The following is a 120,797-nucleotide window of genomic DNA, read 5'->3' as shown; positions in this document are numbered from 1 at the left end:
CTGGTCTTGAACTCCTGGGCTCAAGTGATTCTCCTGCCTTGGCTTCTCAAAGTGCTGGGGTTACAGGAATGAGCTGCCATGGCTGGCTGATGATTCATTCTTTAGCATTATGCAATAAGTACTCTTACTCCCCATATGGTTTGTGAAGAATAGTATAGGCCTTCCAAATCAGTATTCCTGGCTGAGTTGTGTTACCATGACACCTTCCTCAGTTTTAACATTTAGCATTACATTTGATGAATTTGATATATTCTGCAAAATGCATCAGCAATTAGATAATATCTGGCTAAGTTAATATGACTATTTTTTACAGTGAAAGTCACACTTTGGTTTCTTTTAACCAAATGCTCTTTTCCCTTTCATGTGCCATCTCCTCATCCAGCTTTGTTAGAGGCAGTTCATCAACATTGTGCTAACACATTTTCAGATATCTGTTAAATTATAACTTAAATAATGATCTGAACATAAAATGAGATAATCTGAATGCATTAAGAAGCAAGAGTGTGGGAGCATTTCTCGTAGGAGCAAATCTCTCCAGACCAGCATCTTAGGCAAAAATTTTTCTCAACTCAAATCTCCCTCAGGCCAATCAATACCAAATTTAGATTTTGCTGGGCTCTTGCTGTTGTTAACTTAGAACATGATTAAGTCAATTACTTCTGAATTTATCTATAAATTCTTTATATTTTCTTTAATATTTAATACAAAAACAAGGAGAGTTAAACTACATTAATTACTAAATGTTCTTGATTTAATACTGGATTTGGTAATATGCAAATAACTCTGCAAATATGCAATATTACAAAATATGCAAATAACCCTGAGCTACATTTTGATGCTGAAGAGCCGATCCTTCTTTAAATGTCTTTAACAACACAGCTTGTAGATTTGCAAAGGTACTTAAGAAACTAACCTACATCTTTTTTTAAAAAATAGAGACAGGGTCTCACTCTGTCACCCAGTGTGACAATAGCTCACTGCAGCCTCAAACTCCTGGGGTCAAGCAATCCTCCCGCTTCAGTCTCCCAAAGTGTTGGGATTACAGGTGTGAGGCACCTGACCTAACCTACACCTTTTTGTATGTGTTTGCATACAACTATGCAGTGCTCCGTTGCGATCCAAATGATCCTGAAATGCATGCTCTATCAGATTCTTTTAAAGGATATAAAAATCTTAGCTCTGAGAGAGTGGGCTTACTACTGATCATTGTTTTTGGAAAACAAAGCAACAAACAAACTTCCTTTACTTAGGATCTTGAAAGCAAAAGTCCTGCCTTTACTTTAGCTTGCTCAGGGGCTAGGTATTTGTCCTATTTGTGTCAGGCACTAGAGGGGAGCGTGACATCATACAAGTGCTGGGTTCTGACCTGAGAATCAGAAGACCAACTGTATGCCCACTGGTATGTCCAAATACAGTGAAAAAGTACAGCAAAGGAGGGCTTAGACAAATATTTTCCAAAGAATGAAATTGGACAACCGTGGTTTCTGAAAATCAATGGAGACCTGGAGTTTTTACCCAAAAATTTCCAATGTGGGATTTTGATCCTTTTTGAGTGACGATAACCTTCAAATGACTGGATTTTCATAGCTTTGTTATTTATTTATTTATTTTTCATTATTATTATTTTTTTGAGATGGACGCTCTTTCTGTTTCACAGGCTAGAGTGCAGTGGCGCAATCTCAGCTCACTGTAACCTTTGCCTCCTGGGCTCAAGTGATTTTCCTATCTCAGCCTCCCAAGTAGCTGGGATTACAAGTGCCTGCCACAACACCTGGCTGATTTTTGTATTTTTAGTAGAGATGGGGTTTTACCATGTTGGCCAGGCTGGTCTTGAACTCCTGACCTCAGATGATCCTCCAGGCTTGGTTTTCCAAAGTGCTGGGATTACAGGTATGAGCCACTGGGCCCGGCTGATTTATTTTATTTTAAAGTAATATATGGGCCAGATGTGGTGACTCATGCTTGTAATCCCAGCACTTTGGGAGGCTGAAGCAGGAAGATCACTCGAGTCCAGGAATTCAAGATCAGCCTGGCCAACACTGTGAGACCTCATCTCTACTAAAAATAAAATATTAGCCAGCTGTGTCCTGCATGCCTGTGGTCCAGCTACTCAGGAAGGAGAGGTGGGAGGATTGCTTAAGCCCGGGAGGCTGGCCTGGGCTAGAGTAAGACTCTGTCTCAAAAACCAAACCAAACCAAAAAAGATATATGCTTTCTTTTTAAAAAAATAAAGCCAAACAATATAGAAAAAGTCAAACAATATAGGAAACTACAAAGAAGAAAATACCACCGGAAATCACACTATATACTTCCACTATGTGGGGAGCACTTATTCAGGTATCTTTCTTTCATTCTCTGTCCACTTACAGAAATACGCATACAGTTTTTAAAACATGGAGTAATACTCTACCTGCTGTTTCTGGAGTAGTATTGTTGCAGACAGAGTGACATCTTTACACGGCAGATGACTTGATTCTTGGTGGTAAAGCAAGTGGTTGATTATAAGTATGGGGTCTCATCGTACCTAGGTTAACATTTCTTTTCCATTCACTACGTGCCATTGAGTGAGTGATTTAACCCATCTCTCTGTGCCTCAGTTTCCTTATATACTAAAGTGGGGATGATAATATTACCTACGTCAGAGAGTTGGTGTGAAGGTTAAATCAGATCAGATATTTAAGTACTTACTTAAGACAGTACCTGGAACATAGTAAGTACTTACTACATTTTAACTATTGTTCTTAACTAAATTAAGTTTTAACTTCATAGTAACAACAAGGGGTTTTTAAATATACAAGTGGAATCTTTTTAAAAATACTTTTCACCATGATATTTCAAAGCCATTCTTTTAACATAAATTATTACTATTTTTGCACACACTATGTACATTATCCACTGAAATTAGTATTTGCAGGTAACTACGCTTTTGTGGAGACCTACTTAAAAACTGTCTTGTTGAACACAAGGTACCTTTAAGTGAGACAGTTTTACATGGGCTTCCTTTATAAGACATTAGTCCAACTAAAAATCCTTGTTAATTATTAAACCCTTAGGTGTTACAGGAATACCTGACACTGCAGATTGGAAACAGACAGTGTTTGTCTTTCAAGTTAAACCAACAAGTCGGTAGAAAAATGTAGTTATCAAGAAATTTTTAAAACTTCAACCCTTTTTCTCTTATATTTAGTAAAGAGAGTAAAATATCTCCTGTTTTGGCTGACATCTCTACAGCCTGAACAATTGGCTTAAACCTCACTTGGGATTCCTGGTTGCTTGTTTTAGCATGGAGAAACTTGGCGTCCACAGAATCTTTCTTCTGGCTATTTCTCTGACAAAGTGTCTGGAAAGTACAAAACTGCTGGCAGACCTGAAAAAATGTGGTGACTTGGAATGTGAAAGTAAGTTTGCTTCCCCCGCTTCTTCTCCTCCTAAACTGGGGCTCTGAAATGACATAAAATCTTATTGTGGTCATGCATGATAAAAATGAGTACTGGTATCATTGAGAAATATTTGCATTATGAAGCATAGCTTGGTGTAAAAAAGAAATGTTGGAAGCAAAGCATTTTGTGATAGTATTTAATACAAATATACAAACAGCAAAAATCAGTCTGCTATAGAAATATATCAGAAGTTAAAATGATATTAATTCATACCTCAAAAACAAACTAATCAGCCCTTTTACTATTTTTAAAGATAAATCTGGGAGTCTCTGAGCCTATTCTGGCTCAGAAGGCTGCCCCATTAAAAAAAAAAAAAAAAGGATAAATCTAATTGATTCACATAAAAAAAGACATCAGGCTAATTTGATAGTCCTTTATTTACGAAAGCCTTTTACTTTTTAGTTTCTGTTTCACACACAGAACTTTCTGATTCTCATGACGTTCCTAAAAAGTGTTCTTATTTCAAACCATCATGATTTATTCTTCTAAACCTTATCAAATGTTAATCATTTCTGTGTTATTTATTATGTAAAAATACTGAAACCAGGGTTAGAATATACATTTTTTATTTATATCATTGAATATAAAGCTTTTTTTTACTGTAAATGGAAATTAATTTCCATTCTATTAAGAACTAATTTTCTGTTATTCTATGGTGCAAAATAAATTATATCCCAATATATTAGAGTTGCTTTAAATAAGTTATTTTTCCTTTTGTTTTTATGTTATAATAAATATGTATTTTTTCTCTCGCAGCAAAATCAAGAGTTGTTTTAAATAAATTCTACCTTTTTGTTCTTTTTTTCTGAGATGGAGTCTTGCTCTGTCGCCCAGGCTGGAGTGCAATGGCACCATCTCGACTCACTGCAACCTCCGCCTCACAAGTTCTCCTGTCTCAGCCTCCAGGTGCACAACACCACACCCGGCTAATTTTTTGTATTGTAGTAGAGATGGGATTTCACTGTGTTGCCCAGCCTGAGCTCAGGGAATCCACCCGCCTCAGCCTCCCAAAGTGCTAGGATTACAGGCATGAGCCACTGCGCCTGGCTGTGAGAATTACTTCTAATTTGTAACATGAAAATTAAAAATGGAAAACATTATTAGTATAAACATAAATAATTTATAAGTAATAATTTTGAGTAAACATTCTTCCTTAACTTTTTGGACATATAACGTAATATGTAGAGAAGTTTGCTATATGATGTTTTATTGTCATAATAATCTTTTGGCTGGGTGTGGTGGCTTGCACCTCTAATCCCAGCACTTTGAGAGGCTGAAGTGGGAGGATCACTTGAGTCCAGGAGTTTGAGACCAGCCTGGGCCACATAGTGAGACCTCATCTCTACAAAAAATCAAAAAAGTTAGCTGAGCATGGTGGCACAAGCTATAGTCCCAGCTACTAGGGAGACTGAGGGTGGAGGATGGCTTAAACCTGGGAAGTGGAGGCTGCAGTCAGCTATCATTATGCCACTGCACTCTAGCCTAGGCAACAGAACAAGACTCTGCCTCAAAAAAATATATATAAAGAAAAAAAAAGTCTTTCTTTCCCTCTTTATATTACAACATCATTTTAGTTTTCTTAAGGCCAGACATAGAACCTGAAAAGGGAACATTCAAATTTATAGAAATTTATGATGTTATTTTAACTTTAATTGCATGACAATAAAAATATCTTGTTTTACACATGTCAGTATAATTATAATAGATAATATGGTGTGTATATTACTTCATGTGTTGAACTGCTGAATCTGGCATATGTGGCTGTGATTCGTTCATAGTTATTGAGGGCCTACTACATGTTGGGTTGGATGGGGGGCAGGTGCTATGCATCTAAGGAGAATAAAATGAGATGTAAGATAAGTTTCTTCCCCTTCAGAAAATTTAATTTTAGTGAACGATGACAAGACAGGTTAAATGAAACAGTAAATAGTGATGCAGCCTAGTAAGGATAATAGGTAATATTAAAGTTCAGAGAAAGGGCAGTCGGAGTAGGTTGGAATAATCAGGCTGCCTCACAGAGGAAGCAGGGCATGACTTAAGCATGAAGGGGCAAACAGGTGTCTAGACTGGGGAAAGGACAGAAAGAAAAGCTCAGAATAAGGAAGGAGATTTTGCAGTGAGAAGAACCTCAGGGCAAATCGGGCTCCACTGGGGTTGTGTGACCAATTCTCTGAGCCTTCACTAAAGACTCATTTGTTAGACTGAGATGAAATTATTTACCTCATAGGTCTGTTTTAAGGATTTAATAAAATAAAAATATGAGAGCAATTATCATAATGCCTAGAATATGGTAAGTGCCAGGAAGAAAACTGATTACCTTTTTTCCTTTCCTACAGACTAGAGAATGATGATGATACGTTCCAGGGACAATGGATAAAAAAGCTTGAGTGTAGCCAAGTCTGTGTGAAGGGATAGGAGGAGGTCCTTTCAAAGAGAGAAAGGGGACCAGGTTATGGACAGCCTTGGATACCAGGCCCAAAGGCTTAGACTCTCTAAGGCTACGTAGGTTTTTGAGGCCATAAATGATATAAAGATATTAGCATTTGGAAACATATAGGATGGATTGGAAGAGAGCAAGATGAAAGGGGAGAAATAACATTTTAATTTAATGTGTGTGTTTTTCTTTACATGTTTTACATAGCTTTAATAAGCAGAGTCTCAGCCATGAGAGATTACAGAGGACCTGACTGCAGATACCTGAACTTCACTAAGGGAGAAGAGATATCTGTTTTTGTTAAACTTGCAGGAGAAAGGGAAGATTTGTGGGCAGGAAGTGTAAGTAACTACTTTTAAAAATTGAATGCAGAATAAATGACCAACTTGCACAAGGATTCCTTTTCTTTTCTTTTCTTTTCTTTCTTTTCTTTTCTTTTCTTTCTTTTTGTTTTGTTTTCTTTGGAAACAGGAAACTGGGCCTGACTCTGTTGCCCAGGCTGGAGTGCAGTGGTGTGATCACAGCTCACTACAACTTCCAACCTCCATGTCCTGAGTTCAAGCCATCCTCCCACCTCAGCCTCCTGAGTAGCTAGGACTACAGGTGTGTGTCACCATGTCCGGCTAATTTTTGTATTCTTGGTAGAGACAGCGTTTCACTCTGTTGCCCAGGCTAGTCACGAACTCTTGAGCTAAAGTAATCTGTCTGCCTCGCCCTCCCAAAGTTCCAGGATTACAGGTGTGAGCCACCGCACCCAGCCAAGGATACCTGCTTTTCATCTTTAAAGAAATGTTAGGAATTTCAAAACACAGTATATATATTAAAAACCCTTAACATATTTAAACAAACAAAAAATGGTCATGTTTAGTGGGAGTTCCAATATTTCTATAAAAGAGGCTTTTTGGGAAGGCAGTATAGTTGGGATGGAGGGTTAAGAGAATGCCTAGAATTCTTGAATTGATTTTTACATAGCATGCATCATTTTTAAAATTAGATTTTTATATTTATTTGGAGGGACTTTATATTATGGGATGGCTAGGCAACCCCAGTCATTTCTTGGTGCTGCCAAAGGTCAAGGTTTTTTTTTTCGTTTTTTTTTTGTTGTTTGTTTGTTTTTTGAGACAAAGTCTCGTTCTTGTTGCCCGGGCTGGAGTGCAGTGGTGCAATCTCTGCTCACTGCAACCTCCGCCTCCCGGGTTCAAGCAATTCTCCTGCCTCAGCCTCCTGAGTAGCTGGGATTACAGGCGCATGCCACCACGCCTGGCTAATTTTTGTATTTTTAGTAGAGATGGGGTTTCACCATGTTGGTCAGGCTGGTCTCAAACTCCTGACCTCAGGTGATGCACCTGCCTTGGCATCCCAAAGAGCTGGGATTACAGGTGTGAGCCACTGCACCCCGCCAATGGTCAAGTTGTAAAGAGACTGCAAAGTTTTAGTTAATCAGATTAAAAGACATTTCTTTCTGAGCAAATGAAGGGCTGAGTTGTTATTGAAGAGATCCCCAGAAAGGTTGGTAGCGTAGGGAAGCTAGGTGTATAAGTTTTGTTTGTTTGTTTGTTTGTTTGTTTGTTTTTTTGAGACGGAGTCTTGCTCTGTCACCCAGGCTGGAGTGCAGTGGCCGGATCTCAGCTCACTGCAAGCTCCGCCTCCCGGGTTCACGCCATTCTCCTGCCTCAGCTTCCCAAGTAGCTGGGACTACAGGCGCCCGCCACTTCGCCCGGCTAGTTTTTTGTATTTTTTAGTAGAGACGGGGTTTCACCGTGTTAGCCAGGATGGTCTCGATCTCCTGACCTCGTGATCCGCCCGTCTCGGCCTCCCAAAGTGCTGGGATTACAGGCTTGAGCCACCGCGCCCGGCCGTTTGTTTGTTTTTGAGACAGAGTCTCGCTCTGTCACCCAGGCTGGAGTGCAGTGGTGCGATTTCAGCTCACTGCAACCTCTGCTTCCCGGGTTCAAGCGATTCTCCTGCCTCAGCTTCCTGAGTAGCTGGGATTACAGGTGCCTGCCACCACGCCCGACTAATTTTTGTATTTTTAGTAGTGGCGGGTTTCATCATGTTGGCCAGGCTGGTCTGGAACTCCTGACCTCAGGTGATCCACCTGTCTTGGCCTCCCAAAGGGCTGGGATTACAGGCGTGAGCCACCGCACCTGGCCCTACATGTGTAAGTTTTTTATAGAAAAAAATAACAGCTCAGGTCAGGTGCGGTGGCTCACACTTGTAATATCAGCACTTTGGGTGGGCGGATCGCTTGAGGCCGGGAGTTTGAGACCAGCCTGGACAACATGGCGAAACCTCATCTCTACTAAAAATATAAAAATTAGCTGGGTGTAGTAGTGCATGCCTGTAAACCCAGCTACTTGAGAGGCTAAAGTGGGAGGATCGCTTGAGCCCGGACGTAGAGGCTGCAGTGAACCGTGATTGCACCACTGCACTCCAGCCTGGGTTACAAAGTGAGACCCTGTCTCAAAAAAAAAAAAAAACAAAAAACAAAAAAATAAAAACAAACAAAAACAAAAAAATAAAAAAGACAACCCAGCTGAGAGAGCCTTTTATTTGGCCCAAAGCTTTAGTATGCTGAAATTTCTAGAAGGTTAAATAATCTCTGAATATATAACATGGGAAAATCAATGATTAATACTTTCCATTGAAAAAAGGTTTCTCTTTGATTGTATCATTATGGTTTATAATGCAAAGGTGCTATGATAAGTACTTTTACTCCCAAGCTGAACAAACATGATAGACTTGATACATATATCACTTCCATATTACATATGCACCAGACCTCTTCTTTTGTATAGCCCCTGTGGTCACTGTTTGAAGGAGCAGATTTTATTTAAAAATTCTCCTTTACCATCAGGGGCTCTAGGACTGGACTTCTAGTTGTCACTGGCCAGAATTGCTTGTCTGGCCTCTGCAGTTCCCAACTTGCCCTACTGCTTCTGGTGCCTTTAAAATGCCAATCTAAGGCCAGGCGTGGTGGCTCATGCCTGTAATCCCAGTGCTTTGGGAAGCTGAAGCAGGAGGAACACTTGAGGCCAAGAGTTTGAGACCAGCCTGGGCAGCATAGCAAGAATACACACACACACACACACACAACACACACACACAAATTAGTGGGGTGTTTACATGTCTGTAGTCCTAGCTACTTCAGAGGCTGAGGGAGGCTGAGGCAGGAGGACAGCTTGAACCCAGGAGTTAGAGGTTACAGTGAGCTATGATTGCACTGCTGCACTCCAGGCTGGGCAACAGAGCAAGGCTCTGCCTCTATTAAAAAATGAAAACGAAAAAACAATCTGTGTCTTGAATTCATTGGAGGCATCCAATGCAGCCGTACAAAAAGTGGCATCTTAGATGTCACAAAAGTCAAAGAAAGCATTCTTTTTTATTTACTATATGTGAACATAATGGTTCCACATAAAAGCAATGTTTAATGTGTGGAGCCAGGGCGAAGTTTTAGGCACATTTACTTTTGTGCATTTGATGTTTAGTTCATGCAGTTAGCTGTTTAAGAAACCACACTGTGGACCCACAGGCTGTCAGTTTCCAAATAGTTACAGCTATGGAGAGCTGGACAAATCACAGTTGAGGTACAAAGGTGCTGGAGTACACGACCAAAAGAAATACGTTCTTTAAAACTTTAACAGGGTTAGGAAATGGGCTGAGGGTGGCTGTGTAAAACATTCACCCTTGGGGGACAATCTGCCTTGCTTGAACTGGGTTAAGAGGATCTCTGTTATTAAGGTAGCCCCAGAAAAGTAGAATGGAACCAAATCCTCCCTGTAGGAATTGTAGACCTTTACTATCTTGATGAATCCATTTGTGGCCCTTCAGAGTTTAAACCGCCTGTCTGATTTTAACATCCTGAAAACATTGAATATGTCACTACTCCATCTAGCTTGGCTACCGCCACCATTGCCTTGCCTTTTGATATCCCAGGTCTACTCGTGTAAATCTGCAGTTGACCTGGACAGGAAAGGTTGTTAAAGAACAGAAAAAGGAATAAAATGAGTAAGTGGAACAGGTTTCTTTCTGAAGTTTGAAACAGCGACATTTTACCATTTGGCTCTTTGTTCCTTAAATAAATGCTCTTCTTTTGAATAACAAAATATGATTTTACTCTCTTTTATATGGAAATTGATTGTCAATGTTTGCGATTTGGAGTAGATGAAAGCCAAGGACATGGGACAAAATTAGGTTCAATAATTATTATTGCTTTGATCATTCTTCCTCGATGGTCTTTGTTCTTCATTTTGACAGAAAGGAATAGAGTTTGGATATTTTCCCAGAGATGCTGTCCAGATTGAAGAGGTGTTCATATCTGAGGAAATTCAAATGTCGACTAAAGTGAGTAAACTCATTCTCAGTTGTTAATTGAATTTAAAATTTCTTGGTTAAAACAGTTTTCCCCAGTATCAGTGCCTATTGGTTATGTACCTTTTATAGTGAATGCATGAAATAGTTGACCTGAGAACTTGCTCTAGGAATAGCTTGAGCTTGAATAAAATTAAGTAAGACAAATTTGGTGACAGTAAAAGATTTTGCTTTCTGAAAAATTAACAGACAGGCAGTAGAGTGTAGTTGTTAAGAGCATGGATTCTGGAGATGGACTGAGTTCAAAGTCTGACTCAACCACTTACAAGCTATGTGGCCTGGTATGCCTCAATTTCCTTATCTGTAAAGTGGAGGTGCTGAGTATAATACAGTGCTACTTCACATATATTGAAGAATAAATGAGTATATGTAAAAGTACATAGAAGAGCACTAAGTGCTCAGTAAGTGTTAGATATTATTACTAATGCTATTGTCTTACTAAGATAAAAGTTTATTTTCCACCACACTCGTTAGTCTCATATCTGCACATCCTCTTTTGCTGTTGGAGTTTTTCATGAGCATGATAATGTTGGGCTTCAAGGGAATCAGGAGGTGACTTTTCAATGAATAAACTTGGTTAGCCCATTTAATTCAGATTCTAGCTTAAGCCAATTTACCTTAAATGAGGTCAGTGAGAAGGGAGTCTATCTAGTTAAACAAACTGCCTATTTTCTGGCTCTTTCCCATCACAAACTCTGGGATTAGCTGTCTATTTACTATATAATAATTGGTCCTGTCAGTTCTATTTATAAAATATATCTGGAGTATATTGTCTTCTCTTCAATTCCATTTTCACTATCACCCTAATTCAAGGCACCATCATCTCTTGGCTGGAACACAGTGGTACAATCAAACTGTACTATAGCCCAGAATTCCTGGGGCTCAAGCAGTCCTCCCGTCTCAGCCTCACCAATGGTTGGGATTACAGGTGTGCCACCACAAGCAGCTTCATCTATTGATTAGAATACTACCATAGCCTTCTAACTATACTCTTTGTCTATACTTTTGCCCTCTTTCAATCCATTCTCCAAACAATAATGAATCTTGTAAAAACAAAAAATCAGATTATGTCATTCCTTTAAAGCCCTTTAGTGGCTTTTCACTGGACCTGGAATAAAACCCAGACTTCTTACCCTGGCTTCACAGTCCCACATGATCTGCTCCTGCCTCCCTTGCTGACCCTGTCTCTGGTGCCATTCTCCCGTCACTCACCACGATCGTGGCCAATCTGGACTTTTGACTGTTCTTAGAACATGCCAAGCTCTTTCGCAGCCCGGGGACCCAAACAGGCTATTTCTTCTGGTTGGAATGCTTTCCCCAAACACTTCACTTGGCTAGTTCTTTCTTATCCTTTAGGCCTGAGATTAAACATCAGTGCCTCCTAGGAAACTTTTGGAAGCAAAGGATATGTTTCAATATCTGGATTGTGGTGATGGTAACACAAGTGTATACATTTGTTCCAATGTGTACATTCATTATATGCAGTTTATGTATACCAATTATACCTCAATAAAACTGAAATGAAAGTATGTTGAGTTTGAAAATTAAAAATAAAAACCAGTGCCTTGGAGAGGCCTTCCATGATGATTCTAAAGGAATTGTTGCTTCTTAATCACAGTTTTCTATTTATTTTCTTCATAGCACTTATTACAATTCTTTTTTTCTTTCTTTCTTTTTTTTTTTTTTTTTTGAGGTGGAGTTTCGCCTCTTATTGCCCAGGCTGGAGTACAATGGCACAGTCTCTGCTCACTGCAACCTCCGTCTCCTGGGTTCAAGTGATTCTCCTGCCTCAGCCTTCCAAGTAGCTGGGATTACAGGGGCCTGCCACCACGCCCGGCTAATTTTTGTATTTTTAGTAGAGACGGGGGTTTCACCATGTTGGTCAGGCTGGTCTCGAACTCCTGACCTCAAGTGATCCATTCGTCTTGGCCTCCCAAAGTGCTGGAACTACAGGTGTGAGCCACTGCACCCGTCCTCATTTATTGCAATTTACAATTAGTTTTTTCTATTGTTTACTGCAGAATCCCAGCACCTAGCACAGTGCCATGCACAAAGTAAGTGCACAGATGCCCCAAATTCTTATATCAAGTTCCCTGGGAAACAGATATTGAAATGAATCTTTGCATCCAAGAAGTTTGCTGGGTAGTTTGGGAATAGCACCTGTGAAGGAACAAAAGAAAAAGCAGGACTTGGCTGGGCCCGGTGGCTCACGCCTGTAATCCCAGCACTTTGGGAGGCCGAGACAAACACACAAACAAACAAACAAAAACAACGAAAAAGAAAAAGAAAAAAGAAGCATGACTGGGCAGACAGAGAAGTTGAATTGTGATGTAGTTGCAGTGAAGGTCTCAGTTGATTTCCTAAGGAGCTCTGGAGCTGGAATGGCCCTTCAGAGTTGTCTTTAATAGAGAGAGAGGCAAGACGATTGGGCCTTTTATCCCCACATTTCTGGTTGTATCTGGGGTACTGTAACTTTGGGCTGGGATATGCGACTATTTACTAGAGATAGTTACTATTCTAAACGCTTGACTTATTTAATCCTCACAACACCTCGGTAAAATAGGTACTGTCATTATCCCTGGAGGATTCAAGGAGGAAAGTTCTCTCTGAAAGTCAGATGAAAAGTCAACTTGCAAAAGGAAGATTAATACGTGAAAAGGCATACAAATTTATTTGATCACAATTTTACGTGACACAGGAATCTTCAGAATGGAGAACCAGGCTGGGCGTGGTGGCTCACACCTGTAATCCCAGCACTTTGGGAGGCCAAGGCAGGTGGATCACCTGAGATCAGGAGTTCAAGACCAGCCTGACCAATATGGTAAAACCACATCTCTACTAAGAATACAAAAATTAGCCAGGCGTGGTGGCGTGCGCCTGTTTTCCCAGCTACTTGGGAGGCTGAGACAGGAGAATTGCTTGAACCCGGGAGGCAGAAGTTGCAGTGAGTGGAGATCATGCCACTGCACTCCAGACTGGGCGATAGAGCGAGACTCCATCTCAAAAAAACAAACAAAAAAAAGAATGAAGACCCGAAGATACAGAGGAAACTGTCCATTTTTATGCTTAGCTTCAGTAACGTATGAATAGCCATGTAGAGATATGACTGAACAAAAAGGGTGTGATCTAATTCAGTAGACTGAGTGGGGGAACCCAGAAAGGCCTGTCTGTCTAGAATCTCCTTGGCTTTGCTGAGCATGCATTGCATCTTTCTGGTTATAGGGCAGGGCCTTCCCTGGAATGCGGGTCTTATGCCCTACAATCAAACAAGGTAGGTCAGAGAATTTATGAATAGCTTTGCATAGAAAAGAGGAGGAAACATTAGAGTAATAATTTTAGATTATATGGCTGGCTTTGGAGAAAAGGGGTTCTTGTTTCTATGAGCTGCCTTGGGAAAGCGGGATTCTACTTTCTATGACTAGCCTCGGGGGAAAATGAGACTGAGAGGTGGGGAATAGGAGAAGGTCAGAGAAGAATTTTGCTTCTGATGTCTTCATTTTGGGGGTATTTCTGAGCCCCAACATCCCCATCTTACAGATGAAGGAGACTGAGGCATAGAAAGATCATAAAATTCACCCAAGGGCACAGAGGTAGTAGATGGCAGGGTTGGGCATTGAACCCAAAGGGTTTGACTCCAGAGTCTGTTCTTAATCATGGACTAGACTGTAGTGCCAAGCGTATATTATAAAATTGCAATTCTGAAGCTTATTCTTTAAAAAATCTGAACGTTATCCTCATTTCATAATGGTAATATCTAAAGGCAGCACACGTCACTATTTCTAACATTCAGATTAAAAAAAAGTCTTCATCATGTTTCTTCTTAATGATTTGGTTGTTCTGTGAGATGGACAAGTAGATCCTCACTTCCATTGGCTGTATGCAATATCTCAATAAATGAAGCCAAATTGTTTCAGTGCAACTTTTTTTTTTTTTTTTTAATAGGATCTAACTCTGTTGCCCAGGCTGGAGTGCAGTGGCACAATTATAGCCCACTGGAGCCTCAACCTCCCAGGCTCAAGTGATCTTCCCACCTCAGCCTCCAGAGTAGCTGGGACTACAGCGCATGCCACTATGCCTGGCTAATTTTTGTATTTTTTTTTTTTTTTTTTGTACAGACAGAGTTTCTCCATGTTGCCCAGGCTGTTTATAAACTCCTGGGCTCAAGGAGTCTGCCTACCTCACCCTCCCCAAACGCTGGGATTACAGGCGTGGGCCACCACACCTAGCTAACTTTTTTTTTTTTTTTTAAAGACAGGATCTTGCCCTGTTGCTTAGGCTGGAATGAAGTGGTGCAACCATGGCTCACTGCAGCCTTGACCTCCTGGTCTCAAGCACTCCTCCTACCTTGGCCTCCCAAAGTGCTGGGATTACAGGCATGAGCCACTGTGTCCAGCCTTTTGGTGCAACTTTAACCAAGTTTTCACGCTTTAGAGCAGAGGTCCAATCTTTTGGCTTCCCTGGGCCACACTGGAAGAAGAATTGTCTTCTGCCACACATAAAATACCCTAACACTAATATAGCTGATGAGCTAAAAAGAAATATTGCAAAAAAATCCCATAATATTTTTTAAAAGTTTATGAATTTTTGTTGGGCCACATTCAAAGCCATCTTAGGCTGCATGTAGCCTGTAGGCTGCAGGTTGGACAAACTTGCTTTAGAGTCTCTGGTCTGTCTGAGATATAACCATATGCTGTGAAATTCCCCTCTGTCTTAGTCAATGCTGTGCTGCTATAACAGAATAGCAGAGACTGGATAACTTATAAAGAAAATAAATTTATTTCTCACAGTTCTGAAGGCTGAGAAGTCTTCTTGTTGCAACATCTCATACTGGAAGGCAAGATGGGGAAAAACGCTGGTGAGAGAGAGCAAGACAGGTGCTGAACTAGTGGTCCTTTTATAAGGGAACCCACTCCTGTGATAATAAGCCCGCTCACGCAGTAATGGCATTAATCCTACTCATTCTGCCCTTATGGACTGATCACCTCTCACCAGGCCTCACCTGTCAACAATATTGCATTTGGGATTCAGTTTCCAATATATGGTTTTTGGGGACACAGTCAAACCATAGAACCCTACCTCAAATCACTGCAAAGATGCATGTGTTCAGTCAGTGTGTTCTTAGGAGGTGCAAAATTTTGTGGATATGCATGCCTTTTCATGAGATTTTGTTTGCAGAATACACTGAAAGCAATGATTGTCTCTGCTTCTCAAAAATTCCAACTGTTTGAAATAAATTTTATTTATTTATTTTTTTGAGACGGAGTCTCACTCTGTTACCCAAGCTGAAGTGCAGTTGTGAGATCTCGTCTCACTGCAACCTCTGCCTCCCGGGTTCAAGCAATTGTCCTGCCTCAGCCTCCCGAGAAGCTGGGACTACAGGTGACCACCACCATGCCTAGCTAATTTTTGTATTTTTTAGTAGAGATGGAGTTTCGCCATGTTGGCCAGGCTGGTCTTGAACTCCTGAGCTCAGGCAATCCACTCGCCTGAGCCTCCCAAAGTGCTGGGATTACAGGCGTGAGCCACCATGCCTGGCCCCAAAATTTCAACTATTTAATAACAAATAAATCATAATGGGCCTGGTGTGGTGGCTCACATCTGTAATCCCAGTGCTTTGGGAGGCTGAGGTGGGATGATTGCTTGAGGCCATAAGTTCAAGAGCAGCCTGAGCAAAATAGCGAGACTCCATCTTCACAAAAGATTTTTTTAATTAGCTGGGTATAATATCAGCTACTTCGGAGGCTGAGGAGGGAGGTTCACTCGAACCCTGGAGTTCAAGCAAGCTGTGAGCTGCGCTCCACCCTGGACAGCAGAGCAAGACCCTAAAAACAAACAAACAAAGAAACAAAAAGCCATAATGTAAAAGGTTTTTCATTTAGGTTTACATACTTAGCCTCGAAGTGAGTTGTGATATAAATATTTGAGTTTTTGCTCTGCTCTTGAGCTAGTCATGTGTCTTGGGAAAATCACAGTCATCCTTTTTACTTTCTTCTTTTTTCTTTTTTTTTTGAGACAGAGTCTCTCTCTGTCCCCCAGGCTGGAGTACAGTGGCACAATCTCAGCTCACTGTAAGCTCCACCTGCTGGGTTCACACCATTCTCCTGCCTCAGCCTCCCAAGTAGCTGAGACTACAGGTGCTTGCCACCACGACTGGCTAATTTTTTGTATTTTTAGTCGAGACGGGGTTTCACCGTGTTAGCCAGGATGGTCTCGATCTCCTGACCTCATGATCCGCCTGCCTCAGCCTCCCAAAGTGCTGGGATTACAGGCGTGAGCCACCAGGCACGGCCCACAGTCATCCATTTTAAATGACTCAGGGAGAAACAAGGAGCTCTAGTACATTCATGTTAATCACATGTATATTTTTTACTTTTAGGAATCTGACTTTCTTTGTCTTCTTGGAGTAAGTTACACATTTGACAATGAAGATAGTGAATTAAACAGTGATTATGGTGAAAATATATATCCTTTTGAAGAAGATAAAGATGAAAAATCTAGTATATATGAAGGTGATTTTCAGCTAGAACCTGGATTTTATGCAATTTACGAAAGTACTTTGTTTGAAGACCAATTTCCAGCATTAGAGGCTCCTGAAGATATCGGAAGTACCAGTGAATCAAAAAACTGGGAAGAAGCAGTTGTTGAAAGTGTGGAACAGGATCATATTCCAGAAGTGCATGTCCCACCATCTTCAGCTGTGCCTGGACTCAAAGAATGGTTTGGATTGAGAGGAGAACAAGCTGAAGAGAAGGCTTTTGAATCAGTTATTGAACCTGTACAAGAAAGCTCATTTCGAAGTAGAAAAATAGCAGTGGAAGATGAGAATGACCTAGAGGAATTAAACAATGCTGAGCCTCAAACAGAACATCAGCAAGAATCTGAATCAGAAATTGATTCAGTGCCAAAGACGCATTCTGAACTAGCATCTGAGTCAGAGCACGTTCCCAAACCTCAACCCACTGGTTGGTTTGGTGGTGGATTTACAAATTATTTAGGTTTTGGAGATGAGGATACAGGGCTTGAATTATTAGCTGAAGAAAGCAATTCACCACTACAAGATTTTCCCAATTCCATATCATCTGATAAAGAAGACACAGTTCCATGTACAGAAATATTAATAGAAAAAAAAGACACAATCACTAATGATAGCTTGAGTCTCGAGCCAAGTTGGTTTGATTTTGGTTTTGCTATGCTAGGCTTTGCATATGCCAAGGAAGACAAAATTATGTTAGATGACAGGAAAAATGAAGAAGATGGTGGGGCAGGTGAACATGAATATCTTCTAACAAATGAATTAGACCCTGAAAAAGAACAAGAAATAGAAATGATACAAATTATGGAAACAGAAGATCAAATAGACAAGAAACCAGTCTTAGAAAAAACAGATGAATCAGATGCCATACCATATTTGAAAAAGTTCTTGTATAATTTTGACAACCCTTGGAACTTCCAGAACACTCCGAAGGAAACGGAATTGCCATTTCCCAAACAGACACTGGATCAAAATAACGTAATTGAAAATGAAGAAACTGAAGAATTTTCCATTGATAATTATCCCACAGATAATACAAAAGTTATGATGTTCGAAAGTTCATACAATCCGTCAGGTTGGTATGAAAATATTTATATTAGAATTTATTTTATTTTTAAACATAATTTATTTTCAAAAGTGCAAATCAGATGAAAAAGTCCAGGAATCTGCCTTTTTAAAAATACTTAGCTCTTTCTTTTTTTTTCTTTTTTTTTTTGAGACAGAGTTTCACTCTTGTTGCCCAGGCTGGAGTGTAATGGCGTGATCTCAGCTCACCACAACCTCCACCTACCAGGTCCTGGTTCAAGCAGTTCTCCTGCCTCAGCCTCCTGAGTAACTGGGATTATAGGCACACACCACCACACCCAGCTAATTTTTGTGTTTTTAGTAGAGACGGGCTTTCACCATGTTGGCCACACTGGTCTCGAACTCCTGACCTCGTGATCCTCCCACCTCAGCCTCCCAAAGTGCTGTGATTACAGGTGTGAGTCAACATGCCCGGCTCAAAATGCTTAGCTCTTTCATCAATTTCTGGTTTACACTGGAATTTAGATCTTAATATTATAAAATAAAATCTCAACAAAAAACAATGACTGGAGATCTAAAGATGTTCCAGGAAAATCTTAAAGTATTTTATAATAAATTTTAATTTTTATCAAAATATTATATGTAAATAGTTTAAAATTTGAAATAGTGCTAAGGTATTTTTTTTTTTTTTTGACAATAGCAATGTCTGTTCCCTCCATCTACCTCCACTTCCACTGCTTTCCCAGAGACAATAATTTTCTTTTCTTGTTTTTAAAGCAGTATCTTTTTAGTATTTAAGAGTTTTCTAAATCGAATCTTTATACTGTTCTGCTTTGATTACCCTATTTTAGACAATGTCTATTGACTTTCTATTCTGGTAGGTGTGGGTTTTCTCATTCACATTCACTTTTTAGCAATAACACCTTCCCAATACAACTATATTTGAATGGTTTTCTTAGAAACCTAAGCTAAGAGAAACTTTTTTTTTTTTTTTTTTTGAGACAGGGTCTCATTTTATCATCTAAGCTGGAGTGCAGTGGCATGATCTCAGGTCACCACAGCGTCGACCTCCTGGGCTCATGCAATTCTCTCACCTTTGCCTCCCAAGTAGTTGGGACTATGGGCACGTGCCACCACGACCGCTAATTTTTGCATATTTGTAGAAGCAGGGTTTCATTATATTGCCCATGCTGGTCTCGAACTCCTGAGCTCAAGCGATCTGCCCTACTCAGCCACCCAAACTGCTAGGATTACAGGTGTGAGCCATTGTGCCCGGCCAACTAAGGGAAACTTTAATTAGTTTTGATTCCTAAATTAGATCTTATTCTAGGTCTGTAGTTTTGCTTTTCCTAAGAAGGACTATGATAACAAGAGTTTTCTTTTGTTTTTGTTCTGAGACAAGGTTTCACCCTGTCACCTACGCTGGAGTGCAGTGGTGTGATCACAGTTCACTGCAGCCTCAACCTCCAGGGCTCAACCTATCCCTTGACTTCAGCCTCCTGAGTAGCTGGGATGACAAGTGTGCAGCACTACTAGACCCAGCTAATTTATTTTTATATGTTATGGAGATGGAGTCTCCTTAAGTTGTCCAGGCTGGTCCCAACTCCTAGGCTCAAGGGATCCTTCCGCTTCAGCCTCTCAAAGTGCTGGGAATACAGGCATGAGCTACTGTGCCCAGCCTATGATAACAAGGGTTTCTTTTAAGTGTCAATGTAATAAGAAAACTCAAGCAAAAAGAGGGAAAAAGTTTTCAACTTTCTCCCTCAAGTCCCTCAATTCTGAGAGTTCAACAGAGGGCAACAGAAGAGAGCAGACTATAAGATAATACTTTCAGATCTAGATGTCCAGGTATCTAGCAACTCCTATGATTAAAAACATGTGGATTGTTTTTTAAGTAGACAATTTTATAATATGACTTTTTCACATCTCCATCCTTATGACTCTGTGATGGACAGAATATAAATGCAGCAAATATTGACCAATAAATACAAAAACAATTAAACCCTAGAATGACAGAAAACCTTTCACAGGAAGAGGGCAACAAACTCAGAAGGAAACACATTTCCATTAGAACCAGGTGATTTTTTTGAATTTCCAGAACTATATATAATACCTTAGCATTCCCTAAATTGGGAGCTCTCTACTCAACATCCTCAACCAACATATAGATATTTAGATTCTAACCCTTTTCCAAATGAGAAAGGTGCCGGTGTGATGCTTTTTATGACTAAAAAGCTTAGAGACCTTTTTGGGTTGCTAAAGGCTAATTAAAAGGTAAATTCTCTTGTTCTAAACTTGTTAGATCCTAAAGGAATATTTAAGAAAAGGCAGAGCACAGTAATTAGAAGGAAGACAGACTACAACAAAACAATATTAGATACAGAAATCCAGATGATTCCAAAGATTGATATATAAAAATATTTTAGAGCACAATTATAGAAACTCTAGGAATTCAAAAGGATTTCACAAAAAAATCATTTTTGTAAATTTTATTTAGCTGGGAGTGTTGGTGTGCTCCTATAGTCCCAGCTACTTGGAAGGCTGAGGTGGGAGATCGCTTGAGGCTAGATGTTCGAGGCTGGCCTGGACAACACAGTGACACTTTCTCTCTGAAGAAAATATTGGCGGGGTGTGGTGGCTCACGCCTGTAATCCCAGCACGTTGAGAAGCCGAGGCAGGCAGATTACTTGAGGTCAGGAGTTCGAGACTAGCCTAGCCAACATAATGAAACCCCATCTCTACAAAAATACAAAAATTAGCCGGGCATGGTGCTGTGCCCCTGTAATCCCAGCTACTCGGGAGGCTGAGGCATGAGAACCACTTGAACTCGGGAGGCGGAGGTTGCAGCGAGCTGAAATTGCAAAACTGCACTCCAGCCTGGGCAACAGAATGAGACTCAGTCTCATATATATACATATATATACACACACACATACACACACACACACACATATATGAATATTTAAAATTTATCATTTCATATAGAGAAACTGGAAGAATTTCTAAAATTGGTAAATATTTAAATGAGAATAGGATGTTGCTGCAATTTTAACTAGTTTTGAGGAACTTTTATGAAAATATTCAGAAATTCTTTTAAATTTCAGAAAAAAAAGATGTCATTTATTAACAAAGTGGGTTATTCCAAAACACTACAATATTAAATAAAAGTTGAATGAAAAACAACCTGAGATCATGCAAAAATTTGTTTTTAAAAAAGTATCCTAAAAGAGAGATTTCTATAAAGTCACAGGCCCTATTTTCTGGATATTAGAGAAAGAATTAAACAGCAAATCTTTTCAGATTTCAACAACTCTTTCAGGGAATAACAAATGAAAACTTGCTGTAATTATAGTCATAAGCAAGATGAATCACTGATCTTGAATCTATGTTTGTGAAAGGCTCAGACTTGAGATAACAACATTTACAGAAAACTAACAAATTGATTTAGGAATTTACAAAACAGGTAAATTAGGGAACAGTTATTTATATTACAATGTGAATAACGATTTTACAAAAGGATTCCAATTGTGCATACTTAAATAATGAGTTTCCCAAGTACAGTTAAATATTAAAAATTATTATTTTATTTGGCTTAAAATTCTGCTAATAAGCAATAATAAAGAAAAGCATATCCATATTTAATGTAAATCTTAAAGCTTAGGTTTAATTGTGTAAATAATACCTAAAAATATAATTAAATATGAAAATAGAATAGGGAATATTCATTTTTCTTATTATATATTTATTTCAAATGCAGTTTAAAACAATATTTTAAAATAATCAATATAGTTATGTATAAATTTGAGTATATTTATTGAATAATCCTTTTATTCTTATAGCATTAAATGTTATTGTAGATCACTACTTGAGTCCTGTATGTACAATAATCCCTTTGAATTCAGACTCCTGATTTGAATGCTTTTAAGTATTATTATCCACAGGTGCTATTACTAAATTACTGATATGTGTTTGCTCAATTGGGACTTTCCTCTTTTAAACAATGATAAATAAATGACAGTGTCAAAGTGCTATGTTAAGACTCATAAGCTCAAAGAGCAAAATTAGACATTGAACAATTCACTTACTACTCTTTATTATTGTTTTTCAGGACCACACTGATACTTTTTTTTAGACATTACACCTTCTGGTTAACAAATGCATACATAGCAGGAATAAAATCTGAAGGGAATCTATGTGTTGCCTTATTCTTAGTCATAGGCTTATATAGTACAACAGAATTGTTGACAGTTATGTTAGTTTTAGGGTTTTTTTTAAAAGTAATTTTTAGGACAAAAAGGCATGTAGAGAATAGAATTACATATAGCTTTTGTAATTCTTCCTTGGCTGAGGAATAAAGAAAAGGCTATGTAGTAGGCTGAATAAAAGCCCCCTAAAAGATGTCTATATCTTAACCCCCAGACTCTGAGAATATATTACTTTACATGGTGGAAAGGACCTTGCAAATGTGATTAGGGACCTTGAAATGGAGAGATTATCCTCGTGTGTCTAATATAATTACAAGGCTCCTTATAAGAGGAACGTAAGTGTATCAGAGTAAGAGAGACAGAAATTAGAAGATGCTACACTGCTGGCTTTGAAAATGGAGGGTGGGGCCATGTGTCAAGGAATGCAGGAGGCCTCTAGAAAGTAGAAAAAGCAAGGAAATGGATTCTGCCCTAGAGCCTCCTAATGGAATGCAGCCTTGCCAACTTCAACACCTTGGTTTTAGAATTTCTGACTTTCAGAACTCTAAGAGGATACATTTGCATTGTTTAAACCACCAAGTTTTGGTAATTTATCTTACTAGCAATAGAAAGGTAACACAGGATACAATTTATGTTTTGGTGTATCCTTTCTTTAACGAAGTATCATAATGACCTACAAAAGTTCAGAAAAAAGACCTGCCTAGAAAACAAAAGGGGAGCCCTCAATAAAGCAAGTATTTGGGAAAAACACATTTCTTTTTATTTATTTGTAGATATGGTCTCTAATATAGAGTTACCTATGAGAATTCACGAAGAAGTACATTTCAAACCCTCATCTTCTAAAGATAGTGATGAAAATTCAAAACCATCAGTAGACACTGAAGGGCCTGCTCTGGTTGAGATAGACAGATCTGTGGAAAATACCCTGCTAAATAATCAGATGGTTTCAACTGATAATTCTTTGTCTTCTCAAAATTATATTTCTCAAAAAGGTAAGAAGCAGGTTATTTATTCTCCAATGCATCAATTAAGGAAGAAATTAGAATCAGAAGTTATATAATATCATGTTAACATATTTTTATTTATAAATCAACAGAAGATGCTTCTGAGTTTCAGATTCTGAAATACTTATTCCAAATTGATGGTTATGATTTCATGAATTCTGCATTTTCATCCATTGTAATTCTTACAGAAAGGGTAAGTTTGCCTTTTAAACCTTTTGCAATAATTTTACCTATTTTGCTAAATATAAGAGTGGCTACAAAATATGTTTGAGTGAATCCTCCCTGTATAATGTTTTTGTAATGTTTCTCTTTCCATGACATCTTACCTGTAAGATTTCTGTTTATATGAATGTTTTGTCAAATGGATATTGATTTTTAAAAACATTTCCCTAAGCTTTGTTGACGTTGACCTTGAGCAGTGTTTGCTTTTTACCTCACCCTCCCCATTTTTCAAATTAGGAAAAATTATGTACGAAATAAGTTAACTCAGGAATAATAGGAACTGGAGCTGGGTATGGTGGCGTGTGTCTGGAGTTACCACTACTTAGGAGGCTGAGGCAGGAAGAGCCTTTGACTGAATATAACAAAGAGAATAAAAGGGAAGAGTGAGCCCAAGGGTTTGAGACCAGTCTGGGCAACGTAGCTAGACCTTATCTCTTAAAAAAAAAAAAAAAAAAACAACCGAAAATGAAAAGCAACTTGTTTGTATTCAATTGAGAGTTGTAACCTCAAAATGGTATAATGTAGGAGTACAAAAGCAACTAAAATTTGCTTTAAAATTTAACCAAACTGTAACTGAAATTCCAAATTCTATTGACTTTTTCACTTGTTGTAAATTTTACTATTAAATGAGATATTGCAAAAGGACTAGCTGTAGTACTTGGCATATAAGAGGCCTTTTACAAATGTTGCTTTTCTCATCTATTGCTATGATAGAAATAATTGAGGAAGTGCTTTTATCTTCTTATTTATATTCTAAGCTAAAATTAATAGTGGTTGTCTTCAAGGAGCTCACTGTAGTTGGAGGACACAGATAAAAAGTAATAATTTTAATATAGTGCTGTAATAGTCACAGGGTGCTAGTGATATGCAGGAGTAGCTGCCTAGTAGATTGATTGGGAGGGTTAGGTAGAGAGGGTGAGGAGAAGGAGCCTGGGAGAGTGTCCCAGAGAAGATCATATTTGAGCTGATTTTGAAGGAAGAGTAGGAGTTAGCCAGACAAAGAAAGGATAGGAATTCTAGGTTGAGAAGAGCACTTTTAAAGTAGTGAAGTGGGAGGGAATACAGCACTTTTGGAGTACAATAAGCAATTGAGTTTGAACATAGATTGAAGTTGAAGAAGTACAGAGAGGTCAAATAATAGGGAGTTCAACTCTATCTTATAGATGATGGGGCACTATTGAATTTTAAGCAGGGAGTAAAATGAAAAAGTTTTATTTATAAAGTCTGTCAATGCTGTCAAATAAAGATTAAAAGGGTAAAGACCAGAGGCACGGAGTTCAGTCAAGAAGCTGTTGTGTTAGTTCTGAAAATGAGGAAAAGGCGAAAATCTAAATCAGTGTTTACTAACTCAAATGAAATGAGTGAAGTGTGGGTAAAGGTAGGTGAGAACTGTAGCCAACTAGAGATTGTATGCCCTGTCTAAAGGATAAAGGTCCTACTTACCTTCAGCCTCATTTCCCCAGATACTCTGATTTTCAAGAAAAGCTGGAAATCTGGATTTTTGTTTGTGAAATCTCGCAGTTTTTAATACTGGCAAATATTCAGAGTAAAATAAAACACAATGCAGGTCAGAAAAAACATTCTGTGAGTGGGATTTGGCCCACTGGTCACATTTTTTAGCCTCTGGCCTAACATCGATGGTTGTAGTCGAAATGATTGGAAGGACAAATTGGATAGATCTTTTGTAGACAGAATCATTGGATTTAATGACTGACTGAATGCAGCATGGAGAATTACAAGGAAAAGTGAGGATACCAGGTTTCAAGCTCGGGGACCCGATAACTTATGAGGTTTCTAGCTTGGGGGACCCGTTAGATGGTGGTGCCACTGAGTCTTAGTGAAAACTGGGCTTAATAACATACATCATTTTGCTTTGGGAGGCCTCTTCCTCACTTAATTTTTTTTTTTTGCTTGGTTCAAGAGAGTTGACATTACGTGATAAATAAGTCCAGAGAAATCATTAATTTATTCTGTATGATTTGGTGTTGAAGATGTTGATTATAAAACGTTAGTTAGGCCGGGCATGGTGGCTCCACTTTGGGAGGCCAAAGTGGGCCGATCACTTGAGGTCAGGAGTTCAAGGCCAACCTGGCCAACATAGTGAAAACTCGTCTCTACAAAAAATACAAAAGTTAGCTGGGGGTGGTGGCGCGTGTCTATAATCCCAGCTACTTGGAAGGCTGAGACACGAGAATTGCTTGAACCTGGGAAGCAGAGGTTGCAGTGAGCCAAGATCGTGCCACTGCACTCCAGCCTGGGCCATAGAGTGAGACTCTGTCTCAAACAAACAAACAAACAAAACAAAACCAGAAAAAGTTAGTTAGAAATCTGTCCCAGGTTAGGAGAAAAAAAAAACTAATAATAATGATAATTACAAAATAGTCCATAATAAAACTTTCAACTCCCCATGGAATTAATTCTATTTTTTGGTATGTCTTGCTGACATAACCCTCCCCTTTTAACCCCCTCCTCCACCAATTATATGAAGTTAAATAATTGAACAGATAATTTGCTAATCAATACATGATATTCACTTCTCTATAAAGTGCTTGTTTAATAAAGTCTATACTAAATATGCTTTTTTTTGGACTCAGTAAACATAGTTAAATACATTTTACTTGGATCATTTTGGATGAAATTATTTAGACATGAAAATATTGAATTTACATTTATGTTAATTATCTTGTGATCTTGGAAAGTCACTTATTGTCTGGGAAGGAGTCCCACTTTGAAAACTCCAGTATCAGAGCTGAGATGAGATCACAGGCTGCTGGTCAAAACTGGCTTTGTATTGTCTAAGAAAATTATGAATGAGTTGTCAGCATTTAAAAGGTGAGCTCATATTAAAATCTGAATTTCTGGGTTCTCTTGAAAAAGAAGACTGTGATATATAGCTGTCAATTTTTCTTGAGCAAAAAGAAACTCAAGTTGGTTAGTGCTTGCTTACATAGACATGGACTCTCCATTTTCCTACATTTATATCAACTGCTTGGTCTCTACAGGGCTTTAAGTTCATAATCTTCAGACTAAATATTCTGAGAGTTCCTGCTAGATCTAGGATTCTAACTATCTGAATGTATCTATGAAGCACCCATAATATAGATTTGAATAGCTGTAGTAAATGGAAAATTTGAGCAATTTTCCAGTTACATTTAGGTGAAAGGTTTCCTTGTCTTCTTGTCTAAATACTTCAGGTAATTCTTCCAATTCAATGGTAGTTTCAGGTAGATTTTGTGCAGAACATACTTTCTTTGTAATGTTCAAGTACTAGGGATCAACACTACATTTTTCTTTTGAAAATTAAAATGGGCCGGGCGCGGTGGCTCAAGCCTGTAATCCCAGCACTTTGGGAGGCCGAGACGGGCGGATCACAAGGTCAGGAGATCGAGACCATCCTGGCTAACCCGGTGAAACCCCGTCTCTACTAAAAAATACAAAAAACTAGCCGGGCGAGGTGGCGGGCGCCTGTAGTCCCAGCTACTCCAGAGGCTGAGGCAGGAGAATGGCGTGAACCCGGGAGGTGGAGCTTGCAGTGAGCTGAAATCCGGCCACTGCACTCCAGCCTGGGTGACAGAGCGAGACTCCGTCTCCATTAAATGATTCCATCACGTCAAAAGCAATGGGAAATTAAATGAGGCAGTTTTTTAAAAATATAACAAAAAAATTAGAGAAAGCAAAAGGTTTTGGAAAAAAATGATTTTTAAGTTTAAAGATTCCAAAAATGTGAAGAAATTGGAATCAGCACTACTGAAAACTGAATAAGTGTTTTGAAAGTTCAAATATAGAAACTATCTAAAAAAGAAAAACATAAATAGAAATTATGAGTAAAAAGAGAAAATATATAAGAAGCCAGGAGACTTATGCCAAGAATAGAATTTCCAGAAAGAGAGAAGGCAAATGAAGAGAAGGAAGCAATAATTCAAGAAATTTTAGAAAGAAAACTTATCTGAGCTTTAAAAGTAATCAAGTTGGTTTTGAGTGAGATTCTTAATCCTGAGTTCTAATTCGATTGCACTGTGATCTGAGAGACTGTTATGATTTCCATTCTTTTGCAGTTGTTGAGGAGTGTTTCACTTCCAATTATGTGGTCGATTTTAGAATAAGTGCTGTGTGTCATTGAGAAAAATGTATATTCTGTTGATTTGGGGTGGAGAGTTCTGCAGATGTCTATTAGGTCTGCTTGGTACAGAGCTGAGTTCAAGTCCTGAATATCCTTGTTAATTTTCTGTCTCGTTGATCTGTCATAATATTGACAGTGGGGTGTCAAAGTCTCCCAATATTATTGTGTGGGAGTCTAAGTCTCTTTGTAGGTCTCTAAGAACTTGCTTTATGAATCTGAGTGGGTGCATATATATTTAGGATAGTTAGCTCTTTATGTAATGCCCTTCTTTGTCTTTTTTGATCTTTGTTGGTTTCAAGTCTGTTTTATCAGAGACTAGGATTGCAACTCCTGCTTTTTTTTGCTTTCCATTTGCTTGGTAAGTCTTCCTCCATCCCTTTATTTTGAGCCTATGTGTGTCTTTGCACGTGAGATGGGTCTCCTGAATACAGCACACCAACAGGTCTTGACTCTTTATCCAATTTGCCATTCTGTGTCTTTTAATTGGGGCATTTAGCCCATTTACATTTAAGGTTAATATTGTTATGTGTGAATCTGATCCTGTTGTCATGATGCTAGCTGGTTATTTTGCCCATTAGTTGATGCAGTTTCTTCATCATGTCGATGGTCTTTACATTTTGGTGTGTTTTTGCAGTGGCTGGTACTGGTTTTTCCTTTCCATATTCAGTGCTTCCTTCAGGAGCCCTTGTAAGGCAGGCCTGGTGGTGCCAAAATCCCTCAGCACTTGCTTGTCTGTAAAGGATTTTATTGTTCTTCACTTAGGAAGCTTAGTTTGGCTGGATATGAAATTCTGGGTTGAAAATTCTTTTCTTTAAGAATGTTGAATATTGGTCCCCACTCTGTTCTGGCTTGTAGGGTTTCTGCAGAGAGATCTGCTGTTAGTTTGATGGGCTTCCCTTTGTAGGTAACCTGACCTTTCTCTCTGGCTGTCCTTAACATAGTTTTCCTTCATTTCAACCTTGGTGAATCTGATGATTATGTGTCTTGGGGTTGCTCTTCTTGAGGAATATCTTAGTGGTGTTCTCTGCATTTCTTGAATTTGAATGTTGGCCTGCCTTGCTAGGTTGGGGAAGTTCTCCTGGATAATATCTGGAAGTGTGTTTTCCAACTTGGTTCCATTCTCCCCATCACTTTCAGGTACACCAATCAATCATAGATTTGGTCTTTTCACCTAATCCCATATTTCTTGGAGGCATTGTTCGTTCCTTTTCATTCTTTTTTCTTTAATCTTGTCTTCACACCTTATTTTAATAAGTTAATCTTCAGTCTCTGATACCCTTTCTTCCTCTTGATTGATTTAGCTATTGATATTTGTGTATGCTTCACGAAGTTCTTATGCTGTGTTTTTCAGCTCCATCAGGTCATTTATTCCTCTCTAAAATAGTTATTCTAGTTAGCAGTTCCTGTAACCTTTTATCAAGGTTCTTAGCTTCCTTGCATTGGGTTAGAACATGCTCCTTTAGCTCAGAGGAGTTTGTTATTACCCACCTTCCGAAGCCTACTTCTGTCAATTCATCAATCTCATTCTCTGTCCAGTTTTGTGCCCTTGTGGGAGAGGAGTTGCAATCATTTGGAGAAGAGGCATTCTGGTTTTTGGAATTTTCAGCGTTTTTGTGCCAGTTTTTCCTTTTCTTCATGGATTTATCTACTTCTGATCTTTGAGGCTGGTGACCTTTGGATGGGGTTTTTGTGTGGGGGTCCTTTATGTTGATGTTGATGTTGTTGCTTTGTTTGTTAGTTTTCCTTCTAACAGTCAGGCCCCTCTTCTGCTGGTCTGCTGCAGTTTGCTGGAGGTCCACTCCAGACCCTGTTCATCTGGGTATCACCAGTGGAGGCTGCACAACAGCAAAGATTGTTGTCTGCTCCTTCCTTACATCAAGGGGCACTGGCCTGATGCCTGCCGGATATCTCCTGTATGAGGTGTCTGCTGACCCCTGTTGGGAGGTCTCTCCCAGTCAGGAGGCGTGGGGGTCAGAAACTTACTTGAGGAGGCAGTCTGCCCCTTAGCAGAGCTGGTGCGCCGTGCTGGTAGAATCCCTCTTGTTATGATCAGCTGCACTCTTCAGAGCTGGCAGGCAGGAACGATTAAATCCGCAGAAGCTCTGCCCATAGCCGCCCCTTCCCCCAGGTGCTCTGTCCCAGGGAGATGGGGGTTTTGTCTGTAAGCCCCTGACTGGGGCTCTGCCTTTTCTTCAGAGATGCCCTGACGAGTGAGGAGGAAACTAGAGAAGCAGTTCTGCCCAGTCCAGACCAAACTCATTGTTCAGTTTCCTGAACCTGGCCAAGGAGGCAGATTTTGGAGAGCTACTAGTATACTGACTCTCCTGGTTCAACAATGGAAAGAGAAGAAGAGTATCTCTTTCAAATCTCCACAAGGAGCCTTGGCAAGAGTAATTTGAAAATTTAATGGATGTCTTTTGAAAATTTACTTCCTGTTAGCACTTTTCTTTTCTCTCTCTCTCTCTTTTTTTTTCCTATCTTTTGAGACAGGGTCTTGCTCTGTCACCCAAGGTGGAGTGCAGTGGCCCTATCACAGCTCACTGCAGCCTCAGCCTGCTGGGCTGAAGCAGTCCTCCCACCTCAGGCACCCGAGTAGCTGGGATAACAGGCATGTGCCACCATGCCTGGCTAGTTTTTCTTTTAAATTATTATTATACTTTAAATTCTAGGGTACATGTGCACAAAATGCAGGTTTGTTACATATGTATACATGTGCCATGTTGGTATGCTGCACCCATTAACTTGTCATTTACATTAGGTATTTCTCCTAATGTTATCCTTCCCCCATTCCCCCACCGCAGGACAAGCACTGGTGTGTGATGTTTCCCACCCTGTGTCTAAGTGCTCTCATTGTTCAGTTTCCACCTATGAGTGAGAACATGCAGTGTTTGGTTTTCTGTCCTTGTGATAGTTTGCTCAGAATGATGGTTTCCAGCTTCATCCATGTCCCTGCAAAGGACATGAACTCATCCTTTTTTATGGTTGCATAGTATTCCATGGTGTATATGCGCCACACTTTCTTAATCCAGTCTATCACTGATGGACTTTTGCGTTGGTTCCAAGTCTTTGCTATTGTGAATAGTGCCACAATAAACACATGTGTGCATGTGTCTTTATAGTAGCATGATTTACAATTCTTTGGGTATATACCCAGTAATGGGATCGCTGGGTCAAATGGTATTTCTAGTTTTAGATCCTTGAGGAATCGCCACACTGTCTTCCACAATGGTTGAACTAGTTTACAGTCCCACCAACAGTGTAAATGCATTCTTATTTCTCCACATCCTCTCCAGCACCTGTTGTTTCCTGACTTTTTAATGATCGCCATTCTAACTGGTGTGAGATGGTATCTCATTGTGGTTTTGATTTGCATTTCTCTGATGACCAGTGATGATGAGCATTTTTTCATGTGTCTGTTGGCTGCATAAATGTCTTCTTTTGAAAAGTGTCTGTTCATATCCTTTGTCCACTTTTTGATGGGGTTGTTTGATTTTTTTTCTTGTAAATTTTATTAACTTCTTTGCAGATTCTGGAAATTAGCCCTTTGTCAGATGGGTAGATTGCAAAAATTTTCTCTCATTCTATAGGTTGCCTGTTCACTCTGATGGTAGTTTCTTTTGCTATGCAGAAGCTCTTTAGTTTAATTAGATCCCATTTGTCAATTTTGGCTTTTGTTGCCATTGCTTTTGGTGTTTTAGACATGAAGTCCTTGCCCATATCTATGTCCTGAATGGTATTGCCTAGGTTTTCTTGTAGAGTTTTTATGGTTTCAGGTCTATCATTTAAGTCTTTAATCCATCTTGAATTAATTTTTGTATAAGATATAAGGAAGGGATCCAGTTTCAGCTTTCTAGATATGACTAGCCAGTTTCCCCAGCACCATTTATTAAATAGGGGATTCTTTCTCCATTTCTTGTTTTTGTCAGGATTGTCAAAGATCAGATGGTCATAGAAGTGTGCTGTTATTTCTGAGCCTCTGTTCCGTCCCAGTGGTCTGTATCTCTGTTTTGGTACTAGTACCATGCTGTTTTGGTTACTGTAGCTTTGTAGTATAGTTTGAAGTCAGGTAGCTTGATGCCTCCAGCTTTGTTCTTTTGGCTTAGGATTGCCTTGGCAATGTGGGCTCTTTTTTGGTTCCATATGAACTTTAAAGTAGTTTTTTCCAATTCTGTGAAGAAAGTCATTGGTAGCTTGATGGGGATGGCATTGAATCTATAAATTACCTTGGGCAGTACGGCCATTTTCATGATATTGATTCTGCTTATCCATGAGCATGGAATGTTTTTCCATTTGTTTGTGTCCTCTTTTATTTCGATGAGCAGTGGTTTGTAGTTCCTCTTGAAGAGGTCCTTCACATCTCTTGTAAATTGGAATCCTAGGTATTTTATTCTCTTTGTAGCAATTGTGAATGGGAGTTCACTCATGATTTGGCTCTTTGTCTGTTATTGGTGTGTAAGAATGCTTGTGATTTTTGCACATTGATTTTGTATCCTGAGACTTTGCTTAAGTTGTTTATCAGCTTAAGGAGGTTTTGGGCTGAGACGATGGGGTTTTCTAAATATACTATCATGTCATCTGCAAACAGGGACAATTTGACTCCCTCTTTTCCTAATTGAATACCCTTTATTTCTTTCTCTTGCCTGACTGCCCTGGCCAGAACTTCCAACACTATGTTGCATAGGAGTGGTGAGAAAGGGCATCCCTGTCTTGTGCCACTTTTCAGAGGGAATGCTTCCAGTTTGTGCCCATTCAGTATGATACTGGCTGTGGGTTTGTCATAAATAGCTCTTATTATTTTGAGATACATTCCACCAATACCTCGTTTATTGAAAGTTTTTAGCATGAAGGACTGTTGAATTTTGTTGAAGGCTTTTTCTGCATCTATTGAGATAATTATGTGGTTTTTGTCTTTGGTTCTGTTTATGTGATGGATTATGTTTATTGATTTGCGTATGTTGAACCAGTCTTGCATCCCAGGGATGAAGCCAACTTGATCTTGGTGGATTTTTTTTTTCCTATTTTTTTGTAGAGGCGAGATCTCACTATGTTGCCCAGGCCGGTCTGGAGCTCCTGAGCTCAAGGGAATCCTTCTGCCTTAGCCTCCCAGAGTGCTAGGATTACAGGCTTGAACCATCATGCCTAGCATCTTTCTTTTCTTTTTTTTCTTTCCCTTTCCTTCCCTTTTCTTTTTTCTTTTCCTTTTCCCTCCCTCCCTCCCTCCCTCCTTCCTTCTTTCCTTCCTTCTTCTCTTTCTTTTCTTTTTTATTTTCTTTCTTTTCTTTTCCTTTCTTTTCTTTTTTCTGAGACAGAGTTTTACTCAGTCACCCCTGCTGGAGTGCAGTGGAGTGATCTCAGCTCACTGCAACCTCTGCCTCCTGGGTTCAAATGATTTTCCTGCCTTAGCCTCCCGAGTAGCTGGGATTACAGGTGCACACCACCACGCCCGGCTAATTTTTTGTATTTTTTAGTAGAGACGGGGTTTCACCATCTTGGCCAGGCTGGTCTCGAACTCCTGATCTTGAGTGATCCACCCGCCTTGGCCTCCCAAAGTGCTGGGATTACAGGCGTGAGCCAACTGCGCCCGGCCCTTTCTTTCTTTCTTACTTCCATTTTTATTTTGGATTCAAGGGGTACATGTGTAGGTTTGTTACAAGGGTAGATTTTGTGGTGCTGAAATTTGGGCTATTGATTCTGTCATCCAGATAGTGAACATAGTATTCAGTGGGAAGTTTTTCAGTCCTTGATCCCCTCCCTCCCTCATTTTTAAGTCCCTAGTGTTTATTTTTCTCATCTTTATGTCTGTATGTACCCAAGATTTAGCTGCCACTTATAAGTGAGAACATGTGATATTTGGTTTTCAATTTCTGCATTAATTCACTTAGGATAATGGCCACCATCTGCGTCCATGTTGCTGCAAAGAACATGATTTCATTTTTTATGGCTGCATAATATTCCATAGTGTATATGTATCACATTTTCTTTATCCAATCCACTGTTGATGGGCACCTAGGTTGAGTTCATGTCTTTGCTATTGTGAATGGTGCTGCGATGAACATAAGAGTGCATGTGTCTTTTGTTAGAACAATTTACTCTCTTTGGGTATATACCAAGTAATGACATTGCTGGGTCGAATGGTAGTTCTATTTTTAACACTACTTTTTTTCTATTTTACAATTGAGGAGCCTTTTTGAGTTCTAACATTTATATATTCTTAAGTAGAATGCTTCATTTATTCACAGAATATACAATGGAAATTACCCAGCTATTGTTCAACAGGTAGTTCCTGATTCAATATGTTCTGAGAACAACTCTTACATCACTAGTACAGAGATTAAAGATGTGGCGCCACAATTTTGATTTTCTTCCAAAGGACTAGATCTTAAAGTCTGTGACACTGCCTATTTAATTAAAAGGGAGTAACTAGTACTTACAGCTTTGCAATGGGACCCTTCATAAGGGATGTCGGTGTCTAGGTTGTGAACAAAGTTTACTGGTTAGCATGTTTCTGATGTTCTTGGATGTTTTCTAGTACCTGTCACAAACACTAACAGCATTTGTTCTAACATCTGCTTTAAAACAGGCACTATATAAGACCAAAAAAATCGCACGTCTACTTATGGAGGAGTCTTTGAATATCTTTTAAATGATAGAGATCATGTACTCTATATGAATAGGCTATAGAATAAAACATTTTAGTTTTCATCAGTTTTCAAATTCAGGATTTTTCTTTTCAATTATAGATTGTAAGAGGGTAGTAATATGTACGACATTTAAAAAAATATATAGGTGCATATATATGTGTGTGAGTATATATATACTTAATAAGGAGTGAGGTCCATGAAATTGGGTTATGGGTTGGTAGTCACAACTCCACCTGTAGCACCCCTTCACCACACAAATGTCAAAACAGGATCACAGTGTAGAAACAGAAGAGTGCAGGATATATTAGAATCTGAAATCTTTCTCAAGGATACGAGGTGCCTGGTAGAACTTTATTTACGTGTTAGGAAATTTTAACATGAGCTTTTTAAGAAATGGAATTGAAAAATCCAGAGGAAGAGGTGAGTTTGTAACAATTAAGCATACTGAAAAAAATTAGGTTTGGAATTTTGCAGTAAGTTTGTTAAGCTTTACTGTGTTTTTGCTATGGGGGACAGTTGGATTTTTCTTTTTTTTTCATTTTATCCTCTGTCCTTACTATTTTTAATATTTGGAATGGTAATTACTGAAAATTGGAGAGGGGCATAGAGTGACTTAGGGAGGGCAAAGGGAGGTTTTGTTTTGTTTTTTATTTTTTGCAAGTTCTAAAACCTGAAAATGATTCTGGAGTCTCCTGAAAATATTCAGACACATTGAAGAATTTTTATCGAGTAATACAATATTCTAATTGAGGCATACACATTGTTCCAGGAGACTGTTAAATTCTAAAGATAAAAGTTTGATTATGCTTCTGTTTTGACTTCAATAAACTATTCACATAATGTAATTTTAATATACACTAATACGTATGAAAGTTGTGTATGCTCTCCAAGGTTTAAGGTATAAACCTGGGAGAATTACTAAGGTAATGGAGAATTACTAAGCAATTTCAGCTACTGTTATTAGCATTTCCTGAAACTCCGCAGGCTGATGTGGCAAAGGAGAAATAGCAATCTGAGTTGTGAAAAGCTAGGCCGCATTTTGGTCCTGAAAAATCGCTTGCTGTGAACTTGGGCCAGTTTTTGATTTTTTAAATGGCATAACAATTCGTTGCTACAAGAGGTTACATCAGGAAAATTTCCTAAGGATTTAAGATTTTGTTCATCTGTTGAGTTCTTTTGGGTCATTTATTTAGGAGGAGGTATCTGCTCCTTTTTGAGTTGCTTCACGAAAGACTTGAGTGAGAAGGCAGAATATAATAAGAATGATTATGCTGGTAAGGAAGACATATATATGAGATGGGTTATCCTTTACACCTACGTCAGCTAAAACCGTCTCCGAACAAATCCAGCACTTGGCACTTTATTCGACGGTCCTAAAAATAGGGTCCTAAATTTAGAAGGCAAGGTGCTACTTTTAGTTCCTCTTCTCGGAGGAAAACAGCCGCGCCGAGCCAGGCCAAGGTCCACGGGGATTTGATTTAGCATTTGGGTAACTGGGTGCTAATGGAATTGAAAACAGCTGGGCCTAGCAAATGCACAGGTGACTCAGGTAAGCGAGGAAACCCGATCGAGGTTCTCTTGCGTGGGACAGGTTAAACTCGGACTAGACCACAGCTGAGCCGGGACGCCTTCCTGTCCAAAGTCCAAGGTCCGGACTTGGTTGGCAGGGCGCACCGGCACCGGCGCGTGCCCCGCAGGCCATTTTTTCTGACTGGAATGACGGCGGCGGCTGGCTTCTCGGGGCCGCCGGGGTCTCCCGGGGTACGCCGCCGTCAGGGCTTCTGCAGGGCGCAGAGAGCAGGCTCTAGCGGGACTGCGGCAGGAAAGCCTTGGGTGTCGGGGCTGGGCCTGGCGCCGGTCCTGGGTCGAGGGGGCGCGCTGCGCTCGCCCCCAGGGGTTGTATAGAGACGCCTCTAGGAGAAGCCTCGCCGCCGCCACCGCGGCCGCCCGAGGCGGGGGACCTTGGGACACAGCCCTAGTCTTTGGGGCTGTGCGGCTCACAAGACAGCGCACAGTATGAGGCCGAATCCCATCCTCTAGTGCAAAGCCTCTCTACTACCACGGATAGGTGACTGCGCTAGGTAGAGCGCCGGCCCCTTTAAGAGCGAACGACCAGGACACGTCTGCGAAGCTTGCGCGAAGAAGGGGAAGTTTGCGGCTGTCCGCGCCTCCCCGCCTTCTCGCGGCTGCCTGGCCGAAACCAAACCGAGGGTTGGGGTGGCGAGGACAGGGTGCGTCGCAGGCTTGTGCAAGTCGGGCTCGGACCTGCGCTGCCTCAGGATGTAAAGTGTAACAAGGGGGTCGGGATGGGCAGCGTGGGCCTGTGAGGCCTGTGGGTGCCCGCGTCCCCCAGCTCCCCCCGCAGCCGGCTCCGCAGTGGTCCGCTCCTGTTGCCGGGTGCGGATTCGGGTTCCGGACCTAAGGCTGTGTGTTTTCCGCCGTTTATCGTGTCCCCGACAGGCCGGGGTTACTGCGGCGACCACGAGAGCAGCTTTGGTGCTATGGAGGAGCCCGGGGCTACCCCTCAACCGTATTTGGGGCTGGTCCTGGAGGAGCTACGCAGGGTGAGCCCAGGCGCGATGAGTGTTACGTGGCCCAGGGGTCGCGGGAGCCGCCGGGGAAGGAAGCAGTAGATGGGCTTTGGGGTGTGAGCCGCAGTGGTTGGAGGTCCCGAAGCCAGTCGTCGTCTACTGCCCGGCTCCGGCCTGTGTTCGAGGCAGTAGTGAGGCTCGCAGGGCGCTTGAGTGGTTTTTGTGTGATGGTGGAGGACCTGGGGCTCTGGAAGGTGAAGAAAGCACTTGCTTAGCTGGACTTTGCAAGGATGTAAATGTTTCCCGATTCCTGAAACTAATTAGTCTTTCCGCTATGTTGTTTATTTTGAGCAGGGGTCAGTGACACGTGGTTCCTTCGACTGTGAGAAACTTGAGGACTGTTCCTTTAAATTAGTTACATTTAGTGATGTAACTTTTCGTTGAACCTTGAAAGGACACCTGAGGTTGGGCGGGGAGTTGAAATTTTGATTCTGCATTTTTTTTTTTTTTTTTTTTTGGAAAGAATGCCCTTTTGAGATGCTCTACCATGAGTGAGTTTGTTCTTCGCTTCTGTCTTGTTAATGTACAGTCTAGAGATAGTCAACTCCCATGTTCAAATTTTGTTTTTTTAAAGTCTAGTTTATAATCAGGTTTTAGAGATTTTTCTCCTTAAGTGTTTACAGGTATCTTTGTTCACATGTGTAGGGGCATTTATGTCGCCGTGTTTTTAAAAACTGGATTAAATCTTTAAAAAGACCACGTAATTTTGAGGCAGTTATGATTATATTTTCTTGTTATGTGAATTAAAAGTACTGTTGCCATGGTGTTAGTTTATGAGTTCATAGTTTGTCTAGTGCATATGTATATGTATTTAATATGAAAGGAGCACCTTTATGGAGATTCTAAATGGACGAAGATATAGTTTTGGCCACTAGCATCATGTTGTCAAGAGAAGACCAAAAAAAAAAAAAAAAAAAAAAAAGTACAAAGTAGAAACTGATGAAGTGCTTACCTAAGCATACACACAAAGTGCTTGTGAAATTGGGGGGTGGGAGGGATTACATTTTCTTGAGCGTTAGGAAAGTCTTTCCAAGGCTGAGCAAATAATTTAAGCAGAGGAGGCATGAAACAGCACGGTGGGTGCAGGGAGCTAGGAGCTATATTACTTAGAGTGTAAAGTGGGCTTAGGGAGTGATGTGCAATGATGCTTGCCGGAGATGTAAGTAGGTTCCAAGTGCTGTAGGTGTTGGAGAGCTGTTGAAGGCTTTTCCGTGGTTAGGCTTTGGTTTAAAAGCTCTTCTTGATAGTAGCATGTAGATTAGATGTCAGGGAAACAAAACTTGAAATAGGGATTAAGGGAGAGATAACAGTAGTAGGGATAGAAAAGAGGGTACTGTGTGGGGAAATAGCCTCATAAGAGCTAAAATATGTTTGGCTTTATTGATTGCATGTGAAGGGTGAGAGAAAGAGAAGGAATCTAGAAGGACTTCCAGGTTTCTGGCTGTGGTAACTTATTCATGGAGGTAGGGTTTATAGGAAGAGAAGCATATTGTGGGATGGGAGATAATTTCAGATTGCACATTATTTCCCTTTCTTCACTAAAAACAATAATAATCAAGATTTAGTTTTTATAGGACTGCCAATTTACAGAGACATGGAGAAATGCAGCCAGATTTTGCAGTTTTCTCTAGTCTGGTGCATTGTATCTTCACCTGCACAGTTTTTTTTTTTTTTTTTTTTTTTTGCTAAATGCAACTACCCTGGCCTGGGGGCTAGGATGGCGCAGCACTCTTCTGCTCTAAATTTTTTTTTAGGTTTTAAAAATTATTTTGTATTGAGATGTATTCACACAACATAAAATTAATCCTTTTATAATGTCCACTTCAGTGCTGTTTTTGGTATATTCACTATGTTATGCAACTGTCAGCACAGTTCCTCAACATTTTTATCACTCCAGAAAATAAACTCTGTACTGATTAGCAGTCTTAATTCCCATCCCTCATCCCTTGACAACCACTAATCTATTTTCTGTCTGTATGAACATGTCTGTTCTGCATGTGTCATGTAGTCATACTCTATGTGGCCCTTTGGCTTCTTTTACTTAGCATGTTTTCAAGGCCTATCCATGTTGTAGCATGTAACAGAGCTTCATTTCTTTTTTCTTTCTTTCTTTTTTTTGAGACAGGGTCTCACTCCTGTCACCCAGGGGGGAGTGCAGTGGCACGATCTCAGCTCATTGTAGCTTAGACCTCTCCGGCTCAGGTGATCCTCCCACCTCAGCCTCCTGCATAGGTGAGATCACAGGCATATACCACCAAGCCTGGCTAATTTTTTTGTATTTTTTGTAGAGACAGGATTTCTTCATGTTACCCAGGCTGGTCTTGAGCTCCTAGACTCAAGTGATCTGCCCACCTTGGCCTCCGAAAATGCTGGGATTACAGGCGTGAGCCACTTCACCTGGCCCTTCATTTCTTTTTATGGCTGAAAAAATATTCCGTTGTGTGAATATATCCCATTTATGTCATAGTTGATGGACATATGGATTATTAATACTTTTTGGCTGTTACGAATAATACTGCTATGTGTACAAGTTTTTATATATGTTTTTAGTTCTCCTGGGTAAGTACCTGGGGTGGAATTGCTGAGTCATATTTGCCATATGTTTAACTTTTTGAGAATTGCCAAATTGTTTTCCACAGAGGTCACACCATTTTACATCCCCACTAGCCGTTTATGAGGGTTTCAGTTTTCTGTATCCTCTTCAACGCTTGTGATTTTCTGTTTTCTTTTGTTTTTAATTGTCACCCTTGTGAGTGTACAAGTGAGTGGTATTTCACTCTTTTTTTTTTTATTTTGAGACCGAGTCTCGCTCTGTCATCCAGACTGGAGTGCAGTGGTGTGATCTCGGCTCACTGCAACCTCCACCTCCCAGGTTCAAGAGATTCTCCTGCCTCAGCCTCCTGAGTAGCTGGGACTATAGGCACTAACCACCACACCTGGCTAATTTATGTGTTTTTAGTAGAGACAGGTTTCACCATGTTGGCCAGGATGGTCTTGATCTCCTGAACTTGTGATTCACCTGCCTCACCATGTTGGCCAGGATCGTCTTGATCTCCTAACCTTGTGATTCACCTGCCTTGGCCTCCCAAAGTGCAGGGATTACAGGTGTGAGCCACCGTGCCTGGCTTAACTTTTTTTGTTTGTTTGTTTGTTTTGTTTTTTAAGAGATGGGGGTCTTGCTTTGTTGCCCAGGCTGGAGTGTAGTGACATGATCATAGCCCACTGCCACCTTAAATTCCTGGCCTCAAGGGATCCTCCTACCTCAGCCTTCCAGAGTGCTGGTATTACACATACAAGCCACCACACCAGGCCTCATGGTTGTTTTGATTTGTATTTTCCTAGTAACTAATGATGTTGAGCATGTGCTTATTGTTTATATCTTCTTTGGAGAAATGTCTATTCATTTCCTTTTGCTCACTTAAAAAATGGGTTGTCTTTTTATTGTTGAGTCGTAAGCATTCTTTATACATTTAGGGTGCTAGATACTTATCAGATAAATGATTTAGAAAGATTTTCTCTCATTCTGTGCATTTTCTTTTCACTTTCTTGGTGTGTCCTTTGAAGCATAAGCGTTCTAAATTTTGATTGAGTCCAATTTATCTTTTCTTCTTTGGTTGCTTGTGCTTTTGGTGCCATAGCTAAGAAACCGTTGCTTAAGACAAGGTTACAAAGATTTACAGTTATGCTTCCTTCTAAGAGTTTTAGCTCTTACAGGAAGTTATTCGATCCACTTTGAGTGATTTTGTTTTCATATGTGTTGTGAAGAATGGGTCTAGATTCATTCCTTGGCATATGTATATTTATTGGCTTATTCTAGTATGATTTGTTTGAAAGGACTGTTTTTTCCTTATTGATTTGTCTCAATGCTATTGAAAATAATTTACCATAAATTTAAGGTTTTATTTCTGGACTCTCATTTCTATTTCATTGGCCTGTGTCTGTCCCTATGCCATTACTACATTATCTTTAAAACATTTTTTTACCCAATGTCTTGATTATTGTAACTTTGTAGTAAGAAACAGTAGGGAAGTATGAGTCCCCCAATGTTGTTTTTGTTTGTCAGTATTCTTTTTCTTTATCAATATTGTTTTGGCTATGTGGAGTCCCTTGCATTTCTATATAAACTTTAGGAATTCAGTTTTAGGAATTTAAGATTTAATTTGTCCATTTCTGCAAAAAAGGCAGTTGGAATTTTGATAGGGGTTGCATTGAATCTGTAGATCAGTTTGGGGAGTATTGCTCTTAATAATATTAAGTCTTCCAAGCTGGGTGCAGTGGTTCATGCTTATAATCCCAGCACTTTGGGAGACCGAGGTGAGCAGATCATTTGATCCCAGGACTTCGAGACCAGCCTGGGCAACTTGGTGAAACTGTTGTGGTCTTTTGTCTCCTTAGCTCAGGTACGTCTGAGTTCTTGTCTCACAACCAAGAAGAATTAGGCATGCAGACCCCGGAGAGTGAGCGGAGTAGTATTTATTAAGTGAAAGGAAAGCTGTCAGCAAAGAGGGAATGCAGGGGGTGGTTCCCCTACCCGAAGGCGGGAAAGTCACCCTGTGTGGCTGGGTCTGGGTCCTTTTATGGACTCAGAATGGGGAGTGCATGCTGACTGGTTTGTGAGTATGCAAAAAGGTTAAAGCCAAGACACCACTCAAAGATGGGCATGACAATGTAGACAACTGATTAGGAGGCCGGGTGCGGTGGCTCATGCCTGTAATCCCAGCACTTTGGGAGGCTGAGGTGGATGGATCACGAGGTTAGGAGTTTGAGACCAGCCTGGCTAACATGGTGAAACCCTGTCTCTACTAAAGATAAAAAAAATTAGCTGAGCATGGTGGCGTGTATCTGTAATCCCAGCTACTCGGGAGGCTGAGGCAGGAGAATCGCTTGAACCCGGGAGGCAGAGGTTGCCGTGAGCTGAGATTGTGCCATTGCACTCCATCCTGGGTGACAGGGTGAGACTCCATCTCAAAAAAAAAAAACAAAAAAAACCCAAAAAAGAAAACATTAGTAAAGGGTAGGTATATGTAAAATAGGTGAAAGATGGGGATCAATCAGAGGAAAGCACACCAAGCAAGAGGGCAAGTTCTCCATCTGGTCCAAGGATTTAACTTGTAGCTTGGCTTTCAAGCTTTAAACTGTCTTTGGCTTGAAGTTGGGGTTTCACTAGGGACCTGACCCTATCTGCCTAAGCATTTGCCTGCCTCCTGCCACTCTCAAAATCCTGTCTCTGAAAGAAATACAAAAATTAGTTGGGCGAGGTGGCGTGTGCCTGTAGTTGCGCTGCTTGGGAGGCTGAGATGGGAGGATCACCTGAGCCTGGGTAGGGTGAGGCTGCAGTAAGCCAAGATCACACCACTGCACTCCAGCCTGGGCGACAGAGTCAGTCCCTGTCTCAAACAAAGAAGTCTTCCAGCCCATGGACATGGATTGGCTTTACATTTGTTTAGGTCTTCCTTAGTTTCTTTCCACAATGTTTTGTAGTTTAGCGTGCACTTCTTTTGTTAAATGTATTCCTAATAATCTTACTTTTTTGATGCTATTGTATATGGAAATGTTTTCTTTATTTCATTTTCAGGTTGCTCATTGCTGTTGTATAGAAATTCAACTGATTTTTCTATGTTGATTTTGTATTCCGCTATTTTGCTGAACTTATTAGCTCTTGATAGTTTTTCTATAGGTTCTTTAGGATTTTCTCTCTATGTAGAATAGCATTGTCATCTTCAAACAGTTTTTCTTCTTCCTTTCCAGTCTGGATGCCTTTTATTTATTTTTGTTGCCTAATTGCTCTGGCTAGAACCTTCATTACAATGTTGAATTCATGTTGATAGAGTGGATGTTATTGTTCCTGACCTTAGGAGAAAAGCTTTTTTTTTTTTTTTCCATCATTAAGTATGATGTTAACTGTAGGTTTTGCATAGATGTTCCTTGTCAGGTTGAGGAAATTCCCTCAAATCGTACTTTGTTGAGTGTGTTTTGTTTTGTTGTTGTTTGTTTGGGACAGGGCCTCACTCTGTTTCCCAGGCCGGAGTGCAGTGGCATGATCATGATTCACTGCCGTCTCAACTTCCTGGGCTCAGATGATTCTCCCGCCTTGGCTTTCTGAGTAGCTGGGACTACAGGCATGTGACACCATGCTTGGCTAATTTTTGTTGAATGTTTTGATTATGAAAGGGTGCTAGATGTAGTCAAATGCTTTTTCTGTGTCTGTTGAGATGATCATGTGTTTTTTTTTTTCTCTTCATTTTCTTAATATGGTTTATAACATTATTGTATGTTAAACCAACCTTGCATTTCTGGGATAAATCCCACTTGGTCATGGTATATAATCCTTTTTATATGTTGTTGAATTTGGTTTGTCAATATGTTTTTGAGGATTTTTGCATCTGTAGTCGTAGGATGTATTGGTGTGTGATTTTCTTTTCTTGTGATGTATTTGTCTGGCTTTTAGGGTAAATACTGGCCTCATAGAATAAGTTAGGAAGTATTTCTTCCTCCTATATGTTTGGGAATAGTTTAAGAGTAATTGGTGTTAATATTTTATCTTGGAGAGGTGTACCTTCATGGAACTTTGTGTTTTAATCAAGTATTTACAGGGCCTGCATATTGACATTCTTTTTGTTATTAATATATATCGTGTTTGAGATTAGATGAAAAACAATTTTAGTTCATTCTTAGTATATTTTATCAACTTGATTAATTGATTTTTTTTAAAGCTACTTGATCTTGAACTCCTTTAGTACTTACGTTTTGGAAATGGAATAGATTTTAAGTGTTCTGTGGTTAGTCACTACCATATTTTATGGAGGGTTACTCTTGGTGGGGGTTACCTATCACCCTTTAAATTCCAGTTTATCAGATTACATGTAATTCTGTATTATAGTTGTTGATATTTGAGAAATTTGGTTGTTCTTTCTATGTTTTTGTGAGATACGGTGTTATGTTGTAGATAAAATTTAAGGGTGAAAATCTCTTTGAGAAAGCTGGAATAATTTAGACCAGAGCAATGAATTTGAGATGAATCCTTTAGAACTCAGTTGCTTTTTTTGTTTTTGAGATGGAGTCTTGCTCTGTCACCCAGGCTGGAGTGCAGTGGCACGATCTTGGCTCACTGTAGCCTCCTCCTGGGTTCAAGCCTGCCGAGTAGCTGGGATTACAGGCTCATGCCACCATGCCCAGCTAATTTTTGTATTTTTGGTAGAGATGGGGTTTCACCATGTCGGCCAGACTGGTCTCAAACTCCTGACCTCAAGTGATCCACCCACCTCGGCCTCCCAAAGTGCTGGGACTACAGGCCTGAGCCACCATACCTGGCCAAGACTCAGATTCTTTGCTTTTCTCCTGTCTACCAGATCTAACCAGCTCAAGGTTTTATTTTATTTTTTGTTTTTAAAGTCTTTTTTATTTTTATTTTTTGTAATCCCAGCACTTTGGGAGGCCAAGGCAGGTGGATCACTTGAGGTCAGGAGTTTGAGACCAGCCTGGCCAACATGGTGAAACCCTATCTCTACTAAAAATATAAAAACTAGCTGGGCATGGTGGTGGGTGCCTGTAATCCCAGCTACTCGGGAGGCTGAGGCTGGAGAATTGCTTGAACCCACGAGACGGAGGTTGCAGTGAGCCTACATGGTGCCACTGTATTCCAGCCTTGGCAACAGAGTGAGACTTCGTCTCAAAAAAAAAAAAAAAAGGTTTTAATATGGTTTATTACATTATTGTATGTTAAACCAACCTTGCATTTCTGGGATAAATCCCACTTGGTCTTGGTACATAATCCTTTTTATATGTTGTTGGATTTGGTTTGTCAATATGTTTTTGAGGATTTTTGCACCTGTAGTCATAAGATACATTGGTGTGTGATTTTCTTTTCATGTAATGTATTTGTCTGGCTTTTAGGGTAAATACCAGCCTCATAGAATAAGTTAGGAAGTATTTCTTATGCTTCCTAACTTAAAAAAAAAAATTTTTTTTTTTGTAATCCTTAATTTCCATGTTTCCTTAATCCCCCCCCCTTTTTTTTTGGGACAGAGTCCAGAGTCTTGCTTTGTCCCCCAGGCTTGAGTGCAGTGGCGCGATCTGCAACCTTTGCCTCCCAGGTTCAAGCGATTGTCCCACCTCAGCCTTTCTAGTAGCTGGAACTACATGTGCCTGCCACCATGCCTGGCTAATTTTTGTATTTTTAGTAGAGGCAGGGTTTTGCCATGTTGGCCAGGCTGGTCTCGAACTCCTGGCCTCATGTGATCCACCTGCGTTAACCTCCCAAAGTGCTGGCTTGAGCCACTGCGCCCGGCCCTAGCTCAATGCTTTAAACTAGAATTTACCATGTCCTTTTAGAGGCGAAGAGCTGATAAAATATGATTGAATCAAAGAAATATTATTGCACTGAAGATAATTACATGTTTGATCTGAGAGATGCTTTTGGAATTGCCTTTTAGAGTATCATAAGTCATACTGATTACACAATTTTTGAGGTAGTGTGCATCTTATGTGTTAGTTAAGTTAGCTAAAAGTAAGATGCTTGGAAAATGTGTAAACTGTGAAGAAAACTTTTCTCACTGGTATTATGTATTGAATGCCTTTTTCCCCCATTGGCAAAATAAGTATTTTTTAAAAATCATTAATTGCCTGTAATGATATTAGATTTCTGCGAACTGGTACCTAGGGTAATGTAGGGAGAGGCAGAAGCAGAGATCAGGGTAAAGGGATATTTTTTAGAAGTATAATCAGGTTTGTTTGGTACAGGTTAATGAAGTATAGATAGTACTTTGGAAGGAGTATATATTTGGATTAGAGTTATACAAGATTTTGGAGAGGAAAATAACTATAAATACTGTTCTTATAGGCAGAAAGGGCCTAAAAGGAAGATTTGCTGTAGATGTTTTGGGTTAAAGCCTGAAAAGAATCAAACCCGATCATACTTCAGTTTGTTCTTTCTTTCTTTCTTTCTTTTTTTTTTTTTTGAGACGGAGTCTCGCTCTGTGGCCCAGGCTGGAGTGCAGTGGCCGGATCTCAGCTCACTGCAAGCTCCGCCTCCCGGGTTCACGCCATTTTCCTGCCTCAGCCTCCCGAGTAGCTGGGACTACAGGCGCCCGCCACCTCGCCCGGCTAGTTTTTTGTATTTTGTAGTAGAGACGGGGTTTCACTGTGTCAGCCAGGATGGTCTCGATCTCCTGACCTCATGATCCGCCCGTCTCGGCCTCCCAAAGTGCTGGGATTACAGGCTTGAGCCACCGCGCCCAGCCTCTTCAGTTTGTTCTTAAAATGGCATTTTTCTTTTTTCACCTTACCTTTCCCCTTTTCTTTTTGATCGAGTGATATCTTGGGCCTGGTAACAAAGAGCAGAATAACCCCATTAGGTAAGGATGAGTAATGAACTGACCCAGAGAAAGGTGAAATATAGAAGCAACAGCAAAAGCCTTAGGCTGTGTTGTGCTGAAGGTCTGCTGTGGGGAGAAGTAATGTGGAAAGGCCATGGTCAGAAGATCAGGACCTTTGGAGGAGATAATAGAAATAATTACCCTTTATTGGACACCTATCTGGCATGTTCAAACAGCATTATTTTCATTACACATAAGAGAAGGGACCCGCAGAGGTAGGCTAGAGAGATTCAAACTCCAAACCCAAAGCTCTATCAGTGGCGTTCAAAACTCTTTTTTTTTTTTTTTTTGAGACAGGTCTTACTTTGTTGCCCAGGCCGACTTTCAATCAAAGTTTTTATTTTTAAAGCTGCAAATTGATTTTTTCTTCCTGTAAGGAAGTTGTATATTGGGGAACTGATTATACTCTACAGATAAAACCTAAACTGGTTGAAATCAGGGTAAGAGTACCTGAACCCCAGGTCACTCAGTTTCTTTCTCTGGCCTTCTCTTATTCTCATCCTTGGAAGCTTTAAGGCACCTCTGTAGAACTCCAATTTGAAGATAATTGCATTTCACCATACTGCTGTTCTTTACGTGGTGATAGTGATTGAAAGTTGCCAAAAAAATGTGCTCTGATACCTTCTGTTTCCATGTTAGTCTGGTAGCCCATTTTGTGTTGACCACATAAACTTGTACCTATGTTTGTAATCAATGTTTTTATCAAAAGTACATTTTTAAGAACTTAACTTTTCTTTATCTTGAAGGTTGTGGCAGCATTGCCTGAAGGTATGAGACCAGATTCTTACGGTTTTCCATGGGAATTGGTGGTATGTGCAGCTGTTGTTGGATTTTTTGCTGTTATCTTTTTTTTGTGGAGAAGTTTTAGATCGGTAAGTAACCAGTGCTATACTTAGAGAATGTTCATTCTGTCACTGGGCTGAACAAATAATATGAGAAACTTACTTATTTGTTATTTTAAGGAAACAAGTTAGAAACTACATAAGGATTCAGAGTTTTTTTTTTTTTTTTTTTTTTTTAGAGATGAGGATCACGAACGAGAGTCAGGCCCAGTGCTGTGGCTCCCACCTCTAATCCTAGCACTTTGGGAGGCCAAGGCAGACAGATCACTTGAGCTTAGGAGTTTGTGACCTGGGCAGTATGGTGAGACCCCATCACTACAAAAAATACAAAAATTAGCTGGACATGAGGACACCCGTCTGTGGTCTCACTCAGAAGGCTGAGGTGGGAGGATTGCCTGAGCCTGGGAAGTTGAGGCTGCAGTGAGCCATGATTGCAACACTGCACTCCAGCCTGGGTGATGGAGAGAGACCCTGTCTCAAAAATAAAAAAAAGAGATGAGGGTCTCGTGTTGCTCAGGCTGGTCTCAAACTCCTGGGCTCAAGCGATCCTCCTGCCTGGGCCTCCCAAAGTCTTGGGATTATAGGTGTGAGCCACCATGCTTGACTGAGATCTTTTAATGTAAGATTTTTCATATATATCACATATTTATATATATATTATATATATATTTAAAGAGATGGGGTCTGACTATGTTGCCTAGGCTATAGTGCAGTTGCTATTCATAGATGCAATTATAGTGCAGTACAGCCTCAAACTCCTGGGCTTAAGCTATCCTGTCTCAGCTTTCTGAGTAGTTGTGACTACACAGGTCCATGTCACTCTGCCCAGCTTCATCTTTTTTTAAATTCTGGGAAATTTTATTTATTTTTGAGACAGGGTTTCACTCCTGTTGCCCAGGCAGGAGTGCAGTGGCACGATCTCGGCTCACTGCAATCTCTGCTTCCTGTGCTCAAGCCATTCTCTTGCCTCAGCCTCCTGAGTAGCTGGGACTACAGGTGCGCACTAGTATGCCTGGCTAATTTTTGTATTTTTTTTGTAGAGATGGGTTTCACTGTGTTGCTCAGAACTCCTGGCCTCAAGCGATCTGCCTGCCTCAGTCTCCCAAAGTGCTGGGATTATAGGCGTTAATCACCACACCTGGCCTAATTTTGGGAAATTTTTAATGCATTTTTGGGACTGCTATTTTTCAGATGTTGGCCCTTCTACTTCTGACTTCCCTATCTCTTAACTTCTATTTTTTAATTTCTTTATCGTTTTCTATACCTTTTGAGAGAGTTTCTTAATCTGAGGAACTGAAATCTATTCTTCATCTATGCTCATTTTAGAGTATCTTGTCTTTTAAAGGTTTTCCCTTTTAATTTTATCTCTATCCATATTCCGTAGATGATTGAAGTCCTCGTTTCTTTTCTACTTGTTTGTGTTACCTCAACCCTAAGGCTGATCCTTTTACAAATGAATTCCCCCGTGCTTCATTATTTGAGACAGAGGTTAAGGAAGAAGAAGGTTTGGTTTACCGTTTCTTTAGTCAGTTCAGATCTATGGCCCTATGGTAACATTTCTCAGACTGTTTTATTTAGGATATTAGCATCAGGGGATATGATAATAGGAGCTTCTTGAAATTATTTTTTTAGGGTCAAATATGTTTGGGGAGCAATGGGTTGCAAGTATCTTTAAAGTTATTTCAGAGTATTTTAATATGCTAATTCACAATGTGAATCTTCAATAGGGAGTCTTTAATAAGTAGTATTTCGGCTGGGTGTGGTGGCTTACGCCTGTAATCCCCACACTTTTGGGGGCCCAGGCAGGTGGATCACCTGAGGTCAGGAGTTCTAGACCAGCCTGGCCAACATGGTGAAACCCTGTCTCTACTAAAAATATGAAAATTAGCTGGGCATGGTGGTGGGTGCCTGTAATCTCAGCTACTCAGGAGGCTGAGGCAGAGGAATCGCTTGAACCCGGGAGGCGGAGGTTACAGTGAGCTGAGATCATGTCATTGCACTCCAGCCTGGGTGACAGAGCAAAACTCTGTCTCAAAAAAAAAAAAAAAAAAAACAAAAGGAGCATTTATTTTCTCATTGGAAACAGGATACTTATGGCTTGTATTTATACTAAGGCAATAAGAAACCTGTATTTTTAAGTTGGCAGAAGTTAAATAAATTGATTTACTTGAGAGTGTATTTGTTTTAATGTAATTTTTGTTAAAAATTTGTTTCAGGTTAGGAGTCGGCTTTATGTGGGTAAGTTCTTTTTTCTGCTTTAACTCTCGTTGTGATGTAAACACTTATAATAATTTACTCATGATAATATTGACTTGACTCTTTTAGGAAGAGAGAAAAAGCTTGCTGTAACACTTTCTGGACTAATTGAAGAAAAATGTAAACTACTTGAAAAATTTAGCCTTGTTCAAAAAGAGGTAAGATATTTTTGAAAACAATATTCATGTTAGAGTCAGAACTTTATACTTCTCACTGTAGGTACTTCTGTGTAAATTTAAGATTATGAATGCTTTCTTTGCAGAGTATGAGAGTTCTCTTGCTCTTCATATTGAACACTTAACCAGTCTTACTAATTTTAACCGTTGTAGTAGGTATACAATGGTGTCTCCTTGTGCTTTCCTTTTGAGTTTTCCTGACTGATGAGGTCGAGCACACAAACACGTCCTCTACATGTGCACATTTCTGGTGTCTGTTTGTGTATCCAAATGTTCTCTTTTCCTAAAGACAGCAGTCAGACTGGATTAGGGCCCACTCTAACAACCTTATTTTATTTTGACCACCTCCAAAGGCCTTGTCTCCAAATACAGTCACATTCTGAGGTACTGGGGTTGGAGCTTCAACATATGAATTTGTGGGGACACAATTCAGTCCATAATAGTCTTTGATCCATTTGAAATCAGATCTGTGATGGTGCAGTCGAGGGTGTGTGTGTGTGTCGTGTCGAGTTAACCAATGCCATTTATTGGAAGGACCATCTTTTCTCTGTTGTTCTGTAGTGTCATCTTCTTAAGTCACTGAATATATGTGAGTCTGTTTCTGTTAAATCTTCCTTTTTGTTGGGCTTTTTCTTGTTTGTTTTTTGCCAATAACATACTTTTTTATATCCTGTAGTTTTATAATAAGTCTTAGTATCTGGTATGGTTAATTTACAGTTCTTGGCTATTATGAATAAAGTTACTGTGAACATTCTTCTGCAAGTTTATTTTATTATTATTTTTTTTTGTGGGCATGTATTTTCATTTCTCTTCAGTAAGTATTATTGGAATTGGTAAGTCATTAGGGCAGGTAGTATAGTTTAACTCTATAAGATAAGAAACCAGCCGAGCATGGTGGCTCACGCCTGTAATCCCAGCACTTTGGGAGGCTGAGGCGGGTGTATCATGAGGTCAGGAGATCAAGACCATCCTGGCTAACATGGTGAAACCCTGTCTCTACTAAAAACACAAAAAAATTAGCCAGGTGTGGTGGTGGGTACCTGTAGTTCCAGCTACTCGGGAGGCTGAGGCAGGAGAATGGTGTGAACCCGGGAGGTGGAGCTTGCAGTGCGCTGAGATCACACCACTGCACTCCATCCTGGGTGACAGAGCGAGACTCCCTCTCAAAAAAAAAAAAAAAAAAGAAACCCTTCTGGCTATTTTTATCATTTTTTCTTTGTGTTTGGGTTTCAGCAGTGTTACTATGATTTGTCTGGGTGTGGTTTTTTTTTTTCTGTTTATCCTTATTGGGATTTATGATGCTTCTAGAATCTGTGGCTTAATGTCTTTTATTAGTTTAGTTTTTTTTTTCTTGAGACAGTGTCTCTCTCTGTTGTCCAGGCTGCAGTACAGTGGTGTGTGATCTTGGCTCACTTCATCCTCCGCTTCCTGGACTCAGGTGATCCTCCCACCTCAGCCTCCTGAGTATGGGACTACCGGCATGTGCCACCATGTCCAGCTAATTTTTAAAAATTTATTGTAGAGATGGGGTTTTGCCATGTTGCCCAGACTGGTCTCGAACTCCTGGGTTGAAGCAATCTTCTCGCCTTGGCTTCCTAAAGTGCTGGGATTACAACTGTGAGCCACCGTGCTCTACCTTCTGTTAGTTTTGAAATGCTCTTGATTGTTACTTTTCCACATAGTGTTTTTGCCCTTTTTTCTTCTTTCTTTCTGGGACTATAAAAATGGGTATTTTAACTTTTTGTTATTTCTTATCTGTCTCTTATGTTCTTTTCTGGGATTTCCATCTTTTTGTTTGCCCACACTTCAGTCTAGCCATGTTCTTCTTTAACTTCCATGTTACCAATTGTGTTCATTTATGTCTAATCGTCTTTTAAACCATCCATTGAGACCTTAATTTCATCTCTTGCCTTTTTCAGTTCTGCAGTTTTATTGTGGCTCTTTTTGTAGTTCTTTTTCTCTGGTACAGTACTATTTTTTAATTCCATTTACACATTATGCTCTCTTATTTTTGTTTTGTTTTGGTTTGGTTGTTTTTTGGAAACGGAGTCTCCCTCTGTCACCCAGGCTGGAGTGGAGTGCAGTAGAGCGACCTCGGCTCACTGCAGTCTCTGCCTCCCAGGTTTAAGCGATTCTCCTGCCTCAGCCTCCCAAGTAGCTGGGACTACAGGCACATGCTGCCATGCCTGGCTAATTTTTTATATTTTAGTAGAGACAGGTTTCACTGTGTTGCTCAAGCTGGTCTCAAACTCCTGAGCTCAGGCAATCCACCCGCCTCGGCCTCCCAAAGTACTGGCTTACAGGCATGAGCCACCACACCTGGCCTATGCTCTCATTTTATTTATTTATGTGTTATTTTTATTTTCTGATTTTCAGACACCTGCCGAGAAATGTGCTCTCCTGTGTTAATGTCTACGGCATTATCCAGTAGTCTGTTTCTGGTGCTCATTTTTTTCTCTTGTTTCTTAGTCAAGTCTTGTCCTCTTGAATGCCAGGTTATTTTATATCAGCTGTCAGTGATAATATAATAAAAATTATAGAGATAATTTTGAAGCTGTGGGTGCTGTCATCTCTCTTCAGTGAGGATTTACTATTGCTTTTCATAGGCAGCTAGGCTAGGGACATTAGAAATTTTAGATAACTTTATTTATTTGAATTTCTTTTTTGTAAAATAAGTTTTATATATTTCAGGTATAAACATGTTGAGATACATATATAGTAAAATGGTTACTATAGTGAAACAAATTAACGTATTCTTTATCTCTCATAGTTACCCATTCCCTGCCCACCCACCCCCGAAGGGCAGCTGTAATGTACTCATTTAACAAAAATCCTGAATGCAATACGCTATTATTAACTATGGAACTCAGTTGACATCTTTTAACTTGTTCATCCCACATGTTTTCTTTTCTTTTGTTGAAACAGGGTCTCATTCTGTCACCCAGGCTGGGGTGCAGTGGCATGATCTTGGTTCATTGCAGCCTCTATCTCCTGGGCTCAAGTAATCCTCCCACCTCAGACTCCTGAGTAGCTGCGGCTACAGGCACATGATACATGTTTGCCTGATTTTTAAATTTCTTGTAGAGATGGGGTCTCCCTATGTTGCCCAGGACAGTCTCAAACTCCTGGGCTCAATGATCCTCTCGCCTCAGCCTCCCAAAGTGTTGGGATTACAGGCGTGAGCCAACATGCCCGGCCATATTTTCTACTTTGTATATTTTGACCTACATGTCTCTGTTTCCTCCCTCCCACCCAACACTGCTAACCACTGTTTTATTCTCTGTCTCTATCTATTTGACCTTTACAAAAATTTCGCATGTAAGTGAGATCATGCAATAGTTTTCTTTCTATGTATGACTTATTTTACTTAGCAAAATGCCTTCTAGGTCCATCCATGTTGTAACAAATGGCAGGATCTCCTTTTTATGGCTGAATAATATTCCATTGTAAATATATACCACAGTTTCTTTATTCATTTGTTCATTGATAGATACCTAGGTTGTCTCCATATTGACTACTGTGAATAATGCCGCAGTGAACATGGGCGTGCAGCTATCTGTACAAGGTGCCAGTTTCGTTTTTTTCGGATATATATCTGGAAGAAGGCTTGCTGGATATAGTAGCTCTATTTTAAATTTCTTTAGGAGTCTCCATACTATTTTCTATAATGACTGTACCAATCTACATCCCTGCCAATAGTGTACGTACGGCAAGCCTTCAATGTCCTTGATAGTTTCTTGAAAATTGACTTTAAGTGAAACAATGTATATACTGAACTCAGTTTTTTCCCCCTCATCAATGTTAAAATGAAACAGTGTTGAAGAAAACAATGTAATTCAAAGGACAAAGGACCTGCTCTATGCCTTTCTCTTTTCTTGTCTAGAAAAAAGGTTCTCTCTCTTTTTTTTTTTGTAACTTTTATTTTCAGTTCAGGGGTACAAGTGCAGATTTGTTACAAAGGTAAACTTGCGTCTTCGAGGTTTGTTGTATGAGGGTTCCCTTTTCTCCATAACTTCACAAATATTTGTCGTCTCACTTGTCTTTTTGGTAATAGCTATTCTAACAGATACACGGTAATATCTCATTGTGTTTTTGATTTGCATTTCCTTGATGATTGGTGGTGTTGAACACCATTTCACATAGTGTTGGCCATTTTTATGTCATCTTCAGAGAAATACCTAAGTCCTTTGCCTGTTTTTTAATCAGGTTATATGTTTGCTTGCTGTTGAGTTGTATGAGGTCTTTTAAAATATTGAATATTAACCCCTTATCTGATATATTTTTTCTCAATCTGTAGGTTGCCTTTTTATTGTGTTTACTTATGTATATTTTTATTTTTTTTACCTTGCAGCTTCGCCTCAAAGGAACTTTCATTTTATTGTTTCTTTTGCTGTGCAAAAGCTTTTTAGTTTGATGTAGTCCTGTTCACTTATTTTTTGCTTTTGTAGCCTAAGTTTTTGATGTGATATTCAATAAATTATTGTCAAGGCCGGTGTCAGGGAGCTTTTTCCCTGTGTTTTCTTTTAGGAGTTTTGTAGTTTCAGGTTTTATGTTTACGTCTTTTGTCCACTTTGAATTGATTTCTATGTATTGTATAAAATAAGACTTCAATTTCATTCTTTTGCATGTGAAATCCAGTTTTCTCAGTTCCATTTGTTGAAGAGACTATTCTTTCTGCATTGTGTATTCTTGGTGCCCTCTTGAAAATTTGACCATATCTGTTTGGATTTATTTCTGGGCTCTCTGTTCTGTTCCACTGGTCTGTGTATTTGTTTTTATACTGGTACCACACTGTTTTTATTACTACAGCTTTGGAATATAATTTAAAATCAGTTAGTCTGATGCTGCTAGCTCTGTTTTTCTCAGAATTGCTTTGACTCTTTGGGATCTTTTGCTATTCCATATTTAGATTAAAAAAATTTCTGTGAAGAATGCCATTGAGATTTTGGCTGCCTTTCCATTTCTTTGTGTGCTCTTCAATTTCTTTCATCAATGTTTTATACTTTTTAGTGTATAGATCTTTCACCTCCTTGGTTGAATTTGTTCCTAAGTATTTTATTTTTTTGATGCTATGTAAATAGGATTGTTTTCTAGGTTTCTTTTTTGGCTAGGCCGTTATTTGTGTATAGAAATGACATAGTTTTGTTTTGATATTATATCCTGCATCTTTACTGAATTCAGTTGTTAGATCTGTATTTTTGATGACATCTTTTGGGTTTTCTGCATATAGGATCATATCATCTGCAAACAGATAATTTTACTTTTCTGATTTGGATATCTTTTATCCTTCTCTTCCTTCCTTCTTCCCTTCTTTCCGTTTTTTTTTTTTTTTTTTTTTTTTTTTGAGACAGGGTCTCACTCTGTTGCCCAGGCTGGAGTGCAGCAGTGTGATCTCAGCTCACTGCAACCTCTTCCTCCTGGGTTCAAGTGATTCTCCCACTTCAGCCTCCCAAATTGCTGGGATTGCAGGTGTGCACCACCATGCCTGGCTTTTTTTTTTTTTTTTTTTTTTTTTTTTTTTTTTTTTTGTATTTTTTGGTAAAGACAGGGTTTCACCATGTTGGACAGGCTGGTCTTGAACTCCTGACCTCAAGTGATCTGCCCACCTTGGCTTCCCAAAGTGTTGGGATTATAGGCATGAGCCACTGTACCAGGCCTTTTATTTCTTTTTCTTGTCTAATTGCTCTTGATAGTACTTCCAGTGCTATTTTGTTTTTGTTTTTTGAGACAAGGTCTCACGCTGTTGCCCAGGTTGGAGTGCAGTGGCATGGTCATGGCTCACTGGAGCCTCAGCCTTCCAGGTTCAGGTGTTTCTCCCACCTTAGCCTCCCAAGTAGCTGGGACTACAGGCGTGTGCCACCACGCTTGTGTTTTTTTTGTAGAGATGGTGTTTGGCCAAGTTGCCCAGGCTGGTCTCAAACTCTGGGGCTCAAGTGATCCGCTTGTCTCAGCCTCCCAAAGTGCTGGGATTACAGGTGTGAGCCACCGCACCCAGCCCTTCCAGTACTGTTTTGAATAGAAGTGTTGATTCTGGGCATCCTTGCTTTGTACCAGATCTTAGTGGAAAAGGTTTCAGTTTCTCCCCACTGATGATGATATTTGCTGTAAGTTTTTCATAAATGGCTTTTGTTATGTTGAGGAACTTTATTTCTTTTTATTTTTTCTTTTTATTTTTTTCATTATTTTTAAAATTTTATTATTATTTATTTATTTATTTTTTTAAGATGGAGTCTTGCTCTTTCACCAGACTGGAGTGCAGTGGCGTGATCTCAGCTCACTGCAACTCTGCCTCCTGGGTTCAAGCAATTCTGCTTCAGCCTCCTGGGTAGTTGAGACTACAAGTGTGCCCCACTACACCCGGCTGATTTTTTTGTATTTTAGTAGAGATGGGGTTTCACCATGTTGGCTAGCATGGTCTTGATCTCCTGACCTTGTGATCTGCCTGCCTTGGCCTCCCAAAGTGCTGGGATTACAGGCATGAGCCACTATTATTTAGTTTTTTGAGACAAGGTCTCACTTTGTTGCCCAGGATGGAGTGCAGTGGCATGCTCATGGCTCACTGCAGCTTCAACCTCCTGGGGTCAAGTGATTCTTCCACCTTAGCGTCGCTAGAGTGGCTAGGACTAGAGGTGTGTGCAACACCAAGCCTGGCTAATTTGTGTATTTTTGTTTAGAGACTGGGTTTTGCCATGTTGCCCAGGCTGGTCTCAGACTCCTTAGACTTCCTAAAGTGTTGGGATTACAGGTATGAGCCACCACACCTGGCCAGAACTTTGTTTCTATACTTAAACTGTTAAGGGTTTTTTAAATCAAGAAATGATGTTGGGCTGGACGTGAGGGTGTGTGCCTATAGTCTCACCTACTTGGGAACCTGAGGTGGGAGGGTGGCTTGAGCCCAGGAATTCAAGTCCAACCTGGGCGACATAGTGAGAACCTATCTCTCAAAAGAAAAAAAAACATGGATGTTGAACTTTGTTGAATGTTTTTTTCTGTGTCAATTGGTATGATCATGTGGTTTTTGTCTTTTAGTCTGTGAATGTGATGTATCACATTAATTGATTTTTTTATATATATATATATATTTATTTTTATTTTTATTTTTTTTGAGATGGAGTCACTCTGTCACCCAGGCTGGAGTGGAATGGCGCGATATCAGCTCACTGCAACCTCCGCCTCCCAGGTTCAAGTGATTCTTTGGCCTCAGCCACCTGAGTAGCTAGGACTACAGGTGCCTGGCTAATTTTTGTATTTTTTAGTAGAGACAGGGTTTCACCATGTTGGCCAGGATGGTCTGGAACTCCTGACCTCGTGATCCGCCTGCCTCGGCCTCCCAAAGTGCTGGGATTACAGGCGTGAGCCACTGTGCCTGGCTGATTTGCATATATTAAACTGGCTTTGCATGTCAAGGATACATCCCACTTGATCACAATGCATAATCTTTTTGATGTATTGTTAATTTCAATTTGCTGATATTTTATTTAGGATTTTTGCATCAGTGTTTATCAGAGATATTGACCTCTAGGTTTGTTTGTTTATTTGTTTTTTGTGATTTCTTGGTCTGGCTTAGGTATCACAGTGATGCTGGACTCAAAATGTGTTAGGAAATATTCCCTCCTGTTGTTTTTCTTGGAAGAGTTTAAGAAGTATTGGTAATAATTCTACTTTGAAAATTTGGTAAATTCAGCCATGAAGCCATCTCTTCCTGGACTTTTCTTTGTTGGGAGGTCAGATTACTTTAATAACAGATGGAGATATTTGGAAGCGGGGCCTCAGTTCAGAGGATTAGTCTGTTTTTGGTTTCGACTTTGTTAGAAGGTAGGCAGGTTTTTTTTTTTTTTTTTTTTTTTTTTTTTTTTGAGACAGTCTTGCTATGTCACTCAGGCTGGAGTGCAGTGGCATGATCTTGGCTCACTGCAACTTCTGCCTCCTGGACTCAAGTGATTCTTGTGCCTCAGCCTCCTGAATAGCTGGGATTACAAGCACACATCACCACGCCCAGCAAATTTTTGTATTTTTAGTAGAGACAGAGTTTAACCATGTTGCCTAGGCTGGTCTTGAACTCCTGATCTCGTGATCCTTGTGATCCGGGCTCCCAAAGTGCTGGGATTACAGGTGTGAGCCACTGCGCCCATCCAAGGTACCAGTTTTGCTTGGTAAGGATATTAATTTCCTTTTATTGCTGTAACAAATTACTGCAAACCTAGTGCTGTAAAACAACACACATTTATTCTCTTACAATTTTGAAGGTCAGAAGTCTAGAACTAATCTTTTAAAAATTATTTTGTTGTAGAGATGGGATCTCACTATGTTTCCCAGGCTGGCCTTGAACTCTTGGCCTCAAGTAACCCTCCCCCCTTGGCCTCCCAAAGTGCTGCGATTACAGACATGAGCTACCATACCCAGCCTTAAAACCAATGTTAGGGGCAGAAATTAAGATAGCAGCAAGTCTGTTTCTTTATGCAATGTTCTAGGATAGAATCTGTGTTTTGTCTCTTATATGGAGTCTACCAACATTCCTTGGCTCATAACTACATCACCCCAATTCCTGCTTCTATCTTCACATCATATCACTTTTTTCTAAGTTTGGTTCTCTTGCCTCCTCCTTATAAGGACCCCTGGCATTATATTGGGCCCACCAAAATAATTCTGGATGCTCTTTCCATCCTAAGATCCTTTATCACACCTGGACATTCTGGGGTAGAATATCTTTGGACAGGTCATTGTTTAGCCAAGGACAGGGTTCATCCGAGTTGGCAGGTCTTGAACTCCAAGTTTTTTTTCTCAGCTTCGATTCTCCTGAATTCTCTGATGAGTTTCTTAGCCCATCAGCCTCTTCTTCTAGGAGGAATAGACATGCCAAATACTAGACTTGCCTTTCTGGGGATTCCCACTCCTCTCACAAATTCTCACTGTTTTGATAGCTTTCTGAGGCTTTCAGACAGATACTGTTTTGTTTTGTTTTGTTTTTTTAAGTATTTTCATCAAGCTTTTCTTGTTCTTGCCGGAAAGGTGGATCCAGAACAACCTAGTCTTCAATTTAATCACTTTTTTTTGGAATAATTGAAGTGCATTTTGCCAAATGTTATAGCATTATGTCTTTTATTGTTCTTTTCATTTTTTGATGGCTGTTCCCTACCTTTTATAGATTTTTATATTCCCCACTTGCTTTATTTGTTGTATGGTATGAATTAAAAGTGAAAAGTTTTGATGGTCAGTTACTATAAATTTCTCTTTAATGAATAGGCTTAAAGAAAGGGTTTACTTGTTGTGGCCATAATTAGACAGCTTACATAAAAATACGCTCTTCGAGTAAATCTTTGGATAATCTTTAGTACAATCTTACCATTAGAATTTTAACCTCATTTTTAGTAAAAGATGCTAATATGAGTTATAGTCCTATGTTCTCTGAGAAGCAGACTTTACTCTTACAGGTGAAGTTCTGACATTTGTTGCCTGAGCTAGTCGTCTGTGATGTGTTAGCTGCTCTGGCATTGTTATAGTGGTCAGATTTGAAAAACTTAAAGCTAAGTAAATCCAAGTAAACTTAACGTACATGTGGAAATGGATTCTGTCTGCTTCTTAGGCATCTATCCAGACAAGATTTAGAATAAAATTGGTAGAGTTTTTACTTGTGCTGTTGCTTTGTTTCAGTATGAAGGCTATGAAGTAGAGTCATCTTTAAAGGATGCCAGTTTTGAGAAGGAGGCAACAGAAGCACAAAGTTTGGAGGTAAAAAATCAAATGCTATAATTTAAAAGCTGGGGAAAAAATACTAAATAACAAAAACTTTAAAAATGTGTCGTCTGAAAACTAACTGTTTGAAAGAAATGTGAAAGAGCATCTCTGGATGTTAAAACTTAAGAAGAAAATTAATATAGGAAATGGGACAATAGTAGGTAGCATAAAATATTATAAAAATTTGAGCTTTTATTGCTAACTTGTTTTGAGTCAGGCATGTTTATGGTCAAGGAATCAGGAGCTATATAGAAACTTCATTCTGTCATTCCTGGGAAATGTATTAAGGTGATCATTCCTTTTTTGACTCAATTTGCTCTAGAAAGGAGAAATAGGATTCATTTTTACAAACTTAGGAATAGTTGGCAACAAGAACTTACGTAAATTATGACAGTATTTGCCTGTACTTTTATCTTGAGGATATTAAGAGCTAACTAGAATTAGGCCAGAGGCTTATGTTGTAAGTAATGGTCCGTTGGTAAATGTTTAACAACTTTTTTTAAAAAAGCAGCCTTACTTGTAGCCATTTGCTGAGTTCTGTAGTATGAATACTTCCACCATGGCCAGTTTCAAGCTACCAACATGATGTCACTGAATAAGGAGTCTGGGAAGATAATGCTTAAAGTAGGCTTTCCTGAGCCAAGTGTGATTTGGTTAATTTTAAGGAAGGAAAGTATGGTAATTTGTAATTTAGCTAAACTAAGACAGATTAGGGTAAGTGATGGGAATGCCTTACTACTGTTTAGATATGGACGTCTTGTAAAAAGCAGAGTAGTGACAAAGGATAGCAGAGGACCCCTGCATCTGCAAATATTAAAATAGAAAACAGTAGACCTTGTACCTTTGATAAGTGTCCAGTACGGTGTGGCAGTTCTCAATCACTGCTGTCCGTAATCATCAGAAACTCTTATGTGTTATGATTCAGAATTTTCTAGTAGAGTCCAAAGGAAGTTATAAATTGGATTCTAAATAAGTTTCTTGATATTTTCTTCACTTGTTGTCTGTTACTGTCTTCAAGAAGTTGTTGAAATTATATTTTATTTGCTGACTCTCTGTCTTAACTACTCTCCCAGTAGTAATTTATTAGTTTGATAAAAGAATTTTAGAAGGCATTTGGCATGCTAACAGAAGAGCAAAAAGTAGGTAGCAAAGACATTTACTCAAGCTTCATAATATTGAGGATAAAATATTACACACCAATTTATTTTCAAGGTAATGAATTATAGGAGTAAAATTTTCTGAATTTTTAGCTGCATTCAATATTTTGGAAAATCTTCAATTTTAGTAATTTTTTAGCATGGTATTTTCAGTAATAGTAATCATAATTGAATTCAAACTATAATGTAATGCAATTAAAAAAATATGATAGCTGAATCTGTAGATAAAATCAAACCAATAGAGTAATTTTGAATCAGGTCAGGGAATTCCTGTAATGAAATAGTCAAATTTGGGGTAATATGTATAAACAAGTTTTTAAATCACTGTAATGTAGTATGTATTTGTTCTGCTTTTATTTTGGCCTGCATTAAAATCTTTGAATCTTTTGGTTTATTTTTCTTTAACAAGTTTGTTGAAGGATCACAAATATCAGAGGTATGTTTATTATAGTATTTAAAATCCAGTTGGAATAATCCAATAACGAATCATTTTAAATTAAAAAGGTCATAGAAAATAGGTCTTAATTCAATGTGGAATATTATCATGAAGGAGCGTTGATGGTTTTTTAGTTGATTTTTTATGTCATGCCTTTAATTATATTAAATTAGCTTTATTTCTCATTTTTTTCTTTATAATGGTTTTAAGCAGAGGTTGGCAAACTGTGCCTAGTGGGCCACTTTTTTGTAATAAAAAATTGTATTGGAACACAGCCATGCTCATTCATTTAGGTATTGCTTTTGTTTCTCACTGCAATGGCATAGTTGAGTAATTGCGACAAAGACTGCATGGCCTATGAGCCTAAAATATTTATTCCCGGGCTCTTTACAGAAGTTTGCTGACCACTGCTACAGTTGCTGTTATTTTGATATTATAAAAATGAGCAAATATATAAATGAAAGTTATTTAACTTACAGTACATATTTTTGATTATGCTCATCTGATTTTCTCTAATGAAAAATTCTTATATCTGTTTTATAAAGTTCGCTTTCTCTCTTAGGCAACCTGTGAAAAGCTGAACAGGTCCAAGTCTGAACTTGAGGATGAAATATTCTGTCTAGAAAAAGAGTTAAAAGAAGAGAAATGTAAACATTCTGAACAAGATGAATTGGTAGGGCTTTTTTATTTGAGGAGAATATAAGAAAAAGAAAGTTACTGAGCTTTAAAAAATTAATGTGATAGTGGTTAAAGTATTACATTTTTGTAAAAAATGTAAAGAATACAGAAGGTTGTAGGGAGCAAAATTTTCTAGAGCCACTTTTTTCACTTCCCCCTAGATGTTACTGTGTTAAATTTCTTGCATATTTTTATAGAAAATTTCTGTATGTACTATGCAAGTAGCTCATGTAAATAAAAACTGAATAATCGTGTACATAGTGTATATTTGTAATTACTTAACATGTATATTAACATTGTAACTTTTTCTTTTAAAAAAACCTATCTTAATGAAAATCTTGATGTATATGAGATTATTTAGTAAAACATGTTAGTGGACTTATCTTGAGCCTATATAACTTAAATGTTATGAAATATTAAAGTTGATACGAGATATTATAGTTATGTAATGTTCATATAAAATCCCTTTAAGCATATGGCTAAATAAACTGAGAAGGTTTCTTAATTTGAGCTGTCGCTTATGGAGCAAAAGTGTTAGGTTAATAGTATATCTAATATTTATGGCATTTTGGAAACTAGAGTTTAATAAATATTTATTGCCTGATACTGTCTTTCTAGATGGCGGATATTTCTAAAAGGATACAGTCTCTAGAAGATGAGTCAAAATCCCTCAAATCACAAGTAGCTGAAGTAAGTTGAATTAGTCTGGTAGGTCTGTTGCTTTTGAAAATCATTTTAATTTAATTTTTTTAAATTAAGAAATAAGATATAATAGTAGAATTTGAGATATAGGGGATCCCAGATATGTATTATTATTATTATTTTTTAATAATACCTAAATGAATGAGCATGGCTTTGTTGCCCAGGCTGGAGTACAGTGGCATGATCTTGGCTCACTGCAACCTCCACCTCCTGGGTTCAAGCAATTCTCCTGCCTTAGCTTCCTGAGTAGCTGGGATTACAGGCATGCGCCACCACACCCGGCTAAGTTTTGTATTTTTAGTGGAGGCGGGGTTTTGCCATGTTGGCCAGGCTGGTCTTGAACTCCTGAGCTTAAGTGATCAGCCCACCTTGGCCTCCCAAAGTGCTGGGATTATAGGCATGAGCGAACGCACCCAGCTTGTATTTTCTTTTTTACATGAACTACTTCAGAAAAGTTCATCTTTTCAATGGGTAAGTGTTTGTTGAGCTATTACTATATATTGAGGACTGGTTGCTTGATACTTAACATTAATAGACAAAAAAGTCCCCAGGAAGCTTAAATTTTAGTAGGGGAGACAGAACAAATAGTTATCAAAATTTGCTGCACAGTACATAGAAAGTTACAAGAGGTTTGTCCAAGGTCACATCGTAGCAAGTTAGTGGGAGAGGCAGGACTAGACCGCAATTCTAGACAAGCCTTTTTTCTGCTACACCATGCTGCCTCTGCTGTTAATATTGGCATGGTTTTGCCTTTGTTTAATTCTGTGTTCTAGGGAGTATGTGTAAAGATGTGTATTAAATTAATTGTTACAAACTTGATATTTTTTGTTTTACTTAGGCCAAAATGACCTTCAGGATATTTCAAATGAATGAAGAACGACTGAAGATAGCAATAAAAGATGCTTTGAATGAAAATTCTCAATTGCAGGAAAGTGAGAAACAGGTTTGTGTTCTGTAGGGACTCTTCAACTTGTGAATATGTAATTATAAATATTCTTGGCATCCTCATGACTGACCCATACTAGGGACAAGTGTAGGCTTTTCCTTGAGAGCACGAGAGTAGGACAGTCTCCCTTACGTATTTCAGTGTCTGTCTCTTTTGTATAGCATACCAAAGTGTATACTTTTGGCAGCCTCTACCCCCAGGACAGGGAAAGTAAGCCAGGGCATTTAGCATTTTGGTAATCATAACCAACTTAAAACCAGACTGAAGGGGTACAGAGAATGCGAGTGAGGATTATTGAAGTTATAGATCTGGGGCCTAAAGATAGAAGCAGTTCTGGCGGCAGATCACATGAGGAGGTGGCATTTGCCCTGTTTCTCGCCCACATACATAGATACTCCTAGGTATATTTCTTCTTCTGCTTTGCCAATATAATTGGAACTTTTCAGTGGGAAAATTTTTCAGTGATTAAGTTATTTTTTTTTTTTTTTTTTTTTTTTTTTTTTTTTGAGACAGAGTCTCGCTCTGTCGCCCAGGCTGGAGTGCAGTGGCCGGATCTCAGCTCACTGCAAGCTCCGCCTCCCGGGTTTATGCCATTCTCCTGCCTCAGCCTCCCGGGTAGCTGGGACTACAGGCGCCCGCCACCTCGCCCGGCAATTTTTTGTATTTTTTAGTAGAGACGGGGTTTCACCGTGTTAGCCAGGATGGTCTCGATCTCCTGACCTCGTGATCCGCCCGTCTCGGCCTCCCAAAGTGCTGGGATTACAGGCTTGAGCCACCGCGCCCGGCCCGATTAAGTTATTATAATTATCCAAATATTACTCACACCAGAGCCACATGGTTTGTTGTTGTTGTTGTTGTTTTTTTTTTTTTTTTAAGACGGAGTCTCACTCTGTTGCCAGGCTGGAGTGCAGTTGTGTGATCTTGGCTCATTGCAACCTCTGCCTCCCAGGTTCAAGCAATTCTCCTGCCTCAGCCTCCTGAGTAGCTGGGACTACAGGCGTGTGTACAGGCACACGCTTCTATGCCCAGCTAATTTTTGTATTTTTAGTGGAGACGGGGTTTCACCATGTTGACCAGGATGGTCTCGATTTCTTGACTTCATGATCCGCCCGCCTCGGCCTCCAAAAGTGCTAGGATTATAGGCATGAGCCACTGCACCTGGCCTCGTGGTTTGTTCTTATTACATATTCTGTCTTATTCAATATTTTCCTTAGAGTTAATAATTGTTTTGTTTCTTGTATACTTACCTGGTTCATCTGTACACTGTCTTCTAGAGATACAGGTATCTTATTCATGCCTTCAAATGCTTTGTTTAATATGTTAATTTCGTTTTCTTTTTCTTGAAGCAGTTTTTTTCTCGGGCCTCTCCTGGTTTAATAAGAACTTATTCTGTAGGTGTGTGTTCTGTTCTGTGGCCCCTAGATTTCACTTCACCCCCATCCTAAAGATTCCTCGTCTTTCTCCTGTGTTAGATCTTCTATTTCCCATATCTAAGCTCTTTTGTGGTTAATTCTTTTGGTTAACTTTCTGAGGAAGAGGTATAGGAAGTAATTTTTTAAGAACTTACACGCCTGGAAATGTCTTGCTTCTCATACTTCTTGATATTTTGGTTGAATATATTCTGGGTTGGCATATTTTTTTTTCCTCAAAATTTTGACACTGTCACTCCATTGTCTTGACTTTCCAGTATTGCTTTTAATAAGTCAGAAGCTATTCAGATAATTGGATATATTTGGTAATCTGCTTTTTTCCTCCCTGGAAGCTTTTAATATCTTTTTATTGTTTCCTCTTCTCTGAAATTACGGATCATTACACGTCTCTTGACCTCATGATCTACCCGCCTTGGCCTCCCTAAGTGCTGGGATTACAGGTGCGAGCCACCGTGCCTGGCCACTGGCGGGGTTTTCTTTTCTTTTGTTTTGTTTTTTTTTTGTTGTTTTTTTGTTTTTGAGACGGAGTCTCGCCTTGCTGATCAGGCTGGAGTGATCTTGGCTCACTGCAACTTCCGCCTCCTGGGTTCAAGTGATTCTCCTGCCTCAGCCTCCCAAGCTGGGATTATAAGCGTCTGCCACCACGCCCGGCTAATTTTTTGTATTTTTACTAGAGATGGGGTTTCACCATGTTGGCCAGGCTGGTCTTGAACTCCTGACCTCAGGTGATCCACTCGCCTCGGCCTCCCAAAGTGCTGGGATTACAAGCGTGAGCCATTGCACCCAGCTGTTGGCGGGCTTTTCTACAGGATATTCTGGTTAGAGTATTTATTTTCTTTTTTTTCTTTTTTTTTTTTTTTGAGACAGAGTCTCACTTTGTCACCCAGTCTGGAGTTCAGGGCGCTATCTCGGCTCACTGTAACCTCTGCTGCCTGGGTTCAAGTGATTCTCCTGCCTCAGCCTCCCAAGTAGCTGGGATTACAGGCATGCACCACCACATCTGGCTAATTTTTGTGTTTTTGGTAGAGATGGGGTTTCACCATGTTGGCCAGGTTGGTCTTGAACTCTTGACCTCAAGTGATCTGCCTGCCTTGGCCTCCCAGAGTGCTGGGATTACAGGCAGGAACCACTGCGCCTGGCCAGGTTAGGGTATTTATAATTGGAGGATTCTCAGTTGTTGGTATCTGACGACTGTTTGCACGGGGATGAGTCCTCCACATTTCCCATTTGGGAGATGTAAGCCTATTTGCCAACAGTCTTGCAACTCAGTCAGGTAAAGAGTGCTGGTGTCTGACTGTTCAGTAAGTCAGTTTCCTCTCAGTACTTTTATGTTTTCAGTATGTTATTTCCACCTTCACCTGGATAGATGTCCCAGAGTCTCAGGTTCTACCTCTCCAAAGAATAACCCAGTAGGGTTTTGTGTGTGTGTGTGTGTGTGTTTGTGTGTGTGTGTTTGTTTGTGTGTGTGTGTGTGTAAGAGACAGAGATAGAGAATGAATGAGAGAATAAGAATGTGTATATATTTATGTCATGGGAGGCGTTCCAACTGCTTTTTATACAGACTTTTGGCCAGTCCTCCTTTTTTCCAATCCTGCTTATTTTCCCTACTATTTGTGCCTTCAAATCATGAGTCTTTCTGGGGTATATCAAATCAGCCTACTTTTGGGTGTTCCTACGTTCTGGCTTAGATTTTAGTTCTCTCTAGTAGGTTGAGTCTTTTTATCACACTTCCATCTCTTTCCATTTTCTACTTCTACAATTATCTTTTGTCTCATCTCCTATTCTTTTTTCCTCGTGGGTTTATGCGTTTGAAAAAAATAATCTGTTTTCTGCCATTTTAATAGATTTGAGTAGAAAGTGGTGGTAAACCCCGTGTTAAATTTGCCATGTTATGATCAATAGTTACCTTTTCCACCTTGGAAAATATTTCACCTAGATTAGTCTTACTCTTTACAACTGCTTTCATCTAACTCCCTTGTAATAATCAAAGTTCTTGAAACAAACTGTATTCACTGATGCCATGTTCTAATACACTCCTTCTCTCATGTTTTAATACTGCATACTGTGTACTCAAGTCTCTTTATTGCCTCATGAGAGATGACCTAATCACCAAATGTGAATTGTTTCCTGAATTCTCATTTGTTTTTACCTGTATCATCTGATTCTGTTATATATACATAGAAAAGGGTTACTTTTCATGTGTTAGGAAATATGCTAATGAAGCCTTAGTTTTGCAGAGAAATCCAATAATTACTGTTTGGTAGAACATAGTTTCAAAGACTGAATAAATTTAGACTTTTTCATATATATGAGCCATTTCTTTTGTGAATTGCCCGCTCAGTCTTTTTTTTTCTTTGCCTATTTTTCTTATTGAGGTCTAAGAGCTCTTTGCATGCTAAGGTTATTAACCTTCTGCTACAAATATTACGAGAATACTTTCTTGGTGGGGTGCAGTGGGTCACACCTGTAATCCCAGTGATTTGGAAGGTCCAGGTGGGAGGATCACTTGAGGCCAGGAGTTCAAGATCAGTCTGAGCAACAGAGCAAGACCCTGATTCTACAAAAAATAAAAATAAAAAAATTAGCAGGGTATGGTGACATGTGTTTGTAGTCTAGTTGCTTGGGAAGCTGAGGTGAGAGAATATCTTGAGCCCAGTAGTTAAGATTGTGGTCCAGTTTGAATGAGAGAATGAGACCCTGCCTCTAAAAAAAAAAAAAAAAGAATTCCTTTCTAGTTATTTGTCTTTAAATTTCATTTGTGTTGTATTTGATTTGTGAAGCTTTTAAGCTTTATATAGTCAAGTCTACCTTTTATGATGATCTTTACTTTTTGTCATGTTCAGAAAGGCTTTCCTTTCCTGTATATGTAGTATACGTAGTAGAATATATGTAGTATATGTAGTAGAATATACTTTCCTGTATATGTAGTATATGTAGTAGAATACTGTTTGTGCAGAATCTTGTCTGTTCTAGATTAATGTTATTATTATTATTTTTTCTTTGAGATGGAGTCTCTTTCTGTTGCCAGGCTGGAGTGCGGTGGCACAATCTCAGCTCACTGCAACCTCTGCCTCCTGGGTTCAAGTGATTCTACTGCCTCAGCTTCCCGAGTAGCTGGGACTACAGGCATGTGTCACCACGCCCAGCTAATTTTTGTATTTTAGTAGAGACGGGGTTTCACCATGTTGGCCAGGCTGGTGGTATTTCTAAAGATTAGTTATTTTAAGTACAAAATTGCACAATGATTTAAAAAATAAATTTTAATGCAAGTAAGGCATGACATTTTATTTGGGATATGAGGAATGGTAAGAAATGATCAAATCTAAGATATGTATAACTCAGAAAACCTTTATTTGATATAAATATATGATATAAACTAGTTGAAGAATGTGTGTGTTATTTTACACTACCCCATTTTGAAAGTTCTTTGAAAACAGGAGCCATGTCTTTCTTTTTTAAGTGGCTACACAGTGCCTTCTTAGTATCTTTTAATGATTCACTTATGTAATGAGTTGCATTTTTAAAATTTTCATTTTCAGCTTTTGCAAGAAGCTGAAGTATGGAAAGAACAAGTGAGTGAACTTAATAAACAGAAAATAACATTTGAAGACTCCAAAGTACACGCAGAACAGGTTCTAAATGATAAAGAAAATCACATCAAGGTAAATGGCTCTACTGGTTTTAGTGACCAAGTTGGCTAGAATTTTACACTAACTCTGAAGTTTGAAAACTAGTTTTTAGCAGCTTTTATTTTCACAACATATTTTTATAACGTATTTGGCCAGATTTTCAAATGTTTCTTGAATACTTACATATTTGCAGTATGTACATGCAGATACACACATACATACTTATATGAATATTCTGTGTGTCCTGTTTTCTTCTCTGTATTTTAGCCTAGGTATTTAATAAAGAAATAAAAATAATGGTTTTTACTGTTTCTCTTCAGGATGCTATCTGCTCCTGTTAGGAGGTTGGAAGAGTTTGAGAAATTGGACACATAGTTATATATATAAATTGAATATCTTTAACTGGTGTATGTACTTTCATGGAGAGGAATACTTTTAAAAAATAAATTTAATTGAAACTTGACTCTAATTGTAGGAATAAAATAATCGATATTACGCTTTGGATTTTTTGACTTTTTTCATTTCCTACTCATTTAAAAAGTCTTAATGCTGGTAAATACAGATACTCACATGTATCAAATACTATGTAAAGCTAATGTTCTATAATTTACAAAGTGATGTTGTCATATTGAAAGTGATGGATTTATGCTAGTTATATTGCTGCTAAGAATATTTTCAAAATTCCAGCTTTCTTTTATTCAGAATTTGGCACACACACACACATATATTTAGTACATAATATATATTATATATAAAAATATATATTAAATATATAATATATATAATATGTATACTTATATGTATATAAAGTCCTATATATATATAAATTATATATATATAAAGTAAATATGTGTGTGTGTGTATATATATATTTTTTGGAGACAGAGTTTCAATCTTGTTGCCCAGGCTGGAGTGCAATGGCACCATTTCAGCTCACTGCAACCTCTGCCTCCTGTGTTAAAGTGATTCTCCTGCCTCAGCCTCCTGAGTAGCTGGGACTACAGGCATGTGCCAATATGCCTGGCTAATTTTTTTGTATTTTTGGTAAAGACGGGGTTTCACCATTTTGGCCAGGCTAGTCTTGAACTCCCGACCTCAGATGATCCACCTATCTCAGCCTCCCAAAGTGTGGGGATTACAGGCGTGAGCCACCGCACCCGGCTGTGACATATTGTTTTATTTTTTCTAAACTTCCTCTACTAAAGGGTTTGGGATTCTTTTAAAGATAACAAGAATGAAATGCTAACCTCAAGCTCTGCTGAAAGGTATAGGCCATGTTATTTGTGCTTGGAACTCTGAAGAGAGGGAGGAGATCGAAGGGTGAAAATTGTAGAGCAGTGCATTATTTTTAGGTGGGTTCCTCCAGAGGAATACGTGACACGTCATTTGATTATCTGTAGTGTTGGAAAATATTCTTTATTCAACAAAATTCAAAAAGTACTTTTGGAAAACCTCTAATGTTCCATTCAAATTCTATTTTATAAATGTCTTTATCTCAGTTGAACTCCTCAGCTAATTGTTTCCTTGAATAAATCAAGTAAAAATATACGATCTTTTTATACATTATGTATCTCACTGTAGATGTGTTTGGTGTCACACAGAATTTACTCTTATGTTAATTAGGCCACTGTTATTTGTGGCATGTGAGAAATGTCATATACAAAAATATTTTACTACTTTTTAGTTGCATGATATTAATATGTACTATACTTGATTTGGGAATAACTAGTTTTGGTTTTTATCTTGCAGAGTTTAATAGTCAATAAATGTTATCATTTCTCAAGACTTTACAATATCTTAAGAGGTGGAAAATAAGAGCTCTTGTGTTGTTATTTATGTGGATTGATTTTTAAACTATAACTGGACATTCAGAAGTTGTAAAGCTCTTAGCATAAGGCATTACTCTCTCTGTTTTTCCCCTTTGTTAAATGTCAAGACTCTGACTGAACGCTTGCTAAAGATGAAAGATTGGGCTGCTGTGCTTGGAGAAGACATAATGGATGATGATAACTTGGAATTAGAAATGAACAGTGAATCAGAAAATGGTGCTTACTTAGGTATTAAGTCATGACTCATCTCCTTTTGCTAAAATGGTGACTAGCTCTTCTATTTCCTTTTTTCCCCCTATGTGCACCATGTTCTTTATATGCTTTTACTTTGGCACATTCTGTCTGTCTGCAACATACTGTCCTTTCTCACCATCCCTTGTAGTTTAGCTTCAGCTGGAGCATTGCCTTTTCAGTAAGTCTTTCTCCAGCTGCTCAGACACACTTACAGCCTCCCTGCTTTGTTTTCTTTGTGTATTATACATATCTTTATTATAGCCACTTTCAAAATTACATCATAATCATTTCAATACCTGTTTTTCCCTGTACTGTAAGCTAATCAAATGGATGAATGACTAGTTTGAGAAATGAGTGTTCTATAAATGAATACTTCAGGATACTTCTTTTGCTTTCGTCAGAGGTTCAGATGGTTACAGTACTTTTAATCTTAGCCATTCAAATTGTTATTGCCACTGCTGGTTGTGCTCTGAAGTTGGTGAAAGTAGCAAAAGTTAGTTTCACTATAGCCACTTACTGTATTCTCACACCAATTCCTTTGACCTGAAAAAAACCTTTTTATTTTGAAATATGGCATCATAGGGAGTTCTAAAACTAGTACAGAGGCCCCATGTACCCCTCCCTCATTTTACCCCAGTAGTAGTTCTTCAGACTTTTATGTTATTTTTCTGTTCTCTTCCTCAACCCCCTGCATAATTAACAAATTTATTAAGGAGAAAAAAGTGCGATTAAAAGGTTTTTCATGATAACATTAATATGTTGGAAAAAATTACATCCCTAAAATAAGTATATAAAGTTCTGTTTATACTTTTTCATTTCTACTTGATCATATATGAAATAATTCTTTCTCTATTTGAGAAAACTCATGCTTGTTTAATGTTGTTTTAACTTGGGTTATAATTTTACTCATATTTTGGATGCTGTAAGAATCCAAGAATAGTTAACGATTGTGGTCTATATTTAGATGAATATCGAATCCTTGTTATAAGTCTGTTCTTCGAGTTAGAGCTGAAGAACATTGTTAAATGATAAGGCACTTCAGTGCTTTTATTGTTTAGCTTCCTGGAAGCAGGTCCAAGGCCATTCTGCTTTATACCAAATGCTTTATTGTAGCAAGGAGAGGGATTATAAGTTTCTGGTTGAGTGAACTGATAAACTCATTTTGATGTCTATTGTCATATTGTACTATTTTCCCAAATCATTGTTGTGCTTTTGATTTTCACTGTAGATAATCCTCCAAAAGGAGCTTTGAAGAAACTGATTCATGCTGCTAAGGTTTGTGCTATTAGATACATATAAAGAATAAGGAGGAAGAAAAAGAGCATGGATTACTCATGTCTCCTTTATAGTAACTGTTTAAAAAATCCATTTTATTGTTCCCATATACAAATATTTAAGAAATTACCAGAATTTTCATCGTCAATTACTTTTTACTTTCAGTTATTAACTTTAGAAGTTCATATAATTTTTGGAATTTATCAAAATAAAAAATTCCAAGTTCTGTACTCATTTTTTCAGATAAGAATATATTTAAAATGTTTCTTGTATTTTATCTCATACTTCTTCAGTGCATTCTTTTTCTTCTAGTCTCAGTATTTTCTTACCCCTTCTGCCCTATATCCTATTTTAAGTAAATACTAGATTCCTTTTTTTCTGGTTTATTCCTTCTCTTTTCCACCCTAGTAGTGGTATTCTCATTTTTGCTGATCTATGTGAAGTCTTGGTAATGTAGTTTGAAGGCTGCTTTAATAAAAACTTTTGTTGAAAGTAAATAGAATGAAAATAGTCACTTTCTTAAGCATCCAGTGAAAAGCATTCACTACTTTTCTCTATCCCTTGTTCTGAGATTTACAAGTATTGATGACTTTGCTGGTTTTTTTAAGATGGAAGTTGCATTATTGGTTTCTGTATTCCAGGTGATAATTTCATCAAAATGATAAAAGAGCTTAAAAAGTGTTGGGGTTGTTATAGTGAGGTTTTATGTTATTTTTGTTGTTGTTGTATAACTAATTAATGTTACTTTTCTCCTTCTTCCCTTCTTTAAAGTTAAATGCTTCTTTAAAAACCTTAGAAGGAGAAAGAAACCAAATTTATATTCAGTTATCTGAAGTTGATAAAACAAAGGAAGAGCTTACAGGTAGGTCATCTATATACACACTTTTGATGTTTTTCTAAGTAAGTACACCTCCTGTCAGAGAATGGTAAAAATTAATTGAATTAATTTTGGGAAGATCCAATTATATATATATTTTAACTTTTGTTCTTGTTAGGTATTTGTGAAACAGTCCTGGTTTTTGTTGTCATTGTTGCTAAAGGTATATTGATTTCCTCTGTATTTATGTGAAGTTAAAATAATGAAATTTTTAAAAACACATGTAAAACTGTATTTATCTTTGAATTACAGTGCTATGTGTTTGTTATGTTTTAGATGTTAAAAATTAACAAATTGAAACTTAATGTTTAAAATCTCTGTTAATTGAAAAATTGATCTTCACTAGTGGTACTACTTGCAGTATGATTTGTTCCTTTAATGTACATACATAGTATATTAGCACATACAAGAGTGATGTTAGACCTGTAGAAACAAAGGTTTTGTTTTAATTGAAAACATTTATGTTTATTTTGCTGATAGTGTTTGTATTTTCAAAAAGTAAACAAGTTCCGTCAATATGTTTGAAAAATTTTAAAGTTGGCATAAATAGCATCTCATTTTATAAAAATAAAAAAGAATAAGTAAAAAGATTTACTATATACATTTGGAAGGACATACTCAAATGTCAACAATGATTATCTCTGAATATGGGATTATGGACAGATTTTTATATTCTTTTTACTTATCTGTATTTTCAAAAACTTCTACAGTATGTGAACTACATTTATAATACTATTTTAAAAGATTGAACCACCAACCATAGAGGTTATTAAACAATTATATCCCTACTCACATGATTTTAGTAATTGGATTATTTTTGGATTTAGAGAAACATTAGTATTAGTTTAAGAGAATGTTGCTATATGTAAAGCATTGTACTAAAAGCCATGGGAGATTCACAGAAGGAAAAGATAGCTTACTTTCAAGGAAGTGGTATTTGAAAAAACGTGTGTACAGAGTGCCAGAGTAGCAAGGAAATTTGCTCACCAGCTGTCCCACTCCTTAATAGAGTTTCCTGGCAAATCTTTGTTTTTTTTCTTAGATTAATATTTGGAGACTCTATGTCTGCCTGTACTCTTCTTCCAAATCTAACTTTTTTTAATGGATCATGAAAGATAAATTTCTGTAATTGATCTTTTATTCATAGCATGAAGATTTTCCTCTAAACTGTTTCTGCCTTTTCTCGTAATCATTTACAGTGGTCTTTAAGTCACAATTCCAAACAAAATAGCTAGAGTAGAAGTACAAAAATATGGCCAGGCATGGTGGCTCACGCCTGTAATCCCAGCACTTTGGGAGGCCAACGTGGGCAGATAACTTGAGCTGGGGAGTTCAAGACCAGCTTGGCCAACATGGTGAAACGCTGTCTCTACTTAAAATACAAAAATTAGTCGGGCGTGGTGGCACATGCCTGTAGTCCCAGCTGCTTGGGAGGCTGAAGCATGAGAATCTCTTGAACCTGGGGTGAGCCAAGATCGCACCGCTGCACTCCAGCCTAGGTGACTGAGCGAGACTCTGTCTCAAAAAAAAAAAAAGGAGTACATAAATACATTAATTAAGTATTGGGTTGTAGTTTGCTTATTTGTTTTACAGTAGGGATGATTGAATTTTAATAGAGATAATACCCAACGTTAATTTCTTTATGTGATTGTTCTTGGCAATGGCTTAAAGCCTAGGTCAATGAATTTTTTTTTCTGATGTAGATTAAAAAATTTCTGTGGAAAGATAGTTACATACAATTTCCTATACATTTAATCATTTAATATTTAAAGATTTATGTAAACTGTTATTTTGGTTTGTATGTTTAATGGGTTATATTAGTCCATTCTCACATTGCTGTAAAGAACTACCTGAAACTGAGTAATTTGTAAGGAAAAGAGGTTTAATTGGCTCATGGTTTTGCAGGCTGACAGGCTTCTGCTTCTGGGGAGGCGTCAGGAAATTTACAGTCATGGTGGACGGTGAAGGGGAAGCTAGCACGTCTTACATGGTGGGAGCAGGAGGAAGAGAGTGAAAGGGGAGGTGTTACTTTAAAATAACCAGATCTCTTGAGAACTCTATCACCTAGCGGGAGACAGCACTAGGAGGATGGTGATAAACCATTAGAAACCACCCCCTTGGTCCAATCACCTCCTGTCAGGCCCCACCTCTAACATTGGGAATTACAATTCAGCATGAAATTTGGATGGGGACACAAAGCCAAACCATGTCATGAGGGTTTTAGAATAATTAAATACCATTACATGTAATTACTAAAATTTTCATGCTTGTTAATACGATTTCCAAAACTTTCCTCTTTAGGCAGATTGAGTTTTGTCTGTTAAGATTTGTGGTGGTGATTCATATACATGTTATGGGAGATGATACCTTCCTTCATCTTAGAGGAGTTGAGGTTATTATCTTGGTACCTTAATATTAGAGATGTTCAGAGTTGGTACTTCAATTTTGGAGGAGCTCAGAGTTGAGGTAATTATTTTAGAAGAGAAAGGAGGTTTTTTAAAAAAATTGGTGCATAAATTATAAAGCATTCATAATTATTTAGAATTATTCATTTTTATTTTATAGATTTTTTTAAAGATGGTTTAGCAGTTGAAACAAAGCTTAAAGTTGGTATTTTTCTCTCTGGTCTTGATCTGCTTTAAACTAGGAGTATGTTTGAGCGTTTGTTATGAGAAGATCCAGAATTCTGGCTTGACTTATATGTCAAAATTTTAGCTTAAAAGGGAGGGCTAGGTAGAATTTAAGTATTTATTGAGAGAGAAAGTTTTTACTAGATAAAAACAGGCATTATTCATCACCTGGAAATAGTTTTACAGGGAATGTTGAACTACAATATCTCCCTTTAAAACTCTTATCTCCAAGACCTTCCTGAGAAAGTTAGTGGCATTTAGCTCCAAAATTGAAAATTAGATGCTAGAATTAGAATGTTTAAGGTTTTGGGAATTCTCTAAATAATAATAAAAATTAGAAGTTTTTTTTTTTTTTTTTTTTGGAGACAGGGTCTCGCTTTTTCACCCAGGCTGGAGTGCATTGGTGTGATCTTGGCTCACTGTAAGCTCTGCCTCCCAGGTTCAAGCAGTTCTCCTTCTTCAGCCTCCCAAGTAGCTGGAATTACAGGCGTGCCCCACAACACCTGACTAATTTTTGTATTTTAAGTAGAGACAGGGTTTTGCCATGTTGGCCAGGCTGATACTGAACTCCTGGCCTCAAGTGATCCACCCACTTCGGCCTTCCAAAGTGCTGAGATTTACAGGCATGAGCCACTGTGCCCGGCCAAAATTAAAACAATTTATATAGCTCCTTAATTAAAATATTAATACACTCAGTGGAACACTATTCAGTCATCAAAAAATAATGGGATCCTGTTTTGTGGCAACATGAGTGAGCCTATTTTAAGTGAAATAAGCCACACCAGAAAGAGAAATGGTATATGTTCTCACTCATATATGGGAGCTAAAAATGTTGATCTTATACAAGTAGAGAGTGGAATAGTAATAGTAATACGAGGTTGGGAAATATAGAGGGTAGCGGATTAGGGAGAGGTTAGTTAGCAGATACAAAATTATAACTAGATAGGTGGAACCATTTCTAGTGTTCTATAGCACTGTAGGGTGACTAGTTAACTTTATATTTATTTTTCTTTTTCTTAGATCTACTTTGTCATATTGTTATTTTTAAATAGCTAGAAGAGAGGATTTTGAATGTTCATAACATAAACAAATGACAAATGTTAGAGGTGATGGATATGCTAATTACCCTGATAGGATTATTACACATTGAATACTTGTATTGAAATATCACACTGTACCACATAAATATGTACAGTTTTTATGTGTCAATCAACTAATAACAATAAAAGCATTCAGGTAATCAAAATACCTTATAGATTTTTTGTTATTGGATAGAGTTCAGTTTATTAATAATATATTATTTTTAGTAATTTTTATGTTTCTGAAATGTTAGTATGCAACTCAAAATGTTTACTCCTTTGATTATGACTTAAACTTTTTATATAGAGCATATTAAAAGTCTTCAGACTGAACAAGCATCTTTGCAGTCAGAAAACACACATTTTGAAAATGAGAATCAGAAGCTTCAACAGAAACTAAAAGTAATGACTGAATTATATCAAGAAAATGAAATGAAACTCCACAGGTAATCAAAATTATGTTAACTCCATTGAATAGCAAGTAAAATAGCTTTAGGGATACATGTTACATGGTTACCTGTAGCGATTACTGAAAGTTCTCAATTTGTGATTAGATTGCATGTCATCAACTTATTTTTAAGAAAGGTATTTGATCTGGAATACTTTTCAATAAATCTGGAAACACTTTTGTTTTCAACAAAGAAAATATTGTAAATGATGTTGGAATTTCCAAGCTAGTTAACGAATCCTGTTTAGCTTCTAGTAAGTAGTCAGCAAATTATTACCTTAAACTTCCTAATACTGGCAGGGTTTCTGAGTGGACACTCTTGATCGAACTGCCCATTTAATTCCATCTCTGATATATGTAAAACGGATTTCTCTGTTCTGTGCAAGTTGCTTCTGCCCAAGTGTTCCTTGTCTTAGTAAATGGCAGTGTCCTTTACTTAGTTATATAGGGTGGCTCCTCAAGCCATTTTTGACTTCTTTCTTGCTTTTATATCTCCTATTTATTCTGTCATTAAATCCTGTCAGCTTTTTTATAGCCTGAATCTGATCACTTTTTACTATCTCCCATATTAGTCTAGTCATCAGTAGTTAACATCTGGCTTATTACAGTAGCCTTATGAGTAGTCTCCTCCTTTCCACCCGTTCTCCTGCACTTTGTTTTCTCTGCAGCATGCAGGATGACCCTTAAAGTGTGAATTGTGAGTATGGTCACTCTTGTGCTCAAAATCCCCGGGTGCCTTTATATCACACTTAACCCGCAGCTTTTATATCTTGGCCTACAAGACAGTACAGGATTGGACCCTTGGCCACCTCTTCAATTTTAGCTTATTCATGTTCATTTTCCTCTCAGTACCCTCCATCCGACACTGGCCTTTTTGATGCTCTTTAGCACATTGACCTCAGGGTCTTTTGCACTTGTTTCTTCTGCTTGGAATGATGTTTCCTATATATTTGCATGGCTCAGTTCTTCATTTTATTAGGCCTGGGTTCAAATGTTACCTCAAAGAATCCTTCCCTGGCTACTCTAACTAAAATAATACCTGCTATTCTTCATCCCCTTATTTTGCCTCATAGCTCTTATTGTCCTCTGATGATTGATTGCTTTTCTTTCTTTTATCTTCCCTACATTAAATATGAACTCTGAGAGAGAATTATTTTCTTCACTTCTGTGTTCCCAGTGCCTAAAGCATGTGAGACACATGATAGCTGTTCAGTACATGTTTGTTGAATATATGTACAAATATGTTCAGTGCCTTTATATATTGGAGTGAAGGAGAGTGTGTGTGTGCATGCTGTTGCCTAAATGCATAAGTACACTGAAGACCCTTGAGATATCTGAAGACTCTAGATTTTCAAATAGCACATATTTTTTTCATTGTAAAGGGTAATAAGATGTAACAGACTTTCAGGTTCCTTTAGGCTCTTAATGAAAGTTATTACAGTTGTTCTTCATTATTTATAGAATCTGTATTTGTGAATTCACTTACTTGCTAAAATTTATTTGTAAATCAGATCAATACATGCAGAGCTTTTGCAGCCATTCATGAACACATTCCGAATGATGAAAAATTGGAGTTGCCCAATGTGCATGTTCCCAGCTGAGGTCAAACAAGGCAATGCTCTGCTTTCTTGTTTCATCTCTCATTCTGCAAACAAGTGTCCTTTTACAGTATATTTAGTACCTCATTTTTTTACATTTTTATGCTTTTTGCTGGTGATTAAGCTGTTTTAAATGCCCCCTAAGCATAGTGCTGAACTGCTATGTGGTGTTTTGAAGCACAAGAAGGCTGTGATGTGTGTTACAGAGAAAATACATGTGTTAGATAACCTTTGTTTAGGCATGAAGTACAGTGCTTTTGGCTGTGAGTTCAATGTCAATAAATTAACAATATATGTTAAATAAGGTATCTTTAAACAGAAGCGCACAAAAAACAAGGTTATATATTGGTTGGTTGATAAAATATTTGTGACCAGAGGCTATAGCAGGAAGCTAACCCTGTATTACCCTTGGGAGCAGTGATCTAGTATTTGCTAATTTACGATTTATAGTGACTTTGTGGAACATAACTAGCACAAATAATGACAGTCTACTTTATATATTTGGAAACTGGTAGAGAGTACTAATGCTTCTTTGAGATCAGGATGCTGGGTAGTGCTTGGCTCATTCACTGCCAAGTTCTGTACTTCAGTCATGATTTGGATTCAGTTCACAATTAAAAAGTTGTTATTTGTTATGAAGCTTTGGCCATTTGGGACTGCTCAGGGTATGCAAGAGAATAAACTTGACAAAATGGAAGAATTACAGTATAATCTCATGGTTTTTCAGCCAGTATACCTATGAGTGGGCCCTTCTTTTTATGTTAGAATGAAAGGTATTAAAGTAAAACTTGGATATAAGTGATTGAGGTGAAAGAAATATTTTTGAGTGTATCTTTTGAATAAAAAAAGTATATGGTTGGTTATAGAATTTTGATGAGTAATATTTAACATTTCAAAGTAAAGGTATTTTCTTTAGATTTTTAAAGGATAGGAAACTGAGTAGTATCCTAGTTGTGTGTGTTGTTCACATGATTTCATTCATTAGTTTGAAATTATTTTAAATTCCTAAAATATTTTAAATTTCCTTCTTATATTTAAGTTAAACTACTTGCTACTGAAATTCAGTGAATTATGCCATTGGTACTTCTTCAGAGTAGAATATTGAGTTGATAGTACCAGTGAAATGTTAAATTTGTATTTTTGCTGCATATAGTATAATTTAAGTTCAGTCTAGATGTTGGCCTGATGTTTTTCATGACTGATATACCGTTTTCCCAAATTTAATAGTGGAAACAAATGAAATGGTAGGACCTACAAGCTTGATGTGTTACTTTTGTTTTTTTTTTTGGGGGATGAAGTCTCGCTCTGACCCCCAGGCTAGAGTGCAGTGGCACGATCTTGGCTCACTGCAACCTCCGCCTCCCGGGTTCACGCCATTCTCCTGCCTCAGCCTCCCGAGTAGCTGGGACTACAGGTGCCCGCCACTGCACCCGGCTAATTTTTGTATTTTTAGTGGAGACGGGATTGCACCATGTTAGCCGGGCTGGTCTCAAACTCCTGACCTCATAATCTGTCTGCCTCAACTTCTGAGAATGCTGGGACTATAGGCATGAGTCACTGTGCCTGGCCAAGATATGATATTTTTAAGTCATATCATCAGGTCTCCTTTCACAGTGTAATTTCTATTATTAATAGGCCCACCCAAATTCAATGGGAAGTTATATAGACCTCACCTTTTATCAGGAGGGGTGTCAAAGAATTTCTAGCTATCTTCAGTCTACACGGTCTGTAAAAGCACATCTCTCTTCCATATCCATGCCCATCGCACTTTCGTGCTTTTCCTAAGGAGATGACTTATTTTTTTTTACAACGTCCATGAATGTAATTGACTTTAGGGAATGCTTTCTAAGCAATAGGTAATGTAGTGTGTAGAATACAAAACATTTACTGCTATGCCGCAAGACTTCTTCAGTCGTTTGTCTTGTTCCTTCTCAAAATTCATGATGGAGGGAAGTTACCTATTTAGGACTCAATGTGTTTTCCTGTGGTATTCAATAAATGTTTCTTGGGTGACCAAGGTTATTAATGACAGTATGTGAAATGAAACAACATGGGTGTTACAGCATAAAAGAGGCACTGCGTATGAGCTCTAGGCCTTGGTTTAATGATTTCTCTGTGCTTCATTTTCGTTTTTGTAAGATGGGAATAACAGTACCACCCTTCTTGTAGAGCTGTTGTGGTAATTAAATAATACATGCAAAAGTCTAAGAACAGTTTTTGGCACATACTAATGGCTCAATAAGTTATTATTAATAGAACTAGATGTAGTAAATAGGACTGCTACTACTACTCTTCACTTTGGGTTCATTGTAATTATAATTTTGTGTGTGTGTGTGTGTGTGTGTGTGTGTGTGTGTGTGTGTGTGTATACTCACCTGGAAGCCTAACACTAACCAATATAAAAATTAATGAAACACATTTGATTAATTGGTGACTTCTTACTAGTAAATGTCACGCTTGTTTATACAGAAAGACTTGATAAGTGATAGTCATAATAGTTTTTATTAAATATATCTTTGATCCTGTTTTTAAGATAAATTTATATAGAAAACTCTTGAAACTGTTAGTAGTTGTGTATTAGGCACAATGCTTTACAATTTCGGTTTTTAATATTAAATTTCACACCAGGAATATTTATACAGGTACTTTTTTTTTCCTTGTAGGTAATGTTTTCAGTGGTATTTTAGAAATCATTTTATAGGAATCACCAGTTTTGCTACAATTAAAAAGAATTGATTATCTTATGACATGTATTAAGAGAATTAAAACATTTTTTGTTTTTAAGGAAATTAACAGTAGAGGAAAATTACCGGTTAGAGAAAGAAGAGAAACTTTCTAAAGTAGACGAAAAGATCAGCCATGCCACTGAAGAGCTGGAGACCTATAGGTATTAAATACGTTTTCCCGGTTTCTTTATTGGGATGGGAAGAGTATCTAAAAAACTTAATGCCAGAAAAAATAATAAATGAAAATAGAAAACATTTTAAAATCTGACAGGTGGTACAGACAAAAAAAAATATATTTTTGTCTCATCACTTTTCATTCAGATTTCTTGCTCAGCAATTATACAGAAAATATAAAAAGGAAAAATGTTTTTCTTTCAGGCTGTGCGATTTTTAAAATTTCTCAAAGTTGAATATGGACAATTCTATTTCATGTTAGTGTCAATATGAATAGATTTTAATTTTAAGGTCTTTCCTCATTGGTTCAAATGGAGAAGAATGTATGTAATATTAGTGAATCAATAGGTGTGCCACAAAAAGAAGAGTGAGCCACAGAGCATTCTGAAGTATTTAAGACTATAAATCTAGATTTTACCTTGGTTTGATTTACGAGATCCCAGGAAATAGAAAATATAGAGAAGAAAAGGGGCACGATTCAGCAGTATCCCGAATAGTTGTGATACTTCATTTTGCCTCAGTAAGCTTGAGTTTTATCCAAAATAAGTTATCTTATTAGTCTCATAAAAGTAACAAGTAAAATTTTACTTCACAACGATTGCTAATTTCCTAGAATTCTATTAAGACTATCCACATCTGGCTGGGCACGGTAGCTTACGCCTGTAATCCCCGCACTTTGGGAGGCCGAGGTGGGTGGATCACCTGAGTCAGGAGTTCTGAGACCAGCCTGGCCAACATGATGAAACCCCATCTCTACTAAAAATACAAAAAAATTAGCCCGTCGTAGTGGCAGGCACCTGTAATCCCAGCTACTCAGGAGACTGGGGCAGGAGAATCGCTTGAACCCTGGAGGCGGAGGTTGCAGTGAGCTGAGATTGCGCCACTGCACTCCATCCTGGGCAACAAGAGCGGCACTCCGTTTAAAAAAAAAAAAGACTACCAACATCTGAATGAATCTTCTAGGATCATTCTTCTTAAAAATAAAAACAACACAATATACCACGTAAATATTTGCGTGACTTTTGGTTTAGGTAAACTCAAGTACTAGTATTATGTTGTAATCAATGTTAAAATTACTTTAGGAAAAAATTTACTGTAGAACCTCTCAGAGGTGATTATTTCTAAATGTGGAATTCTGGAGTTTTTTTTTTTTTTTTTTTTTTTTTTTACACATGAAATAGAGCATTCCAGGTTTTCTAATAAATATTTTTTAATAGAGAGTATGTTCTGTCATTTCATATTATATGTTAATAGTAGAATAATTATTCATTCCATTTAGAAAGCGAGCCAAAGATCTTGAAGAAGAATTGGAGAGAACTATTCATTCTTATCAAGGGCAGGTATATATATGTGTGTGTGTGTATATATATATATGTATAATTGAAAACAATTCTGATTTGTTTGAATTGATGCAGGAATATAATTACCAGTTGCACACCTCTTTTGAGGTGTTGCATGTGGCGGTGGGACACTTCCCAGGAGCCAAAGATTCTGGGATAAGAAATCTTATTTAAAATTGCCATATTGGCTGGGTGCAGTGGCTCACGCCTGTAATCCCAGCACTTTGGGAAGCTGAAGTGGGTGGATCACTTGAGGTCAGGAGTTCGAGACCAGCCTGGCTAACATGGCAAAACCCTGTCTCTACTAAAAAAAACAAAACAAAAACAAAAATCAGCCAGGTATGTTGACACATGCTTGTAATCTCAGCTACTTGGGAGGGAGAGGCGGGAGAATCGCTTGAACCCTGGAGGCAGAGGTTGCAGTGAGCTGAGATTGCGTCACTTGCATTCCAGCCTGGGTGACAGACTGAGACTCCATCTCAAAAAAATAAAATTGCCATATCTCCTGCTGCTTTGAGAAGGTGGAGTGCATCACATAAACGTGTATCAACAGTGGGGTCTCATACTCAGTCAGGCTAGTTATATGTTAACTGGCAATTCCTGTTGATTATTGCATAAAGTAAAAGTTTACTAGACAAAAAATGTAATTGTCTTTACATTCAGTTTTTATTTTAAAATATAATTATACATGAAAATTTGCTTTGAAAATGTTGCCTACTCTTCAGAGATGCTTGGGATATTTTTGAGTTGTGTGCTACATCATAGTGGTAGATATGAATGTCTTTTACTTAAGAAAAATAATTGTTAGTGGCATTTTAATTACTTTCTTTTTCAGATTATTTCCCATGAGAAAAAAGCACATGATAATTGGGTAAGTTTTAAATTTCCTTAAGTCTCTTTTGTCAAATTGTATTTTTTTTTCAGAAGATATGTTGCTTACTTAAATTAGATGAAAATATAGTATTCTAAAAAATCAGTTTCTTTTAATTTTACAAGTAGCGAAATTATGTTCCTTGTGAACTAAACAGTTTGTTCCAACACAGTTATTGAAAAAATTTGATTTTTCCTTCTTTGCTTTTATCACATTGCTTCTTTGAAAGGAGTTTATGCTCCATAGGGAAGGTGATATAATCATGGATTGATTGTTTCAGGGCACTAAATTGCCACTGATTAGTTGTGGACCAGCTACTTAAAATTCTTTGGGCCTATTTCCTCGTTTGTGTAACAATGGGATTAGATTAAGTGATCTTCAAAGCCCCTTCTAGTTCTAAAATTCATAAAGTTCTGTTACCTGATTCTCAGTGTTGAATTACTGGTACACATTAAGAAAAGGGTCATTATGAGAAATAGTGTATCTGTGCTCCAGAGGAACTGACTGTGTGGGGAAGTGATAAGGATGCAGATTTTGACTAATTATAAGAAAGACACTCTAACATATAGTACTGTTGTAATAGCTGGCCTTTGGAGTACTTGGCATTAGGAGTCTTCAACAGTAGGCAGTTTGCACAGTGGGTGAATACATGGAGTCTGGAATTAGGCTGTCTTGGCTGGTGTCCTCACTCCATCACCTATCATCAGTTTTCTTATCTGTAAGATAGAGATATCAATAGTACCTATTTCATAGGGTTATTGGGATGATTAAATTCATGTAAGGTTATTGCCAAATGCCTGACACACAGTATACATTCAGTGAATGTTAACTGTTGTTATTGTTATAGTGAAACTTGATAGATGTTTCTTAGACATGTTGGAGTGGAGATTCCTGCCTAGGGTGAGAGATTAGGTATGTTGAGAGGTATCTCACCTATTAGGTAGGGTGAGAGATTAGGTCCTCCTCAGTTGCAAGATTCTGTATGCTTTGGTATTGTGGGTTCAAATGAAAATTTGTTACTAAATTAAGCTGGGCTTGGAGATGAATTTAGTTAACCACTCCTCACCACTTGTAAAATACTTAGATGTAGATTACTCTTTGAAGATGGAGAGGTCCACACACAGTCCCAGGGTAAGTTGGTAAGAAGGCTGTTTCTGGAAGGGCAGCAGGAACATCTTACAGATCTTAGAGGGACACTGACTTGTAGAGATTAGAATAAAAACCACAAACAACAATGGCCAAGAAGGGAATATGCTGAGACCCAGAGGCAACAATTCCACATCCCTTCCTCACCCCTGCATATTTAGTAAAGTCTCCTAAGGTAAAGGTTATCTCAGACGACATGGGTAGAGGCTACAAAGAGACAGTTAAGCAGCTGGATATACAGATCCGGGACAGCCAGATGACAACCTAGGATATATCTGTCCTCACGTGTTCTAGAGCACAGGACAGGCAGGAAAACCCAAGGAACCACACAGGCTAAAGAATTATGTATCAGGAAGGTCACCTGGGAGAAGCTCCACAGACAAGGTGTGTTTTTAGCTGAATTGGGATTGGTAGAGGGAATGAAAGTGACACTGAGCAGTAGCTTGTCACATGCTCCAGAGCTGAGCTACCCATAGGAGCAGACTGGGGTCTGGGCAGAAGACAGTTAATAGGAGAGGCTCATATTAGTTTCTGAAAAGTCATGTGGTAACAAAGTTTAACTTGTTTTTTAGGGAAAAAGTGTTCATTTCAAGGAACTAATCACCCAATCAGATAGAACCCAGACTGGCTGAGTTTAGAGTCCATGAGGCTCTGAATGTTTGACCTCAGGATGGATGGGGACAAGGACATGGCTCAGACTGTCAACTTTAGAGATTTGAGGGTAGGGGGATAATAGAGTCTCAACTACAATAATAAAAAGATAGGATGTTTATTAAAATCTCTTATGTTCTAGGCACTGTACTTAAAGGCCTTTTACATACATTACTTGTTCATTCTACTCAGTAACTCTGTAAAGTAGGTATTATAAACCAGATTTATAGATGAGGAAACAGCCTAAGATCATATGACTAGAGGGTAAAGAGTAGATACAGAAATTCTGATCTTTCAGAGTCCAAGTCTTACACTTTTTCTTACTTAAGTGATTATGATTTGTATACCATTTTTGTGATATATATATATATATTTTAAAAATTTAATGAGTATTTATATTGACATGTTTATGCTTATATTTTAAGTTTATATAAATGTATTTTTAAAATTTGTTATTTTCTTGAAGTTGGCAGCTCGGAATGCTGAAAGAAACCTCAATGATTTAAGGAAAGAAAATGCTCACAACAGACAAAAGTAAGTATGTTAGTGGGAACATTTAAAATTAGTTATTATTCTTACTGTTATTTCATTAATTAGGTAATACTTTTATAAGATTAAGTAAGAAAACTTACAGTGAATCCAGCATATCTTGTGAGATATCTATTAGTTTTACTAGGAATGTCTAGTTTTTTTTTGTTTGTTGAAGTACTTGTCCCAGGTCGCTGAAGTGGCACTTGGAGGAAACTGTTAACAGATCCTTCTGCTATTATAGCTAAAATTTTTTTTTAAACCAGTGTAGATGGATGGAGGTAAAAATGGATGGAAAGCGAAAGGATGAATCTCTCTGACGTAGTAATGCCGAGAATTTCAGCCTCTTTTAATGGATAAATAGATAGGATAATATTCACTAATTTCTCTCATTTCCTGGTTTTGTAGTATTGGCTGACATTGTTTTTCAATAATAAAATGAAACGTAGAATAAAAGTCTACAATATAGAATAGCAGGGAAGAGTAAGTGCTTTTCTATGAAGATTATAACAGTCTTCCTAGAATGTTATAATTTCTTGTCACAATGTACTGTTAACATTATCCAATATTAGTTTTTAGTCCTCTTGCTTGTCTTTTCTAGTCTCAGAAATTAAAATCAAATTATTAAATGTTTTATATCTCATGATTAAGAACTAGAAACAAGATTCTTTTAAAATGTCACATTTGTAGGATAAAACATTTATGAGTAAGATAGTAGGACAAATTATTGGAATTTCCAGTGTTATAACTGGAATCATGAGTGTCACATTACAATGGAAAGCATACATGACTCAAAGCCAGGAACTCTATGTCTTAATCCTGGCACTTTCATTGTGAATAAATCTTTTAAACTCCTAGCCTTAGTTTCCTTAGTTGTAAAGTGATAGACTTGAACTGGTTGACCTTGGAGGACTCTTGCATTTCAAAGATTTGGATTCTGTGATATGGTACTCATGGTAGTCTAGTTTTGAAGAAGAAATAAAACAATTGTAAGGCTCCACAAAACATCACTATCCCTAGGGCAGCAAGAAACTGGTTACCCTAGTTAATAAGCAGTGGGAGATAAAAGTGTTTTGGTCAGAATAATAAATTTTAGAGGATCTGTTTATTCTGTGTAGATATTAAGATAGTGAAGAGTAGTTTGTACTTGGTAGAGGCATTTTTGTTCTTGTGGTGCTTCTCTTGGATGAGTAACTTAGAGATGTTTGTTCTTTATTTGCAGATTAACTGAAACAGAGTTTAAATTTGAACTTTTAGAAAAAGATCCTTATGCACTTGATGTTCCAAATACAGCATTTGGCAGAGGTAGTCTTTTTTTTTTTTACCCCTCATTTAAAATACATATTTTATATATATATATATATATATATTGCACATATAGTTTCTATTAGTGTAAGTTAACACTGTTATTTATATAAATATTTTAGATTTTAGAACCAAGGTTCTAGTCTGAGCTTTCTCATAGACTCACAAGTTTCTAGGTTTTGTTTCCTGTGCAATAATGAAAATTATTGTTGCTTTTATTTCTCAGTGGGATTTTGTGAGATGATATATATTTAGTGCCTTGAGCTTGAAAAGCCAGGTGCTTGGCACATAGTAAGGTACTCATTAACAATTTTCTAGGAGATTGAATAAATAAGGAGTGCTTAGTTGGAATAGCATTGTGACTGTTTATATATTAACTATACTTGGAATTTGCTTGTTTGATAATTAAAAAATAGTTTTTAATTATTTAAAAGTATTAATTTAAAATGTGGGAAAAACTCAATCTGAGTTTTGATTGCTTTAATTACCTTCAAGGGAGGACCAATTTTTTTTGTAAGATATATTTAATATTTCTGTCCATTGTTGAGTTAGGGTCTGCAATGATCTCAAACTATTGCAAACAGTTTAAATTTTTTCATAATAATTTTGGTTGAATTGGAATGAAGCTTCTAAGGTAGTGAAAAATAAATATATATATATATAGGTAGAATTCCATTTTAATAACCTTGGAAAGTTATAAAAATCACTTTTGAGAGTAAAATTTCATTAAAATAAAAGTCTATTTCTACATTTAAAAAATAATAGATTATTACGAATTTCAGGTAGTAAAGTTTGGATTGGGGTGAAGTACACAGAAGGATTTTTTTTTTGGTCTGAATCCAACACAAAAGTTTCAAGGAGGGTAAATAATGCTTTGATCTTTTCTTGTAGCTGGTTTGAATATTATACCAGCTACACTCATGTTTTACATTTAACATGTTTTAAAAATGTTATTTTGGTGGTTTTTGTTTGTATTTTGTTTTTGATTTTTGACTTTGGAAACAAAACCATTATTTGAGAGTGGTGAAGTTTGTAAAGTGGTAGGTGTCTTGGCTGTATAGATTATAGATAAAGTGATTTATTTGATAATTAGTATTTATAAACTTACTGGTAATGAATCAAAAGTAAATTGTAATCTTGTTTCAAAGTATTTTATGCATTTTTCTCCTCTTCATAATCTGAGCATTATTTAAACAATTTGTGGCCCAATACAGCCTACCTGGCCCTGATTTAAACTGAGTGCTTCTGTGTTGCAAGTCTCACTAGCTGAAATGTCCGGATGCATACTGCCAGTAAAAACAACCCCCAAAAGATCTAACTTTATGCTCCTGTAACTCTAAAATATATCTCCAATATCCCTTCTTAATATAAATGATTATTTAAGTGTATTAATTCCCAATAGGTTGATGTTTTTATTGGTTAAAGTGTCTGGTAGACAAATATTGAAAACACCAGGGTCTGTATTTAATTCTGTGCTATATTAGCAAAATCAAAGGATACATTCAGGACATAGATTAAACTTAAATTGGCAATAGGATGACCTGATGGTAATTGTTGAAATGGGATTCTAACTCTGTAGTGTAGCTAAGTGAAACTATGAATTTAAATATGCTGTTTTAATTATTCCAGAGCATTCCCCATATGGTCCCTCACCATTGGGTCGGCCTTCATCTGAAACGAGAGCTTTTCTCTCTCCTCCAACTTTGTTGGAGGGTCCACTCAGACTCTCACCTTTGCTTCCAGGGGGAGGAGGAAGAGGTATATTGTTTAAACATCTTTATTACTCTAGATTTCTTCCTTACTTTATATTTTCATTTCAACTTACCTTAAAAATGATCTGTAAAATACACATTTGGAAAATACAGGCATTCCTTGCACTTATTGTAAATAACTTTTATTTGGAAAAGGATCTCTATGATATCTAATTTTGATGTGTTTTTCTCTTAGAAACAGTGCTATATTAGATAACATTTTGATCAAGGACTTGATATGTATCTTTTTAAACCATATTTTTGACTTCTTAAAAACTATATATTACATGATGTAATATAAAATTTTATAAGACCACATGAGATAAAATAACAGTATAACCTAGCATAAAATTATATATGTGTATGTATATATATGTAATTTTTTTTTTTTTTTTTGAGACAGTTTTTGCTCTTGTTGCTCAGGCTGGAGTGCGGTGGCGCGATCTCGGCTCACTGCAACCTCCGCCTCCCAGGTTCAAATGATTCTTCTGCCTCAGCCTCCCAAGTAGCTGGGATTACAGACACATGCCACCATTCCTGGCTAATTTTTTTTGTATTTTTAGTAGAAACGGGTTTTGCCATGTTGGCTGGCCAGGCTGGTCTCGAACTCCTGACCTTAGGTGTTCCACCCGCCTCAGCCTCCCAAAGTGCTGGGATTACAGGTGTGAATCACCATAAAATTGTGTTTTGATGAAACATTAGAATTTTGTTGGGAACCTTTACTGTGGTCTACATCATTTGTTAATACACTGGGGGCCGGGCATGGTGGCTCATGCCTGTAATCCCAGTATTTTGGGAGCCGAAGGGGACAGATCATGAGGTCAAGAGATCAAGACCATCCTGGCCAACATGGTGAAACCCTGTCTCTACTAAAAATACAGAAGTAAGCTGGGTGTGGTGGTGGGCGCCTATAGTCCCAGCTACTCACGAGGCTGAAGCAGGAGAATTGCTTGAACCGAGAAGGCGGAGGTTGTAGTGAGTCAAGATAGTACCACTGCACTCCAGCCTGGCAACAGAGTGAGACTCCATCTCAAAAAAAGAAAAAAAAAAAAAACGTTGGGAAACCAAGCCACAATTGTCTGCTGTCACCCACTTGTATGTTGTTGAGAATTTCTGTAGGTACCTCAGGCCTAATCATTAGCTATTCTACATTTATCTCATCAGCATCACCCTGGTGTTACAAAAGGCCCTATTACCTTTGAAAACTCCTGTGTACCTGGAGTTTTCCTTTTTTGATCTCTCACCATACTTTCTTCGTCAAGTTGCTTTAAAGTTTTCCCTTAATTTGTGTCGAAATTCAAAGATATAGAGCCCTATTTATTTCAGAATCAGAAGTCTTACATTTTCAGTTCCAAGTATGTGTTTTATAAGAGTTAATGGCATTCTTCACCAGTGAAACATTCCCACCCTTTGTATCAGTGATTTTACCAGATTGAATTTGAGATAAGAACATAAATTAATGAATCTAAACAAAAACACCAAATTAAATACAACAAATCAAAATTCGTATACTCAGATGGATATTGCTCATCTAAATAGTATCTCAGGAAGTCTGTGTACTTGTTAGTTGAAGCTGCCGTTATTCCAAATATTTTTGGAACTCTTCCTTTGGAATTGCCTTCAAAGAATATGAGAAAATCAACTTTCTACTCTATGTTCATGAGATATTCTCCCTTTGCCCGTATCCTGTTTGTATCCTCTTTCTCCACCCTCATTGTGCTTCACTTAGAACTGTTCCTGTCCACCTCCCAGTCCCCCCGGTAGATTGGGCCACAGCCTGGGGTCCCTACAGAGCCTTTGCTTGTGTTGATTTTGAACTGGAAGCTCCTAGGGAAAGGGACTGCCCTATAGACTGATACTTAGCGCCTTCGGGAGGCTTTGCATTGAGCACTTCAGGAAAGGGACTGATTTTGAGATTGACATGTCTGCTGCAAGCTTAGGACTTAGTTATCTAAGTCCACTCCCACCTCTCCATTTTTTACCTTGACTTACATTAAGAAATGTATTTTATATCATGTCATATTGTACACCAACATAAATATGATCGAAATGTAATTGAAACCAGCTACATGAAATAGTACTTACCATTACAGTTTTGATGCTTTCTATTCAGTTTTATCCCATTTCATTAATTTAATCTTAATTAGCATTATTTTTTAAACTTCACACATCACAAATGAGTAAGAGCTAGCAGTCTGAAAAAACAGTGCCCTAGAAATAAGGGTATAATTGGCTAAACTGCAAATATGAATCACTGGAAATTGAATTACATAAGTCAAGGATTGCTTGTAGTCAATTGAATATTTGGAATGATTAAAATTTACATTTGATTTCTCCTCTTTCCTCTCCTATTTAATTTAAACATACAGTGTGTTCAGATTATCTGCAAGGGTGTTTTACTATTTGTTTAAAAAGCTACAGAAGTTCTAGGTAAGTTGTCATCGGGTCTTACAGAGTTGATTTGAACTAAAACTTTCTATGATCCACCAAAGGAGGATGGAGAGTACCTGTTGTTTTCCTTACTTTTATTATCTTTTTAATTTGAAGTTTGGATGAGTGGTATATTTGAATAATATTGAGTACGAGTAAAACAATTTCTTCTTAGAGTAAATTGTATGTAACTTGGTTTGAATAGAAAACTTTAACCATTAGCATTTTTAGGTTTGTAATTTTCACTGGGTAATCAGTTGGTCTGTAACTTTGGTCTTCTGGAAGTAAGCAATCAGGAGGGAAAGCCTTTGAATGTCTCCTTTAAATCTCTGTGCTTCATTCCAGATGAACTCAGCCTAACTGACAGCTTGCGCATTTTCTGCTTTCCCAGCCTTCTTCTTCTAATGAGCTAATTATTAGGATGAAGAAGCGAGAAGGAAAGATTTGGGGAATTTGATAGAACGTATACTCATAAGGCAAAATGATAGTTTACCTCCTGATGTAAAAGCCAGTAGATCTGATTCTACTAAAGGGAGTAGATGGAAAATTTGTTTTAAAGATTACTATATATTAAACTTGAATGCTTATGCTGATTTGTACTAGTTAACAAGAAAAGTTAAAATTAATTTTGGTTTGTTCTCTTAAAGGAGGTACTGAAATAGAGTAAGCATTTTTGTTAGACTTCTTTTTTTATTTTTTATTTTCTTGAGATAGAGTCTCACTGTGTTACCCAGGCTGGAGTACAGTGGCATGATCTCGGTTCACTGCAACCCCTTTCTCTCAGGTTCAAGTGATTCTTGTTCCTCAGCTTCGTGAATAGCTGGGATTACAAGCATGTGCCACTACACCCAGCTAATTTTTGTATTTTCAGTAGAGATGGGGTTTCACCATGTTGGCCAGGCTGGTTTCGAACTCCTCACCTCAGGTGATCCACCCACTTCAGCCTCCCAGTGTGCTAGGATTACAGGCATGAGCCATTGCGCCTGGCTATTTTAGTTAGGCTTCTATTGAAAAAAAAATTGTCCGCTGGGTACAGTGGCTTACACCTATAATCCTAGTACTTTGGGAGGTCAAGGTGATGGGATTGTTTGAGCCTAGGAGTTCGAGACCAGCCTGGGCAACATGGCAAAACCCTGTATCCGCAAAAAATACAACAATTAGCAAAGTGTGGTGGCGCATGCCTGTTGTCCCGGCTACTTGTAAGGCTGAGGTGGGAGAATTGCTTGAGCCCAGTAGGTGGAGGTTGCAGTGAGCTGAGAATCGCACCACTGCACTCCAGTCTAGGCAACAGAGTGAGACCCCATCTCAAAAAAAAAATTTTTTTTTAACGCTATTCCTTGAGAATAATAAGCTTTTGTTTCCTGTACGATATAATTTTGAGAAGACCCCCCTTTCCCCCCTCAATGACACATAAATGAGGTATTAATATATTTTATTGAATGTTAAATTTTTTTTTTTTTTTTTTGAGACGGAGTCTTGCTCTGTCGTTCAGACTGGAGTACAGTGGCGCGATCTTGGCTAACTGCAAGCTCCGCCTCCCGGGTTCACGCCATTCTCCTGCCTCAGCCTCCCAAGTAACTGGGATTACAGGCGCCCGCCACCATGCCAGGCTAATTTTTTGTATTTTTTGTAGAGATGGGGTTTCACCATGTTAGCTAGGATGATCTCAATCTCCTGATCTTGTGATCCGCCCGCCTCCATCTCCCAAAGTGCTGGGATTACAGGCATGAACGACCACACCAGGCCAAAATTTTTTTATATTTGTCTTTTCCATTTTAACTGAATATGGGTTTTGTTTTTTGTTTTTTTGAGATGGGTTCTCACTCTGTCACCCAGGCTGGAGTGCAGTGGCACGATCTTGGCTCACTGCAACCTCCTCCTCCTGAGTTCAAGCCATTCTCCTGCCTCAGCCTCGCTCATAGCTGGGATTACAGCACCTGCCACCATGCCTGGCTAATTTTTGTACTTTTAGTAGAGACAGGATTTCACCATGTTGGCCAGGCTGGTCTCGAATTTCTGATCTCAGGTGATCCAACCTCCTTGGCTTCCCAAAGTGCTGGGATTACAGGCGTGAGCCACTGCACCCCGCCCTGAATGTGGGTTTTTAATTAAGGTACTATCTTTTCTGTAGTCATTAAGAAGGGAACTTTAAAATTACCACCCTTTATAAATGTAAACATACCAGATTTTCTTATCCAAAATGGATGTTAGCTCATTTAAAGTGATTATTTCAACAGTGCTGTTGTTTTTGAAACTATTATTTTAGACTTGTCTTCAGAACTTATGAATTCTCCTTTTGAATGTGAATTTGATATTTAGAAATTACTAAAAGCCATTTAGTGCCAATTTGTCTGTTGTACATAATGTTTTAAATCAGGCTACTTAAAATCATTTTTGAGCAGAAGTATTTATCTTTTTTATCTTCTCATTGACTCCTAACACTATTCAGTGAATTTGGACAGAAGTAGAGAGTCATGTTTTAACTTTGAAATGCAGTTTTTTATATGGCTCTTAAGTTAATCTGAGTGCATTTCCAAAAGAATTTTTCTGAAAAATACTTTAAATAGTAGCAAAATTACTAGAATAGATATAGAACTGCTAAGATGACTGTTTTAAAGGAATCATGCTCATTTGGACTATGACATACTAGTTTAAGCAACAAAATCATTTATGTTTTTATTTAATCATTTATTTTTATATTTATTTTAAATATTTTATATTTTATTTATTTTATATTTTTTATTTAATCATTTCTTATAATTACTTTATAATTATCCTGTTACATCTGGCATAGGAATCATAGCAATTTACTTTCTATACCCTTATTTTTCAGACTTCATATTTATAACTTATGATTTAACCACTGATTTTATGTGTAAAACAAGCACATAAGACTTTTTAAGATGAAACAGATTTGTATGTTTTTTTCTTTAATTAGGCTCAAGAGGCCCAGGGAATCCTCTGGACCATCAGATTACCAATGAAAGAGGAGAATCAAGCTGTGATAGGCTAACCGATCCTCATAGGGCTCCCTCTGACACTGGGTCTCTGTCACCTCCATGGGAACAGGACCGTAGGATGATGTTTCCTCCACCAGGTATGTAAAGACAATAGTTATTATTTCTCTTTGAAAGGCAACTGGGATGTGGAATATACAGGAATGGAAGAAGAGAGGAGTATGTGTTTTTTTTCTCTTAAGAAAAATCATCATACATTTTTGAAAACAACAATGATAAGTAATCCAAACAGAATGATTGGAGGTAATTGTCCATATTATAGAAAGCTGTTTTCTCCCTCAATGGAATGTTTTTATTGTTTTTGTTGCTTGTAGAGGTAATAATGCATGTTTACTTTAGAAAATCCAAACAACACAGAAATGTATAAAGAAGTGAAAAATCCCTTTTGTCATCTTAGTGTGTCCTTCCCAGAATTTAGTTGTAGGTATATATCTTTCAGAGATTTTTTTGGGTATACATTTATACACATAGCTATTCAAATTCTTTTAATCACTCTATGCGGTTGTACCATTCACTGTCTTTTGTAATTGTCTTTTTTCACTGACCATTTTATCTTACCAAAATAAATATATTTACCAGAAGAGTGACAGCAGAATATCTTGAAATAAGATAATAACTGCTGTTCTAATAGCTGCATCATCTACATTAGGTATTTCTCCTAATGCTATCCCTCCCCTGGCCCCGCACCCCCACACAGGCCCCGGTGTGTGATGTTCCTCTCCCTGTGCCCATATGTTCTCATTATTCAACTCCCACTTGTGAGTGAGAACATGTGGTGTTTGGTTTTCTGTTCCTGTGTTAGTTTGCTGGGAATGATGGTTTCCAGCTTCATCCATGTCCCTGCAAAGGACATGAAATCATTCTTTTTTATGGCTGCATAGTATTCCATGGTGTGTATGTGCCACATTGTCTTTATCCAGTTTAACATTGATGGGCATTTGGGTTGGTTGCAAGTCTTTACTATCGTGAGCAGTGCTGCAGTAAACATATGTGTGCATGTGTCTTTATAGTAGAATGATTTATAATCCTTTGGGTATATACCCAGTAATGGGATTGCTGGGTCAAATGGTATTTCTAGTTCTAGATCCTTGAGGAATCACTACACTGTCTTCCACAATGGTTGAACTAACTTACGCTCCCACCAATAGTGTAAAGCGTTCGTATTTCTCCACATCCTCTCCAGCATCTGTTGTTTCCTGACTTTTTAATGATTGCCATTCTAACTGGCATGAGGTGGTATCTCATTGTGGTTTTGATTTGCATTTCTGTAATGACCAGTGATGATGAGCTTTTTTTCATATTTTGGTGGCTGCATAAATGTCTTCTTTTGAAAGTGTCTGTTGGCATATCCTTCGCCCACATCCTTCCCCTACTTTTTGATGGGGTTGTTTGCTTTTTTTCTTGTAAATTTGTTTAAGTTGCTTGTAGATTGTGGATATTAGCCCTTTGTCAGATGGATAGATTGCAGAAATTTTCTCCGATTCTTTAGATTGCCTGTTTACTCTGATAGTTTCTTTTGCAGTGCAGAAGCTCTTTAATTATATCTCATTTGTCAATTTTGGCTTTTGTTGCCATTGCTTTTGTTGTTTTAGTTATGAAGTCTTTACCTATGCCTATGTCCTGAATGGTATTACCTAGGTTTTCTTGTAGGGTTTTTATGGTTTTAGTTCTTACGTTTAAATCCTTAATCCATCTTGAGCTGATTTTTGTATAAGGTGTAGGGAAAGGGTCCAGTTTCAGTTCTTTGCATCTGGCTAGCCACTTTTCCCAACACAATTTATTAAATAGGGAATCCTTTCCCCATTGGTTGTTTTTGTCAGGTTTGTCAAAGATCAGATGCTTGTAGATGTGTGGTGTTATTTCTGAGGCCTCTGTTCTGTTCCATTGGTCTATGTATCTGGTTTGATACCAGTACCATGCTGTTTTGATTACTGTAGCCTTGTAATATAGATTGAAGTCAGGTAGCATGATGCCTCCAGCTTAGTTCTTTTTGCTTTGGATTGTCTTGGCTATATGAGCTATTTTTGGTTCCATATGAAATTTAAGGTAGTTTTTTCTAATTCTGTGAAGAAAGTCAGTTGTAGCTTGATGGGAATAGCATTGAATCTGTAAATTAATTAGGGTAATATGGCCATTTTCACGATATTTATTCTTCCTATCCATGAGCATGGAATGTTTCTTCTTCTTTTGTTTGTGTCTTCTCTTATTTCCTTGAGCAGTGGTTTGTAGTTCTCCTTGAAGAGGTCCTTCACATCCCTTGTAAGTTGTATTCCTAGGTATTTTATTCTCTTTGTAGTAGTGTATCGAATGGGAGTTTGGTCATGATTTGGTTCTCTGTTATTGGTGTATAGGAATGCCTGTGATTTTTGCATATTCATTTTGTATCCTGAGACTTTGCTCAAGTTGTTTATTAGCTTAAGGAGTGTTTGGGCTGAGTTTCTAAATACACAATCATGTCATCTGCAAACAGAGACAACTTGACTTCTTCTCTTCCTATTTGAATATCCTTTATTTATTTCTCTTGCCTAATTGCCCTGGCCAGAACTTCCAATACGATGTTGAATAGGAGTGGTGAGAGAGGGCATCCTTGTCTTGTGCTGGTTTTCAAAGGGAATGCTTCCAGCTTTTGCCCATTCGGTATGATACTGCCTATGAGTTTGTCATAAATAGCTCTTACTATTTTGATATACGTTCCATCACTACCTAGTTTATTGAGTTTTTTTTTTAGCATGAAGGGGTGTTCGATTTTATCGAAGGCCTTTTCTGCGTCTATTGAGATAATCTTGTGGTTTTTGTCATTGGTTCTGTTTATGTGATGGATTACGTTTATTGATTTGCATATGTTGAACCAGCCTTGCATCCTAGGGATAAAGCTGACTTTATGGTGGTGGATAAGCTTTTTAATGTGCTGTTTGATTTGGTTTGCCAGTATTTTATTGAGGATTTTTACATCAATGTTCATCAGAGGTATTGGCCTGAAATTTTCTTTTTTTGTTTTGTCTCTGCCAGGTTTTGGTATCAGGATGATGCTGACCTCATAAAATGAGTTAGGGAGGAGTCCCTCTTTTTCTCTTGTTTGGAATAGTTTCAGAAGGAATGGTACCAGCTCCTCTTTGTACTTCTGGTAGAATTCGACTGTGAATTCGTCTGGTCTTGGTCTTTTTTTGGTTGGTAGGCTATTAATTACTACCTCAATTTAAGAACTTGTTATCGATCTATTCAGAAATTCGACTTCTTCCTGGTTTAGTCTTGGGAGGGTGTATGTGTCCAGAAATTTATCCATTTCTTCTAGGTTTTCTAGTTTGTTCACATAGAGTTGTTTATAGTATTCTCTGATGGTAGTTTGTATTTCTGTGGAATCAGTGGTGATCTCCCCTTTATGATTTTTTATTGTGTTTATTTGATTCTTCTCTCTTTTCTTCTTTATTAGTCTGGCTAGTGGTCTATTTTGTTAATCTTTTCGGAACACCAGCTCCTGGACTTATGGATATTTTGAAGGGTTTTTTGTGTCTTTATCTCCTTCAGTTCTGCCCTCATCTTAGTTATTTCTTGTCTTCTGCTAGCTTTTGAATTTCTTTGCTCTTACTTCTGTAGTTCTTTTGTTTTTTTTTTTTGAGACGGAGTCTTGCTCTGTCGCCCAGGCTGGAGTGCAGTGGCCGGATCTCAGCTCACTGCAAGCTCCGCCTCCCGGGTTCACACCATTCTCCTGCCTCAGCCTCCCGAGTAGCTGGGACTACAGGCGCCCGTCACCTCGCCCGGCTAGTTTTTTGTGTTTTTTAGTAGAGATGGGGTTTCACCATGTTAGCCAGGATGGTCTTGATCTCCTGACCTTGTGATCCACCCGTCTCGGCCTCCCAAAGTGCTGGGATTACAGGCTTGAGCCTCCGCGCCCGGCCCTGTAGTTCTTTTAATTGTGATGTTAGGGTGTTGATTTTAGATCTTTCCCGCTTTCTCCTGTAGGCATTTTAGTGTTATAAATTTCCCTCTAAATACTGCTTTAGCTGTGTCCCAGAGATTCTGGTATGTTGTGACTTTGTTCTCATTGGTTTCAAATAACTTATTTATTTCTGTCTTAATTTTATTATTTACCTAGTAGTCATTCAGGAGCAGGTTGCTCAGTTTCCATGTAGTTGTGTGGTTTTGAGTGCGTTTCTTTTTTTTTTTTTTTTTTTGAGACGGTGTCTCGCTCTGTTGCCCGGGCTGGAGTGCAGTGGCCAGATCTCAGCTCACTGCAAGCTCCGCCTCCCAGGTTTTCGCCATTCTCCGGCCTCAGCCTCCCGAGTAGCTGGGACTACAGGCGCCCGCCACCTCGCCCAGCTAGTTTTTTGTATTTTTTAGTAGAGGCGGGGTTTCACCGTGTTAGCCAGGATGGTCTCGATCTCCTGACCTCGTGATCCGCCTGTCTCAGCCTCCCAAAGTGCTGGGATTACAGGCTTGAGCCACCGCGCCTGGCCTTTTGAGTGAGTTTCTTAATCCTCAGTTCCAATTTGATTGCACTGTGGTCTGAGAGACTGTTTGTTATGATTTCTGTCCTTTTGCATTTGCTGAGGAGTGTTTTACTTCCAATTATGTGGTCAATTTTAGAATAAGTGCTATGTGGCACTGAGAAAAATGTATATTCTGTTGATTTGAGGTGGAGAGTTCTGTAGATGTCTATTAGGTCTGCTTGGTCCAGAGCTGAATTCAAGCCCTGAATATTGTTGTTAATTTTATGTCTCGTTGATCTAACATTAACAGTGGGGTGTCAGTCTCTCACTATTATTGTGTGGGAGTCTAAATCTCTCTGTAGGTCTCTTAAGAACTTGCTTTATGAATCTGGGTGCTCCTGTATTGGGTATATATATATTTAGTATAGTTAGCTCTTCGTGTGGCATTTATCCCTTTACCATTATGTAATGCCCTTCTTTGTCCTTTTTGATCTTTGTTGGTTTGAAGTCTGTTTTATCAGAGACTAGGATTGCAACCCCTGCTTTTTTTTTTGCTTTCCATTTGCTTGGTAAATCTTTCTCCATCCCTTTGTTTTGAGCATATGCGTGTCTGTGCACGAGATGGGTCTCCTGAATACAGTACACCCATGGGTCTTGACTCTTTATCCAATTTGCCAGTCTGTATCTTTTAATTAGTTAAAGATTAATATTGTTATGTGTGAATTTGATCCTGTTATTATGATGCTAGCTGGTTATTTTACCCATTAGTTGATGCAGTTTCTTCATCATGTCAATGGTCTTTACATTTTGGTGTGTTTTTGCAGTGGCTGGTACCGGTTTTTCCTTTCCATATTTAGTGCTTCCTTCAGGAGCCCTTGTAAGGCAGGCCTGGTGGTGCCAAAATCTCTCAGCATTTGCTTGTCTGTAAAGGATTTTATTTCTCCTTCACTTATGAAGTTTAGTTTGGCTGGATATGAAATTCTGGGTTGAAAATTCTTTTCTTTAAGAATGTTGAATATTGGTGCCCACTCTCTTCTGGCTTATAGGGTTTCTGCCAAGAGATCTGCTGTTAGTCTGATGGACTTCCCTTTGTGGGTAACCCGAGCTTTCTCTCTGGCTGCCCTTAACGTTTTTTCCTTCATTTCAATGTTGGTGAATCTGACAATTATGTATCCTGGGGTTGTTCTTCTCAAAGAGTGTCTTTGAGGTGTTCTCTGTATTTCCTGAATTTGAATGTTGGCCTATCTTCTAGGTTGGGGAAGTCCTCCTGGATAATATCCTGAAGAGTGTTTTCCAACTTGGTTCCATTCTCCCTATCACTTTCAGGTACACCAATCAAACCTAGGTTTGGTCTTTTCACATAGTCCCATATTTCTTGGAGGCTTTGTTCATTCCATTTTATTCTTTTTTTCTAATCTTGTCTTCATGCTTTATTTTAGTAAGTTGGTGTTCGATATCTCTGATATCCTTTCCTCTGATTGATCAATTTGACTATATTGATACTTGTATATGCTTCATGAAGTTCTTGTGGTGTGTTTTTCAGCTGCATCAGGTCATTTATGTTCTTCTCTAAATTGGTTATTCTCGTTAGCAATTCCTCTAACCTTTTATCAATGTTCTTAGCTTCCTTGCATTGGGTTAGAATATGCTCCTTTAGCTTGGAGGAGTTTATTACTCACCTTCTGAAGCATACTTCTGTCAGTTTGTCAGACTCTTTGTCTGTTTTGTTCCCTTGCTGGCGAGGAGTTGTGATCCTTTGGAGGACAAGAGGCATCCTGGTTTTTGGAATTTTTAGCCTTTTTGCCTGGTTTTTCCTCATCTTCATGGATTTATTTACCATTTGTCTTTGCTGTTGGTGACCTTCGGATGGAGTTTTTGCATGATCAATCACAGCACAGTCCCTCGCGCTTCCCTTGGCTAGGGGAGGAAATTCCCTGAACCCTCGCACTTCCCGGGTGAAGCAATGCCAACCCTGCTTCTGCTTGCCTTCCGTGGGCTGCACCCACTGTCTAACCAGTCCCAGTGAGATGAACCAGGTACCTCAGTTGGAAATGCAGACATCACCCGCCTTCTGCGTTGGTCTCACTGGGAACTGCAGACCGGAGCTGTTCCTATTTGGCCATCTTGCCTGGGAATCAACAATTTCTTTTGATCTATCTTCAGGTTTACTGACTCTCCTTTGTCATTTCCATTCTGCTATTAAGCCTGTCTAGTAAAAGTTTTACTTTAGATGTATTTTTCAGGTCTAAAATTACCATTTGATTCCTTTTTTATAACTTGATTTCTCTGCTGAGTTTTTAATCTTATTATTCATTATAAGCATTTTTTTTAAACCACTGAGTATATTAGTTTTATAATAACTGCTTTAAAGTCATTGTATGGTAATTCTAACATCAAGGTCATCTTGAGGTTGGCCTCTAGTGATAATATTTTCCCTTAAGAATGGGTCACATTCTCTTTCTTGATGAGTTTGTATTGGATACTAGACACTGTGGCAATTCTAGATTCGATTCTATTCCTCTAAGAGTGTTATTGGTCTTACTGTAGAAGACCATTAACTTGGATGGGCTCAGACTGCAGCCTTTTCCCTTCTGTGGTGGGGAACAACTCAAGTATTGGTTCAGTTCTTTTTGCTTTAGCTGAAAACTGCTTAAATTTGCCATACATATGTGTTGCTCAGGAATCAGCCATAGACTAGGGCAGAGATTGTACCCAGAATATTGGACTGTACCTTTCCAGCTTTCTCCTTTCTAGGATATCCCAATCCTATTGCCTCGGGCTTGGGCTCTGTGCACTTGTTCTTCAGGCAAGAAAGTTTTATCGAGTTTTGACTGCTGTGTGCTGCAACTCACTGTGGTCTTCCATCAGGCTAAAACATAAAAATGGAAAACTCACCCCATACCTAGTTGTTATTCCTTTCTTCTTCCAAGCTCCCTCTTCTTTTCTAAGTCTTCCTGCTTTTGTTCATGCCCAAGGGCTTCAGGCAGTTATTTTTTTGCATATCGTCTGGAATTTATAGTTATGTGTAGGAGAGTCAGTCTGAGTTTACCATACTAGAAATGGAACCTGGTCTCCGACTTTTCATTAATTTTTTAGCTTCTTAATTGATACCTTCATCAAAGAGATATGTGTCCATTCTACAGAGTATCTCCAAATAATGAACCTGATCCCTTTGGTTTGACAGAGGGCCAACCTGTGTCAACTGTAATCTCAATGTCATAGACGAGTAATTCTACAGACACAGTAAAGGAATTTTCTGTATTGTTCCAAAATTTATGATGAGTGAGAACGGCTAAATGACTCCTGAGGCTCTAGCATGAATTAGAGTAATGCTGATAAATGTATTTCTCAGTTAGCTTCATTCCTACCTAAAGTTACGAAAATTTTCTATGTTTGCTCTTGGTACATTGGTACATGCTATTTAAATAGTCACTGAACAGGACGGGTGTGGTGGCTCACGCCTGTAATCCCAGCACTTTGGGAGGCTGAGGCAGGTGCATCACCTGAGGCCAGGAGTTTGAGACCAGCCTGGCTAACATGGCAAAACCCTGTTTCTATGAAAAATACAAAAATTAGCTGGGATGGTGGCAGGCGCCTGTAATCCCAGCTACTCGTGAGGCTTGAGGCAGGAGAATTGCTTGAACCTGGCCTGACGACAGAGAGAGAGACTCTGTCTCAAAAAAAAAAGTCACTGAACAGATTTCAGGGTTCTTTTCTTTTATGTTGTGTTTCAGTTAACAAAATGATAATGAATGAGGGGACTTAGGCCTTTTTTTTTTTTTTTGAGATGGAGTTTCGCCTTTGTTGCCCAGGCTGAGGTGCAGTGGTGCTATCTCGGCTCACTGCAACCTCCGCCTCCCGGGTTCAGGCGATTCTCCTGCCTCAAGCCTCACGAGTAGCCGGGATTACAGGGCATGCACCACCATGCTTGGCTAAGTTTTGTGTTTTTAGTAGAGACAGGGTTTCACCATGTTGGCCAGGCTTGTCTCGAACTCCTGATCTCAGGTGATCCACCTGACTCGGCCTCCCAAAGTGCTGGGATTACAGGTGTGAGCCACCATGCCCGGCCTAGGCTTTTTAAATCTTATCATTGCTGTTACTTTTTTGTGTAACTTTGAGCAGTAAATTTTACCTGTCATGGTTTTCTCTCTCTCAAAATAATGGTCTCCTAGCTGGGTGCAGTGGCTCATGCCTGTAATCCTAGCACTTTGGGAGGATGAGGCAGGAGGATTGCTTGAGGCCAGGAGTTCTAGAGCAAGCTGGCCAAAATAGTGAGATTCTGTTCCCACAAAAAAACAAACAGAATAGTGACTTCTGTAAAACAGAGATGGTGATGTTCTAAAGTAATCTGCCTCTCTTTTATGTACGGTTGACTTATTGGGACTCATGAAGAGTCCTTCTCACTAATAATTGTCTTTAAGATTTTTCTTCAATTTTAAAATATTTTAGTTTAAAATACTTATGTTAAAAAATAATATGACAACTAAAATAAGTTTCTGAAGAATATGGATTCTGCATTTGAGATTATCTGTCATTTAGTCTGTTAGGCATAATTTATAAAATGTATATATTTTCTTAACATGTTACTACTTGGAAGAAGTGTTTTAGATTTCCATTGACTTAGCGTGGAAGTCAATCTTAGCATCTTAGCATGCTAAGATGAGTTAGCAGAAATTATTTTAAATAGTTCCATAATGACAAGGTATAATTTATCTTTGCACCATTAAATACTTTGAAAAAGGAGAAAACTTTACTTAGCTTATGTAGTCAGAAAAAACTGCTCTAACTTACCTTTTTTCTCATGTGCTCTATTCCAGACATTCTTTTAAAAAATATTTTAATAATGTTAACTTTTATTTGAGATTCACAAGGTACATGTGCAGGTTTGTTACATGGGTATATTGTGTGATATTGAGGTTTGGGGCATGTCTGAATTCATCACCCAGAAAGTGAGCACAGTACCCACAGTTTTTGAGCCCTTGCCTCCCTCTCTCTCCTCGCTCTGCTCTGGTAGTCCCCAGTGTCTCTTTTATATCCATGTGTACCCAGTGTTTAGCTACCACTTATAAGTAAGAATGGGTTAGTTTTATGTTTCTGCATTAATTCACTTAGGATAATGGCCTCCAGCTGCATCCATGTTGTTGCAAAGGACATGATTTTATTCTTTCTTATGGCTGCGTAGTATTCTATGGTGTATATGTACTGCATTTTCTTTATCCAGTCTGCCGTTGGTGGGTATCTGGGTTAATTTCATGTCTTTGCTATTGTTAATAGTGTTATGATAAACATATGGGTGCTTGTGCTTTTTTGTAGAACGACTTAGTTTCTTTTGGATATTACCCAGTAATGGGATTGCTGGGTCAAATGGTAGTCCTGTTTTAAGTTCTTTGAGAAATCTTCAAACTGATTTCCACAGTGGCCTAACTAATGATTTACATTCCCACCAACAGTGTATAAGCATTCCCTTTTCTCTACAACCGTGCCAACATCTGTTATTTTGACTTTTTAATAGTAGCCATTCTCACTAGTGTGAGGTGGAATCTCACTGTGGTTTTGATCCAAACATTCTTATTACTTAAAGGTTTTATTAGCAAGTATACACCTAGTTTCTTCAAGTAATCAACATTTTATTCTCATTTTCAGTAGCAGACTCAATCTTATAAACTAATAAGGATTTCAAAACGTTTAAGTTTTCTTTTAAAACTCTGTGGTATATAAATGGTTATTAAAGGTTAGTACACAAATTTGGCTACCTTATTAGGATGGAGCTAATTCTGCTGAAGCATTATATGTGTACAAAATTTTATACAGTGTTGAACAGTCTACAATGTATCTGTTCATCTAACATTCTTATATGTGCTTTTAGTTAGTTTGCATGTTTAGAACAAGACTGGCTTAGGTGAAAAGGCATTTGGACTGGAGATCAAGAAATTTGCTTTCTGGTTTTCACTCCTTTATATTTTAGTGTGATTTAAAAAATTTATTAAAAAATTTTTTAGAGACAGGATCTCACTTTGTCACCCAGCTGTAGTGCTGTGGCGTGATTATAGCTCACTGTAGCCTTGAACTCCTGGACTCAAGCAATCCTCCACTCTCAGCCTCCCAAGTAACTGGGACTGTAGGCACATGCCACAATGCCTGGGTAATGTTTATTTTATTTTAAATTGTTTTTGGAGACAAGGTTCCTCTGTGTTACCCAGGCTGGTCTCAAACTCTTGTCCTCAAGCAGTCCTCCCTCCTCAGCCTCCTGAATAGCGGGGGATTACAGGCACGACCCTTTGTGCCTGGCTTTTAGTGTGATTTTTAAAACGTGTTTCATTTATTTGGACCTTATATGTTATATAGTGACATAACTATATACAGTCTATAAGAAACTCATTCGAATATAATAGTATAAGTAGGTGGAAAGTAAAAGGATAGAAAAGATACACCATGCAAACATTAATCGAAAGAAAATGAGGTCAAGAAGATATAGCAAATGTTAAATGTCTATATGCCATCAGCAGCTACAAAGTATGGGAAACAAAAAGTGATAGCACTGAAAGGAACAAAGACAAATCCAGTTATAATTGGAGATTTCAACATCCCTTTCTCAGCAAGTAATGGAACAACCGAAGAGAAAATTCAGCAAGTATGTAGAAGAACTGAACAGTGTCCTCAACCAATAAGACCTAATTGACACTTATAGTAGAACAAGTTACCCAACAGCTGCAGAATACACATGCTTTTCAAGTAGCAGTGGAACATTTTACAAGATAGATTGTATCCTGGGCCATAAAACAAACCTCAACACATTTAAAAGAAGTGAAATAATATAGAGTATGTTCTTTGATCACAATGGAATCAAACTATAAATAATGAACTTGAACTATTGAAATGTGCAACAATTTGGATGTATCTCAATGGTTGAGTGAAGAAAACCAGTCTCAAAAGTTTACATACTGTATTATTGCATGTATATAACATTCTTTTTTTTGAGATGGAGTCTCACTGTGTCGCCCAGGCTGGAGTGCTATAGTGTGATCTCGGCTCACTGCAACCTCTGCCTCCCGGGTTCAAACTGTTCTACTGCCTCAGCCTCCCGAGTAGCTGGGACTTCAGGCACATGCCACCACGCCCAGCTAGGCTAATTTTTTTATTTTTAGTAGAGACAGGTTTCGCCATGTTAGCCAGACTGGTCTCGAACTTCTGACCTCAAGTGATCCACCCACCGTGGCCTCCCAAAGTGCTGGGATTACAGGCGTAAGCCACTGTGCCCGGCCATATATAACATTCTTGAAATGACAGTATAGAAATGGAAAACAGATTGGTGGATGCAAGAGTTTGAGATAGTAGTGGGGAGGGGAGTATGTATGACTATAAAGGGGTGGCACGGGGGAGGTGTTTTTGGTGGTACAATAATTCTGTATCTTGAGAGTGGTAGTGATTACATAAATCTACACATGCAGTAAAATGTCAGAACTGTACACATGAGTTGTACCAGTGTCAATTTTCTGGCTGTTATAATACACTATAATTATGAAAGATGTAAACATCGTGTAAAGGGTGTGCAGGACCTCTCTGTAGTATTTTTGCATCTTTCTGTGAATCTCGAAAAAAGTAAAAATCTCTTATTGTATATCATACACATACAGGAAAGTGCAAGTATTAAGCATATAATGTGATTTTTTTCCACAATTTGAGCACAGTGATATAACTAGCACTCAGATAAAGGGATAGTTTTCAGTTTGGTTTTTCATAAGTTTAATTAGAAGTCTTATTCATAATTTTAGCAGAGAAAGTGTTCTTGAATAATATAAGTAAGTTGGTAATATTCACATAGTAATCAGAATTAAAATTTTAACACAAATAGATCCTGGGAATAACCAGTTCATTATAAATTCCTTATAAATACTAACCTGCAACAAACATTTATCAATGTGACTTACCTTGCTCAGCACTTCAGTCGATAAGAAAAAACGCAAAAGTGTTTTCATATGTAGAATGAGAATATTATAGATCAAAGAGACCTGGTAAGAAAGTAGTTTAGATTGTTCACATAATTCTTTTGCCAGGGTTAACTGTAACAAAGGTGATTCTCATAAAAACTTTCCAGTTGTTACGTGTTGGCTTGTTTTGTTTTCACTTTTGAAAGTGAAAGTGAGGTATCATAATTTATTAAGTAGATAACGTCACTCTCCTGTGCATCAGCCGTCCCTAACCTTTTTGGCACCAGGGACTGGTTTCATGGAATCCAATTTTTCCATGGAGGTTGCGGGGAGGGGGATGGTTTTGAGATGAAAGTGTTCACTTCAGATCATCAGGAGTTAGTTAGATTCTCATAAGGAATGCACAGGCTAGATCCCTCACATGCGTAGTTCACAGTAGGGTTTGTGCTCCTATGAGAATAGAATGCCTCAGCTGAGCAGGTGGAGCTCAGGTAGTAATGCTTGTTTGCCCTACTCACCTCCTGCTGCGCAAACAGCCAGCAGCCCACGGAAAGGCACCGGCCCACAGCCCAGGGGTTAGGGACCCCCGCTGTAGATGACGACATACATACATACATGCATTTATTTATTTATTTCCCTGTCTTATGGTGCTGATTAATGACTACTTCTAACTGTAGCTCAGGTTGGGATATATAGTTTGAAAATTGTTGGCATATATTTAGATAGAAAGATACAGTGGGTTAGCTTTCCCAAGGAGAAGAAGTTAAAATGTTAACTCTGTATTTTTAGTTCTAAATATATTTTTAGAATCTATGTGCTACAGTTTGTTTCATTTTTACAAGAATTTCTACTGAACATCTTATTCAAGATGTTGGGACAAAAAAAATAAATTATTAAAAATGTATAGTTATGTATTTCAATGATGAGTTAATATAATGAAATGAATGTAATACTGAAACAGATCTTTTTCTACAACAGCTCTGTCCAATAGAACTTTCTGCAATAATAGAAATATTTTATATCTATACTGTCCGGTACAGTAGCCACTAGGCACGTGTGGCTAGTGAATTCTTAAAATGTGTCTAGTACAACTTGAGAAACAGAATTTTACATATTATTGAATTTTAATTGTCAGTTAAAATTTATTTTCTTTTCTTTATTATTTTGTTTTGTTTTGAGACAGAATCTCACTCTCATCCAGGCTGCAGTGCAGTGGCATGAACACAGCTTACTATTGCCTCAACCTGCTGGACTCAAGTGACCCTCCTGCTTTAGCCTCCCAAGTAGCTGGGACTATAGGCATGCACCACTAATGCCTAATTTTTAAATTTTCTGTAGAGACAGGGCCTCGCTATGTTGCCCAGGCAGTTTCAAAATCCTTGGCTCAAGCAGTCCTCCCACCTTGGCCTCCCAAAGTGCTGGGATTACAGGCATGAGCCACCATGCCCTCCTCCATACCTTTTTGAGCTTTATTATTCCTAGTTTTAATTGTTTAAAAGAACAAGGAGTGTGTATGTGGTTTCTCCTTATTTTTGTCGGTGCTTATCTTTTACTGATTTGGATAATATATTTTATGTAAGCATAGCAAAGAGACTAAGCAACTATACCTTGGTGGTGTAATCATGAGTTAAGTGTGGTCTGTAGCCTGGCATGTTTAAAAATATTTTTCTTAAAGAGCTGAGCAAATAAGAGACATACGGTGTACAGCTAAATTGATGAGAACAGTTTTGACTTTTTCCTTGGCAAACAAGTGTGCGAAGCAGATCAAAATACCTTGGATAGCTTTGAATGCACAGGTATAGATTTTTACTTCACTGGCTCTGATTCATAGACATTTATGCTGACCATTGTCCTACATTCTGAATAGTTTTTTCAGACGAGACTCATTTGGTAGAATTATAGTTTGTCTTAATTAAGGCTCATTTTGATCTTCCTGATGAAAACTTGTGGTCTTCACAAACTTAATAAGGTGTTCTAAAGTCTTGGTATATATGCTTTTATGCTCTCAGAGGATGATATTTACTTAAAATTGTTCCCAAATTTTAGGCTACTACTTTTTTGGGAATATATATATCTTAATCACTTATGTCTTATATAATGATCCTTTATACATTCTCATGGTTATTTGGTTGATAAATTGCCACTGTATATGTTTTTATAAACATTAAAAATCTGTGTTTAATTTGTCAGTCTTCCTGAAGAGACTAGGTTGAGGAGAGATTAAGGTCTAGGGACAAATGTGGACAACTTTTTGGAAAATTTTGCTTTGAATGAAAAAGAGATGGTAGCTGGAGGGAGAGGGTTTTGGTTTTTAAAGATGGATAATATTGGCTGGACATGGTGGCTTACGCTTGTAATCCCAGCACTTTGGGAGGCTGAGGCGGGTGGATCACCTGAGGTCAGAAGTTCAAGACCAGCCTGGCCAACATGGTGAAACTCCATCTCTACTAAAAATACAGAGATTAGCCGGGTGTGGTGGCATGCGTCTGTAGTCCCAGCTGCTTGGAAGGCTGAGGCAGGAGAATTGCTTGAACCTGGGAGGCAGAGGTTGCAGTGAGCCGAGACCACACCATTGCACTCCAGCCTGGGCAACAGAGTGAGACTCTTTCTCAAAAAAAAAAAAAGGCCGGGCGCGGTGGCTCAAGCCTGTAATCCCAGCACTTTGGGAGACCGAGACGGGTGGATCACGAGGTCAGGAGATCGAGACCATCCTGGCTAACACAGTGAAACCCCGTCTCTACTAAGAAATACAAAAAACTAGCCGGGCGAGGTGGCGGGCGCCTGTAGTCCCAGCTACTCGGGAGGCTGAGGCCGGAGAATGGCGTGAACCCGGGAGGCAGAGCTTGCAGTGAGCTGAGATCTGGCCACTGCACTCTAGCCTGGGCTACAGAGCGAGACACCGTCTCAAAAAAAAAAAAAAAAAAAAAAAAAAAAGAAAGATGAATAATATAATATTTATTTGCTGATGGGAATAATTCAGGCTAGAAGGAGAAATTAATGATGTTTGGGAGAGGGTCTGGTTATAAAAGTGAAACCCTGGAATGTTAAGTACAAAAGATACTATCCAGAGTGTAATTGCAGAAATTGTGGTAGCTGGGTCACTTTATCCATTCTAAAAAGAAGGAAGGCAGAGCAAGTGAGCACAGATGTCGCGATTGGGTGGAGGGTGAGTGGAGGTGTCCAGTTGTTTCAGTTTTCTTGATGTGGCAAGATCATCAGCTGAAGCAGGTGGTAGAGGAGAGGCTTGTGAGATTTGAAGAGAAAAAGGTATGGAGTAACTATTTAGGAGAGTGGAAGAATTTGATCATTAGTAAAGTGTAGTATGATTATAGGGCATTGTTGAGCATCAGTTTGAAATTTATGGTCATAAATTTGAAAAGCAGTCAATACTATATTTTTAATATAGTTTATAATCATAACAACAAGCTTAATTTATCAGATATTTATAAAGCTATATGTAAAATTATTTGTGTCAGACTAAATGCCTTTTAATCATTCTAACACTCTTAAGAGTATTATTCTGTTATTCCCATTTTACAGATGAGGAAATACAGGCACGAAAGGTTGGGTAACTTGGTGAACATCACAAATTGAGATATTATAGCACAATCCTGGATATCACCCTTGAGAATTTACATATTAATATTTGCTTCAGATGTATATGTGTTTGTGTGCGTAAATGTGTAAATAAAACATAAAAAGAAAAAGCACACTATATAAATGTATTGAACACTATTACATTTTCTTTCCTGGGAATATTACCTTCCTTTCCTAGAAGCAGCTATTCATGAGTTTAGTGTGTGTAAACTTTCAGTTCTAATAATGATTTTTAAAAAATTAAAGTTCTCAAAGACAAAAACCACATGATTATCTCAATAGATGCAGAAAAGACCTTTGACAAAATTCAACAGCCCTTCATGCTAAAAACTCTCAATAAATTCGGTGTTGATGGAACATATCTCAAAATAATAAGAGCTATTTATGACAAACCCACAGCCACTATCATACTGAATGGGCAAAAACTGGAAGCGTTCCCTTTGAAAAGTGGCACAAGACTGGGATGCCCTCTTTCACCACTCCTATTCAACATAGTGTTGGAAGTTCTGGCTAGGGCAATCAGGCAAGAGAAAGAAATAGGGTATTCAGTTAGGAAAAGAGGAAGTCAAATTGTCCCTGTTTGCAGATGACATGATTGTATATTTAGAAAACCCCATCGTCTCAGCCCAAAATCTCCTTAAGCTGATAAGCAACTTCAGCAAAGTCTCAGGTTACAAAATCAATGTGCAAAAATCACAAGCATTCTTATACGCCAGTAACAGACAAACACAGAGCCAAATCATGAATGAACTCCCATTCACAATAGCTTCAAAGAGAATAAAATACCTAGGTATCCAACTTACAAGGGATATAAAGGACCTCTTCAAGGAGAACTACAAACCACTGCTCAGTGAAATAAAAGGGTTCACAAACAAATGGAAGAACATTCCATGCTCATGGATAGGAAGAATCAGTATTGTGAAAATGTCCATACTGCCCAAAATAATTTGTAGATTCAATGCCATCCCCATTAGGCTACAAATGACTTTCTTCACAGAATTGGGAAAAACTACTTTACAGTTCATATGGAACCAAAAAAGACCCTGCATTGCCAAGAAAATCCTAAGCCAAAAGAACAAAGCTAGAGGCATCACGCTTCCTGACTTCAAACTATACTACAAGGCTACAGTAACCAAAACAGCATGGTACTGGTACCAAAACAGAGATATAGACCAATGGAACAGAACAGAGCCCTCAGAAATAACACCACACATCTACAACCGTCTGATCTTTGACAAATCTGAGAAAAACAAGAAATGGGGAAAGGATTCCCTATTTAATAAATGGTGCTGAGAAAATCGGCTAGCCATAAGTAGAAAGCTGAAACTGGATCCTTTCCTTACCCCTGATACAAAAATTAATTCAAGATGGATTAGAGACTTAAATGTTAGACCTAAAACTATAAAAACCCTAGAAGAAAACCTAGGTAATACCATTCAGGACATAGGCATGGGCAAGGACTTCATGTCTAAAACACCAAAAGCAATGGCAACAAAAGCCAAAATTGACAAATGGGATCTAATTAAACTAAAGAGCTTCTGCACAGCAAAAGAAACTACCATCAGAGTGAACAGGCAACCTACAGAATGGGAGAAAATTTTTGCAAGCTACTCATCTGACAAAGGGCTAATATCCAGAACCTATAAAGAACTCAATCAAATTTACAAGAAAAAAACAACCCCATCAAAAAGTGGTCAAAGGATATGAACAGACACTTCTCAAAAGAAGACATTCATACAGCCAGCAGACATGAAAAAATGCTCATCGTTACTCGCCATCAGAGAAATGCAAATCAAAACCACAGTGAGATACCATCTCACACCAGTTAGAAAGGCAATCATTAAAAAATTGGAAACAACAGGTGCTGGAGAGGATGTGGAGAAATAGGAACACTTTTACACTGTTGGTGGGACTGTAAACTAGTTCAACCATTGTGGAAAACAGTGTGGCGATTACTCAAGGATCTAGAACTAGAAATACCATTTGACCCAGCCATCCCATTACTGAAGATATACCCAAAGGATTATAAGTCATGCTGCTATAAAGACACATGCACACGTATGTTTATTGTGGCACTATTCACAATAGCAAAGACTTGGAATCAACCCACATGTCCATCAGTGACAGACTGGATTAAGAAAATGTGGCACATATACACCATGGAATACTATGCAGCCATAAAAAAGGATGAGTTTGTGTCCTTTGTAGGGACATGGATGCAGCTGGAAACCATCATTCTCAGCAAACTCTCGCAAGAACAGAAAACCAAATACTGCATGTTCTCACTCATAGGTGGGAATTGAACAATGAGATCACTTGGACACAGGAAGGGGAGCATCACACACCGGGTCCTATTGTGGGAAGGGGGGAGTGAGGAGGGATAGCATTAGGAGATACACCTAATGTAAATAACGAGTTAATGGGTGCAGCACACCAACATGGCACATGTATACATATGTAACAAACCTGCACGTTGTGCACATGTACCCTAGAACTTAAAGTATAATAATAACAATTAAAAAAATATTAAAGTTCTGTTTTATCAACTTTCCTTACCAGCCTTACATACTTGAATTCTTTCCATGTTAATATATAGAGAGTTTATTACCTTAATTGTGGTATGGTATTTCAGTATATAAGAAACCACAATATATTTATCCAGTTCCTGTTGGTGACCATTTAGAGTGTCTCCAATATTTCTCCATTACTAACAATGCTGCAGCTAACACGCTTTTTGTACATATGTTCTTTCAAGATTAGTCCAGGAAATGGAATTACTAGGTAATAGGATATGCACATTTTTGGTTTTATTTTTAATTTTTTTTGTGGGGGGTGGGGTGTTGCTTTGTCGCCCAGGCTGGGGTGCAGTGGCGTGATCTTGGCTCACTGCAATCTCCGCCTCCTGGGTTCAAGCGATTCTTGTGTCTCAGCCTCCCGAGTGGCTGGGATCACAGCCTGTGCCATCACTCTTCCTCATTTTTTTGTGTTTTTAGTAGAGATGGGATTTCACCATGTTGGCCAGGCCGGTCTCAAACTCTTGGCCTCAAGCAGTCCACCTGCCTTGGCCTCCCAAAGTGCTGGGATTACAGGCGTGAGCCACCATGCCTGGCCTGTTTTTGGTTTTAGTAGATACCTCCCCATCGTCCTCAACAGAAGCTGTGAATGAAGTATATGAGAGTAGCTTATTTCTGCAGTATAATCCTTAGTTTGCAAAACTGCTTCAGAATGCCCTGTACACTTATTCTCACTCCTTATTCATTTTTTTCTTATATTTTTTTTCCTTCCATTCTTTCTTTCTAATCATGTCTTCTATTATAAGGGTAGAATACTATTATAGAAAACAAAAGTTTGAAAGCAAAAAAGAAAGGGACCTTTCACGTCCTTCTTTTCTGTAGTTCAGTTCAGTCTTTGGTCATGTGCTTTCCACATAGCTGTATCTTATTACGTGTATATGTGTGTGTGTATATGTGCATATGAGGGTGTGTGTATATGTGTGTATATATGTGTGTATATGTGTATGTGCATTTGACCAGAATACCCTTGATTACTTGTTCATCATTACTTTTCTTTCAGGGCAAGCTTTACTGCCTCTGACTCCTTTTCTGATTCCTGCAATCAGAAATAGATAGGCTGCCTCTTATATTATGTATATTTCCTTTTATTAAGACATTAATCACATTGTATTTATGTGTTTCTATCAGAATTAGACTGTAAGGGCAGGGTGTGTACCAAGAGCAACATTGTATTGTTTGTGCCTGACACATACTAGGCCTTGGTAAGATTTAAGGAATGAATTGCTTTTGCCAGTGGAGGGCACCATAGCCATGTAGTTTATAAAGTAGTACATTTGTGACAAAATTTTTTATTTCTGAGATTGCTGGTGTATGGGGATATAATTTAGAAGCAAAATAATGATGTAGTATCTTGAGACCTAGTTAAAAAAGAGTTGGTGTTCAGATTTCCTTATTTCATCCCCTCGTCCAACTCCACCATTTAATTAATCCTATGTTTGAAGTAGAAAGGGAAAACTGAGTTTAGATCTCAGTGGTTGGTACTGACCTTTTCTTTCATTAGGCTAACTCAAACCCGTTGAAACAGCTCCTCCCTAGGATTTTGAAAGGGAGTGTAAATGAGCCTTCAAACTATCTGGATCTTTCTCTCCTCAGTCACATTTCCCGACCTTTGGGAGCTCATTAAATATAATCTCTTCACTGACTCTGGTTGATGCCAGGTGGTTTCTTTGGTTTTGTGTAGGAGAGATGATGTATCAGTAAGGTCTTCTGTAGTAGTAGAGATAGGGTTTCACCATGTTGGCCAGGCTGGTCTTGAACTCCTGACCTCAAGTGATCCACCCACTTCGGCCTCCCAAAGTGCTGGGATTACAGGTGTGAGCCACCATACCCATCTCTTTCCATTTGGTTTGGAATAGATACTAAATTCCAAAAAGTCAATATTACTAAAAGTTTGACAGTGATGACCTCTGAATACTCTTTCTGCTTTGATGACAAATTATAACCTATTCTGATAAATTTCTTGCTGCGCTTACGTTTTTTCTCTTTACTTTTTCCCTATGTTAGTAGTTGTTTCCTGGGTCTTTTTTGATATATGGATGTATTTACTTCCATCCATTCTTAAAATGGAAAGTTAAATGAATTTATATATAATATATATAAATTATATAAACTATATGTATATAAATATATATTTATTTTTATACACATATAGTTTATCTAAACTATATATGTAGCTTATATATAGTTTATATATATAAACTAAATTCTGTTTTCACATGTTCTAATTTACACATAGTAATTGAAACTTTCAAAATTCAAAGTAGCAGATTATGCTTGTGTTTACTATAAAAGTTATTGCCTATAGTAAAATAGGCAATTCTTCTGAAATTGTCTACTGTTGTCAACCAAGAAGATGAATTTAAGTTTTCGAATGCAGGTCAAAAGTCTTAAGTTCAATACATTAAACTTAAGTAAACTTGATTTATATTAAGACATTTAAAAAACTTATTTTCTAGGACAATCATATCCTGATTCAGCCCTTCCTCCACAAAGGCAAGACAGATTTTTTTCTAATTCTGGTAGACTGTCTGGACCAGCAGAACTCAGAAGTTTTAATATGCCTTCTTTGGATAAAATGGGTAAGAAGTACTTTGTGCTTTTCTTCTTTAAAAATGTTGGTGGCACACTAAAGAACTGGAAGTTAGAATAAAGACCAATATAATTGCTATCTCTAGTAGTTCCTAAGGCCAAAATCTCTTTCCTGAAAATGTCCTGGTTTTATGTTTCTTGTTATATTGTACACAGACATGGCATCCAAATATATGTTGGTGGGTTGGTTTGAGCACCATGGAAATAGGTTTACTCCATATACCTATGACGATAAATTTTTCTCTGCTCTATGACTAATTTTCTAATTTTTCTAGTCCACTTACATGTGTCCTGTTTAGTAATCAGGGAAATAAGCCAGGCAAATGTGAATGGATACATAAAAACCCACCAAACAATTTAGATGCATGCTCTGTTGATATTGTGATCAGTTATATTATTTAAACATTTCAAACTTAGATATAACTAACATATACTGAGCAATCTATTTGTCCGGCTCTCTTTTACTTAAACTACCTCATAGCAACCCATTAAAGTTGGGAAATAGATGTATGCAGTATATCAACCAGAAGTATATAACATTAAGAAAATAAATTTTTTTTTTAAAAGTCAAGATTTAAATGTATTGGTAAAAGGTTTCCTAAGGAAAGGAAATATATTTATATTTTATTAAATATATATGTGTATATATTAACATATATATAATATGTACATAATTTAAAAAATAATATTGATTTTCTGAAATAGTAAACTATATAGTATAGCTGGGACTACAGGTGTGCACCACCACACATGGCTAATTTTTTGTAGAGATGAGGTTTTTACATGTTGTTGAGGCTGGTCTTGAACTCCTGGGCTCAAGCAATTCACCTGCCTTGGCCTCCCAAAGTGCTGGGATTACAGGTGTGAGACACCTTGCTCAGCCTAGAAAGTCAGTATTTTATTTTATTTTTTTTATTATTATTTTTGAGACAGAGTCTCTGTTGCCCAGGCTGGAATGCAGTAGTGCCATCTTGGCGCCACTGCAACCTCCACCTCCTGGGTTCAAGCGATTCTCGTGCATCAGCCTCCCAAGTAGCTGGGACTACAGACACCCATCACCATGCCCAGCTAATTTTTTGTATTTTTAGTAGAGATGGGGTTTCACCATGTTGGCCAGGCTGGTCTCGAACTCCTGACCCCAAGTAATCCACCCTCTTTGGCCTTCCAAAATGCTGGGATTATAGGCATGAGCCACTGCGTCTGGCCAAAAATCAGGTTGTAAAAGTAACAAGCAAAGAAAGCAGTCCCAAGGTCCTTACAGAATTATAATGAATTCTTTCTGTTTGGCTTTAGAAATTGTTTTCCCCCCATTAAATCAGGTTTAATGGAATGAAAGTAATGGGTGATTAAACATCCATTTCTACACTATTTAAAAATTTTTACATTTGCCCATTTTTTAATACTGGTTGACCAGTACCTAATATGGCATAATAATATTTAAGTGCTACCGTTTGTAGTTGAATGTTGTCAAGCACAAGTGAAAAATGACTAGTAAGACAAGGACATTTATAACTGGCTGAAGTCATGGACTTTGGAGTCTAGTTAATTAGGGAAGGAAGTGAGGGAGGAAACTCAGTGGTCAGAAGCATCAGTGACTTCTAAGGACAGATGTTGTGAGAATAAATGAGAAAGCTACAAGAGGAGAGGTAGTTATGGTCAGAGAGGATTGCATTTCTTGATGATAACAAAGTTCAGGAACATTTATTTAGGAACAGTAGCTAAATTCCAGTGGCTAGTCTCTCTTACTTAATGCAGGAATAAGGACAGAAGGAAGAAGGGAAGGAAGGAGAAGAGGATAGGAGGGAAAAATAAAAGGAGGGAGGGGGAAAAGAAGGAAGGAGGGAGATGCTTGCTCCCAGATGTCTTCTTAGTATGCTGCTCCAGCAGGATTGCTGAGGAACTAGCCAGAGAAATCACTGCCACATGCCATCATAGAACTCTGAGTCTGCCAGAATTTCTAGGGACCTCAATCTGTTCTTATGGCTGCAATATACAATATTGGTGTCCAAATGGTTTATGTGCCAACAAGGGGAGTGGGAAAATACCAATTTTGTGATCTGGAATACTCTAGGAATAAAGTGGTAAATCATGTACTTTTCATGGTTTAACTTTTATGTCTAGATGGGTCAATGCCTTCAGAAATGGAATCCAGTAGAAATGATACCAAAGATGATCTTGGTGTAAGTATTGAAAGAGTGGAATTGTATCCATGTATTCAACAGCCTTCTTTTTTTTTTTGAAATGGAGTTTCACTCTTGTTGCCCAGGCTGGAGTGCAGTGATGCTATCTCGGCTCACTGTAAGCCGGGTTCAAGCAGTTCTCCTGCCTCAGCCTCCTGAGTAGCTGGGACTACAGGTGCGTGTGACCACACCCAACTAATTTTTGTATATTTAGTAGAGACAGAGTGTCACCAGGCTGGTCTTGAACTCCTGACCTCAGATGATCCGCCCGCCTCGGCCTCCCAAAGTGCTGGGATTACAGGTGTGAGCTACTGTGCCTGGCCCTGAGCCACCGCGCCTGGCCTGAGCCTTCCAATCTCATGGTTTACTAGAATAGAAATAACAGCTAATAGTCTAGCTTTTGCTATAAAGCTGATTTTTTCTTTTTGATTAATATACTTTCTACTTAGCATTAAAGCTGTTTCTTTTGTAGATGGTAACCTGTGGTGATAAAATACAATTTGCAGACTAGGAGTTTGAGTTATTTTAGTAGTTAAACAAGATTTTAGTTCCCCTCGCCCTTGGATTTTTATTTGAATATTTTAAAATATATTTTTTTTATTAAGATAATGTTTTTTTGGAAAGTATAAACATAGACATCTTGCTTTTTCTTTTTTTCCAGTATATATTTGATAAAATAATATATATTTTGGTGCTCTTGGGTTATATTTCTGTTTTATCTTTAGACAGACTATTACTTTGTTGGTTAAAGCTGTTTTCTGTTGACTTAATAAAATATTTGTGATAACTAAAATGTGATAGCTAATAGATTAATGTGGAAAGCTGTTTGAATCTTTCTTTAGAGCTTTCTAAGACTATCATGGAATGCTTTCTGTCTAGATGGTTTCTTTTAAGCCTGAGATTTTAAGGAAAACAATTGCAAATTTGCTGTTTTAGTGACTGCTATATGTCAATTTGTTGTAGAATTTAAATGTGCCTGATTCATCTCTCCCTGCTGAAAATGAAGCAACTGGACCTGGCTTTGTTCCTCCACCTCTTGCTCCAGTCAGAGGTCCATTGTTTCCAGTGGATACAAGGGGCCCATTCTTGAGAAGAGGACCTCCTTTCCCTGCACCTCCTCCAGGAGCCATGTTTGGAACTTCTCGAGATTATTTTCCACCAAGGGATTTCCCAGGTCCACCACATGCTCCATTTGCAAGTATGCTTTTTTAAACTTTTTTTTTAAAGCTCAATATGTGTTTTATTAATCAGAGATTTAATTTTACTATCTGTTAATGTAGTAACACAGTGGAGGAAACATTTTTCTAGCATTCTGTGAGTGTACCATTACTTTTCCGAATTGGGAAGGCAGCCAGCCATAAGTGGACTATAATGAGGTTTCACCTTGATTCATCTTAATAATATGGAATTATTTCTGTATTTTGGTAGTCAAGAAAATAATTGACTTTTTGCAGGTCTTATGATAAAACTAAAATCATCTGTACCTTATCTGGTAGCAACTGGTCATTTTGGCACTTAGTGAAAATAATTAAAACTTATATTCTAGCATTACAATTACTGGCTATTTTTTAGTCCTTTTCATAAGTAGTTCTGATGTAGTCCTACTTATTTAAAATTTAAAATGTATTTAATATGTTTGACCTAATTTTTGGATTTATTGAATTCTTTTAAAGCTTCACATAAGAAAAAGGAAATAATACATTGCTTTTATATTCATACTTTACTGTTTTGAACTATAAGGTTCTGCAGAATAAATAAGTGGTTACCAAATACTAGGCTTTTCCTATGAATGTCTCATATAGTCATTCCTTTCCTTATTTCTCCTCTCTTTTTAAAGTTAAAGGTGAATTAAAATGAATTTTGTTTGGGGGAATTTTAAGGTGGCCTTTGATATTACTGGAAATGTTTCAGTACAATATCAAATCAGAGTCGGGAATCACTGATATGAATTTTAAGTTTGGTGAAAATATTACATGAAAATGTTTTTTGAGAAGGACTTTGATAATGAAAGATAAAAATGTTATTTTTACAGTAAGTTTTATATATTTTGAAATAATTCCTCTTTTTTTAAAAACAGGTGTTAAGATAGGACAAAAATTACATAAAAAATTAATGATATTTCCTTTAATCTTCTGTATTGGAAGAGGTACATTTTTCTCAATGTAAAAAGTAATTTGTTAGATGAAGTAATTATCTGGTGTCAATTTTCAAAGAAAAGAATAGGTAATGGAAGTTATAAACTTAATGATTTATTAGGGCACAGTACAGGTTCTTAAAGTTAAAAAATGTCTTTTACCAATCTCTTTGAACAGTGAGAAATGTCTATCCACCGAGGGGTTTTCCTCCTTACCTTCCCCCAAGACCTGGATTTTTCCCCCCACCCCCACATTCTGAAGGTAGAAGTGAGTTCCCTTCAGGGTTGATTCCGCCTTCAAATGAGCCTGCTACTGAACATCCAGAACCACAGCAAGAAACCTGACAATATTTTTGCTCTCTTCAAAAGTAATTTTGACTGATCTAATTTCCAGTTTAAGTAACTGCTGTTACTTAAGTGATTACACTTTTGCTCAAATTGAAGCTTAATGGAATTACAGTTCTCAGGATAGTATTTTGTAAATAAAGATGATTTAAATATGAATCTTATGAGTAAATTATTTCCATTTTATTTTATTCTAGATGGTATAACTATTTTAATTTGATTGATCCACTATTACATAAACAATAGTGGGAGTTTTATATATGTAATCTTGCAGGTGGGGAGGCTTTAAATTCTAAAGGCTATGTCTTTATGCCAAGAACTGTATTTACTGTGGTTGTAGACAAATGTGAAAGTAACTTTATGCTTAAATAAATTTTAGTTGATTTAAAGATTTGTTTGGCATTGATAATAATAAAATCAGCTAGTTTTTCTATAAGTTTGACTCTATTAATTAACTTTTTTCCTTTTACCAATAACTTTGAGGTGCAAAACTCAAACTTATATGGGTCTTTCATGTTCAGTTATGTTATGACAAATGTGCCTTCTTTCTTGTAAATAGACATGAGTGGCCCAAAGCAACAAATTAATACACTCTTAAAAGTCAAAATTGATTATATTTTAAAGAAAACTGGATATTATCTAATGATCAGTTGTAGACTTTTGATCTTCTTATTCACTGAATTTCTTGCACAGTTTCTTTATTGCTTTCCCTGCCCCCCCACCCCGCTCTTCTTTTGTAATGTATTTACTATTTTCTGTGGGGAATATTGAGATTTACTACAGGATAACTGTAGTGAGTGATGTGTCATCATTTTGCGCTTTGGACTCAATAGCTTTAGTGTTTCCCTAAATCAGGTTTGTAGGTCATTTTAGGCTTCTTGCACATTAATATGATTATGGAGGAAAGGCAGTGAGGCATAGCTAATAAACATCACAATACTTATGTTGACCAGTTGGTTGTTATAGTATTAGACTTTTTTTTCAGTGCCAAAAGCTAGAAGATTAAATATTCTTGAATAAAAGCAGTGATACATTTGTAATTGGAACACTTCCCGCCAGCATTTCCCCAGGTGTTCTTTGGAACACTGATCTTGTGAAGTATTTTTGCTCCCTTTCTGTTCTAACCCTTACCTCAAAAAAAAAAAAAAAAAAAAAAAAAAAAAAAAAA

The 120,797-nt window shown here is 38.1% G+C and overlaps 1 protein-coding gene across 11 annotated transcripts; it reads left to right on the top strand.

Annotated features, from left to right (window-relative positions):
• The first annotated feature begins 3,084 nt into the window (after positions 1-3,084).
• MIA2 (MIA SH3 domain ER export factor 2) lies at positions 3,085-120,572 on the top strand. 11 transcript variants are annotated; one of them, XM_050798941.1, is made up of 29 exons: positions 3,085-3,398; positions 6,082-6,215; positions 10,132-10,218; positions 16,622-17,852; positions 22,782-23,000; positions 23,105-23,205; positions 46,707-46,832; positions 49,019-49,040; positions 49,128-49,216; positions 58,886-58,963; positions 61,125-61,235; positions 61,859-61,930; positions 62,781-62,885; positions 67,858-67,980; positions 69,884-70,004; positions 71,239-71,285; positions 72,057-72,147; positions 76,179-76,317; positions 80,703-80,804; positions 82,097-82,157; positions 82,993-83,028; positions 85,292-85,359; positions 86,576-86,658; positions 88,288-88,416; positions 93,778-93,936; positions 114,838-114,960; positions 117,092-117,150; positions 118,114-118,348; positions 119,463-120,572. In XM_050798941.1, the coding sequence occupies exons 1-29, from the start codon at positions 3,284-3,286 to the stop codon at positions 119,627-119,629; spliced, it is 4,233 nt and encodes a 1,410-aa protein (XP_050654898.1). In that variant the 5' UTR covers positions 3,085-3,283; the 3' UTR covers positions 119,630-120,572. The 11 variants fall into 11 exon arrangements, with proteins under 11 accessions (XP_050654898.1, XP_050654900.1, XP_050654899.1 ...); XM_050798943.1 differs by lacking the exon at positions 88,288-88,416; XM_050798942.1 differs by lacking the exon at positions 49,019-49,040 and having other exon boundaries at positions 46,707-46,846; positions 49,120-49,216.
• Positions 120,573-120,797: the final 225 nt, after the last annotated feature.

This window comes from Macaca thibetana, chromosome 7, assembly GCF_024542745.1.
Source record: "Macaca thibetana thibetana isolate TM-01 chromosome 7, ASM2454274v1, whole genome shotgun sequence".
NCBI lineage: Eukaryota > Metazoa > Chordata > Mammalia > Primates > Cercopithecidae > Macaca > Macaca thibetana.
Note: the sequence above shows the minus strand (reverse complement) of the source record. Positions and strands in the feature narration are given on the sequence as shown.

Bases quoted from the DNA above. Each gene is read 5' to 3' on its own strand.
- MIA2 (XM_050798941.1), top strand. From the start codon at position 3,284: ATGGAGAAACTTGGCGTCCACAGAATCTTTCTTCTGGCTATTTCTCTG. The intron at 72,148-76,178 runs GTAGGTCATCTA...CTTTTTATATAG, and splicing joins AACAAAGGAAGAGCTTACAG to AGCATATTAAAAGTCTTCAG. The intron at 93,937-114,837 runs GTATGTAAAGAC...CTTATTTTCTAG, and splicing joins GATGATGTTTCCTCCACCAG to GACAATCATATCCTGATTCA.